General features: G+C 46.4%; 3 protein-coding genes across 3 annotated transcripts; 2 read left to right on the top strand and 1 right to left on the bottom strand.

The window, feature by feature from the left end:
* Window positions 1–34145: 34145 nt before the first annotated feature.
* LOC8028201 (ectopic P granules protein 5 homolog) lies at window positions 34146–42676 on the top strand. The gene has a single exon (XM_002410647.3). It carries the CDS (start codon window positions 34175–34177, stop codon window positions 41960–41962), a length of 7788 nt encoding a protein of 2595 aa, XP_002410692.3. The 5' UTR covers window positions 34146–34174; the 3' UTR covers window positions 41963–42676.
* Window positions 42677–43837: 1161 nt separating this feature from the next.
* LOC8028198 (titin homolog) lies at window positions 43838–118532 on the bottom strand. Its single transcript, XM_029994853.4, has 15 exons — window positions 118395–118532; window positions 116586–116623; window positions 110469–110503; window positions 106347–106471; window positions 106172–106252; window positions 93788–93864; window positions 91202–91227; window positions 74041–74117; window positions 72279–72318; window positions 71660–71758; window positions 66054–69311; window positions 54398–54616; window positions 50583–50759; window positions 48707–48799; window positions 43838–47054 (listed from the first exon to the last, which is right to left on the bottom strand). The coding sequence occupies exons 1-15, from the start codon at window positions 118440–118442 to the stop codon at window positions 46834–46836; spliced, it is 4614 nt and encodes a 1537-aa protein (XP_029850713.2). The 5' UTR covers window positions 118443–118532; the 3' UTR covers window positions 43838–46833.
* Window positions 79622–82199, top strand: LOC8028199 (mucin-1). Its single transcript, XM_040504940.2, has one exon. It carries the CDS (start codon window positions 79953–79955, stop codon window positions 81231–81233), a length of 1281 nt encoding a protein of 426 aa, XP_040360874.1. The 5' UTR covers window positions 79622–79952; the 3' UTR covers window positions 81234–82199.
* Window positions 118533–121896: the final 3364 nt, after the last annotated feature.

Raw genomic sequence — 121896 nt, forward strand, 5'->3', positions numbered from 1 at the left:
AGGCTCTTCTGGTTTGTACCTTTGGTTCATTGCAAGCATCGGCGGTGTGTTGTCTTGGCGGGCCTCTCCCTCAGTTGCAAGTGCAGGCGAGGGCAAGGTATCCATCCATGTCTGGTGCACCTGCTGCTCTTTCGTTGTTGGCAGTGGCGTAGGCAGGAGGGGGAGGTGGGTGGTTTGGGGTCGAAACCCTCTCCCCCCCCCCCCCCCCCGCGAGGGGGGGGGGGGGGTGAGTGAGCGCTTGCTCTCCTGTTCACGCAGTCAGTTTTGCACGGGTCATGGAGCAAAGGGGGAGCGCGGACTATGTCCTACTTATGTACTTTCGGGAAAAGTGTTTGTGGGGTAGAAAATGCTCATAAAATAAAATTGGCAATATTTCTTCATTTACGCTTATTTGATGGGATGCGGAACTTGGTCTGATACATAGAGAACGGATATTTCGAAACATTTATGGGGTGAAGGATGGCAATTTCAAGGCCAACTATAACAAACTATCCTCACTAAAATACACAGTTCAGTCTAACCAAAACGAACACATGGTGATAATATAAGACAGTGTCAGTGATGTAAGCAGGGATGGGCAGTATTTCAAATACAAGTATTTGAAATACGTATTTCAAATACTTTGTGTATTCTGAATTTGTATTTAATTACAAATTGGGTAATGTATTTGACGTGTGTATTTAAATACTAAAACGTGGGTATTTCAAATACAATTGTAATTAAATACAATTTTGTGGGCGAAAATACATCCCTCAAATTTATTGTCACGACTCATTTTGGTCATCCCAAAGCTGCTCTTTCTTCATTTCAACGCCAACGGCAACAACAAACCAAGAAACTCTTAATCTCTTCATACACCAGCCCTGCGGCAGTGCGCGTCTCGCTCACCGCGGGCGCCCGGGCACGCCGGGCTCCCGCGGCACTCGCTTCTATTACGTTAAATAAATGTTATTGTTTTATTTTAAAGGCACTGTCCAGAGCAGGAAGAAAACTACGTTCTGCACCGAATGCAGTGTCTCTCAATCAAGCACAAGCGTTTAGTGACTTTGCAATTACGGTACTTGTCCAGGGCAAGAATAGAGACGAAATAGACGTTCACAGGCAGACAGGCTAAATAAGTGCCTGTGAAAACTTGTGATGCTTTCCAGCCTGGTTTCCATCCATATTTTTGCCTGGAACATTCTAAATGCGCGGGTCGTCCAGATTTTCGTAACTGGTGCGAGTTGCAACAATAAAAAATTCTCTAGCTAGTGCTACGCGTCTTGGTCGTCTCGGTTCTTTGTTGGTCTGTTCCAAAAGGTAATCGACAAAAAAAGCTGCTTGAAGCTCTTTACTTTTTTCTCCTATTACGTCCAAGCTGATTTCATTTTTTGTGATTATATTTTTATTACGTTACTAGAGCCTCGTACACTAACTCCCGAGTGTGCGATGCAAAATTAAAATGAGATACCCAGTAACCTTTTGCAGGTGCCCTGAAGTCGCTGACGCAAATTTTGAGGAATGTTTTGTATTTGTATTTCGATACATATTTGCATATATTTTGCCCATCCCTGGATGTAAGTAATATTAAATGTAAGTAATATTAAATGATCCAGCATATGTCAGAGAACTATGACGTCATGCTTAAGCGCGTTGGTGAACTGGACGAAGAAATAAAAAGTTTAAAGGAGAGGGTTACAAACTTAGAAAAGACGAACGCAGACGTGAAAATCGAACACTTAAAGCAAAAACTGCACGATCTTGAATGGAAAAATCGCAGGAAAACCTTGAATTGCGTGGGATTCCTGCAAGCGAAAATGAAGATCTTCTGTCTAAAATAAATGAAGTGGCAAAGAACCTGGATGTGCCCGATCTGACATCGGATCAAATTATCGCAGCGCACAGACTTCCCTCGCGTGCAAGCTTTGATCCCCGGAGTCATTGTTCGCTTTGTCAGCCAGGCGACACGGGATATGTGGCTAGACCGGCGGTCACGACTAAGGAATGCTCGGAGTAAGACACATATCTTGGAAAACTTAACGCAGCAAGATAAGGCACTACTGTGGGGTGCGAAAGAATGGGCAAAAACAAACAGGTTCCAGTACGCTTGGTATAAAAACGGTAAGATTCTTGTCAGAGAGAAGGACGGAACTGGAGCACATCTAATAAATACTAACGATGACTTGCGAAAATTGGAGGAGTATTGTTTTGGGTATTGCATTTTTTTTAAACTTCACTCGCAATGATAGACTTATCTTACTTCTGGCCTAATGAGGTTGTTAAACTTTTTAATGACCAACCAAATGTGCCTTTTTCGTTATTTCATTTAGATGTTCAATCAGTGCGAAATAAGTTTGATGAACTTAGCATCTTTTTGGACAGTTTTACATTTTCTTTTGATATAATAATGCTAACGGAAACATGGTGTAACCAGAGTGTTGAAATGAACCAACTAGAGAAGTGTGCAGTATTCAATTTAAATCGTAGCAAAAAAGTAGGAGATGTACGTACATTAAAAAAGACCTTGAATATAACATTTGTTAGTGATTTCCCAGCGACAACAATTGACTCTAAGATTTTAACTTTACACCATGCTAAATTTGTATTTTCTGTCGTCTATCGACCGCCAACTGGGAATGTTGTAACCTTCCTTGAGTTTCTTGGAGATTTTTTAAAGTTTGTTGGTAAAAATAAATCGTGTCTTCATACTGGAGGTGATTTTAATATAAACATGCTTACCTCCTCTAAACATCAGCTTGATTTACTGTCACTGTATCAGTCATATAGATTGTCCAATGTTATTTCCCTGCCTACTCGTATAAAGGTTCAAAGGTTCAAAGGTGTTTATTGGCTAAAACAACCATACGACCGAGAGCCTGAGGCAATCAAAAGGCAGAAGCCCGTGCATACATATGCTGATTTCCTCCTCGGCCATACGTTAACAGATGAAATGGAGATGTTGGAATGTAATTTACAAAAGGGTGAGAATACTTAGTCTAATGAAGAGAGTAGGTGTCATGGTGATTCCTCACCAGATCTTTAAATTCGTCTACGCTTGGGGCCTGGCGAGCAGCATCTGGTAAGTGATTCCACATCTCCAAGCGCCTCTGCATGACATGCACGTTGCTTGATTTATTTTTAACGAACGTTCCCACCACAGAGATACTTGCTGGCGTGATCGGGGTAACGATTAGCGATCACTTGGCGATCTTTATGTTTAGTAATGTAAATTTCGACAGCAAAAAAAAAAAACTAGTGCTGCTCAATCTTTTTTAGAAACATCAGCACAAAAAGCTTGCAACATTTTGAACAACAGATATTTTCTGCGAATTGGAGTACGGTGTTGTCTAGCGTATCAGCTGACGAAGCATTTCATCACTTTCTCAGTAAGTTTATTATGAATACGACCGTTGCTTCCCCTACCAACAGCGAAATATTTGCCGCATTTCACGCAAACCATGGGTTACGTCAGAAATAAGAAAAATTATAAATAAGAAAAATGCTCTTTACCATCAGTTCGTACGTAGCAGAGACGTTAGCGTGTTGGCTAAATTTAAGGAACAAAGAAATCAGTGTACAAGGGCCTCAAGGCACTCAAAACTTTCTTATTTTAACAATTTATTTCAGGGTGTAAAAAGATCCGATGTTAAATAGAAAAAGTTGAACGGTATACTTAAAGGGGCCCTGCAATCATATTTCAGCATCTACGTTTTTTATGGTTTCCGGTTCGGGCAACCCAGCGGGCACGGAGAGAGTAACTAAATATCAGTGCTTCATATTTTAACCGGACGACGTTGTTGTTGTTGAAAACTTTACTGTACATAACAGGAAAGATTGGGAAGGGAAGGGGGAGTTAAAGAGATAGAGAGTGGGTGTATGCCCTCATTCCAGGGCTCCAACTGCGGCTGGGCATGCAGCGCGCGGGTCACCAGCAGCTTTTGCACATCGATGACTTCACTCTGCAGCCCCGCTTCCCACTCTTGAGTAGAAGGCTCCACCAGTGGAGTCAGTCCAGGGATCTTCTTACACTTCCAAGTGATGTGATGCACGTCCGCCCAGGAGTCACCACAAGAGTCCCCGTCTGGAGCCTTCATCAAGTCCATTCTTCTTCCTTCCCAAGCCCCCCGCACGGGCTCGGAAATACGCGCCTGTCGAGTTTCTTCATTTTAAGTGCCTCGTTAAGCGAGAGGTCCGTGTCCACTTGACCACCCGACTGGGACGAGTCCCGGAGAATACAGCCTCGGGCCGCAGCATTTGCTGCCTCATTCCCAGTGTTCCCCGTGTGGCCAGGGGACCAGATCAGATGCACCCCCTGCACTTCCGTCTTACTAAGTATTCTATCAGCGACTGCGCACACCATCCCGCGAGCGAAATTTCCACATGCTTTCTGGGAGTCAGAGATGACAGTCGCCCTGGGGTTACAAACGACCGCCAACGCAATCGCCGCTTCCTCAGCCTGCCCAGCCGACTTTACTCTGACCGAAGCTAATCTTAACACCCGACCCTGGGCGTTAGCCACTGCGATTGTGGCGACTCCGTTTACTGGGCCGCCACAGTCAACATATAGCGTTCCCTCTTTGTGATCCCATGTCTTAGACAGGGCCTCAGATCTGGCCTTTCTTCTGCCGTCGTCCTTTCCTGGTTGCATATTCCTCGGGATACGACTCACCACTATTTTCTTCCGTATTTCTGCTGACAGCTCATGGTCGGGGACATTACCCGCATACGTTCCTCCCGGAACCGCCATCCCGAGCTTGTCCATGAGCCATGCCCTGTTCTTCGTGGACGCCAACCTCTTTAGCTGAGCCACGAGATGTGCTTCGTGAAGCTCATCTATCGTGTTGTGGACCCCTAACTTAAGTAATTTGTCGGTCGCTGTCCTCTCGGGAAGCCCTAACGCACTTTTGTATGCTCTTCTTATCAAAACATCAATTTTTTTCCGTTCCGCTTTACTCAAGACCAAGTACGGTGTGGCGTAAGTGATTCTGGAGTTAATAAATGCATGAACGAGTTGCATTGCTTCTTTCTCTTTTATGCCCCTCCTACGATTTCTTATCCTTCGAAGCATGTTACAGACCTGGGTGGTCATGGTGTCAAGTTTATAGATAGTCGACTTGTTGCCCCTGCCCTGTCGAATGAGCTGGCCGAGGATACGAATCTCCGTGGGTTTAGAGGCCCGTTTCCCGCTCACTCAAACCTCAATTTGTTCCGACACACGTTCATAAGGGTTCCTCAAGAGAAGTAGTTCGGACTTCTCCGGTGCTTAGGCCCCTCCAGACTTCTCCGGTGTACTTTAGACCGCACTCCTCAGCGTAGTCTTCTACAATTTTTTGCAGCCGCCTGTAGTCTTTCTTCAATCTCCGCGTCGTTCCCCTCCCGACACCACAGGGTGATGTCGTCGGCGTAGATGGCGGGTTCCACACCGGGAACCGCCTCCGGCAAACCCCGCAGAGCCAGATTGAAAAGAAGCGGGGATAGAACAGCCCCTTGAGGCGTCCCCTCTGAGCCGAGCTCGAAGCTATTGGATTTAGTAGCCTTCCTGTCCGTTAAGAAACTCCGTACGCATTCGAACGTTCTCTGTCCGCAGTGTATCTCGTTCAGGTCTCAGAGTATGCTGGCATGCGAAACGTTATCAAAAGCCCCCTTTAAATCAAGAGCGAGAATACACCGTGTTTGTCCCTTTCCAGGGGACAAACACTGTGTATTCTCGCCGTGCCCCATACTCAAATTGAGTATGGGGCATGAGATATTCCTTCTCCAATTACCTCATGAGCCTAGTGAGTACTCTCTCAAAAGCTTTGCCCACGCATGAGGTAAGAGATATAGGTCTAAGATTTTCTAGATTTAAGTTCTTTTTGGGCTTGGGAATAAAGCGAATGTCGGCGGTTTTCCAGCAAGCTGGCGTCACCCCCCTAGCCCAGTAGTGCTCGTTAAAATGATTAACTAGCTTTCCGAGTTCGCCTTCTTCCAAGTTATAAAGGAGTTTTGCCGTGATGGTGTCGGGCCCCGCCGCGGTGCCCTTTTTCATGGCCCCGAGCTCGTACTCGAATTCTGCCACCGATACCGGCCTATCCAGTTCGGAGTTTTCGCGTCCTAGATATTCTAGAGTTTCCTCCGCGCGTTCAAGGCACAAATATCTGCGCGCGAGTTGGTCCATGATTTGCTCTGTATCGTTGGGTAACTCGTAGACGAGTTCAGCTATTCGACTGTCCGTAACCGACTTAGTCTTAGTTGGATCTATGAGTGCCCTAAGGAGACGCCACGACCGTGCCGTACCGAGGCTACCGCGTATAGAGTCACGAATCCCATACCAGTTGTTCCTAGCGAGGTCGACCGCATGGTCCTCCGCGACCTTAGTTAGTTCTTGGATCTTAGTACGAATCTCCTTGTTGTGTCGCTGACGTTTCCACCTCTTGGTCAGACCACGCCGGGCCTCCCAAAGGTGGAGGAGTCTTGCATCCACAGCCGGGGTCTTCCCCAAAAGCTCAACCTCCGTGAAAGAAGGGCGCAGGCTGGTGGTCACGTCCGCACTGCAGCCCACTCCTCAATGTCCGCCAGGTGCAGGGTCTTTTCTCTTATCTTCCTCCATTTGTCCCAGTCCGTGATCTTTGCGGTTCCAGTTCTTCTCTTGTATCCTGCCTCCCTTAGTGTCGTTTCAAGGATACAGTGGTCGCTTCCAAGTTGTTCTGCCAGGTTCTTCCAGTCGGCGCTCCCCACGTTCTTCACCAGCGTGAGGTCCGGGAACGTATCTCTGGACGTGCTAGTCCCCGTCCCGGTAGGCATGGTGAGGTTCCGTGAGGAGCGTGAGGCGTTCCTGGTTGATTCCCTCGAAAAGTCTGCGTCCTTTCGGCGTGACGTATTTGTAACCCCATCCCGGGTGCGGGGCATTAAAGTCCCCCGCGATGACGAGAGGTTCCTTGCCGGCCGCCCTCACCGCGTTTCCCAGGAGAGTTCTGTAGTCAACCTTGTGAAGCTTGGGGTTCCCGTACAGATTCACTATGTGGATACCTCGGTCCCCCTTCTTCACCGGGACGATCACCACGTACCCACACTCCACTCCGCCCCCGTCCAGGTCCCTCTCCGTGGCCGCGAAGGTCCTGTGGACGAGGGTCGTGAAGTATTGGGTTCCGCCGACCGTCCGGCAGTTCTTAATCTTTACGGGCTTCTTTCCAGGTTCCTGCAGAAGCATTACCGCAGGGGGATCGGTTTCAAGCGACAGCCGGAGGCTGAGACTGGCCTGCTTCCGACCCATCGCCCTGCAGTTCCATTGCCATATTTTCAGATATATGATTGTTTTAGGCGATGCATGGTTATTCGTGCCTTCTATTGATTTCACTTCACGTCGTGCATCAGTCGGCGATCTTCTCTTCGCCCCTAGTGCCTGGAGCAGGGAACTTCTTTTTCGTTCCAAGAATGTCGATTTTTTCCCGCTTGTCCCAAGTTGCTTGAGCATGGACTGCCGGTTTCGCTCCAACGCTACCACTTTGTTGGAAAGCTGCGTGATTTTTTCCATTAAAAGCCGCGTGGCAGACTGCACCGCCTGTTTCACCGCAGCCTCCACGATTTCTCGAAATTGGTTTGTAGTGACCCCGGGGGTCCCAGAGCAAATGCTCTTCATTTCCACATCTTCCACTCCTTTACTCGGGGCATCCTGCCTCAGGACTTGTGTAGGCTGGCTGCTCCCGCTTGACCTCGGTGGCGGGTTATTCTTGGTCGCATTGATATTGTTATCAATTTTCTGCACCTCGGGCCATTTCTCCTGATCCCACAGGTCCAAGTTCTTCCCGTCCCGCGACATAGATCTTTGATTCCAGTTTTGCTTCTTCCCGCCTTTACGACTTTTGCTCTTCCTTTTCTTTTCGGCAAGGGGCGCCGGGCGTGACGAATTTCTCTTGCAGCTTGCTGATCTGCTGCGAGAGCGAGCACGAGGCCTTGAGCCACTCTACTCCTTCGACAGACAGCGCACCTGCTGTTCTCCGTTGCGGTGCCTCGAGCGGCTCCGTCCGGTTCTCTCAATTTGTCTCTTCTCCTTGAAAAACTTCTCAGGACAGTGAGTGTCGTATGTTTTGTGCGCCCCTCCGCACAGTGCGCACTTCGGAGAACATGGGTGTCCCTCCATCGCTTGCGGGGCCCCGCACATCGCACACGCGTAACCCGTCGGTTTGCTGCACACATCCGTCCAATGGCCGGCCTCTCCGCAGTTAAGGCAGGCTGCCTTTGTCTTCTTGTATAGAAAGCAGGGCGTTTCCAGCCAGTTAAACGTGACCGTGAACGGAACTTTGGTCCCGGTAAAAGTGATGAGCGCCGATTTGGACCTTCCGAGCCCCCTAGCGTCGAGTATTTCGTGTCCTGGGGCCCTGGTTTTCTCTCTGATCTGTGCCTTGGACAGCTCCGGCCGGACCCCATGAATGACGCCACGGCATGCCTCATCCCTCGGGGAGACGTGGTAGGCCTCAACGTCGAGTTGTCCGGACGGGAATATCAAACTTCTAAGCTTCGCCAACGCTTCGGCTTCGTCCCATATGTCCGTGCAGATCATAATGGTGTTTTGCTCTTCTAGCAACCGGACGATTGAATTCTCCGCAAGACCCCTCGGGAGCGAGTTCTGCACCGCTTCGCCGATCTGGTCCCGGCAGCTTTTCAAGTCGACCGCCGTCTTCCGTGGCTTCACAATGATCTTGTGCTTGAATTCTTTGAGGCTGGGAAGCCGAAACGGTTTCTTCGTCTCTTTCTTCTTGACCTCCGTTGCTCCACCGGTAGGTCCTCGATCTTCCTTCCGCTGGTCATGGACTTCTTTCTTCTGGGTCTTCTTTCTGCGCAGAACTTGTACCCAGCTATTGCCGGGTAGCGTTCCTACTTGCTCCTCCGAGGCGGTTTTTTGCGGAAACCTTTTACACCTACGAGGGCGACCCGCGTTGCCCTCGTAGGTGACGTCTTTGGTCCTCGGCTTACTACTGGTCAAAGCCGCTAACAGCTTTTTTGTTAGTCGAGATACAAAATATACGTGTCGCGAATTGTTTCAATTATGCATGAAAGTAGTTTTTGTTCAGTATTTTAGATCAGAAAAGAAACAAATGCAGTTTATAAAGTACGGAGACAAGAAAGACCCGTCGACAAACCGCCACCAAGCGGCGGAAAAAACGGCGCATACTAGAAAGGGCTAGTGGGATGCATAGAGGGCATAGAGTTATTATAATGTATGCTAGAGGTTCAACTGGCGCTAGTGTGCTGTTGCAAATTGAAGCAGACAGCAAGCAGTCCGAAATTGACTTCCGGTAATGTATTTCTATCGAAAAAAAAGCGAGTGCATTTCCTCTCTGAGCTCGATTATAAGAGCAAATATCACGAACAATTCGTACCGTACTAGGCACATTAGAACATTTCCCAGTCACGCAGATGAAATAATTGGTCAGTTACGGCGTTTTTATTTTAAAATCGTGGCATGAAAAACGGTGCTAAAACTGTTTGGTACGTGTATTTATGTGCACTGTCGGACACTGTTAGCGCGAACACGGCGTCGGCGCTTTCCATCATGGGGGATATACGTGCCAAACGAACGAAGGACATGTGGAAAACCAAGAGAGACGGCAAGAACTACGCAGTAACACTGGACACAGGGATGGGCAAAATACATACAAATATGTATCGAAATACAAATACAAAATACTTCGTCAAAAATGTATTTAATTACAAATCTAATTACATTTCCGAAAAAGCATTTAAATACCAGATACAAATACAACCAAATGTATTTGGTCTCCTCCAAATACATTTCCAAATACATTCCTCAAAATTTGCGTCAGCGACTTCAGGGCACCTGCAAAAGGTTACTGGGTATCTCATTTTAATTTTGCATCGCACACTCGGGAGTTAGTGTACGAGGCTCTAGTAACGTAATAAAAATATAATCACAAAAAATGTAATCAGCTTGGACGTAGTAGGAGAAAAAAGTAAAGAGCTTCAAGCAGCTTTTTTTGTCGATTACCTTTTGGAACAGACCAACAAAGAACCGAGACGACCAAGACGCGTAGCACTAGCTAGAGAATTTTTTATTGTTGCAACTCGCATCAGTCACGAAAATCTGGATGACCCGCGCATTTAGAATTTTCCAGACAAAAATATGGATGGAAATCAGGCTGGAAAGCATCACAAGTTGTCACAGGCACTTATTTAGCCAGTCGGCCTGTGAACGTCGATTTCGTCGCTATTCTTGCCCTGGACTAGCACCGTAATCACAAAATAACTAAACGCTTGTGCTTGATTGAGAGACACTGCATTCGGTGCAGAGCGTAGTTTTCTTACTGCTCTGGACAGTGACAATAAATTTGAGAAATGTATTTTCGCACACAAAATTGTATTTAATTACAATTGTATTTGAAATACCCTCGTCTTAGTATTTAAATACACACGTCAAATACATTACCCAATTTGTAATTAAATACAAATGCAAAATACACAAAGTATTTAAAATACGTATTTCAAATACTTGTATTTGAAATACTGCCCATCCCAGACTGGACAGGTAACTCGATCCTTGTGTTTGCAGACGATCAAAATAAATTGAAAGTCACGTAATATAGTCCGATTTGCAATAAATGAGTACTGCTTTATTCTTTCTGCTCATGAATATGTGCGAAGATGCTTGTTCTGTGCTCAAATCATCAGTCGCACGCTCCAAATCTTTTCAAATAGGGGGAAGCCAGAGAACAGGTGCGCGATAAAAACTGCCCGACATAGGAAATAATAAGAAAACACACCTTTCGTAGCCCCCGTACTTTATTCTTTACGTTTTGAACATTTTTTTAGCCACTCGTAAAGATGCACGACGGGGTCATTTTCTTATAGTGAGAGGACAGGCATATTAGGAATATATAAGCACCAACGGAATGCTGGCGGACTTTTAACATACTCTACATCCCTTTCGATCGTTTTTTTGCTTAGAATCGTCGGTCGTTTCTACATACCTGCCATGGAACAGAGGTTTGGGTCTGAAATAAAGCGAAGTTTAACATCGTTCAGTTGTAAAAGAAAAATGCTGTAACTAAAGCAATTACACTTTCACAATAGTAATAAAGGTGCATACTATCCGGTACAACCGAAATAACAAGCGTTATTCATGTTATTTTCCGGCGACGAGACAAAATTCACGCGCGTTTTTCCATAGGAATACACAGGAAGACTGGAAAAGTAGACTGCATGCTGTCTGCTTCAATTTGCAACCGGAAGTCTTGTAGACACTAGCGCCAGCTGAGCCTCTAGCGTTTATTATGATAACTCTATGGTGGGATGAGGCTCTGACGAACGGTGAGCGTAGAAGGGTCCCGGATGTACGCGGCGGAGCTGCGGTCGTATACCGGCTCGAGGATCCGACCGGTTCCGAGCGTTCCGAAGGCCTTCGGCGCGGGCTTGGCTGGCGATTTGGCCATTTGGCGGCATGGCGGCGTGAAGTGGCTCCCGTTCTGAACTGATCTTTACCCCGTGTTTGCTGTCGTTTGTGGCCAATGAAGTGATATGCCGAATTAGTCTTTAATCGCGCAGCAAAAGCAATGCGAGCCGCCCTGGCCGCCCGCTTCTGCAACACGTGTTTTAGTGGCGCCCTCTCGAGCCGTCGACACGGAGTGCGGCAGCCGTGAGCGCTCGATGAGCTCACTACATTTTTTCTAGTTCACGGCCGCTCAAGCCAGTACCTACGACGTCATGAAGGGGGTTATTTTTTGCTTGTTTTTGTAATTCTAATTTCCCTATAACTTTTAAAATAAAGCGAAACTCGAGAAACGGAAAGTTTCATTAAATTTCTACGTTCAGTACGCTCAGGTTCGGTTCAAATTAAAAACCAGTGAAAAAGTTGCTGCAGGGCCCCTTTAAGAATGGGCCGCACAAGGAGATAATCACGAAAATCAAAATTGAAGGCACCGATAGAGATGGGGAAGCTTTAGCTGAGAAATTCAATGAACATTTTGTTAAGCCCGCTCAAAGTGTGTGTTCGATGAGTGCCTCCAGATACATGCTTAGTGTTTCTGATAGCTTATAGCGAGTACATTTCACGGCACTCGTGTCCACGCGTGCCCACTAGCGGCGTAAAGCGGGTTCGTTTCGGCCGGCACTCCACGAGTGGTTGCACTCTCCGAGTTCGTTTCAGCGGCGGCACCCCACGGGTGCATGCACTCGCTGCACCGAGAAAATCGGCAGTGCGCCAAATGCAATCCCGTCATGCCTCGCTCCGGTGAGACCGGCGAGGAGCGGAAGCAGAGGACGAGGGTTCGTCTGCTACGATGTGTCGCGGAACCGAAAGAAAACAAAAAGTAGATTATCTGATAAAAATCGCGTCCCACGGGCAACGGAATCAAACGCGAGCTTGAATTGTGAGCGTCTGCTATTTCATGAAGGAAGCAATTGACAAACCGCGCTTTATTTGGAGGTTTTAAGTCGTTCTGTTGCCGTACAAACGCTGGAATATACCACTGCAGTGTGTAAAGAAATGCTCAGAATAAACGCATCAGTGGCCCCCGAGACGTTTATTGCCATCCGTGTGCGGGTGAAATATTGAACATTTGTCGACAAAACTCTCCTAGCAGAAACCTCTGACTGGCCAATAAGCATCAGAGAAAGCTAAACATAGTGACTTTACTCGAGGCTTGGGCAGCATCATCATGTTTAACATTTACCTTCGTCAGCTAACTTGCCCCTTCGTATTTTCTTCGAGAAAGCTTTTGTTGTAGACGCCCTCGCCAAGGCTAAAACCTGATCCACCTGTAATGACGATCGAAATCGAAAGTCCCACGAAAAGTTTTGCTGGATATTCCAACAGACTAATTTTAAGCCGTGCCCTATTAGTGGTTCACGCATAATACCATGCTCAAACGGATCAAGCTTCTGCTCGGACAGCATCCTGAGTTTTCTTCAGTGTAAACGGTTATAAGAATTGAAAGATCGCAACCAGCTGCTTTGTAGACAGCTGGGTGCGGAAATTTACGCCGTCTGTAACTATCTCTACGGCAGCCGAGTTGCTTGAAGCCATCGCAACTATAAACTACAGGTTGCAGCGTTCAACGTTTGTAGATAAACGTTGGTAGTGACTGCACTCTCGCATTCTTACCCGTCACTCCGAACAGAAAGGCGCTAGTTTCGGTTTGAGGTCGGTGCCTTTTCTACAACATAGATGGCGGCAGCATCAGTCTTCTGCACTTGGTGCATTTGGCGAGTTCGTTTGAGTCCAGTTCTTCGTGCAACACTCTGCGAGTGCGATGCATTCTGGGAGAGAACTCGAACGGTGCCAGTGCGTGTGAAACGAACTCGCTATTATTTCATATTCCAACCGACGAAAAGGAAGTATTCTCGGCGTTTCAAAACTTAAAAAACAGTAAAAGCTTCGATATATACGACCTTCAAATAAAACCAATTAAACATGTATTGCGGCCGAATTTACCATATTTAACGCACATATACAAAAAACCGACGACCAGTTCGCGCTTTCCACTTTTCCCTCGCTTCCTCCTCTCCCTCCTCCTACCCTGTCCACCGTTGCCTGCTTCCTCCTCCCTCATGGTGGGAAGGATCTTCTGCCTTGCAAAATCTTGAGTCTGGTCGTCGGCCTTTAATACGGTACCTTTCCAAAAGAAAATGCAGATAGCAAAGGTGACGGTAATATATAAAACCGGTGATAAGAATGACTCAGGAAATTATCGATCTATTTCGGTTTTACCCATATTTTCCAAGAGATTAGAAAAAGTCATACATCAAAGGCTTAATAATTTTTGTGAGAAATTTTCAATCATTACGCCCTGTCAATATGGATTTATGAGAGGTCGCTCGACTGAGATTGCACTTTTAGAACAAAAAGATAGACTTTTAGGCAACATCGAAGCGAAGCTGGTAACACTCGGCATCGATTTCACAAAAGCCTTCGACCGCATAAATCCTAAAATGTTACTCACGTTACTTACTCACGCTCGCGTGAGTAACATAAAATGTTACTCACGCGACCCCACGAACACCTTTATGGTGTTCGTGGGGTCGCTTTACAGATGATTAGAAGTTACCTTCAAAACCGACATTAGTGTGTTGAAATAAATAAAAAACGATCAAATTTCAGACCACTAACCACCGTTGTACCACAGGGCGGTATTTTGGGGCCACTCCTCTTCAACTTGTATATTAAAGATCTAGTAAATATTGACGATAATGTGAACTGCATTATTTATGCGGACGATACGAGCATATTAGTTTCCTGTGTTATAATAATATTAATAATAATAATAATAACTTTATTCACCATATCACATATGGTGGGAGCTGGAGAAAAAAGCTGACAAAGCAGCTTGACGGGTCTCCAGCCCCCTGAACAGGTACACAGCGGGGCCAAGTTACATACAAGCAAGAAAAAAAAAAGCAACAGCAAAATAAACAGAAAACATCCACAAAACGCTGTTATGGTAAAACAAAAAGATGACTAACAGGCCGTCAACTTCACAAAAAAAAAAATTGCATGAAGACTAGACGATTGATAAACAACATGTTTATATAAAAAGTAGATAGTCACGTAACTCACGCGGGCTAGAAGATAATATATCAATATTCGAATTCCAGTGATGTGATTGGCCTAAGCCGTTTTGGAGCACCCTTCGGAGCAACCAAAACAGTGTTTTGGAGCAGCAAAAGTGGCTTTTGGAGCAGCCAAAACAGTGTTTCGGAGCACCTAAAATGGCTTTCGGAGCAGATATTCCTAGAAAAATAAAAATATTCGTTTAACGTGCTGGACAAACGGAGGGCAATTTGCTCGCTGAAATAAACGAATTATAGTCAAGTTCGACCACCTAGGAGTCTTTCAAAAGTAACTGAAATGTCAATGACATGACAGATTTTGCAATGCTTCAGTTAAATGATACCTATATATGTACCCACAGTAGATAGATAAGAACCAAACTTCATATATTCAAATTTATGTGAAAACTAAACTTCAGATATTAAAGTTATTTGAAAATGACCAGCTTAGTAGTAAATATCCCAGCATTAGGTTGACTAGTGATACAATATAATAAATGGAAGCAGTCCCCGACTGATGAAACACATAGCTACTGCAGTGCAATACGAAATTGCACACAAGAAATAGGTGCTGTTCGACTAGCGGGTAAATTAAATTGGCGCAAAAAACCTCTAGACTAGCGCGTATTTTTGCTTCTCAAAACTTTCGGCAAAGCTGCTGCAAGCTTTGCTTTGGCTTAGGCTAGTAATGAATGTCCACTTTTAATGCCTCCAAAGACACATTGAGACACCCCACAGGTGTACAGTGCTTTAGGCGTTGCCTAAAAATTTTGAAAAACCGCTTCCCACCGCTTTATTGATTCCCGACGTGCCAGACTTTCGTCGAAAGTATACTTAAAACAGTGGATTGCAAGCGTCCCGGCCGGTGCCCCTGTCGTGCAATGATGTTCGGATGCACGTCAGGGCAACTTCGGCAGGCTTGCAGCTGCACATGCTTCGTCGCGCGGGCGGAGGCGGCTGTTCGATCGAAACCATGCCTCTCCGCTCCGCCGCCAACTGGTCTCTAAAAATGTATGTAAAATGTAACCTCCCAGCATGCGACAAAAAAAAATAGTTCAGCGGCGCGTGCTTGCAAGGCCGGCAGGCGAGGCACAAGCTAAACATAAAAAAAAAAAAAAAAAGAACCTGAGCGCATCGATGCAGGACATGGCGAGTCAGGGTCAAAACGTTCTTCGAGCGCTTTGTGCAACGACTGAACTCGAGACAAACAAGTGGGCTGTGCGGGTTCAGCGTGCAGACATTGCCTTATTTGCTTTAGCTCACTTCTCTTCACCAACTTTCTTGCGCGACAGATTTTTCATGTACCGGGGTTCCTCTCGAAAGAAAGCCAACCAAGAGAAACCTAGGTAATCAATACTTAGACACAGCAGTCTTCGAACTAATGAGGGATTTTTTGTATTAGCGTATGTTTTAAACAAAAACAGGAATGTTGATGAACATGCGGCGGTCCTTATGTTTCAGTTTAGGAAGCTCCATCTCTGTAAGCGACGTGCGGACTGGCAGGCAGGACCAAATATACTTTTCCCACGGCCGTCGCTTGCAGAAGCGAGTGCTTCAGCTCAAAAAGTAACTCCCGCCGCGCAAAAACGTAATTTCGTTTCAGTGTGACGGCATGGCAGGTACCCAGCACGTTAGCGTCGGAACGCCCCCCCCCCACGCCCGCCATTTATCGTTGTAGAAATAAAAAAATTAAAAAATGCGAGACGACATTCACGAGACGACGAGAGCGCGAAAGAAGAGACGACGGGAAAAACCATGCGAGACCGGATGGGCGAATAATGTAACTAAAGTAAGCGTACAGGCAAGCTGGTTCAATACTGAGATTGGAATTTTTTACCTGTCCTACGTCCCTTCTTTTCCCCGGCTCCAGGGTTACAATGTCACGATTGATGCAGAGTACTTTGTGTCGGCTGGCCGCTTGCGCCACCTAGCTCACGCATACTCAGTTACGGTACTCAGTTTAGTTTTGGTTTTGAAAGGCGACCAAAACTGGTCCTTTGGCGCAGGCTTGGCGCAGATTACCTATATTTTGGCGAAATGTAGCAGGATGTAGCAGGGTTAGCCCCTTGGCGCAGTTTGGCGCAGTTTGGCGCAATTGGCGCAGCAATCACATCACTGGAATTCAGGAAAGTGTTTAGTAACGTTGGAAGTGTATTTCTAATCATCTGAAGACCGTAATCTGTACGCGATGTACCAACCATCCAGAAATCTGAGTGGCGAGTAGAATGTGTCAGCTGTTTTTTCCTAAGGGATGCCAAGCTTAGCAGGAAGCTATCTATCACAGAATATTCTTGTTTATACTTCATGATAAGCCTGTATTCATATTGTTGATGTATTTTAAGTACCCCGAGTTTTTCAAAAATTTGGTCCGTGTGAAAAAGATAAGGCACGTCACACACGAGTCTTAACGCTCTCTTTTGCAGTATGAATATTCTATGTAAATTTGTTTTAGTAGTGGTACCCCATACCAAATGACAATAGTTTAAATGAGATGCAAATAGTGTGTTATACAAAAGTTTAACACTTGATGGAAGAATTAGACGGTGTCGATGTATCAAACCAATTATACAAGCAAGTTTTGAAATAACGTAATCTAAGTGCGCTGTCCAAGACATGTTGTTTGAAAACAACACGCCCAATGTCTTGAACGTGGTGACCATTTCAATGGGGGACGAGTACAGAACGATGTCGCTCAAAAGGGTAATTTTCCTGTTTTTGGGACTAAAAAGCATAGCTTTAGTTTTGTCTTTATTTATTCTTAGATTATTTGATGTAGTCCAAGCCTCCAGACTTCTCAAGATGTCGTTTGCGACTTGTACAATATCGCTGCAATTTCGAGACGATATAAAAATACTCGTATCATCAGCGTAAATGATAAATTTAGCTGGTGGTGCAATATTAAAGATGTCGTTTATGTATATGTTAAAAAGAAGCGGACCAAGTATACTTCCTTGAGGTACTCCCGATTTTATAGGTTTTAATTCAGAGGCGTGACCCCCGATATGCCCATATTGACGCCTGGTTTCTAGGTATGACTTAAAGGGCAACTCCGGTCCATACTTTCGATTTTGGGATTATGGCTGTTTTTCGTGCAGTTAGCGCCCCTGAATTGCAAGGTGTAATTTGTTTTCTCGTTATTGTGCGTAGTTTTAAAGATATCGACGTCTCAAAGTTTTGTTTGGGGCGCGGCCGACAAAACCGAAACTAGCCGCTCGAGGTTCCGGCAACACTGGAAATCAGCCGCTATGTGAACGTGACGTCAAGATCGTTCTCGTTCAACGAGTACGCAGTCCAAGCGGCACCTACCTCTGTTGCGCTAGCCGTCTAAAGATAGGAGGTAAGCTGATTTTGTTTTAATTCTGTATACGTGGTAGTTATCGAGCATATGTAGCAAGAGTTAGTGCGTATACCCAAAAGCTAGCGACTGGAAAACCCGTCAACTCGTTCCGTGCCGTACACGGCGGCCGCCGCCGCGCGTGCGCTATGCCGTGCCCTATTCGTTGCTTGTATACCCAAAAGCTAGCGACTGGAAAACGAGTGAACTCGTTCGGTGCCGTACTCGGCAGCTGTCGGCGTGCGTGCGGTCTCCCGCACTCGTCGCTAGGCCTAAATTGTCATTGGGGCTCCGTGGATGGAGCGGCGTTGCTCTACGCCGCGCTGCCAGTGACGTACAGTACTGGGGGCCCTCTCGCTTTCGCGCTGTGGGTCAGTCCCAGACACGAAGCTTTGAGGCTCTCCGGCGCAGGCCGCGACGCCCGAACAGACGTGTGCTGAGCTATAGACGTCTGTTTTTTCGTTATTTTTTCCTCAAGCGCGTAAAAGCCGAATTTGTAAGCTACGACACTAATTCATCTCATAAGTTCGTCCAGGTAGTGAATCTTTGTACAAATACAAAAAAACTTGCCGCACTAAAAAATAAAAAAGAAAAGTTCTTTGGGCAGTCATTTTCTTCTAAAGCCTAGCAAAAGTTTTTGTGGGTGATAAATGAAAACAGAGAACGTTAGCAAGGTGAGAACACTTTCTTTCCCTTCTGCATTCCGACCCCCACCCAAACAATTTTTTTTTATTGGAATACATAGGATTTTAAGTTTTCCTTCGTAACTTCTGACTAAAGCAAGTGTTCTTTTTTTTTATATATAATATTATATTTACCTCCAGCCTAACTCGGGTAAATCAGAGAGTTGTAACTTACAAATCCGAACTTTCGCGATTTCTTTAAAGTCCCTCGTGGTATTCACAAGCGCAATGTTAATTAATACTGCTGCGTAACGGGTTCGAACGATTGGGAGGCGAACGTTTATATCGCATGAGCTTCACTCGCCGGCTGTTCTCTAGTAGTCGTTACGGACCTGAATACTACGCACGAGATTGCGTAGTAAACAAGCAGTGACGCAAAGCAGAACATTGTTTTCCTTTTCATTACAAACTTCAGTGTTTGGAGCTAGTTAGTGGTTGTACTCTACATGCCCACCATTCCCCATTCAACAGACATTCAATGGAGCGTGAATGCTCAATCTTCAACATTGCACTTGCCAATGACTGTTTTATTTATTGATCAGCATACTTTTATCATGTTTACCTTTTCTGTACATGTATGATGGGCAAAGAGCGACGGCACGGCATCCTTTTTAAGCCTCGACCCCTTCGCTGAAAAGCCACAAGCAACCAACAACTGTGGGTTTCGTTCGTAACTCTCCGGCGAAAAATGATCGGAGCAGAGCTTCGATCTGGGGGTCGACGTCCGAGGCTTTCCAAAGTCCACTCGTCGAACAGCGTTCACCCACACCTTCTCCAATTTCCGATCCGTTGGAAACTTGTGAAAAAGAACCTCCGGGTTGCGCAGCGGCTTGTTTGAGCAGCCCACAGCGCTTTAAGTTGTACTCGGCATCTTTCGAGGAACATCTGGGCAGTCTTGGGCGCACCGAGTTGCTCGCTAAAACGAGTCTAGGAGTCGTTTTAGCGAGCAACTCGCAGCTGGTTATGTAGTGTCCTCGTTGCTTGCCCACCCTTGCGGCTGATTCCGGAGTCGATGTTCTTGCAGATGAGGAAAATGACGTGCCACGTTGATAGCGTCCAGGAAATGCCGTGTCAGTGTGGTCACGAGGGACCTCAGTACGGCTGCCGCTGGTTGTTTCTCGGTCTTGGGCACGTGTATGCCTGGAAATACAGGATGATGCTTTTTGGGGTGATAGCTCAGAGCCGCCGCTGATGCCTGTGTCCTTGACATAGATAAAACTATAAGTAGTTAAGTAGATAAGTAGATAAAACTATAAGATATGTAGTGTTGACATAGATAAAACTATAAGCAATGCAAACCCTTATCTTTATCTATTAAATGCGTGGGCATCATCGCATTCCCTGCAAATAAACGTAAGTAAAACAGGCCGTGGTATTTAGATCTCGGAATACAAACTGTAGTCCCAGGACTACTTTTGCTTGGTACAGGCATTGTACCCAGCAAACGTTATTTGATCAAGTGAGTGCCTCCCTTTCAGCGTCGAGGTAGTGTGTGTGTCTGTGTGTGTATGTGTTTGTGTGTGTGTGTGTCTGTGCGTGTGCGTGTGCGTGCGTGCGTGCGTGTGTGTGTGTGTGCGTTTGTGTGTGTGTGTGCCTGCGCGTGCGTGTGTTTGTGTGTGCGTGTGTGTGTGTGACAGTATAGCTATCCTTCTGTTCTGTCTGGCCTGCACGCGTTGGTACTGCAGGGGTACCTCAAAAAGCGGAGGGGGTGTATGCTGTGAGGAAGCTTTTAAAGTTGGTGAACCGCAACTACGACGACAGTAGAACAGTGAGCCACCACGCCGCCCGTCTTCTTGTAAATGAAGCCTGCTCTGTTTTGAAAAATGACCAATGCAGCTTTACCCTTGCAATCCTATTTAAGTGTCTACCTTTTTTGCGGTTTCCACGTCTCTTGGGGTTCGGACAACCCAGCTGGCACGGAGAGAGTAACTAAATATCGGTGCGTCATACTTTTAACCGGACGACGCGGAAACCTCTTGCTCTTACGGGGGCGTCCCGTGGTGTTGAACGCACGTGGCATGTGACGAAATCGTGACATCGTTGGTCCTGACGTCAGCCGAAAAGAGAGAGCTGCCCTGTTCCCGGGCAGCTCTCTCTCCTTGGCCTCACCTCCTTTCCCCGCCCTCCCCTCCCTCCCCACATTCCTCAATCACCGCGGAAGGGGAATCCTCCGGCGCGGGAAAAGACAGAGGAGCAAGGACGCCATGAAGGAGTTTTTTTTTTATTTTGCTTGTTTTTGTAATTTTAATATGCCTATAACTTTTAAAATAAAGCGAATTTCGAGAAAAGAAAAAGTTCGCCAAGTTACTAAGTTCAGTGCGCTCAGGTTCAGTGCAAATAAATAAAAAGTAAAAAAAAAAAAAAAGTCGTTGCAGGGTTCTTTTAACGGTTTTAGTGTTGAAAGAATTGGCAATTTGTATTTTTTATATTGTTTATTCAAGCACAAGTGACCAAAAACGCGTCACGTTGCCCGGAAAAACTGCTATTCCGGTGCGTAATCGCAAAGAAGAAAACGAAATATTTGCCGATCTGCAACCGCTTGTAGTGGTTAACGGAACTGATGTGTGACGTACTCTTGGGGAGACGCGGAAGTGAGCAAAACCTGTCCCCCTCCGCTGCTACGCTCGCCGACACCCCCGTGGCGAACCGCCTTTTGTGTCGATCGCTCGCCGCGACTTTCGACGATGCTAATCCTTTAAAAGTCGATAATCGCGGAGGAAGCGGCTGAGGTCTCTGAAGAGAGAACCGAAAGGGGAAACCACGTGATCCCCCAGAGTGCGTCACTCGAAAGGCGACGTGGAGAGGTGAGAGGCACTTTGACCTTTGACTTGTTTAATTTTTTTTTTTTTTTTTTTTTTTTTTTTAACGTAAAAACTATTGCTTGCGAGGAAATAGTCTTCTGTTCTTGGTTCCATGGGTGACAAATTAATTTCCGCAGTTAAGTCTGAAAATCTTTGCGTGAGCATCCGTACCGCCGAGTTCACCTTACTTCATCATAGGGGGGGGGGGGGGGGGGGGGGGGGGGGGGTTAATATTGTTCTCGAAATAAAATCCTGGCTACGCCACTGCTTGCTGGTGCTGTTACCATCAGTGCTCCCCACATTTTCCACGTCTCCTTACCCATTTTCAGGCTGGCTCATGTGGGCCAGATCCAGAACAGATGCGGGCTCTTGGCAGAACCCGACTGTTAAAGGGCAACTCCGCTTAATTTCAAAATTTTTGAGATAGTGGCCGTTTTTGCTTTTTGAAGCACTCAAAAACAATCCCCAATCCTTTGTTTCGCGAAAAATAAAATATTTTTCGTGTAATTTTACTCTAGCCATGATCACAAACCGAAACCGAAACGGTGGCAAAGCCGCACAACATTGTATATTCGGCATCACTAAGCATGAACACCCACGTGATATACAAGGGGCAGAAGGAACTCCCCTCTTATCAGGATTCTCCTTTGTGCCTCCTGGATTAGCACCAGGCGTCGCTATTCTCCTCCCAAAAGATTATAGAAGATTAACCTGTCACTCAAAATTCTTAAAAAAGCAGCTTCCCTCTCCTCCTTTTACTTGGTGTTCAAAAGTATGCGATGTAACACAAGCCGCGCTCAACGAGGCGATCGGCTTATCACACAGTAGTATCAATAGTCGAGCGCCGGGCCGGCCGAGCGCGTCACTCACGTCTTTCACGGCGCTGGCGCCATCCGTGCTCTCCCCAAGAAAGAAAGCGAAATTGAAAAAAAAGATAAAGAAGCTGTACATGCTTGATGACGTCGCGGACGTGCCGGGAGAAGGAATTTGGAGGAAGCGGAAATGCAGCCGGGCAGTGTTGTCTGGCCCGCACGTCTCATCCAAAACCAGCGGATTCGTGCTTGTCAAACTTTGACAGCGATTTTAATGAACTTCTAGGCGGAATTTCGTCGTAATATTTGCCATGGGGGTTTTGTAGATGATAACAAATAGAACTGTATAGGTGACATTCACTTGACGTCACTCGCTAGGTTCGCTGCCATCGCCCACCGCGGTCGCCATCTTCGAGGTCTCTTGCTATCGCGAATGCCATCTGGCCGGACCTTTTGAGCGTGTTTTAGCAGTATTTTACAACTTTAAAGGGTCTTTTTGATCGAAACTAGGGGTTATTCTTATACTTTGGTACTTCTGAAGCGTTGTGGGAGTATTTTTTGTGTGTTTTAGTTTGTTTTTGTCGCAATCGGACTCGTTTACCGCGGCCGCGTTGCTCCCTCGGCTCCATGACGCGCTCCGTGTCGCCCGCCGTGCCGACGGCGGTAGCTCTTGCAAGAACTAATTTTTCTACTTTGGTGCTTTTGCAGCACCGTGTGATTACTCTATGTTTTGTTTTGCTAGTTTCATTATTGTTTTTCTCTAGCTGATTTTCTGTACTACGGCCGTGTAACCGTGTGGCTTGATCACCGCTGTGTCGTACATATATAGTGCCTTCGGTGTTCGTTCCTGCATGCAGAAACATACCGTGCGGCTCACAGGGTGCGCAGCTTATAAAAAATGCGGCGCATTTTCATTAGCCCAAGCGATTTAAAAACCGCATGTAAGCGATTTGTTTGGCGAGCAGGAAGACAAGCGACGGCGACCCGCTTCGCTGCCGCTCGGTCACTCCCGCGACGAGGCAAACCGCATGAAAGCGACGGGAGCACACGACCAAGGCGAGGAGCGCCAAGTTTTTTAGAAATCCCAAAACCGAGCTACGCGACGAGTTACAGTGAAGGGTGAACCGCATGTAAGCTATTTAGCGAGCGATGGCGACAGCGACGGGAGTCGGCGACGAGCGACGGAGATTTCTCGCGGTCGGTCGTCGCGTCGCTTGGCTTTTCGCTTATCGCCTTGATCGCATGCTCCCGTCGCTTTCATGCGGTTTGCCACGTCGCGCGAGTGACCGAGCGACAGCGAAGCGGGTCGTCGTCGCTTGTCTCGTCGCTGTCGCTCGTCTCGTCCCGTCGCTCGCCAAATTGCTTACAAGCGGTTCAGCCTTTACACACGGTACTCGGCGGCAACAAGGAAAACGGCCCGCCCCCGAGACCAACTTTTCTTCTCTCTTCTGTTCAACGAAGCTTCAACAATATGAAATTAGCACACACTAGCAGCGGACGACAGCGTAGCGTGGAAAGCCAGTCAAACCGAGACCTCGAAGATGGCGGATCGACGGTGGCGCTCCCTGGCAAAATCGAACCTGCAGGCTCAGTGAATACCACCTATAGTTTTGCACTACTGGAAAAGAAGCGGAGTTGCCCTTTAAAGGGATACTACAACAAAATTTCGCCGCGCATTGTTCAAAAGAGCAGCATCACATGGAAGATACCAATATATTGTTAAAAAAGTCTCGAAAAGAAATTTTAAAACGAATTAAACGATTAGCAAAGAGCACCTGGTGGATGTCGCTAACGCCTCGTTTGTAATGCTCGTCTAGGAACCTTGACAGCTAGTGACGGAGGTTGTCTCGTCTCCGGCCACGACGAGAGAAGGGGGGAAGGAGGAACTCCCCTCTTCCCGAGAATCCCTTTTGTGTGTCGCAGAAGTCGCTATTGTCCCCCTAGAAGATTACAGAAGATTAAACCGTCACTCAAAATTCGTACAGAAGCAGCCGCTTCGGTGGCTGGAACGACTAGGCCATCCTCTCGACGTCAGCCTCGCCGTAGCTTTGCTCGTCTTGAGACGACCTATGTCACGATTGCGTTGGATGTCACGTGGTCTCCGCTGGGCCTTCTCCGAGCGCTTGCCAGAGTGGGCCGTTTATAACGAAAAATACAGCCACCAGGCTCAAAATACAAACGTGCGATTGTCATTTACGGATATTGTGGATCATATTCAACCTATTTTTGAACACGACGGGAATATTTCAAATTTCGTTGAAGTATCCCTTTAAGGTGCATCCACACGACGGACCGGGCCGCGGACCGATTGATCACGTGATGCGCGGCCCGCGGGCCGCCCGGCTGCAATGAGCATCCACACGGCGGACCAAAAGAGCAGACGACAGAGTGAACGGGCCGGTCTAACCTTCAACCTCACAGCTCCGCCAAAAGCATGCAGCGAGCTGCTTTGAGGCTATTTGTAAGGAGCCAAGATGGAGGTTGAACGAAAGAGACTTTTGGCCGCGGTGGCCCTGGCGTTGACTAATGAGGACGAGGAGGACTTAAGTGAACCGAAAATGGCATGCATCTATTGTCCTACAGAGCTGGGAATTGCTCCACGAGCGCGATGAAGTAAAAAGTTGCATCGTCGCACCATGCCGCCATCGTCGCACAACAAAGGTTCGCCTTCTTCGTCTTCAACAGTTGGCGCTAAAAGAACACGACTTGGGATTTGGATTCCAACTCAAACAACAAAAGTCAGCTTGTTGCCAGTCTTAACAGTTCAATTATACTAAAAACGCCGCGGTCCGCCGCCAAGGTCCGGGCGAGAAAAGTCGCTTGGCATTTCTCACAAGCGCGGGCCGCGGACCGCCGGCAGACCTCGAAAACCGGTGACGTAAGATCACGTGATGCGCGGCCCACGGACCAAAACAGCAATTTGGTCCGTCGTGTGGATTCACCTTTAAGGAGCGCGTCCCCCACGGGTGGCGGAGAAAAGCTCACCGGAGAAAAGCTCACCAGAAAAAAGCTCACCGGAGAAAAGCTCACCGCAAAACCGGCAGATGCGGAGAAAAGCTCACCGGCCTTTGAGCGGTTGCGGAGAAAAGCTCACCGATATTTTTTTCGCTTAGCAGATTCTGCGCCAAACGTGGCAATTTAACACAATGCGCATTCGTCACCTTATTAAAAATATGTCCTCTTTTTTGTAATATTCTTGAAGTTCATTTTGCATTTTTACTATAATTCCTCAGAAATTAGTAATCAACCATTTTGTATATTAACGAAGCAGCAAGGGGGTAGAAAATCAGAACACCGGTAAAAAGACAACAATTTATCGACAGCTGACAGTGCGCAGTTGGTAGCTCTGTCAGATACAGAGGTTTGTTCTTTGCGAGCTAATATGAATAGCGGTGTATGAACCGTTTCAGCTCCAAATATCGTGTAATGCCTAATAGATAAGTAGGTGTTTGTTGATGTAATCAGTGTCGACTACGCTGTGTTCTTTCTGTTAATTTGACTAACAAACCTTTAGTTGCGAGAACAGCTTCGTCCTGTCGTGTTTGTTGTCTTTACTCCGTCTTCGTCGTTTGGGCGGTTTTCATCATGTATAACGTTTACCAACTCGTCCTATTCGCTACCTTACAGAAGACTACTTCTTATATAGGTCACGAGTAACAGCGGTGCCAGTGTGGAGCTCTGAAGGTCTTGGGTGGCTCACCGTAGAAGGGCACTATCACAAAAAGGCAAAGTGTGGAAACACCAGCACGAACGGCTAGAAAACGTGCATGTCCGTCGAAGAAAGAAGCCTCGATATCCTACTCACTGCTTTATTCGGTTTTAAAATGTTAACAAAAACCACAAAGAGAATTTCAGGAACCGCGTTGTTGCGCATGCACTTTCGGATTTTCGGCATTTACAGTTTTGATTTTTAGGTTTTAGGTAGATATTATTAAGTTTTCGAACATTTTCCTGTTCTTCCAGTTCACAAAGTGGCTTTCGTTGCCTAGGGAGTAAGACACAGAAAACACTCGCCCGCAATTATTAATTTGGGCGAGCCTAATAAGCCTAACAAATATTACGAAAAAGGACATTTTCTTTTTTACAAAGCTGACGAATTTAAATGATAATAAATTGAATATATGTTACGCATGATCCAACAGCTTCCATATAAACAGCACAAAAAAAAAAAATCGGTGAGCTTTTCACCGCATACGCTCAATGGTTGGTTAGCTTTTCTTCGCATCCGCCGGTTTTGCGGTGAGCTTTTCTCCGGTGAGCTTTTCTCCGGGATTTGTTCCCCACGTGGTGGATAGGAGGCAGCCATAACAATGGAGTTCTCACATTAGCCAATGTTTTTCCTTTAATCTATTTACCCTGAAAACACAGGCCAACAATCAAATGGTCGCATTCGGTCGAGTACTGTTTCAAGGTAGCAAGTTGCAGGGATTGTGAAAGTTTTCCAGGCGGCTCCATTTTGATGGCTAAGTGCTTGCACTCGCGAACCAACAGGCATGCAGGTACCACAAGGTCTTGCCTGGCTGAGCAGCAGTTTTGGTTCAAGGTTGCAGCAGAAGTCTTCGTTTCGAAAAGATTGCTATACTCGGCGACAACTTTTCTTGGCAATGTAGTGGAGAGCAGGAGAGCCCGCGCACAACTTGATTCAGCCAAGAAAGGTTCCGCTCTGATGAACCCACCCGCTGTTTCTCTCACCGGAATTGAGCCCAAGTCCTGTTGCAGGTGCGAGATTACATCAAGCACATTGCCAGGGCAGGTCTTTGAACCTCGCTCAGCCCTATGTGAGATGTGCCGCTGTGCCAGGCTGCTAGTTGTACAAACAAACGACAGAAGTTGCGCTTCGGGCGAACCAAGCTCACCTACGTAACAGCAACAACCTTGCCACGAGCATTTGCGAACGGCAAGGGGGCAACGTCTGCTCGTGATAGGTTGATTCCCAGTGATTGAGACATGGGCATGGGGAGATATATGGTCCCATTGTTTGACGACACCTGTTTGCACATTGGTGTGGCCTTGAGAAAGGCCGTTTGGAGAGGGGTGTGCCAAACCTCCCACGAGAATCTAAAAAGGCAATGGGCGCGGAAACTCGGTGTCCGATATACTGAAATGTTTCCATCGCAGTGTACCACTCAGCCATCCAGTCACTATGTCCTGTGCCCTCAATATACCCATGCCACTTGGCACTACTCTCGTGGTGATACTTACACCACAGCATAAGCGCCAACTACGGGGGGGCAGTGGGGCTCGTGCCCCCCCCGAACGGCTTCACGGGGGGGCAGAGCCCCCCCCGGCCCCGGCCCGGGATTTTTTTTAAAGAGCTTGGCTTGGGTCTGCGCCCATCGACAGTGGACTGTTGGCCGTCCTGACTGGCAGCTATTTCACAGGGGCCTGTTTATTCCCGCTTCTTATTTCCTTTCAGGCTTTTAAATGGTGGATCTCGGGACAGTGACAGGTCAGACATTCAGTGGAAAATTCCACTCAGACGGAGTTAGATGCGCGGAATACGTTGTCTGAATGAACAGCTGAAGTGCCCGCTTCAGCTATGACAGGCTAAAAAAAGTCTTGAAAGCGTCGCGACATCTCTGTCGGTTTTTAGACAACAAAAATGCTTCTGAGAATAGGAAGCATCCCCGACACAGTGAGTCAGTGACTGATTCTGCAGACCTGCTCGCCAAGAAAAAAATTTTAATTTCTTGCGCGTCTACAAATGAATGCCCTTTCGGCCAAGAAAATATTGTACACATTTTTGATTGGTCAGTGAAGGGCTTTACTACCAGTCTTGTCACCGAACAGCGACTCGAATACTCGTCCAGAAAACAACTTTTGGCGGAAAAATTTGTAACCCCAGCTTCGCACAAGGTATAGTGGTATCAAATGGTCTTTGCTACCGTCTGAGAATTATTTTTGGCCCTCTTAAAATTGAAGTCAGTCGTATAATTAAAGCTTCTTGTGCCACCATTACCCCACTCTCCCCTGCTGCATGTGTTAACAAAATAAACAAAACATGACAATAAAATACACACCAGAAGCCAAATAACAGCATCGCAAAACACAACAAAAACAAAGGGACACTGCTTTGAAACAAAAGCCTGTGGGGAAGAGAGCGATTGGGCCTTCGGAGTCTCTACGAAGGCCAAGTTTGGGGAAAGAATAATCATCATGCCCGATACGTGTTCCTTTTGTCATTTTTAAAACGTTTGTATGGACAGTGCGGCGCTAGGCGGCACAATCCGCTCCCCTTTTCCGTTTTATTCTGAATAGGCTTCACGAACATTCCCAGGGAAGGCATTCATACATATACGCCGCAAACAGTCAGTAGAATAGCAAGTGCTTGATCACTTCCTTTGAGGCAAGGTCACCGGAGCTTATTACCTGTGGAAACTATTTTATATTAACTTCCTGGGTTGAGGCTTATTTGACAAAGAGACGGAAGCAACTGAAGGATCGTGATTGGAGTCCCGGAATAACGAGCGGGGCCAAGCGAAGTTCAATTGAAACTTAAACCGTGAGCCGACACGAACACCGCAAATGGAAACCTAAACTCAGAACCCATTGACATTCTTGAAACGTAAGCCGTTCTCATAGGAAGTCGACTCGCCCAGTTCCGACTCGGCTAAGAACGTGACAGTTCGTCCGGTATCCTGTGTAAAAATTAAGACGAATGGCTCTCCGATGGGTCCCTGCGTTGAAAAGCGAAGTCCAGCTCGTACGTCGTTACAGATACGTCGTTAATGCTTGTATGTTTGCTCTATACTTTTTTTTTTTTTATTGTAAGCGTTTTGTAACCGTTGCATTGAGAATTGCTCAACGTGTGCCTCGTGTGTCTGTTCATTATAAATGTACCACACGAAAATAAAAATATTAAAATATTTTGGTTACAGCAGATTCATTTTCTCCTGTTCACCATTTTCAAAATTAACACTTTTGGTGCGCCTGCGTATCCACTCGGGGAGTTTGGTACTATATGGGCATCTCAAAATACACTTTACACACAGAATGGCCCGCAAAATTTAGATCCTTGGTGCAACAAGTAGGAATATTCCTGAAATACGTGTTTTACTGGTCACATTTATGCAACAAAATTTTAGACCCGAACTACCCCTGCAGAAAAAAAAAAAAGATTCGCTTTTTTGTACTGGTAGTTTAGTCTTGCAATATGTTTGCATAAATGTGGCCAGTAAAACACGTATTCAGAGAAATTTCTACTGGATGCGTCAAACCGCTGAAGTTTCCGGGTCATTCTTTTGCGGAGCGTCTTATTTGGGGACACCAGGTAGTTAGTTGTCACAATGTCCGTGTCCGTTTGTTTATGTCCTTGTCCCTTTTTCTCCAGTCTCGGGTTTACCAAAATGCTCGGTAAAGGCTCCGACTGCTGCAGGTGACCCTTATGGGGAGAACCCACGGAACAAATAAAACAAGGACCTTCTCCTCCTCTCCCCCCCCCCCCCCGCAGCCCCCCCCCCCCCTTTTTTTTTTGAGCCACATTCCGGGTCTGCCCCCCCCGGGAAAATGGAAACTCTACGCCGCTGCACCACAGGACAGGAGGTAGCGCTGGATGGCTTCCGAGCCGAAAGGAGAGGTGAGGAGTGGTGAATTGTTACTACCAATAGACCGATCTCACCAGCTAGTTAAAGTCAGGCTCTGGTTTAAGTACGCCACCGCTGCCGCCTTGCAGCGTGGGAGCTGTGGTCTTTCGGCACGCGCGACAACCCCGCTGGAGGTCTGCACGAGCAGAGCACAAGGCGGCATGAGCTCTCTCGTGAACTGGCGTCTGCCTCCTACGAACTACAGTTAGGGCGGCGTCACGCATGCGTGGAACGCTTGGTGAATTCGGTCTATTGACCAAAAAAAAAAAAAACACAAAATGCCTGCTTTTAAAGAATCGACTGCATGCACGAGGTTAACAAAATGCGGTTTGCAATGTGGCTGCCTTTGAATGCCACAAATACTGTGCATAGAGCAGACTACTTTTTCCTTCCCTCGTGGAAAACGGGCGCACATGGTTGAAAAAACCCCGAGACTGCGGGTAAACGACACAACACTAAAAAGTCTCTAAAAACGGGTGCATTGTTTAGGGTGTGCACTGAAAAGCATGAGCAAAGCTTTCCCACCGTGGCTAGTTCTACACTCCAAGAAAAAGGGGGTGTACACGGGTACTCCCCTTGTCCCATATGTAACTCCCCAAAACTACATTTCGACGTTCTGTCCACTGACGTCGAGCTAGGGGTACCAACTTTTAAGAGCGGCTTGATAGTCGACCAATACAACTTATTAAAATAGCTCATGTACTCATTAAGGGCTACATTCAGACAGTCAAGGTTTTTTCAGCCGGGCTGCAAAGCCTCAGTAATTTTTTTCTAGCCTTTCATGCGCACATCAGCTATTTAGTACGTTATATCCAACAGCTATCAAGCCGCTCGTAAAAGTTGGTATCGCCAGCTCGACGTCAGTGGACAGAAGAGCCTGCACAGCAGCGCTCTTCTCGTGACGTCGCAAAGGAAGGCCATCGGGGGGCGCGCGTCGAAGCGAAGGCAACGCGCGTGGATCGATTATCGTAACGTGCTTTTAGTCACACACGCGTGTCATATTAGCTAAAATGAAACCTGCACACAGCAACGGGTCTAGAAAACATTTTATTACACGAGAAAAATATTACACCGCTAAATAATCGGTACGAAATGGCAAGAGGTATGCGCAAATTGTTTTAAGTCGAAAACATTGAGTCACGCAATTATTGTTGTAGGAATGCATATTTTATACAGAAATACTTCGACGAAATGGCGAGACACGCAGTGATTGGAAACAGCAAAACAGATCAGTCATAAAAACAGGTAGACGTGCGGTAACCTAGTTCTCACCTTCCATTGAAAACTAGGTTACCGTGCATATTTACAAATGTCGACGCAACTGCACACGAATAACGACAAAGAACAAAATTCCAATCTATCACACGATTGCTGCATTTTACTTGCGTCCTGCATGACCAAGAAAGCCCGTAAATAAGTTTTTTCTCACCTGTCGATCGTATCCATACGTTCCACAATATCCGTGACGAAAACATTTGAACACGAACTCCAAGAAGCCTCTCTCTGTCGAGAGCGAGGCCTATCGATTAATTGACCAGAGTCATCGTTGGCTAGTTGTCACACATGTCACTCAAACCGTAGCAGGACTTGTTTCGCGAATCCACGTAAATGCCGTAGTATCAAGCGAACACAAAAAAAACTACCCGAGACTACGGTAATGACAGAAATACGACGGAAAAGAAGTCTCGAAAGTACCACACAGGAGAACAGCGGTGACGAAAGGCTTAACGTTGTCGACCCATCTCTTGCTCGTGTGCGCTCCCTGCGACAATGACTGGATTTTTCTTCGGTTTCCTTCCCTTCTGAAATGTCTCAGCGTTCCTTTTCAGACAGTCAGCAGCTCACACACAACGTAAATTTACCAGAATCGGAGCCCGTAGGAGGGAAGATGTGGCATCGAAGACGGTTCTTTCGAAAGGTACGGGGAGCTGCGGGACTGCACGATGTCCCGCGGTTACGGGGATACTCATAAATATAAATTTGGTACTCTCAACCTTGGTAACGCGTTGTACATTACGTTTATATTATATATATAATAAATTGTACAAGACTGCGCCTTTAAAACGTATATTAATGTCGGATAAACGCGCACGAACACCACCGCGCCGCTTGACAAGAAACATTTTTTTTCACGTCGATAGCATCAATAGCAGATATTTTCTCACGTAGTTGCGCCATGGCCTTCCTTCCTCCGACATTGTGACGTAACCTCTCAGAGCGCTATGGCCTTCTCCTCTAGGAGGTGTTGGCTCTACCCTACTGTCACACTCCCTCTAACGCTCCTCTAAACCCGCCTTCCATACTTCCCCCAGCTCTTCCGCCTGCTTCTCGAAGCCGACCCGCTGCTCCCTCTCACGATTAAGCTGCCTAGTCAGCTCCTCAACCTGGGCCTCGAGACCCACCCGCTTCTCTCCTTCTACCTTAGGCTCGACCTCAATCTCCCGAACTCTACCCTCCCATTCCTTAGTTACCTGCTTAAGCTTCACACAAAGCCGACACTCGAAATTCATCCCCGCCGCCTCCTCCAGACTCCCGAAACCCGTCTCCTCTAGGTAACACAAACTCCCACACCCCTCGCATTGCATCAACCCGTCCTCACCCTTGTCATGCCAACCCAAATCTAGACCCATCTCTAGACCGGGAACAAACCGTCACCTCCCGCCAAAAATTCAAACAGAGCCTACTTTACGAAACTAACTTCTTAGTCACTTCCTATCAGCTCTCAAAAAGAGAGAGAAAAGAAGAAAGGCTGGCACTTAGCCTCGGATGCCACTGATCTCTATTGTAGTAGGCTGGATCGCGGACCGCGGCCTCGGCAGCTGGGGCCGAGTGTCGCCACCGGCGGCCATTGATTGACACCAGCCAATGCATGGGACTCTATGAGAAAAACGAGGAAAAGTGACGTTTTCCTCTGCTTCTAAGCTGTTGTCAGCACTGAAACTTTTTGGATGTTTTTCAATAAGCCCGTCAAATAGTTTGCGTACAAACATTAAAACTGAGAGCCCTCGCAGTTCTTATAAAAAAATATTTTGTGGTCGAGAGTGACTCCGCTGTAGTGCAGCTCAATGAGGCGAGAGTTACCTAGAGTTACCGCGGAGTCGATGGCGGTTTCGTTGAGTTGGGTTTAGCAGACGACAAGCTCGAAGGCTTTGCTACGAGATTTCGCTCACTCCCGGAGAGCCGCTGTCGAGATGGAACTTCTTTGTCCTTCATCAAATTCTGGGCTTCCCTAAGGACGGTCTTATTGACGGAAAGTTCCTTTGTTTATTCCACTACGAGAGCAAGCTTGCCAGCTCAGCCGTGGGTGCTCCGGTACGTTTGATTTTTTCATTCGGCGACCGGACGTTTGACAAATACCAATTCAATCTCCAAACACCCGACATAAGGATCGCAGCGCACCATAAAATACTCGCCTCCGAGCACAGCGTACATGCTTCAATATGCTCACTTTTGTGCGTTTCTCCCATAGACTTGCGTGTATTGCCTGGTGTCAAGCAATGGCCGCCGGTGGCGACACCGACGGGCTCCCGATCCGCGATCCAGCCTACTAAAATAGAGATCAGTGTCGGATGCTCGAGGAGAACCAGAAAACACGTCCGCTCACCCTGCGTCAATTACGTATTCGAGCAAATTCGAGTCCGCTATATTTTGGGCGTTTTGGGCACATACTCTGATCGCCCTTCCCTTGGTCCCCTCCCCCCTTTTTTTTTTCTTTCACTCCAAAAGAAACGAACAAACAAGGTATACGATAATGTGACGGACACAAGGAATGCGTCAGCGTTCGGCGTAAACTCGCTGACGCTTGGTTGCACTTGCAAAACACATCCACACGGTGTCGATTCTTGATCGATGTCCAAGCATGCGAAGGCACAGAGACGCAGCAGTTCGGCGTGCTAAGGAAACTTTGATCACGCCGCGCGAGACTGTTGAAACTTGCTTTCGACGAGTTGTGCCTTTTTTTTTTCTAATGCACTGCGCTTTTGTAAAAAAGTCTACATATTTTCAACGGAAATTCTCACGGCTTACACAGCATCTTAAAAAACTTCTATGACGAATGACGACGATCGAGTAGAAATTGTCTCTCCAGCACGGTGCCGCCAGGCTCTGCAACGCTAGCGAAACAACCATTGATCTACGAGCAAGATGGCTGTCCGGTGGCTTCATAGAGATCAGTGGGTGGCTTCACTTGGCTTCACTTGGCTTCACTTGCGCTACAGCAATCAAGCGGGAAGACAGGGAGCAACGCCCCTAGCAACGGTCTGATTGGAGCGGCGACGTTAGAATCCTTTGAAACAATTTCTTGTCACCGATTATTTCATTCTTATTTCCAGAAGCATCGGTAGCGGACGTAAAGCAGGGCACTGGTAGCAAGCGGATCTCCTTGGAACGTAGCGCGAAGCTTGCTGATGTCCGCGCCACCAATCGCCAGCAACACTAATGGATGGCAGAGATGGCGGAGGCTGAGCGCAGACCGAAAATCAAGGTAAAGAAAAAGAATACCCGACGCAACGTATCACCTCTGAACGAACAGGACATTCCATCCCCGCCGACTCTAGACGAACTGGGTGTCTCGGACGTAGCATCTGGTGTCAAAGGACAAGCTGCCGAGGACAGTTCGACCACCGAGAGCAACCCACCTGCTCACTCAGCTGACCTGTCACGAGAGGCGGGTGGCGATAACATCGGCAACGCCGACGACAACAATGACTCAGAGACGGTTACGACCGCGGTCGATGACGATGAACAGCCAGATTCTGCCGAAATCGGTGCAAAATCGGAGGCTGGAGTGGACCGAAATGAAACTTCGGCGGATTGTGCTGGTGGAAACGCGGATCCGGGGTGCGTCCGACCAGATACGGACTCGCGACGTAGTGCCGACGCGGCCGCTGTGGAAGGATCAGATGGAACGCGCGATGTTTTGGCGACCGAAGCAAAAACGGACGCCGCCGTTGTGAGCGAGATCGCGTTGGAGTTGCCCCCTACAGCTCCTACGGAAACGCAGGCAATTGTTTATTCTTTTCCCTTGTCCCCTACCGAAGAAGCCAACGCTCCTGCGCTCGAGAATGAAAGGTACGAGCTTGCCCAAGCAGCTGCTCGTCTAGAAACTGAAGCCGCTTCGTCACGAGAGGAGAAAATCCTCATCCATCGAAAAAAGATCAAAAGGCTGTACCCCGATCTCAACCGGCTCGTAGACGACCAGCCAGCCATGCGACCCTTCGCCGAGGATCAGATATTGACCCTCTACGAAAACCCTTTCCTGCGCCAGAAAGACGCCATTGTCGCCGACTTTGTAGACAGCAACACGGAGAAGCAGCTCGAGTACCACGAGTTGTACAAGCTGCTCAGCGAGTACATGAGATCAAGGCAAAATCTGATATCCACGACGAGCACCATCGCAACACTGCGGGAGGATGTGGAGAGCCTGAGGTCTGGAATCTGGGACATTGTGCCCGACGTCGTGTCAGGAAGGGGAAGGTGCGCTGACAACCGGAAGGTGAAGGGCGAACACTACTTCAACTATGGCCTCTACAACGAAGAGGTAGCAGACAAAATGTCGCAGTGCCTCCAAGATGTGCGCAAAATCACCAAGGAGAAGTACGCCCTCCACGTCCACAATGCAGAAGTGCTGCGACTTCAGATCGACTACTACATCCATATGGTGTTGGACGTTCCTCTCTTCGCAGACATGCCAAAGAACACTCCCGTCAGCAACGGCATGCGGGGTAGGCCCTCCCAAGATGATGCAGATGCCGTGGTGGCCGTCCGGAGCTGCATCAGTGTGCTCTTTCTGTTCCTGAGAAAGCCTCTCAAGGATGAAAAATTCCTGAAAGACGTCCAGTCATGGCTGAAGACCATGGCAGCATTCTTGTTGCGTGTAGCTTTCCTGCAGGACCACCTGTTTCTGCTCAACCATGTGCTGCGCTGTCCTCCAGGAATCTACAAGTGGGCTACTAGCCTGGTGCAGATCCCCCCTCCATCACCATGGTCACCGTACACAGACTGGCCTGTGGCATTTGACTCTTTGCTTCTGGACTACGCCATCGCTGCCCTTGCAACTATGTTGCTTCCCGTGGAGGCAAGAAGCGAATATCTGGAGCAGGTCCGGTCAGCCTTGCTGGAGTCATCGTTTCAAGATCCCTGGGTTTTCCTGGACTCCGAAGGTGAAGAGGATGAGGAGCCCGAGAATTCCATGCTCAACTGGCGTGAGAATGATGTTGTTGCCTTGCTGAATCAAGTTCCGTTTGCTAGCATCTTTCAGCACCTGCTCTTTGTTACACAGCAGAATGACGAGTACAGCTATGAAGTTGTGAGGACAACTGAGCAGGGGCTCTTGAAGCTCATCTCCGTGGCATCGCATTTGGTCAATATCCTTCATGCTGGCCTGAAGACATACAACCAGTCAAGGTACAAGCAGCTAACTAAAAGGATCTGCCGCCTGATCCGCCACACGGTTCAGTATGTATCTGATCATTGGCTTAATTTTCGATCAGCAGAGAATGTCAAAGACCAGGCCATGCTTCTGCGCCTGCAGGTTGAGTACGACCAGTTCTTCCTTCGCGCCGTCAACTGCATCTTCTACTCCCAGAGCTTAGGTGCCTGGCAGTTCATGGCTATTCTGCCCTACACTTGTGTGTCCACTGTCATGATGTGGCAGCTGCTTTGGCTACTCCACAATAACTACCAGGATAAGATTGAGCTGGTAGACCTGTCACCAAGTGAGGTGTGCAACAAGTTGCAAGACAAGAGCAGAAAACTCTGCTTTGAAGAGAAGCTTAACGACATGCCTCAGTCTGAAGTTTACTTTCTCATGACCTCTTTCTCGAACATGGCTGCTTCCAGAGGAGAAGACGGACGTGCTCTCACCCACGTCATTGCTTCAGAGATCTTTGAGATCTCCTACGTCAACAGGAATTTGAGGCAGCTTTTTGCAAAAGAAGGGAGGGACTTGCTTTGTTCCCTCGCACACAAGCACCCATTCATCATCTCGGTTCTACTTGATGAAATTGATGACCACATGATGGAGGTTGGCAACATGGCTTGCTACCTGATGCAGTCCATGCCGCTCCAGCTCTGGGTGCCTGACAAGCAGGATTTGGACATCATATCACACTTCCTGCTTTACTACCCCCTGGACTCACCACAGAGCCAACTGGCGAGGCTGCTGATCCAGAACCTGAACTATGGATTCAACAACAAGCAGGAGACATTTCTTGACCAAAGCACACATCGGCAGCTAGGACTTCTACTGCTCGAGGCCTACGAGAAGCTGTATGTCCCATTTGAAGCCTCTGGCTATGTCTACAAGCAAGTGAAGTACTTTTCATACATAGCCACGGCTACCAAAGAGTCCTCGACACCTGCGGGGTTTGTGGCTTGGATGTGGGAAATGCTGTTACAGCTGAGGCTCCACATCTTTGATTGCCAGCATCCCCTGCAGCTTGAATTCATCGTCAGTGACAATCCCCCTGCTGAACTGATTCCAGATATCCAGAAGTGTGATTGGCTTCATCCTGTGCTCCAGGCCAACAAGAACCTACGACCTCCTTCGCTGTTTCTCTCAGTGTCCATCGGAACTGTTGGTCATTACAGAGAGGAGGTACTTGACAGCGGCCTTAAACTCATTTCGACTCTAGTCCTTAACGAGCAGTACAGTGCGGCGATCCATTGTGTGTCCCATGTTCTGCCGCTCTTTTATTTGAAGCCAGAAATGTTGACAAGCAACAAGCGCTTCCTCACTGACTTGCAGTACCTACTGCTGGCAGACAACACCTACCTAGCAATGGCCAAAAGCATAGTCATGTCAGAGTTCCCAGGCTGTATCTTAAAGCAGTTGGCTGTTGTTATTGTCGGCCACGTAGAGCAAGCAGCACAGTGGTCACCTGACTTTGTGTCACTGCCGATCAAACTTTGGATTGCCCTGCTCTTCAGACTTCCCGACATCCCCATTCACAAGGGCGCCTTGGCCAACAAGGCAAAGGGTAGAGAGAGCGTCATGTACTTACTGGACGTCCTCGTGCAGTTAGCTTACCTCGAGGCAAAGTGCTTTGACAGCCTGCTGACAGCCTTTGCAGAGTCACTTACTCAGTTTGTTCCAATGACCAAGTCAAACTCTGTTGTGAAGTCAGTCTTCTCTTATGTCCTTGGAAACCAGACATTGTCCTGGCCGGCCCTGGTGCCTCTTCAAGCTGCTCCTTCATTCCCTTGGTTTGCTTGGGCCGGGATGCTTGCAGAGGCTCAAATCCCACATGTTAGGGAGATGTGGATGGCACTGCTCAAGGAAATGGCAGAATATCCAAAGCTGACTCCAGATGCGGCCCTAAAGAAGGCATCGGCAAACTTAAAGATGTCCCCTCCTTCTGTCGATGTTCTTTTACTGTACCGCTGGGCTCAGCAGGCATTGCAGACAGACGTCGAGCATCCAGCATTGCCGCTTATCTGGCAGCAGTTCTTTCTGCTCTATCTGCAGAGGTTTCCCGTCCCAAACACAGGGAGTGCTGGGCAGCGTTTCTTTGAAAGTGCCACGCACTTCAGCCTCTTGAAAAAATTGAAGCGGCGGCTGAACGAGCTGGCTGACCATTTCTTCTTGAAGCAGTCCCGGCTTTCTCAGTCACTGCACGAACTACCTGACTTACAAGATGCTAAGGGGAAAACTGCTGCAGTTGTGACCCAGTTGAAGGACAGTGCTGAACTCGTCCAGAAGCTACTGAAGATGTATCGCACCTTCTGTTTGTGGCTGGAAGAACCAAGACTGCACAATGCGAACATTGTCCTGACAGCACTACCACCTCAGTACTACCCTGAAGCCCTTGGTGTTCTTCTTCAGGGGAGTGGTGACCTGTGGCATGACCTTGTGCATGTAGATGTGGCTAGAGAATCCCTGAAAGCCCTGCTTCCCAAATACCACGCTAAGAGCAGCACATGTAAGAATGCGGCACCAAGGACACTTGAAGCAAATTCAATGCCAGAAGAATTGATCTTGAAAAGGCTCAGGTCATATGAGGGACCTATGCCAGCTCCAGCAATCCCGTCGTTGCAAAGGGTCATCCCTGCAGTGTCAACAGACATGTTCAGGGTCCCAAACCAGATGATGACGTTGCTTTCCTCACAGCTAAAAGTTCTCACTGGACAAGCACGCATGTTCAATGCTCAAGCTGTGAAATTGGCAAGTCTGGACTCTGCGTACATGGAGTGGATCCCCAACCTCTATCAAAATGTCCCCACATACACTGTACTCACCATTCCTTGCGACTACCAAGAGAACTGCAAGGGACGCCTGCACTTGAGACTGCAGTATGCAGAAGCCCGTCTTGCCCAAGATGTCGCAAAGGTGACGGAACAGAACAGATCAGAATGGATGGGGCTACTGATGGACTTGCAGCGTGCTCCCTCTCGCACTGCATGCAGTGCTGTTGTCCATCTGGAGGCTTGCATTACCCAGCTGGTTCAGACTCATCGCTGTGGTGCTACGGACGCAAAGATGCTCCAGGCCCTCGGAAGCGAGATCTTCTTCGAGTTAGTAAGGACGCTGAACAAGGAGACGACCGACTATTTTCCAGCCCGTCAGTTCCTTACATCCTGTCTTGACATGCTCGGGCAAGAGTTCGTGTCTGGTCACGAAGACCAGTGCCTTCCTGTGCTGAAGGTCATCCTCAAGGATCCCAGCCTGGTTGGCCACGTGGCTCCGTTTTTTGCTCCTGCAGCAGTCAACAATGAGCAGTTTGTCTTGATGTATCACACTGTGACGTCATGTATTGCGCCGGCATTTTACAACGCCGTCTTCGTACTGCTCACAAAGTTTGACCTCCCGAGGTGGCTTCATAGCCAGAATGTTGCCTTTACGACACGTACAAAGCTTCTCGAGAGCATTGAAAAGGCATTTGCCAAGTTTGGCCTGAGTCCTGAACGAGAGGTACTGCCCTTGCTGGAGCTGTACCACACCCACCTTCACAGCCTGCTGTTGTTCCGCTTCCCAGAACATTTCGGGAGCATCCTTGCTATGCTGCTGAAGGGAGTCGATTTCTGTTCTGTTCCGGCAGCTACCTGGTTTGTCTTCCTGCAAGGGCTGGGCTTCAGCGCTCCACCAGAGAAATTAGCACGTATTGAGCAGCTTGGCTATATGGAGCAGTATGCACGACAGCAGTGCCTCCTCAGTGCCTCCCAGATTGCAGAGACCTTGGAGGTGCTTACAAAGCACTTCAGAAACCTGCGTAACTCGGACCATGCCACTTCTAAGAATGGGCTGTATAGCAAGGTGCAGCCGTACCTGGTTCCCGTGTCCATGTTTCTTGAAATGATGGCACACTGCTTCCTCTGGGAGAAGCTCAAAGGAGTTGACAACGAGCTTCCAGGTGCGATGCAGCGTGTCCTGGAGTTGTACAGCCCCTGGCTTGAACTGACGGATGGCAAGAAGATTCTTGTTCCCTGGACCATGACTTTGGACTCTAGAGAAGTTGCCTTCATGTTGGATGCCTTCACCAATCTGCTTTCTTTCTTCCACAAAAACTGTCACGGAGTGCGTGTCTTCAGTGTTCTTTCCGAAGTCTGGAGGCGCTACTTCATTAGCTATGTCTGGACCAGTGCACCGGACTACATCACATCTGTTTTGCAGACGGCACTAGGCAAACTACCTTGGAGTCAGTTCATGCCTTCCCTCGAAGACTTGAAACTTGCCCACAAGCTGCTGGAAGCAAAGTATGCCGGCCACCTCACATTTCTCTTGATGGTGTTCAAGCAAGTGCCGTGGCAGAGGACCCTGAACTGCATCTGCGAAAGGGAACCAGAGAATGTGCAAGAGTTCTACTCCCTTTTTGCTGAGCTTTTTGTAAACCTCGCTTGGCATCCCGACATGGTGCAAGACAATTTTGTGCCGTCGCTAATCCCCATTTTGATTGCACTCGACTGGAGTTTTCTCCAGCCAGAATTGGTGAGCAAGCTACAAGACGTATTTGCAAGTGGTTGCAGTCCAACTCGAGTTCTAAAGCAGAGCCCAGGTAGGGAAACGGATCATGTCATGCTTGAGTTCATCAGCTGCCTATCCTGCATGACGTCTACGGAGAGCAGAATCAAACAGGATCTGACCACCACGCTTCGGAAACAGCAAGCCTTCATCGGCATGCTGGTCAAACTCTGCAATCAGGCAATGGAGACCACACCCTCTCTCCTCCGCCATTACTCAAAGGAAGTCCAGCAGGCTTTGCCCAAACTCATGGATCAGTGCCGCATCATCATCGACGTCCAGTCGGAGCTCCGCTACGTCCAGTCCGAGGCCCTCGTCAGCAAGGCTCTGTCTCTGATCAGCATCACAACCGACCCAACTGTTCAGGATGCTCTCTTGGAAGGCCTCCTCCTGTGGGTGCAAGAGTGCTCTGGTGACCTTTTCCTCCTCCCACTCCTCCACTGTGCCTGCGGGAACCTCGCTTCGGTGTCCCATATGGTCAAGGTCACAGAGGCTTGCATTGCATCATACTGTTCCCCAGTGTGTGGCACGTTGCCAGCAGACGGTGGTTGGGCGCACGTCTTGTCCTCCTTCCGTGTCCCCGAACTGACGCTCTCCGACTTCTTCCTGTCCTGTTCCCAGCATTCCGCGTACCTAACCCAGTTCTGCTATCTCTTGTACTGCCTTCCACGCTGTCGCTGCCTCGCTGACGAACGGGTCTTGCTCGGCCGGCTGGCCGAGTGGATCTCGCAGAGCTGTCCCAGCGGAGAAGATGCCGAACCGAAGCTGCTGCTTCTCTGGGAGAAGGTCATCAGCCTCTCGATCCGCCAGCTGGACTTCGACGATGACAACAGCTCCCGTTCCGTGTACAAAACGCTAGAAGACTTCTGCTCCACGCTAGCTGTCCTCGGCGAGGACAAGGTCACTGGTGGGCTTCTGGGAGCCTTTGGCCTTGGGAAGAAATCTGCCGTGTCGGTTCGGTTCCGGTTCTGTTGCCGGGTCATGGGTGCTTTTGTGGCGTCTCAGATGACCGAGACTGGGACCGTGAGGCTAGCACCGATCCAGTCCGACGAACGTCCGTCTGTTACATCTGTGCAAGCGCTGGCGAAGCTGAAGGCCCTACAGGGAAACCGGATGTATGCCTCGCTGACTAGGGAGGTAGAGCAAGCGCTGCAGATGGTGCAGGACCCAAACCGCACGATCAGAGATAGTATCTCTGTGATTCAGATGCTCGTGAACCTTTTTTACTCGGACAAGGTCTATCTGCGGATCCTGTTCTTTGGTGTCATGTGATATCCCCTTCATTCTGAAAAGTTCTTTCTAGAGGGAAGCTCTTAGGGAGAAGGGGCGGAAGTTTTAAGTTTTTGATAAATGAGTGCGAGCTGAATTTATGCTTTTCCTGTAAGAAAACTGTATAAGCCCGGTCTTTGTTATATAATGGAGCAACATACAATGAGCAAGTTATAAGGAGAAAAACAAGCAGCAGCAAGTTTTTTTTACATTTTATTTCTGTGCATATATTGAAATACTAGTGTCGTCTATTGTTCCAGTGGAGGGATTATGCCTGCTCTATTTGGGTCGCTCTAGTATGTGTGCAATAGCACACAGGTGTGCCTTTGGGGGTTAGGATATGTGCTTCCGTACACCACTGTACCATATTGTAATCTGGTGCAAGCGGCCTTTCTTTGAACAAGGTACATGGTTTTCCGGGAAATGCACTGCCAGTGTTTTTGTATGCCAAAGCATCTAAAGTTTCCCCCATGGTTTTTATACAAGCTCTTTGCATTGCTTATGTACAGTGGGGCGTGCAATCAAAAGCTAGGTGACGACAAGTCGGTTACTGGGAAAGGAAACCCAATAATAATATAATTGAGCCCCTATACATTCGGTTCTTTCATGACGAACGCAAGTCCTGTGGACCGCACCATCGATTAGGGATTGTCCTACCCCCAAAGTGTGGGAGTCTGACTACTTTATCAAACTGAACAATAAAAGGATCTCCAAAAATTGTGCTTATGAACTGAAATATTGCAAGGAAAAAACGTCTTTGGGGCGGGGGGAGGCTGGCGATTGGTCTGCTACAGGGAGTACTATTTACCGGCGGCCATGGCTGTGTGTGCAACTGCTAAGCGTGTGCTGATGGCGAGTTTCCACAGTTCCTTCGCAATGTGCATTCCGAACCACCAAAACTGCCCGTCTTAGCAGCCTATTAATGCGAGCTCGTTCCGAGCATGCGCTCAAAACATCGCCCTCAAATATGGCATCCAGTGAATACCCCCTACGGTCACTAACGAGGCAAGAACAGCAGGGTATCCTTTGCTGCCGTGTCCTGGCTGCACGTGCACAAATTGAGGTTGGGGGGACACCCTGACATCATAGAAGGTAGGAACCTCTTGCTGGAAGCAGGACAATTGAAGGTCTTCCTCATTCTGTCAGCGACTAGAGCAGATGGCTGGTGCTAGTGCATTGAGGTTCAATAACCCGTGTTGAATGGGACGAGTACGAGTTTGCACCTCATACCATGCTGGGTTGTAGTTGCCAGTAGAAAGGGGTGAGGGTGAAACACGCTACGGTCACCGACAGAATGGGAAGTGCAGGGTGAAGTAGCTGTCGTCCCGCCTCCCCAACACCACCCTTTGCCGTTTTCCATAAACATACTTTGACCCGCAAGCTTGTTTCAGGATCACTGCAGGGCCACTAACTTGTTTTTCAGAAAAAAAAAAGCTTTTTTTTTTACACGATGTAGCGCAGAATCAGTAATATGTCTAATAAAGGCATAAACTAAAATAGTAAGAGGAAGCACTTGCAGTAGGAGAAAAGGGTCCCTGTTCAAGCTTTCGCAAGCCCAACATAAACCTGTATCTGTAGAGGAATGATGTGGTCAATGGCGAAAATCTTGCATATAGTCGAACTGTGCATGGCGTAAACTACATCCAACATGTCCTGAGAAAGCATGCGGCAACATTTTAAACAAGCCGAGGCAATAGGTGGCAAAAATTGCCATTCTCAGTCACTTGGTTGGCCCTGATCTTGTCTTCAAGTTTTATATCAAACCTTATATAAACTTTTGTCTAACCACAGTTCAATGCAAATACCTGTTTTGGCACTTGATAATATTTATCGCTGCAAATACCCATATGCACCATAATAGAAAAACGGGGGAAGGTATTTTATGTAACATTTTATTGCTTGACAATCTTTGGAACATCATACAAATCCCATACTCAAAACTTTAATGCACACTAGACCCGTGAACAAGTTTTCTCATCTCTTAAACCTCTGACCAGCAACCTGGCTGGGTGCATGAAACAATGTAGTATATGTACACAGTGTAGCCAACAGAATGAGTGCTCCGTAACGTATATACACATGAAATGATGACACTACTCGCAAGAAAACAAGTGAAATGCAAACGAGAGTGCAACCTATGTACAATATCTCTCATGTGATATGTGTAACAGTTAAAAAATGGTACTTGTACATGCCATATCGCCACAGTCATCACTTACATGTTGCAAAAATGTGGCCATGGCTGTTTAAGCTGTACATAATTGCATGGGAGAAAATACATGAACAGCATTCCTCGCCCTTTCAAAGCCTTGTTAGGGAGAATAATATATCCAGATACAATCGAGGCAACCACTAACAACTTGCTGGCAATGTTTAAAAACAAAGTCAAGCTGGTTCAACTTGTTACGGTTCCCTGTTCAACTTTGCCGATTTCTTCCCTGTCTGCCAACAAATTCCAGCATGGACGCATGTTAGAACACTTCATACAGTCTCAAAAGAGGCTTCACATATCCCCTCTATGCAATTCCCATACAAGAAGCAACAAATGCAACAGTGCAGAAAGCACATGCCCCTTGCAAGTCCTCTGAAGAAAAATGGGTGCAGCACTTGTGAAGATGCCGCACGGTACTTTCAACGCTTGTTTGTAACCTGTTGTGCGCTCACACAATTTTCGGTACATGGGTATGAATTTTATCGCGGGAGTTCACACATAGCTATCTCGAGAAAAGAGGCGAAAAATTCCTACCAAGAAAACCTACCAAAATGCAAAATGGACTAAAAATTCTAGAAAAAATAATCCTGAAACTTGCAACAGTAAGCGAGGTATTGGACGGACTCAATACCCATGGACCCCTACTTGACGTAAAGGGGGAAATAAGACGACAAATGACCTTGGAAAGCTTGCACAATTGCGCACGGGCCATCATATTTGGCGGTGGGTCAAGAATTCCCAGTAGATGCTCTGCCTGGAGCGGGAGCTTCCACTTTTGGTAACCTGCAACACCACCAAAGCGTTGTCGCAGGTAGGAAGCCTCCGCTGGACAACTCGAGGTCCTTCCTGCCATGCTCACCTTATAACGCACCGCAGAAACGCCCACTGTTTTAACATTTCCCAAACTTGTGAATTCCACAAATTACACGTTAGGTGCCCACCCCCTTGAAAGCGCCGGCATCGGCCGAAAATATTCACCCCCGTTGCGGCGGCCATGAGGCCGCTGACGACAATGACGACGGGGACGTCGTGAGAAAACAGGCACGCTTTCTCCTATCCTGTTCGCCCTGACTTCGTGGCTCTTTACTTGCCGTCATCTCGGTTTTTACCAATTTGACTGGACAAGTGCTGTACCCAGATTAACACAGCTTTCGGGGAAAGTGGGCTGGGTGCTTCGCCAGCATTTTACGGAAATGTTTTTCATTTTAGGGTGTACTAAACTAATTTGACCCAATACTTGCAACCTGGAGGTGTTTCCTACGGTGCTCGACCGTTGCGATTTCTCTCCAAGAGCGGAACGACAACACCTTCCCGAACTTCCATTTCTGAAGACTCTTTTAAGCTACAAACAAGCAGGCTGTCCAAATATATGGGCTGTAACAAGAGCCGCATGCACCCATTTAAGACAACCAGCCAAAACGAACGGCCAATTTTGGTTGTGCGAGTCGTATCTGCGGAAAGATGCAAACCTATTTCAGGTTGGCCTTGCCAAAGGTACAACCAGAAAACCATAAAATCCTGAGATTTGCATAAAGTTAAATAAATTTGACTTCAAAGAAAAAAAATAACCATGAATTCAAGCCCCTCTCCCAACTGTTTGGACAAGGGCAGTAAAATATAAAGGGAAAGAAACAGAAAATCCAACCATATCCTGAGAACACACAGAGTGCGGTATAACTTGCAAGAGATGAGCATTTAGATGGTGTATTTGTTATAATGAAATTTCACGAGCAAATGATCAGAAAATAAAAGGTCTGCAGATGGATACTGATATGCACGTTCATCATGGTGTATATTTTACAAGCTGATCAGACAATGAGCATGAGCTCGTAGGTTTGAAAGCTCTTGCCGCAACAAAACTAGTTGTACGGCCAGACGGGACACTCTCACTTATCGCCAACGTTGCCAGCTTTTGCACAAACAGGACATAAAAGTATCTTGCCTCAGTGGGATACTTTGCATCATCCATCTCTTAGTAATAACATATATATATATATATATATACAAATCACCTTTCAAAAAAAAAAAAGTGCAGCTGGAAACATGCAGGCAGGGTTTTGAAGACCTATACTCTGCTCACCCTTAAGCTGACGAATCGGTGCAAGCTAGGCGCCCGATGGACGAATTGACCGCCTCCCTTTCGTCACCTGGCACCGCTATCCATGCATGTGTGAGACAGGGGTCGTGATCACGTCAACAAAGATGAACGAATGACTGCTGCAATGAGCTCGTGGCTTCCATCGCACCATCAGCTTAGGGGCGAATCGGATATACAGAAAGAAACTGAAGGAAAAAATGAGATAAGAGCGCCTGAACGTCGGAGCGCCAAGTTCCGACTGGAAGGATTAGTAGGCAAACGCGAGGACTAGCTGCTTCGATCTCTACCAGCCGTCTCCTCCCAGAACAAACAAGGGGGTCGCCTGCTCCCTGGGCAGGGTCCGGCGTTTGAATGCCAGACACCGGACCCCGCACACAACGAGCAGACGACAGTCTTGCTCACTTCGACAGGAGGGAGACACCGGGTAAAGACAGAGGCAGCAAGCCTTTGTGTTTATCCACTAATCCTTCCAACCAGAGCTTAATGCTCCTAAGTTGCCGTGCGTCCTCCTCTCCTCCGGTTTCTCTCCATAAAGGCATAAAAACAAAAGAAAGACGACGAGATTCAGTCTTGTGGTTGGGCCGGCCGTTTCTTCTCCCTCTTTTTCCGCGCCTTCTTGGCGCTCTTGTGGAACTTGACCCTGGCCTTGGCAAAGTGCGGGATCTGCAACAGGGTGTCCCTGTGCCTCTGCTGCCAGCCCGTCACGGCCGAGAGCACCGCCTCCTGCTGGTCCAGCGATGGCAGCTTCAGCAGAGACCGGACCACCGTCTCCTGCAGCGCAAACTCTGCAACGGGAGCGGATTCGTCCGGCTATGATTCGCATCCGACGACACGCGATGTTGACTTCGTTTAAGAAAACGCTCAAGAGGTCCTAGAATTTGAGAAAAGATAACTGTAAAGGGTGTAATGTAGGCACCTTAAAAATGATCTGTCTTAAGTTGCTTTCTTTTATATCATTAATAGGAGCGTAATCGGCAATTAAAATTTCGACCTAACCCTGCCCGTCGCGGCGTGCTGAGCGTGGGAGAGCGCTAGAGCAGCGAGAGAAAATGGGAGAAGTGACCTCGTCAGCAGGGTCACGCGACCATTGTTCGCCACCGACCTCGCTCGGGGAAGCCGATGATGGCATCACGATGCTTTAGATCATGGGTGGCCAGGCTGACCCGGCCAAAGAGCCGCAAACAAAACCACGAAACTTCCCAGAGCCGCAGATGGGGGGGGGGAATTATGTCCAGAGCAATAAATAAAACTCGAACTACTTTCAATCTAGCCGTGCGTAAGGTAGCAGTAGCACAAGACTACCAACCCGCAACATGTCTTTCGATTTAAAACGCGTTCCCTTTCTCTTTTTGGGGAAGTGCTCGTGTGACCGGGAGGGAGGCGGGGAAAGGGGGGGAGGTTGAAGGGAGGGAGCCACGAGCCGCACTTTAACACGCGAAGAGCCGCAGCTTGGCCACTCCTGCTTTATATAGGCAAACAGGCGCCAGAAGGGTTCACCGCATTCCCGGCGCAATCGCCGCACATATTTTTCGAAGTAAATACAGTTTACACTTTTTTTCCCAAGTTCAGTGCGACAACCGAATTCGCAGGACAAAAAGCTACGGAAGACTGCTCCTAACTCGGACTTCTCGAAAAGTGCTTCGGCTTCGCTGCATTTAAATTTTCCCGCATCAAATTAAAGAATCACCTCACTCGAGCCTCGTTTACACACTTGCGTTTGCTCGGGATCAAGTTTTTGCGATCTCATGCAACAGGAGATTGCATGCTGGCGCCATCTACGAGGTGACCCGGCAACTGCATTTCATTAGAGCGAAGGGTTTTGCGGTATTTCCGAGATCGTACATACATACTATCACAAGAAATGGTCACTTACAGCATTGTCTAAAGTTTTTCGAGCCAAAAAAAAAAAGATATGGGAAACTATGAATGTTCGACTGGCACCCGACAGATGGTGCCAGTGTTGTCCTCTTGTCGCAAGATGTTATGAGAGGAAGGCATACGATCGTAAGCAGTCACGAGTGTGCGAACCAGCCTTTTGACATTCCGTCAACTGCGATAAAAGTGCGATGGCACTCGGTGGGATTTTTATTGAGCGGCGCTTTCCATCTATGCAACCCCCGTTCTTAGGAGGCGGTGCGGAAGAGGAGCGTTAGCGTCTCGCTCGCCCCCCAGCCGTGACATCAAATCAACAGCTGCGCAACGAACTCTGTTGCCGTCGCCTGTTCTTTCTGACAACGGTAACTCCAAGTTGTAAAGTCGGTCGGGGAGGAAACGAGCCTTAACTTGGCCGAGAATCGCCGCCTACGTGCACAAAATAAATCTTTTGTCAGAATAGATCCTAATTAGCGCTCGTGGCAGAGGCACGCCACAGGAAACCGTGCCAAAAACCTTGTCTGGGAACGTGTGCACGATGAAAAGGCGTTTTTCGTTGGCTCACCCGTGTCGTCGCTCGTCAGAAGCTCTACCAGTTTGTCCACGAAAGGCCGCAGTGTAGGTACCGAGTCGACGGGACAGTACTTCCAGATGTCTCCTGAAAATTATGCGAAACGAGAATTGATATTACGGAATGGGGACAATGAAAATTGGCATTCCACGGTGCGATGAATAAGCGGTAATTCACTACGAACTCCTTAGCCACAGGAGCGAATACCGCAAAACGCATACGCGGCACATTCGCGCTTTGCAGTGGGATAAACACGTGAGGACCCGCCACAAACTCGGGCGTCGCAAGAATCGGTGGTGCGCGTGTGGCGGTGGCAATCAATTCATCGAACGACAACTCATCGGCAGATTGTTTTATCTACACGTGATGTTTCATCAACAGGATCAGATTAGCTTTTTTCTGCAATGAGCCACCCCAGACTGTTGCCGCAAAGCAGGGTGAGTGAATGTGCCGGATAGGGTAAAGGGCACCTGCAGAAATACTCTTACACCTGGCTGAGAATCCTCCTCACCCTCTTTTTTGCTTTTTCCCTCTTGTATAGCTGGACTCTGCGGCGAGGGAGAAGGTCCCGTCAATAAGCCTAGAAAAGCCCAAAATGAGCAGCAAGATTTTTTACCCCTCGCAAAGCCTAGCCCTCCAGGTAGATGTCTTACGAAGTTGGAAGGCCGCACCGCCCTTGCAGTCACCCATTTATTTATTTATTTACATTACCCTCAGGGCCATGAGGTGTTAGAGAGGATAGTGGGTGTCTGCTGCTCATTATGAGCTTTTCCAGGTTTATTCTCTCGGAAGGCGAGGTCGCATTGCGAGATCACATTCAAGAGGCGAGGCCGCGTTCCTCGAAGAGGACGGTGTCTCCCTCTATCTTTTGGGTGAACCTGCTCCTGGCACACCCTTGGGAGTGACTGTGCAGGCGACTCATCTGAGGGCTGAGGTACACTATCTACCCCAGGCGCGTTCATTTCCCGCAGGCAACCAGCCCTGAAACCCTTGAGCGGGAAGGCAGGAGCCAAAGGCTTTTGCTGGGTAGGTTCTGGTCGTCAGAGCCTCTTTCTTTTAGCGGACTCCCCCTTCCCACGAAGCTGCCTAATACGGTGGCGTGGGCCCCTCCAGATGAATCTGTCTGATACGACAGCGTAGAATTTCTTAGTCTTTCATTTGTTTGGACGATGGGCAAAGTCTGCAGCGAGATGCCAATAAAACACATCATTCTCTGGATTCACAGACCTCCTGTGTTTCTCCGTGGTACCCCTCAAAGGGGAATCCCACAGCATGGAGAGGAGCGGTTGGTCGCGGAACGCGCCCGAACACGACACTTCGGGTCGGGACAGTTTGGAGGCGTGAGAGAAACTCAAGTTGTAGGACGACTCAATCTTTGGCATCACTGCACTGGCACGGATTGTGCAGGAACTTCAAGATCAGCTTGTGGAAATTGTTGTTTTACTTAAAAAATATTGAGTTCCAAAGTTTCAAATTTTGAGGGTAATGTTCAGGCACCTTTTCCAATGGTTTCGGATAATAAAAAAAATATGATTTTTACCTGTCAGTGCCTCTTTAAAAAAACAACACAACGGGATGTTTCTAAGCACGCTCTACAACTTTTGTATTAGAAGGTTTGCACACAAAGTAGCGTTTAAAAGGTTAACCAATTAATTTGCGTTAAATAGCCCAGTTTGGCCCATCGGAAAAATATCTCGTCTTGCTCCAAAGGAATGCAAACACTACGTCAGCTCAAAATGCGCAGCAAGCACCAGCTTTTTCTAAGTCTTGGCACAAATGAACCGAAACACCCTGTATATCAAAAACATGAAAACTAAAGTACTATAAGTGAGTTGGAGAAAACGAAAGGGGCTGCACATGCCCTCCTCACCCAAGAGCCAAGCCAGGCAAAGCGCCAAGTCCATGGCCTTCCCTTCTGCCCTCTGCGCGATGCACTCGAGCAGCGTTGGCCACACCAGCTTGCCCAAAGCAAAGTCCAGGCACCACTGCCAGGGTTCGCTCCTCTTGCAGACCTCTTCAAACGCCAGGCAGTGCATGAGGCAGAGGTCTGCGTCGATGCACAAATGGCGAAAGCAAACGTTAAGACCCTTCGGTGCCCTGAAGTGATGTTTCTCCCGGAAAATCGACAGAGCACAACTAGGACTTTGCATTTCCGAAAACATCTGAAAAACACTCGTGGGTAAACATTTTTAGGGAGACGGCCAATGCTGGCAAGGTTTCACGGAGGGTCTCTGGGTGTGTACGGTGAAGTGTCGTGGCTTGCTAAATTTAGCAAGGAATCACAGTGTCACGCAACACCGTGACATAGCACGAAGCATTTCTACGTTTAGTGGGAAAACTGCAATGTTGTATGTTGCGTCACGTGCGGCGTTTTCTCGCTAAATTTAGCGGGGAAACTGGGATGTTGCATAACATCACGTGAAATGTTTCTTCACTAAATTTAGTGGGCGGCTTGCGACATCACGTGACAACGTAATCCTTGTACCTTGGCGGAGGAGAAGGAGGAAAACGATTGTGCATAGTCCGTGTGCAGCAGCGTGCCACGGAAGTTGACAGGCCGACTGCCAGCCAAACGCTGATGCAGCGCTCGTCTCCTCACTGATTGGGCGCCGGTGCCAGCCGAACCTCTTCCTCGAGTGTTTCTCTGTTACTCCCAGTGCAGGTGAAACATAGCGTGTTCAGACATACCTCGGTGCTCCATTCCGTAAAGCGAGCGCGCTCCGGGCTTTCCCCAGAGAAAGACATGAGAGAACGACGGAAAAGCAGGGAAAAAATAAAACAAGACTTCTTTGTTGCGACGGGCTGAGGTACCGCAGATTACCGCAAAAGTGTGCATGTCGTTCAAGCGCCCAATATTAAAATTTCCCAAACTCGGGAATTCTGCAAATTATACGTTAAAGGGCAACTCCGGCGATATTTTGAGCAACCCCAACTAACCATATATTCGAAATCGCCGTCCGCTACTCTTTTCGGTATGCTATTTAGTATCGCGAAATTCAGAATACTTTTTGTGAAATCGGCAAATGAAAACGACGCCAAAACGAAGATTCGAATATACCCGCGCTTTTCATTGCCCTGACGTCACGGTTGGGCTGGATTGCAGTTCGAGCAGGCAGTCTAAATATGAACTATGCCGAGCATTTGTATCGTGCTGCTGCGCGGGGGCTGGTGCGACCTTCCAAAGCATTCATTTGACACCATGAAACTGTTTGTAATCAGATGTGAACAAAGTCTACAGCCCAAAGAGTGAACTCCTACCCAACCATGACGTCACTTTTTCAATGTTGCCCGTAGAGCTTTTCACTTTGAAAAACACGATGAGGTCCAAAATTGTAAATTCTGTAACTGAACGGAAAAACGTTATTTTGTCCAAATATTTGGGTTACTAGTTCAGCGATGTTTGTTGGTGTGTCTAGCAAGCTTTTAGGCAAATCGGGGACTATGAAGAAAACGGTGGAGTACCCCTTTAAGTGCCCAATTTGACCGGACAAGCACCCTTGTCTAGATTAACTTAATTTTCAGTGAAAGCGGGGTGGGCACTCCCTTGGTATTTTACGATAGTTCTGAGAGTAGTTCTCTTTTGCTGCAAGCTGGTTCCCAGGCTCTACTCGGCGCTGCTGCGTTCCAACTGTTCTGTTTTCCGCACGATCTATGTACTGCGTCTCTCTCCAACAGGCTTCGAGAACGGTTCATTTACGCCGCAACCACAGAAGATGGCGCCCGCAATTAAGACATCGACGAAGCACTCGTGTACTTACCTTGAGCAGCACGGCCACTTTACGCCATCTAATCTCCACATGTGTACACAGTTTCTCCACACTAACACACCACATTCTGTGTTGCCACTGCCTCTGCCACACTAGTACATCAAAGGGACTTTTTTTTTTTCCATTCCGATTTACAAAACAAACTTGTACTCTTCAGAGCTTCATGTTGTGAAGAGCTAGAGGAGACATAGTGGCCCAGTTGTGTTCTACTTGAGCAATATTACCTGTGACCTTAAAGGCCCGACAGACACTTCACGATTTCCACTTTTACCCATCTTCTCCTTTCCTAGTCTCCACTTTTCACCTCGCATCAAGTTGGTTCCCCTTGCTGCTTAGAAGAGGGGAGCACTAAGAGGTTATCTTCCCTACAAAAAATCGAAATTGTATGTCGACCTTTAAGACATACTCTTTAAGACTTTAAGACGTCGACCTTTAAGACTACTGCGCGAAAATTTGCGCAGCCAAGGTGGGCCACTGAGCAAGGGGCTCAATCTAGTAGCCTTCGCTACGAGCGCAAGCTGTAGCAAAGGTGGTAGTGGCAATTGGAGTTGTCACTCCAACTGCAAAAGCGGCTGCCTCGTGGCCACATCAATGTACCACTTGTATAGAGTGCCAAACTGCACAACTATAAAAAGCCTCAGCAAAGCAAAACACGGCACAAATAAAACAACCGTGGTTCCCCAGACACATACCAAATAGCAGCACTTCCCAGGGTGCGCGCGGTTTTCCACTTGGGCGGGTAACTTTCAAATGCATGATGGGAGATGTGCGTGTACGGTGGCGATCAGGCAAGAGGCATTGCCGTATGTGCCAAAAAAAATAAACGTTCAGCCTTTCCACTCTCGTGAAGAAGGAAGACCAGCGTAGCAGCACTCAATACACTGGGTGCTTCCTCTTCGTCGTCGTCTGTTTTTCGCGCTGCTTCCTACGATGAATTACCACCAACGCGCCCAACTATCCATTCTTCTATTACAGCTGGAAAGGTTGGCGCCATCTACGAGCGACGGCGGAAACCATACTGGATGTGTGCTTGCCGCCGTCGCTTATAGATGGCGGTAGCTGTCCAGGTAGGTTTGTGTCGACATACGCGGACACGATCCTGGGGAACCTAGCCCTTAACAGCTCCGCAGTAAAATATAGAAGAAAATTTGTGTAAAAAGCGTACAGAGACATCGTCTTCCAGTGAACTACTTCCTATTTGAATCGAAACACCGGAGGTCTACGCACCCTTTTCTTACGCGTAATGCATCATGCCCCGGAGTGTTTGCCTACTACTACACTTCATTTCACTTCAAGTCAGAGTGCAGCCGATCTTACGTGCCAAGAGACCAATTAAGCAGTGTTGAAAGCGAACATTACGACATTCACCGTCTTTCTATGCCTGCTCAATGGTGGCTCAGCCATTTAGGCATGGTGCTTTGTGATATAATACATGTGTACGCATTTGTGTCTTCTGGGCTTTGACAGTGCTCTGACCAAAGTGAAACAAAGTATAGAGAAGTTTTCCCCGAATGCTACAGCGATCAACATCTTACGCCGACGACCGTTAGTGAGAACCTCCCCAAATAATTGCCTGCTCGTCTGCCTCGAAAACTTCCGGTGACACCGTCAGCCGTACGATCGCTCCCGGCCACAACACCTGGGAGTCTGGGACTCTTCGCTACGCCCGCTGCCGCGCCCAAACGCGAGCCTCTGGTGGTCGCATTTGAGGTGGCGGGAAACAAAAGCTTACGGGCGCGCTTGGCAGTTAAACAAGCACGCGAGGTGCACAAAGAGCAGTCAACCTGTAGGCCGTACGGGCAGACCTTCGACAGTTCGAAGAACGCAGCTTGCAGTCGCGAAGCGCTGTCGTCACCGCGACACACGTTGTGCGACGGCAGAAATGCACTCCAATTTCTGCTTCACAGATTCTACGCACCTTTCTTCTCGGCAGCGTTCTCTGGAGTGGCGGGCTGTTCTGCCGCCCTTTTGAGCGAGTCGAACAGCTTCTCCGCGACGACCTCGACCGTAGGAGCCTCGTCGAGCGGGTGGATGTCGCCGACCTCGCGCAGCACCGCGTGCGCTTGGGCCAACAGGGTCAAGTTGAGGGTGTGGGGCGCGTGAAAGAGCAGGTGGCGGTACGCCAGGCACACCGCTTCTGCAAGCAGAAACCGCACACATAAGAGGCCGTCCAAACTCGAGGGCGGTGGCCTTCACGCGCAACAAAGCAGAGAGGGAAAACGCAACCTTAATGCGTTGGTTGCATTGCGCGCTCGGCTATTGTCGCAGACAAGGCAAGAACGGCGTCTTTCGAAGGCACGAATGTGCGTTTGAAAGACATGCCCCGTTGTTCTCGTTCTGTCAGTGACCATAAAGTGCAAAATGAGCTGCAATGAGCTGCAGCTAGGAATACAAAAACCTTAAAAAACCTTTAAAAAAAAACAGTTTTTTTTTTTAGAGATATAATTACGGAAAAAGATCAGGAAAGGCACCATTTCTCTTCGTGGTGTCGCTGCTTTGTGTAGTATCCGTTTCGTTCCGAGAGGACAAAAACGCAACTAGGTGAAATGGCAGCCAGAGATCACCGTTGTTGTCTCGAAATGGCACTCACATATTGTGGTGCCCCGCTTCCGTAACTTCTGGAGAGCCATAAAAAAAATGGTTCTGCTGCAGTCCGACATGCAGAAATGCTCTACGGTGCGCCGGCCGTTGAAAGCGGGCAAAGGGCGGGCAGTTTGCAAGTACTGTAAGGTTTCGTGCAGTTTTTGGAATGCCATGTGCGTTATGAGGCACCTTCTTGGCTGCAAGAAGTGTCATCGAGACGCTAAGGAAATGTGCGCTAAGGAACGCAAAACAAAGTTGTCTGAAGGCCAGTCAGAACCCAAATCAAGCGAGTCGGAAGCTGGCCTGAGCGCGGGGACTCCTCGTCGTCTAAAAGGTGCAAGAGTTTTTCCTCATTTGTTGATAGGATCACGCCTGAATTTTGAGCCGAAACTGACGCTTCTTCGGCTAGAGCGATGTATTCATCAAACTATCCATTTCCTTTGACTGCAAGTGAGCATTAGCTTGCAGCCTTCAAGATTCCGCGATCTCCCAGCTCTGAAGCCGCGACAAAAGCCACGCCAACTGCTGCTTCCTGATGAGTAGACCAACGTTTGAAGGAACGCAGTAATAAACTTCGTCGTGGCTACGCCAGAGTGAGTTTTCTACACATCAGTTGAAGCAGGCAAAACCAGCACACTGAGTTTTATTGAAGCAAAGAGATGTGTAAAGTCATTGAGTGGCTTGGAAGGGAAAAAGTGACTGCTCTGATCGCTGACATTGTTAGTAACATGCAAGCAGCATGTAAGATGGTTACTGACAAGTTTCCACATCTTACATCATTTGGATGCACTGCTCACAGGCTGAATATGCTCCTGAATAATATCATGAAGCTAAAAACCCTGGAGAAGGTTCATTAGACATCCAGAGAAGCGATCAAGCGTACTAAGCAGCAAGCGTGCTAAGCAGGCTCACGTAGTTGCTACTAGCTTTCAACAAAAACAGGAGTCAAATATGGTAAAGAAAAGTCTAAGACTTTCGAGCTGCCCAGCAAAACAAGATATACACCATCTCACTTGCTCGGGAACAAAGAAGCGCTTCAAGAGACTGTAACCCTGGAGAATCTGAAGGTAAACAAATCGGTGCAGCATGCGTCTTGAACAAAGAAGGGTTCTGGAAAGTGCCGCACAGCTGTTTGGAACTTGCGACGCTTATTTCCTCGGTCATTACAACATCGAAGTCTGACAAAGCTTGACGTTCCCAAAGTTCTTCATTCCATCAAAACCGAAGTGGTCACAAAGCTGGCGACAACCACTATAACACGAAAAGAACAGGCTCGCACAAGAGAGATTATCAGTAGGTACACAGAATTTTGTTTGCGCCCAATCCATGTTGCAGCAAACTTGCTAGATGCAACATACAGGGGTAAGCATCTGGATGACGCGCAGATTGCGGATCATCCAGACTGGATCTCCCGGTAAGCAGAACACCTTTCGCATGACGTAGGAAAATTTCTTTCTAACATTGCAGAATATATGACATCTAGAGACATTTGGTCCAAGAAAGCACTTTGGGACTTTGCGGATCATCTGGAACCATCCAAATGGTGGCAAGGACTGTGCACTAACCAGAAGTCACATGTGAATAGTAATTTTTGAGTTCAAAGCAAATATGAAGCGAATAGTGATTTAACCGAATATTTTCAAATTGATTTCACTACCGCTGCACCATGCTTAATCAAAAACCCAGCTAAACTCGTGAAGGTTGTTCCCAAGGTTCAACTTGTCTATTTAGTATAAGCTAATTTTAATCTACACCGTAATAGATGGCGGACACCTCCTGGGCAGATTGGCGCAAGTGCCCCTACATTTGGTTGCTTCGAGGCCAGTGTGATGACGAAACCAATGGAGAGGCCGACACATTTGCAGACAGGGAATGCTTTTGACTCCTTGCAGGCCAGTGGCATAGTCAGGAAGTTTTTTCAGATGGGGCTGAGGTGCCTGTATGTCTTATGATTTAAGGCAGGGGGTGGGGTCAAAATGCATGCGTGTATTATAGGGTCGGTCTGGTTTCAGAGGGCGCTGAAGCCCCATCCCTGGCTACGCCACTGTTGCAGGCTGCAGCTCGTTTTGCAAATGCCTACAAACCACGAGACCCCGATCGGGCAGTTGCCCCCTCTCTTAAATCTAGGCTCTCTATACCGACGAAACACAAACTTGGCGCAAACTCGGTACAGTGCGCGCTTCTTTGTTTGCTTCGTGATCCGCGTCGGCGACGGGTCGGTGAGGTCACTCTTGCGCAAAAGTCTACTTTGCTCAAGCACAAATCGGCAACTCATATAGCCACTCCATGATGGCGAGTTGCGGTACCGCAGGCACCTCAACAGGGCAGACAAAGGCAATCTCCTTGACACAAAAACCTCCTGCCATCCTCAATGAGTGCGCATAAACGTAAGAATGCCATCCTCCGCCAACGTCCTCTGCGGTGGCCGTCGCAGCAGTCAACACGGTCCGTGCATAGCTCAGAGGATCTTCTTTCGATCGGAGCTTCTCGCAGTTGGCGAGAAGTTGCTCCGATCTAGCAGAAAATGTGTGCATGCAGGGAAGCCTCGACCACATTCTGCAGGCGCGATAAACATCTGCCTCCGACGGCCCCCATTTTGTTCTTTTTGCGTGTTACTTTAATGGAGTCCAGATATAACAAACAAGCAGATATACCGAAGTGATATCAGATTCCCCTTGACTTCAACATAACCGGCATCAACAGTAAATCCTGCTCTCAAACAACTACCGACTTCACTATCGCACTGTATGTATGTCGATGACTTGCAGATTTCGTGTCAAGGGTTACATCTATCATGTCTCACAGCAATGACAGCTTGGCCTAAACAAGCTCACTGAGTGAGGCAACACAAAGGGATTAAGTTTTTAACAGAAAGGCTGTGGCAGTATTGACTACATGGTCTATTTCCGGAACCCAAACTAACACTCTATAAGAAAACTCTTCCCGTTAGCTAAAGCCATAGATTTCTTGGTGTCATCTTTGACAGCAAACTAACTCTCCAACCCCCCATTTTAGACCCGTGGGACAGGTGTTTGAAAAAGATGAATATCCTGAAAATGTTTGGTGGCACCACCTGGGGGTCCCACCTAACATCCCTGCTCAGAGTATACAGGTCCCTCATCCATTCAGCCTTGGATTATGGCACAATTGAGTTATGACTCAGCAAGAAAGTTAGTTTCTTGAGAGTTAGACCCTATACCACACCAATGCATTCGTCTTAGCTTTGATGCATTTCGGAACCTCACCAGTAGAAAGCTTGTACAACCTGGCAAACGAACCCCCACTGAGCATACGTTGCAAAAAGCTGTCAATTGCATATAGAACATGTAGCATATGCAAATCTTTTTTACAATAAACCACACATCGTACCGCCGCTTGGCATAAGATTACAAACAATGAATGGAAAGTTTGGTATCCAAGTGAATGAAATATATCATTGCGTTGAAGAGCTGGCTCCATGGGAAGACTGTAAAGCACAATGTAATTTCAGGCTGCCGAAGATCAGAAAAGCGACAACCTCACCCATAATATACCAGCAGTCATTTAACGAAATGCTAGGAGAATACAGACTTCTTAAAAATATAGACGGATGGATCAAAAACGAAAGAATATGTGAGTTGTGCTTTTATTACTGAACGAGAGAGTTCAGACTTTCAAGACTCATTTCTACTTTTACAGCAGAGGCCTACGCTGTCCTGGCTGCACTTAACTATGTAGAGTGTGGGTAATGGAACAAGATACATAGTTATCTTCACAGACTCTCAAACTGTATTGCAGTCATTAATAGGTATGCACCCACTCCACCCACTCATCACTGCGATAAGAAAGCATATTTCAGCACTTCAATCAAAAGGCACACACTTGTCTTTTTGTTGGGAGCTGAGTCATGCACAAATTCCAGGCAATGAAAAAGGTGATGTTGGTGCACGAAATGTTCAAGCACTTCAACCTACAGTGATGAACCTTCTGTGGACAGACTTGAAACACGTGCTACACAAACAGATGCACACTCAAGGGGAAGAGGTGTGGAAACAGCAAACCCCAAAGCCAACTTTATACTATAAAACCCCACACTCTCCCCTGGCATTTCTCAAAAGACTTAAAGGGGAACTCTGCCGAATTTTTTAGCTACCTAATCCAAAGGCATCATCGAATGTGCATGGCTTCCGGATTCTGAAATGCTATCTTGTTTCACCAGATTCACTCTAGTTAATTAAAAGAGTGAGATTTTGTTCGCTGCCAAAACCGAAACATTGTTCTCCCTAGTTTTTTTCCCAGTTTACCCCGCCACCCAAACGTGACGTGACCGGCGGGCAGCGAGGCACGGTCGTCAATCGGATATGCTCGCGCCCGCCTTTCGCGCGTCTAACAGTGAGAAAACACGGGCATTCATGAGTTTGTACGCAAGTCGAAGTATGACTTTGGCTTACGTGTTGAGCTATAAGAAAGTAAAAAAAAAGAAGACAAAAAAGATGAAAGCAATTGGGATTTTGAGAAAACCGTTTTTGCAACTCGGTACGCTCAAGTCGCAGCTCGCTAGTTTCGTAAAGTCGCTAGCAAGTCCGTTCTCCTTCTATCAGAAGCAGGCAGTAACACTGGCAAAGAAGTGAAAAAAACAGTCAGGGCGCAGGCGAGCTGGTGTAAGTTTACCATTTTTTAGACCACCTGAGACTGGGTGGAAGAAACACGACGACGTCGTCGTGTTTCTTCCACCCAGTCTCAGGTGGTTTGAAAAATGGCAAAGAAGTGTCGAAAAGTCATGCAATACTTTTCACAAATTACCTATGCACTGCTGAGAATCCTCGAAATGTGGGTACAGATGCCCCATACGCTCGTGTTACCTGAAGGAATGTGCCATTTGTTTTAAAATTTATTCAGAAAGGCTGCTGTTGCAGACACTAGCATGTGTACTACCCTTGTAGTATGCATATGCTCCTTGGTGATTTAAAGGGATGCTGAATCAAGCATTTCAGTGTCCATAATAAGTGGTGCTCCATCTTTTCACGAGCCAGAAGCAACCTGCCTGCACGATCATATGCAAGGAAATTGTTGTCATAGTCTAACCCCTGGTTAGCTCAATTAGTAGAGCGCTCCACTGGAAATGGAGAGGTCCCGGGTTCGATACCCGGACCAGGCGGATTTTTCGGTCGCGCACCAGTCACCTAGCTGTGTTTGGAGATTTGTGTTTGTCCTTTGTCCCTCTTGTTCCCCTTCTCCAGAGATTATTTTCGTTGTCTGTCTTTATACTCCTTTTGCCCGGAGCCCATACATTTCACTGTCATCTTGAGCGTGAATGGAGACTATGACATCAATTTCGTTGCGTGTGCTTGCGCACACCGGTAGCCGCTGGCTCATGAAAGATTGTGCGCCACTTATTATGGACACTGAAATGTTTGGTTCAGTATCCTTTTAAGTTATTTAGCAAAATATCTATAGACCACTTCAGAAAAGTGCTCGTGGTCAGTGCCATTTTCAGCGTCCATGCGTGTGGCACATACTTTGCTCGCCTTCCAAAGTGACAAACATGCACGTCTTTGGCTGTGACCTAACACATGTAGGCTGATATCCTCGTAAACATTGAAATGCGTAGAATGGAATGAACTCCATTTGTGTAAGCCAGATGGCAGGTCACTGTTCATGAAGTTTATGCTAAAATGAAAAAAAAACTCGGTAAACACCAAGCGAAACAGAAGGTGCGATGAAACGCGTATAAAATACACAAAGACACTATTCATTTTCAAATAAAGAATATTTGCTTGAAATAGTGCGTAAAGTACAAAAATGTGTGTGATGCGGAAAAGCCGCTTTCTGGGTAAGGAGCGGGAGAGCAGACAATGATGCAGAGGCTGCAGCTGGCAGCCTTTGTAGCATGGCTGCGGCCCATTCTGGGTGGCTGCTCAGCCGCGGCAGCAATGTGCGGCGGTCGGGAGTTAATAAACTTTCCAAATTAATTTTTTTTTTTGCTAAAAACAGACACAAATACATTGAAAAAGTGAAAACGAGAAGGGGACATTTTGATCGCCACGCTATAGTCGCTATTTCGTTTTAACCGACTTCGTTATAAACAATCACGACAGTACTTTGATTAAAAATAGTGCAACACTTAAAACACAGCCTTGTGGTACTCCCATTTCTCAGGGACATACTTGTGACAAACATGTTCCTCTTCTAACCTGAAATGTCCGATGGCCTAAAAAGTAATTCATGAAAACTAAAAGATTTCCTTGAATGTTATGGCTAGGGTTCGGATTTTTCGGTTTCTACGTTTTCAAAATTCAGCATACTTTTTTCGGTGTTTACTTTAAAAATCAATTTTCGGTTTTTTTTTTCGGCGTATATTTATGCCCACAAAAGTTTATCGGCTTTTTTTGGTGAGTATAAAATAAACACCAACAGACACCGGATCAGATTATCCTTGTAGCTCTGATATTTGTGATTACTCAAAGAATAGCGGCACATATACACTGAAAAAGAAATGGACACTTCACTTGACAAATGTGTGCAACTGTAAAAGAAAGAAGAAAAAATAAAACACAACTACGGTACAAACAAGTCAGATATGCAGCCTATATGCCCAAAATCATGGAGCTTCACCTTCTGTATATCAGGATTACGCAATCTTATTTATAGTACACACACACACATGTACTTTCCCAGGTTCTCCTCGTTGATCCATACTCTTTCTTTCCTGTCAATATGACCCTGAGCTTCGAGAATGCCCTCTCAACGCTAACACTGGACACTGGCAGAATGAGGAGATGAAGCGCTGCCTGAGCCAAAATCGGCCAAACAACCAATTGTGACCGCCAAAAGAGACACGGTGCAACGTTTTGAAGCACAACACAACATGCAGAGCTTGCATCAAGTCAGTCTTCCTTACAACGAGTTTGAAAACTCGCTCGTACATGGCGAAGTCATGGGGCATTTCGGACTTCACGTTCCGATCGATGATGCGCACATTAAACCAAAACGTCGTGATGGCACCCGTGTATCCCATACATTTGGACACGTTTCGATAGACACTGTCGTTCCACTTTTTCGCCACGGCTCTCCGGTACAACTGGAAGGTCAAAGTGACTTTTTCCGGTTAAAACTGAATTTTAGAATATGGATTCGACATACTTTTATTGGTTTTTATCGGTTTAAATAAAAAATGCCGAACCTGAAAACGGACTTTTTCGGTTAAAACCGAATTTCCGAAAATGGATTCAGTGTACTTTTATTGTTTTTTATCGGTTTAAACCGAAAAAGTACGAACCCTAGTTATGGCTAATGAGGTCTTGTAAAATTCAATAGCGCTACATCATATCATAAGCTTCCTCAAAGTCGAAACATATTGAGACCAAGCGTTGCCATTTGGCAAAAGCATTCCTAATCCAGGTCTCCAATCGAACCAGATGGTCAGTTGTGTAATAATTCTTTCGGAATCCACATTGTCATGGTGTAAGGATGTTGTTAGCTTCCAAGTACCACATGAGGCGATTCTTCACTTTGCGTTCTATAACTTTGCATAGGCAACTTGTCAACACAATAGGCCGATAGTTCCTCGCATTGGTGGGATCCTTTCCCTGTTTCAGAATAGGAACAACTGCTATTCCCCATATTTCAGAGAATTCACCTTCATTCCACAAGCGGTTGAAGGAGGATAGGAGAGAATGTTTCGAATCAGGTGAAAGGTTAGAAATCATAGAGTAATGGATGTCATCTGGTCTCACTGCCGTGTTCTTGTTTCCTTCCAGAGCCCTCTCAAGTTCCGCGCAAGTGAAATTCTTGTTGTATCGGGTGGCATGCTCGACCTTTATGCAAAATCTTTTTCCCTCTTGCACACTTTTTTTTTTGTACTTGAGGAAATTACTGGTATAGTTAGCTGAGCTAGAAATTTCAGCAAACACGGCTCCTAATAGGTCTGCCTGCTCTTCCACACCTGATACGTCCTTACATTCTGTTTGAGGGAACACACTGCTGGTTGGAGCATCTTCCTGACATTGTTTTGAGCCTATTCCACACAACACAATCCTTTGTTTTAGGGTTCATCGATTCCTTGGATTTGTTCTATTCTTTGCTTGTCTTGTGATCTTTCGCCGAGTAGCCTTTGCTTTCTTAAAAGCAATGAGGTTCGCGGTTGTGGGATATCTTTTAAATATTGCCCAAGCTTTGTTCTGAGCAGCTCTGGCTTTTGCAGTCTTTATTCCACCAGGGTTTAGGGAGAATAGGAAATTTGTTCAAAGTTTAAGGACTACATTTGCTGCGGCTTCGAGGATCAGGGCAGTGATTGCTTGTGTGGCTTTATCAACAGAAACATCTGAGAAGGCATCCTCTGGCAGAGTTGCTATTTTAGAATGCTTTCCCCAGTCTGCCTTTTCAATTATCCAATGGGGAGTATGGGTTCTTATACAGGGAGTGGGCTTCAGTATTTTGAGAATACTAGGATAGTGGTCACTACCTGATGAGTTTGTCTCTACTTTCCACGAAATGTCAAGATAGAGTGTAGACGGCACAACCTTCGTGCGTGAGATTGCCACAGGCAACCCTGTGCCGCCACTAGGGTGGCTTGGTATGTTGTTTTTTTGGAAATAAAGCTTCTTCTAGATCTGGGCATGAAGGTCTTTACAGAGAGCAGAGGAGCAAATGCTAAGGTCAATAACTGAGGACGATCTGTGTGTCATGCTTATGTGTGTTGGGGAACCTCTGTTAAAAAGTGTGATGGCATTCTTGAGTAAAATACCGCGTATCATATCACCTCGTGCATGATTTCTAGAGCATCCCCAGACGTGATGGTGTGCTTGTAGCAGCGCTTCTATCTCTCTTTTTCGTATTGTTAAGTTTGGAGGTAAACGCAGACCGCATAAGAATTCCCAAGTGGGCCCGTAAGGCCACAGCCTCGAGCGATGTTTGCAGGTCAATATGCAAGGCAGGGATTTGAGGTGGCACAGGTATGGCCACACCACCACCCTTCTGGCCATTACTCCATTCTTTCTGGAAACAGCTGCATGCTGCAAATTTAAATGTACAGCTGTTAGAGCCATCTGGGTTCAGCAAGGTCTCTTGCAATGCAAAAATGGGATTGTTGTATTTAACACATAGCCCTTTTCAAGTTTTCTAATGTTTCACCTCAAACCTTTGGTGTTCCCCTGAATAATTCTCTTTCCTTCAGCCATGTGGAAGCAGCACCTGACTTAGGAGCTTGGGGTTATTTTAGCTTTATGTTTCCCCTTAGGCAGTTGCCATTGGTCCTTTTCCAGGTTCAGGCTCGGATAATGCTTTTATGAGGTCCAGGCTGATAGGGGGACAGTTATCAGTTACTTCCATTTGTTCTGCTGGAAGTTCAGGGTTACTTGTACCCGGGTATCTAAGTCCTTTTCTTCAACTCTGCGGGGAATCTCTTTTGGTGCAGAAAGCTCTTGCTTGCTCTGCCTATTTGGTCTGGCAGGCTTTTGGGTCGGACTCAGCAGTGCAAGGTGTGGAGGTGTCTGTGTTGCTGAGACAACTGCAGATTGATTTTTTGCAGCAGCTACAGAATTGGTTGGGCATTTCACTTGGCACCACAGCGGATGTCTGGGGTTTCAGTCAACGTTGGGCAGAAATACTCTAAAATGTACTTGGAAATACAAATACTGGGATACATTAAAATAGTAGCTAAAATACTGATGCTAAAATATATATGTAAAAATGTATCGCGATACATATTGGAAATACATTTGAAATATAGGCAAAAGGTCTTTGGAAATACAAATACAGGAATACATTTTAGGGGGGGGCAGAAATACAAATACAGAAATACTGATCCTGCAATACATTTTCCACATTTGTTTGAGATGCCAATTGAGATGAAGCTTGAAGTGGAAGTTTTTGATCCCGAAATTACTTTCCCGTAGGCTTGGCACTTTGCCTTGAAGCTAGTGATTTCAAGCGACGAGGAGTCTTCAATGGCCTCAAAAAAACGTTCCATCAAGGACTGACCGCGGTCCCTTCCCTCATATTCTGTCTTTCTGACGAGAGATGCGAAAAGACATCGACCTCTGAATAAATTTTATGTCACCCTAAATCCCATCAAAACGTCACCATGCCCCTGTCCGATAAGGACGCCCTTGTCAATATTGGTCACATGACGTCACGGTGGAATGAACTGGTATTCTTTTATCTGTAGGTGTGGCCTTGTACATGAAACTTTACCACGCTGCTGTATGAAAGGACAATACATACTTTCATTGTAGGTTACCTCCCTGAAGGTCGTGCAGGCGGTGTCATTTGGAATTTTCAAGAATAGTGGACCACCTGAAGCATCCTCGAACACACATCTTCTGTTACAATTGAAAAAACAAAACAGTAGCATCCCTGTTGTGAAGGCCCTTCCTGCCGACCCTCCGCCACCAACGCATGGAACGCCCTCAAAAATATAGTGCACAGCGCCCCCATACCAAGAGACGGTATTTTTGTCAGTCAAGGTGTTGATTTCTGAATTAAGTTCATACATGTGAAGAGTTTTTGTGCAACTGACTCAGAATAACTCAGTGCCATGGGTCCTGTGAAAATAATGCTATTTTAACTATACCAACAGACAATACTATTTTGTTAATCAAGATGTTCATTTCTATTTTTATGACAGGAGTTCTTATGTGCTATCACTTCCAAAATACCCCTTTCTTTGAAGATTGTATTAAACGAACAAATGCGTTCTATGGCACCATAATCCAATTTTTTTAAAAAGAGTTTACAAAGATTTTTTTTTTTAGGTTGTCCAAAAGTTTTGGAAATTATACATTTCTGGTTGCAGCATAATTAAAATGCAAATAAGCTACATTTTCTTCTTTTTTTTGTGTTAAGTTCCACTGGATGGGGCAGACAATGTTTGGCTACAAAATTTGGCCTACTAGAGTCGGTCACAATGTAAGATCAGCCGTAGGTACTTCACCTACAGCCAATCTAAACCAGCTCATCTTTCTATTTATTTGGTGGTTCTAGTACAAACAAGCAAGCGCTTCCCAACTCACCCGTCCGTGGCTCGGGCCTCAACGATGACAGGATTTCCGGCCAAACTCCGACGGCGGCCGCCACGAGGAAGATGGCATTCCCCTGAAACCCCCGCAGCAAGTCCCACACAAACACCCTGGCCAGGGAGAGCTCCCCCAGTTGCTTGCACACGGCCGACACCACTCGCACAAACGATGCCTGCCCCAGCAGGGTCTTGGGCCGCCGCGGACTCGCCAGCCGCACCCTTAGTGCCGACAGGAGGCCATTGAAGAGGTTCGCGACATTGGCCCTCTTGCCTCGAAGCTGCTCGAAGCAGTCCAGCATCAGCGACTCCATGTGCGTCAGCAGCGGCACGGACTGCTCGCGGCGGTGGTAGGCCAAGAGCGGGTTCGCCGTCGTGTTGCCTAGGTAGATGAGCGTGGTCAACACGATGTGGTCCAGCGACCCACGTATTCCGCGGGCAATGTTCGGCACGGCCATGGTGTTCACTTGCGGCTGCGCCGCCAGCCAGGCGAGCTTCTCCAGGGCTTGCTTAGGAGACGTGGCCGCGTTGAGGCTGCCTCTCGCGTGCAGGCAGATGGTGTGGTGGTCCTGCGTTGTGACGTAAATGGAATAGGGGATGGCGGTGAACTTCGGCAATCGAGCGGCACCTTTCTCGACGCTGGCGTCTAGGCCCGAAGGCTCTGGACTGTGCGGAGAAGGCAAGGACAGTCCCTTGGTGGCCTCCAACGGGGAGTCAGTATCGCGCGAAGCGAGCCGGCTGAGGCGTCTTCGTTTCGCAGTGGGAACGGCAAAGACTTCGTTGTCCGAGGTTGCTACCGATTTCGCCTGGCCCGGAAGGCTTGGAGGGTCGACAGAGTTGGACGAGGGTTCCTTCGCTGACACCACGGGAGTCGTCTTGGAACTTCCTGGCTTCTCGTCGTCCGAACTGCTGTCCGAAGCAAACAGCATCCGCATCCTCTGCCGGCGAGTCAAAACCGATGGCGCAGTGTTCCCTTCCTCCAGCACATTCTGAGCAGAATCTTCGTGGTCTTGTTCCGGCAGAGTAGTGACCGCGGAAGTCTTTGGGAGCTGCACGGCGGACACGGTTGCAGCGGCCTTTGTGGAAAGCAGACTGATCCTTCTTTTCCTCCCGAGAGGCACTTCCTTCACTTGCTCTTCTTCAGGAATGTCTGCCATGGTCCGCAGATCGCCCGTACCCTCCGTACCCCTCTGGATCGTCGAAGAGGCCACCCTAAAACCAAATGAACTCCTCCGCTTCTCTGGCCTCAAGGTCCGAAGGGCGTTTGGAGGCGCTTCAGGAACCGAAGATGACTGCCTCATCAACGGGTGATGGCTCCTGCCAAACCTCCGTTGAGATGCTGACGGTTCGCCGCTGCTGCCGCCCGGTTTCTGCGGGGACGGAGGAAGCGGAGATATGAGCGGGCGCCGAGCAAGGGACGCACTCTCATTCAGAATCTGGGGCACGAGAGAATCGATGGCTTCCTCCGGAGCAGAGTCCAGCGAACAGGAGCCAAACGGTAACACCGCCTCGTATCTCTGCGTGTGATCACGGTTCAAGTTTGACGCGGGGGTTATGATTGTGCGTCTCCTAGGCAATGGCGCCCTGAATCCCGACGAGTCGAAAGGAGTCGTCACAGGCCGGGGAACGGTGGGTAGATGCCGCACAAACGGCTGGTCTTGGTGCACGGTCGGCTCAACTCTAGCACTGACGAATTCGGGTCGACCGTGGTCCTGTATGCCTGAAGAGGTTTGTGTCGTTTGCGCTTCGTCCAAAGGAACTTCGCTAAAAGTCATGTGGAAGTCGAACTCCTTGACGTCCACGTCGATGGTGATCGTGGGCATTACGTGAGGCTTGGCGAGGGATTCCCTAGGAAACTTGGCAGCCACATGAATGGACTTGTTGATGGGGTGCCAGGAAAACTTGGTGGAAAGAGATTGGTTGCTGGGAGCTACCTTGTTGAGGGAGCTCGAGCCGGCGTCCCTTGAGCCGTACTGCTCTTCCATGTTCCCGACGTGCGGTTCAAATCCTTCGGACTCTTGATGTAGGAACCGCCTTCTGTGTTCCCTCGCACTGGATGACGTGCTGCTCGTTTCCTCGTTCTGGCTGGAGAAGGGGAGCGTTTTGTCCCTGTGTTTCCGCTTTTTCTTGGGAGGCGACGACTGGATGCTTCTGGACGTGGAAGCGAAGGAAGCGTTTTCTCTTCTGCTTTCGTTTTGGGAAGAAAAGATATCCAAAGGGTTCTCATCCACGAAAGGTGGCGGGGACGGAGGCAAGGGAGACAAGGGAGACATCATAATGTCTTTCAAGCACATTTCCCTTGTCATGTGGCTCAGCTCTGCCTTCAGAACGCGCATGTCGCATTCTCCGTCTTCCACGGCATCCTTGACGAGGCTCTCCTTACTTTTCACTGCCTTGGCATTGGGCTCCTTCTCCCGCTTGTCCGGCAAGATCTGCGATGGCCCCATTACCGAGAGGACCTCTTGTAAGGGAGGTGCCTCCGCGTCAGCTCCAACAACAACTTCTGGTTTGTGCACTTCTAAATGATTGCCTTGAGGAGTTTCTTTTTTGCTCTTATTTTGATCTCCGGGACCTCCCTTGTCTGCCTCAGCTACCCCTCCTAACGCATCTGTCTGTGGCACCTGCAGTAATGTCTCTGTCGGCTCGGCGCCCGACTCGGAATCAAGAGGCACCGTTACCTCCGATGCTTTCACGCCGTCCAATTCGCTTTCACTTTCAACTTGGCCCTGCCCGCCACACACTTCGATCGACGAAGAACCTGTGTCCGGTTCTGTCAACTGCTGCTGCTGCTGTTCTGACATGTCCGTTGGCTGTTGTGTTTCCGACACCTCGTCAACATCCGGAGGTGTCTTGCTTCTCTCTTGTTCCATCGAGTTCTCGTCTAATCTCAATGAATTCCCGTCAGCATTGGTGGGCCTATCATCTTCCGTTTCAAACAATCGCTTGGAAGTGGCATCCTGAAACTTGGTTGCCCCAGGTTCCTCACTCTTCGCCGGGAAGACGACTTTACGCTGTTTCGACTCTGAATCCGAAGCCAGCGCTTTGCTCACAGATTCTTTTCTTTTTCTACTGTCAGATGTTGACGAACGTTTCTTCGGAGACAACTCGTCTGCGCTTGCGCTGTGGATGCTGCACAGCTCGCCGTCCGAGTCTGAAGAAGCCTCGGCACCATTTCCGTTCGCAAGAAGTTGCTCCAAATACTCGGCAGCTTCCCCCAAGTGACAGTCGTCCGCGTCTTCTTCCCGGTCACCGTCATCTGCAAGCGTACGACGAAAACTTACTTTTGCATGCTGGACCGCATCACTCGGAGAGTCCAATTTCCTACATGCGTGCTTATACGGCGGGAAGTATGCTTTAAAATGGTCGTCTTATATCTCATTCTAGAAGCAACTCGGCCATCCAGTACAACACCGAACCTAGTAATGACTTCATCTGTGCCGAGTGGTGCTGGTTTTATAGCAGGAAAAACTGGTGATTAATAACCTCTCACACAGATTTTCTTTTCCAGTAACACTAGACAATACAAAAAGATGTCGTCAACTGAGTAACCCAAAAAACATGCAACTGAAGACGAAAAAAAAAACAAAAAAAAAACACCTGAACTTTTGAATTTGTATAAATGACCCCCAAAAAACTTTTTTTTTTATCCTAATATGGTAGCATTACAGTATGCCAATCGCCACTGGCAACATTTACAACACTGATAGGTTAAGACAATGCTTCAGCAGTGCTAAAGCAAGGAGGAGAAGCAGAGAATTTCTAACAGCAATTTTCGCGTACCAAAACAACACAATCTGGGCTGCCAAACATTGCCACAGTCACATATTTGCTTTCCCTGAATGCTCGTCTGGACAGCTTGTGACCTGTTGACACTGTTCAGAGACCTACAGTCGGTGATAGGTGAAGAATGGAGTACAAACTGTGTCTCCAGTGCGAGCATCCTACCTTCAATGACACTTTGCTGTCTTATGACTGAAGACGATGCAAAAACGCATTTCTAAAAAAAGTGTATAGCTTCCCATATTCAAGGCCAAAATTTTTAAGTCACGTCGTCAACGCCAGCATGGTTTCCGCAAAGCTACAAAGCCGTAAAAACCAGTAGCACTAGTGCATGGTTTTGTTTGAATCTCCTCGGGAGAGCATGTGCGAATGAGACGCAAGATGCGCGGAGCTCAAGCATTTTGAAAACTATGCTAGCCTTGACAATGGGGCACAAAAATGTTGATGACAAGTATACACGCTTGGAAACAGAGGATCTAGTCTGCCATTGTAAGCAGTCACAGCAGCCGTGTCCGCACGCATGGGGTGCCATGCTTGTCTATAGAAACTCAATGTGGTGTCATATTGCTTCCAAAATTATCAGGCTGATATTGTTTTTACAAAATACAGTACACAAAAACTAGCAGCAACCACCAGAACCCATACCTCTGAAAATCTGAGATAAAGGTGATCTGCCTCCTACGTTCCTGCAAAATGTGAGTTTGCAACTGTGCTCGTTGCAAGCGTGCTCGTAAAACCATGGAAATACGAAGGTCACTCTAAACGTCCTTGCTATGACGATCACTCCTTATAACCGAGGCTTACAAAAACAAATTTAAAGCTGATCTCAGAGTCCAAAAACTCAACAACTTAAAGAGCATTTTCTGCACAATGCGATGCATTTCTCAGTTTATGTCACCACTTCAATACTGACCAAGCAACCAACTAAACGGGACGGGGTCACTCATCAAAAAGAGGATTATACTGTATACTAGGCAGCAGCACAGACCTCTGCTGAATTAACTTGAACTGTAACTAAAGGCAAAAAAATTATGCAAGCTCGATCATGCTGACAAAGACCGTTAAGCACAGAATGCATGATAGACCTTCCAGAGAAGAAGAGAAGGGCATCTGAACGGCAGTGCCAAACTAAGATTTGCTCTCATTTCTGACACATGCCGCGAGATGACACAGTGTGACAAGAAAGGCAGCGAGGCACGCCCCGTGAATGATTTTGCCCTCGCATGCTTCGACCGTGGATAGCTCGGTCGGCAAAGCACTTGGCTCACAATCTCAGGACGGCCAGTTCCAATCCTGCCGGGGGACTCGAGTCTTTTTCTATGGTTCCCTATGGGTGTAACGTGTGTGTTACAGTCAAATGTTACAGAGCTCCACAGAAATCAGCTGATAGAACACATTCTGAGTTATAAAGGATGCATACAATTACAGGTCCTCTGAGACATCATGGTGTCACTGTGCTGTGACGTCAGGTCACATCATGCAACATCATCACGGTGTCACATGATGTCATAACATCAAGGTGTTAGTGACATCACAGTATCACGTGATGTCATGGTACTGCATGATGCCATGGTGCTGCGTCACATTAGTGTAGCGTGACGACTGCCAAGCTGACAACGTCCTGTGAACACCGTCTGCTATATTTAGCGAGATGCCTCCCCTCGCCAGCCTCCTCGCTTCTCCATCGAGGCTACATCCTGTATGAGGATGCAAAAGGAGCTATGTTTCTATAAATGCTATCCATTTAAAAAGAAGAAAAGATACCTCATGCACAGTGCATACTGAATTTAAATCTGAAACAGAAAACCAGAAGTGAAGGCATACCGCTCTCGCCGACGCCATCCTCTCCTTGAGACGCCATTGTCGTGGCCAAAATGGTGACAACACGATTCAACTGCCTCTTGTCCAATTTATTTATGAGATCTGCGAGAGATAAAAACGCACGAGGTTCTGTTAATTTGCGACGTGGTTTCTACAAAGCAATGTATCCATGCAAAACACCAGAATATGGTGTCAAGGCACCAGCCAATTAATTTATCACAGCAGAGTTGCCCAATTGAAGGGGAAAAGAAATGTATATAGGAGCTTCTTACGAGTTGTGAATGCTAAAGCGTGAATGTCGTTGGCTGTACTGGCGTGGACGGCCGCGTTTCACTACAGCAGAGGTTGCAGCAGGCGGCGGAGCACGCGCTCTCGTGAAGCGGCCGGGAATGGCTATCTACGAGCCGTTTTGCTTAGCCAATGGGAGAATGGGCATTTCTTTCGCGTTTTTTTGTGGTTACAGGCGCCGCCGGCTCCGCTCCATGGGTTAGTTAATGCTTTCGCATTAAAAGGTAGCGGTGCTTTCTGTCTTTGTATACCAAGAATGAAGTGTTGAGTTATGTCTAATTTAATTTGGAGTGTTCTTGCCAACATTCATTTACATTCCATTAATAATACTTACCTTTGCCACTGACTTTTTCTGCTAATACCTTGGAGCACGTCTGCAAGTGAAAAGAAAAACAATTACTAGCAGCAATCAATTCGGAAAGCACATTGAGTAATACCAATAAACCGTAAGGAATTGTGCCTTGTTTCTTTGAAGCTTTCATTATTTCATTTTACAAAGAGCTTGAATTTATGTAGACTGATCCGTCACCGAATTAATGAAAATAAATTAAAAACTAAGACCAAGAAACAATAATGTAACGGACACAATAAAACAAATTTAATTATTCCGCTAGAACGTGCGTAAACATAACACAATGCACATACACGGACATTACATTATGTAAACATTTCAGCATTTCATTACATAAACATAATGAAAACATTAAACAACATACATTACATTAAATATCATGCAAACATTACATTATGTACATTACATAGATCACATAAAGATTGCATTATGTACACATCACGACACTGTTAGCGCAAACACGACATCGGCGCATTTTCGCATTTTACTTCTAAATAGTATTAGCGAGCACGAAATTTTATCGCTTGAATGTAGAACTAAATGAGCTCTTGCCGTAGCAAATAACGACTTAAATGACATCCCTTGGTTTCAAAAAAAAACTTAAAAAACGGTGATTGCTTTCGAGCTAACAGTGTCGCGATCTGTACATTATAGTTAGGGTTCGGAGTTTTCGGTTTAAACCGATAAAAACCGATAAAAGTACGCCGAATTCATTTTCGGAAATTCGGTTTTAACCGAAAAAGGTCAGTTTTTAGGTTCGGCATTTTCAATTTAAACCGATAAAAGCACGTCGAATCCATTTTCTAAAATTCTGTTTTAACCGGAAAAGGTCACTTTGACCTTCCAGTCGTGCCGCAGAGCCGTGGCGAAAAAGTAGAACGACAGTGTCTATCGAAACGTGTCCGAATGTATGAGATACACGGATGCCATCACGGCGTTTTGGTTTAATGTGTGCATCATCGATCGGAACGTGAAGTCCGAAATTCCCCATGACTTCGCCATGTACTCGTTGTAAGGAAGATTGATTTGATTCAAGCTCTGCATGTTGTGTTGTGCTTCAAAACGTCGCACGATGTCTTTTTTGGCGGTCAGTGCCAGTCACAATTGGTTGATTGTCCGATTTTGGCTCAGGCAGCGCTTCATCTCCTCAGCCTGCCAGTGTCCAGTGCTAGCGTTGAGAGGGCATTCTCGAAGCTCAGGGCCATATTAACAGGAAAGAAAGAGTGTGGATCAAGGAGGAGAACCTGGGAAAGTGCATGTGTGTACTATATTAAGATCACATCATCCTGATATACAAAAGGTGAAGTTCCATGTTTTTTGGGGGCATAGGCTTCATAACTCACTTGTTTGTAGTCCTGTGTTTTTTTTCTTGATTGTTTTACAGTTGCACACATTTGCCAAATAAAGTGTCCATTTCTTTTTTTTCAATATTATCTGTTTCGTTATTCTTTGAGTGATCACAAATATCAGAGGTAAAAGGATCATCTGATCCGGAGTCCGTTGGTGTTTAATTTATATTCACCGAAAAAAGCCGATAAACTTTTGTGTACATAAATATGCGCCGAAAAAAACCGAAAAATTAATTTTAAAATAAACACCGAAAAAAGTATGCCGAATTTTGAAAATATAGAAACCGAAAACGCGGAACCCTAATTATAGTATGTAAACATCATACATTGTGCACAATACATCATGTAAACATACACTATAAAATGCAACATTATATACTTAAAATAGCACATACCAGGGCCTTCTTACACTTGGACTGCATCTGTCTGATCGCTCGCCTGCTCTCCCGAAGCTCTTTTTCGAGCGCCGTCACTGAAAACGAAAACAAAACAAAACAAAAAAGTATTTTGCAAGTTATTATGACCGTAAAAGATATTATGTACAAAAAAAAAACAACGAACAAGTGCATTGCTTGAGAAGTGCTGCGACACGCAGAACAAGAACCGTTTGATCACCGAGAGATTGAGAACGGCAAAAGGCAACATACTCGTTGCCTTCTGCCGTGCCTTGGCTGGAGATTTAGCCAGATTCAGTCGACATTTCCGAGATGCCAGACTTGCCCGATCAAGGGCGCTAGGCTGTCGGCCCGTTCGGAAGACCGCCAAGCTCACCCGGCAGAAACGCCTTTGGCGGCTAGTGCCCGAGGGCTCTTCCAAACGCGGGACGTGCGTTCGACCAACCAGACCGGTCTACACCGGGCTTTACTGTTCCACCAAACAGGCTTTTCCTAGGACCGCTAGTAGGCAAAAACTACAAATTTAAGGAACAGATTAAAAATGTCCCTAAAAAGCAATGATGTTGAGTGGGACGAAGCTCTGGTGGTGCTGATGATAGTGATTTTGTTCATAGGTAGTGCTGAGTTCCGGGTTGTGTTTCGACTTCATTATTACTGCTTTATGGTAGGTGAAATGCAGAGCCAGTGGTTCTTCTAGCGGATCAGCTAGATGGCAGGAGCCGTGGGAATGCATCTCCACCGCTTAAGTCAACGGTCCATGTCAGAAAGAGAATGCGGTATGGATCATGGTTATATACGCATTTGAGCATTTGACCGCAGTGCCCTCTCGTCTATAAATGCTGAGCCAATGCATGCAAAGTTTAACGCGATTATATACGCATTGGGGTCTCCCCGCACAGGTTCAAATCCTGTCGACTGCGCAAACATTTTTTCTTTTTTTAAGAAGACAGATGGGATGGCAATCGATGTGACCACGGACGCCGGAAAAGGCTAGACCCTAAGGAGATTTGCCCCTAAAACAAGGCAAGATTGCAAGAGTCAATAAAGTACCGCCCCAACCCTAAAATCAGGATTTTGGAAAAATCTTGAGAATGAAGACTTGCAGGCCTTCCATTGCTTGTGAAAATTTTTGGCTTCCATGAACGGTTAAGAGAGGGACACCACCCAGAAGAAAAAAAGAAACTTGCGCAAATAAAGTTGATTTTGAAAAATGCCGTATTTACATCTGCCAACATCTAGAGAGTATTCCCAGGAAGTTTCGTTCGTTTACACTGCATAGTTATTTTTTTATAAATTATTTTCAGTCCACCGATGCTAAAGAAAAGGTATGCATACAAGCACTTTGAACTCGTTTTTCTCCGTTCCACCTTTTGGCATCACTTTCACTTAAAGGAAACATGAAACAATTCTGAAGTCAAATTTTATCCACTGATCGTCGTCAAAGGTGTGAAAAGAAACACAAAAACACAAAAATAGGGAGCCAAAAAAAATTCTTCGTTATATAACTTTTAAAAGCAAACTTAACTCTTTTGCTCCTTCTTTCCTTCGAAAGCTCTCTGCCTTTTCACAGCGATGCATCCGCGGAACCGCAGCACATCATCCGAATCCACATCGCCTACCTCACCAGCACTGCGATCATAAACAATAAATAGCCGGCGAATATTTCCTAAAAGTTTTGTTAAATAATATTCAGATACACATTTTGTAGCATAATTAGAGATGTGACGAAAATTGACAAATTTGATAATGCTGAGAGCCAAGCACCGCTTCGCATCTATCGTGTGGTAAACGAAGCAAGAGAGGGACCCTACTACGCTTGCGCAGTCAACCGACGAGCGTTGTCTGCTGCACGGGTTTGCTCCTGGTCGCATTTTCTTCACAGCAGACTTTCGTTTTCTGGCTGTTCGAGTAGTGTTTACAGTGTTTGTGATAGATCACTCGGTCACTATGCCGAAAGGCTGCAGCGTACCAAAGTGCCCAAATCACAGTTTGTGCAGTCCGGTGGTTAAAAAGAAACAGTTGAAGTTTCACCGATTGCCACTCGATGAACCACGTCGAAGCACTTGGTGCAGGCTCATTGGTTCGAGGGACCCCGGGTCTACGGTCATTCGTGTATGCTCGGAACATTTTAACACCGAGCGTGATTACAGCCACATTCACAGTGCTCTCCGCGAATGCGGCCGTTGTTTTGAATTGAGATGGCGGCGGCGCACTCCCGGCAGCAGAAGCACTTTCGAGCGGTAGGCACTACTATGCACCGCTTGCAAGTGCACCTTCAAAGAAACAAAACATTTGATATCTCCGTTACTTCCATACATCTGAATATACGGGCCGAAACGTAACCTATCGTTCCATACTTTGAAGCCGCCCCACTCCTCATCGTCCAATTCCGATGAAGACTCGCTGCATTTCCCAACAGCATACCGGCGTATGGGACTAGTCCCATGCTGTCACTGTAGTGCAACATATCTAATTGAATTTCGCGCAGCTGCGATGTGTCCATGGCTATCAAGGCAATGAGAGGCACCGATTCAGAAAATATGTCGGTGCCATCAGCGCAGTAAAACCTACTGGCACACCCCCAACTCGCCGCCGCTAACGCTCCCATTCTCCTACTGCCAACAGAACTTCCGGTTCCTGTGCCAGAGTACAACACGACTGTCAAAATTACGCCACAACTTGTTTTGCGGTCAGTTGGAGAGAAAGAAAAAGTCGACATTTCATTAATTTTTTGTGTAGAAGTTAATAAACCGAGACGAAAATGGATGCCTGTTAGGCATTCAGTGAAGGTTTAATGTAAAAATTATCTGGCAAAAGTAAAAAGGTCATTTCATGGTCTCTTTAATAAATCTATCGTTTCAGTAAGCAGCTATGACCTATTTGCAGCTTACATACCGAAATTTTATGGAGCAGGCTATCTTCAACTTTTTACTATAAAAAAATATTGTTGCAAAACTTAGTAAATATAAAAAATAAAAAAAAAATTGCTTTTGTCTTCAATTTTTTTAGCTTAAAAATGCCCAATTTGTGGATGTATTTTTTTTAGCAACTGGCCACAGGAATTCCAGTATGCATCCCACCAGAAAACTATGTGGTTATCAACACCATTTCTCAACACTAGATTCATTGGGCAGATTCCACACCAAGCTACGCTTTACTTCATGTTGGTGGTTTAGCATCTCCTTATATTGGTTCACAGGGCTGAAACTTCGCACGCCTTCCTTCTATATGGCTACAAACACCACCTGCAAATTTCACGCTGACTGAGTGAGCGGTTTAGAAGTTGGCACTTTCAGGTTGTAGCAACATTCTTCATCTTTGTTGCAAGCTGGTGTTCAAGACTGATTAAAGGCAACAGAAGTTGCACATATTCATTTCTGGTTCGTGAGCTTAAGTATGACCACAATGTAAGATATAACTAGGGCTCCGTGTTTTCGGATAAATAAAAAAAAACTCCGAAAAACACCCGCCGGTAAAATTTTGGTCAATTCGGATTTATCCGATAAACTCCAAATATTTATATGTCAATGTTTTTTTTTTTTTTTTTTTTCGTTTTTTTTTCTATTTTTTTACAGTTTGATCAGCGCGGAGTCAATGGTCCTGGGAAAATTCCACCATAATTATCTTTCAAATCTCAGACCGTTGTCAAAAGGGGTCTTGCCGCTTGTCCCTTCAAGGTTGATTCAGGGCAACAGGTCGTTCGTTGTACATTCGGGTCACGACAAAAGCCAATCCTTTGGTTTCCAGTTTGTGCCATGCGATTTGTGGCTTAGAGAAAGGAAAGGGTATGCTTTAGTAACAGTGAAAGCTATGGAGGGACAGTTCAAACTCTCTATTACCACCTTAACCACTCTACCTCGCGCGGCCGCGGGGTAGATTGATGGAATAGGATGGGATGACTACGAGCTTCCTAGCGACTACTTCCGGGAGTTTATTGATTTTAGGGTATCGACGTTTATCGAAGCGCCACTTGTGTGCGACTTTTGCCGTGGATAAATTAGTATTGCCAATGGCAATGGCACCAACGCCAAATTCAGGTGGAAATATTTCAATTGATACAAGCGCGTTTTCTTTTTTATCTGGCATACGTTTACATTCGGTTATTATTTATTTATTTATTTTGAATAGGAAACACTGCGAAATTAAACTCCGCATTTCGGAGAATTGGGAATCAACCAAATATAAACTCCGATAAACTCCGAATCTTCGGCAAAAAATAGACTCCGAAAAACACCCTCCAAATTTGACGAAAAATAAACTCCGAAAACACGGAGCCCTAGATATAACGTATTGGCTCGAGTAAGAGCCAGGCTGTTTATGAACAAAGCCTGTCGGTACGCTTTCCTGCGGAGCACGGGGATAGCGAATCACTGCGATGGACAGAAAAATGGTAGTGATTTATGAGACAGAGATAACGTCTTCAAGTGAAAGTGCTATCTGCTCAGATTGCATTTTTACGGAATGTCATGTTTTCGACTTTGTTATTCACTGCAGTGTTTATGCAGAGCGCGATGATTGGCTGTATGAGTGTTCTGCAGGAAAGTAGATGCAAGGGCCTTGTTCAAAAGAACTGCGGCTTTTGCTCGAGCAAATACTATATCCAGGTGTAAACACTGCGCACGTCGCAGCTGCCAGAAGGCCTCTCCTTGCTTCAGTTGCAAGCAGCACCACCAGATGGCTCCTCAATCTGCGGCTAATGGCAGCCTGTCGCGGGTCTAGTTTCCCATGCTTCTCTGCCGGACACAAGCTTGTCTTTAAGGTCGTTTTTTGGGCGCACCACGTGATGTAGAACTTGGCACTTGCCCTATGCGTGTTACTATTTCGTCATTGACCCTATTCCCTTGCCTCAAAGGCAGCAATGTCGGATTATTTGTATCCTAGAAAATTTGCAGCCAATGCAGATAGGAGTCTAAAAACAAGAGGAAAGCTTTGATTTGTATACACAGTAGTCAAGCTTCATTTGACTCTTAAAAGGTTGGTTCACACAGTACCATTTGCTTATATAAAATTTTGTTATAGGAAGCTATGTCTGCTTACGCTTCAAATCACTGAGACATCCATGCCAAGTAAGAAGTGTGGCAACCAGTTCAAAGTGAAGCATTGCATGCACATACAAAACATGGATGTTCCGGTGATTTATGACATATGTAAGAAAATGTGAGCAAATGTACCTGTGTAAATGAGCTTTTACGAAGCAAGTATCATACTATTTTCAATGTTTTACATCTTAATTTTTCTTTCTTTTAGACACATTGCAATTAAAAAATTAAAACAAGAAATTATATTTTGCTTTAGGAAGCAAACAGCAAAAGGACACTGCAACTACAGTGTACTCTCCTAAACCACGCTTAGCAGTAGCTTACTTTAAACCGAGTCAAAGAAATTGTAATTAGATTTATGTATCACAGTGAGCCATTTCGAACAAACTCATCTTTAGGGTTGTTTTGAATGCAGGGCAAAGAGCCCAAAGAAGGCAGAAAATATTTTCAGCTCCGAAAGAGATAACCGGCAACTTAGTGACAGCGCGCGCAAGCATTTTATCAGCAGCTCTTCACACGTCTCTTATCACACGCACAAAAAAAGAAGAAAAATGGCTGTAGGAGTAAAGGTATGAGAGGAGCAAAGGTGAGAGGAAGCGAGCGAGAGAAAAAGCCGGGAAAAAGGTCATCGCCAAGCCCCTGTCTGGGTGCCTCCGAATTCGCCGTAAACAAACTGCCGACAACCTGTTAACCCCACCCCCCAATTCAATCGGCTCTGGTGACACATCCAGTGGCTCTGGCGGCACATCCAGAAGTGCAAGGTGTAGCGGATCTCTCAGACATAGTGTAGCAGCAAGGCCGTGCTACTTCGGTTGACGTCGCTTATCGGGACGCCGCTCGTCTCTGGGCGCGAACGGCAAAGAAGCGTGCGCTATGGCACACTTCGGGTCTCTTGCCGCCTTTGTCTGTGCTCTGACCTTTCTCGTGGCCCCGACTTTGAATGCCGATGTGGACAATCACCACGATGGAGGCAGCCACGACAGCAATCATGACGACGTGAATGGCGGCGAAAGTGAGGGCGCGTTTGAAGTGCTGCCGGCAGCGCCCTACGACATCCCGCCGCTTGTCACACCGGAACAAGCGACGCTGTTCCCAGAGAAACAAGCTACCACCGAAAACGACTCGCATACTGTTCCTCCCAGGTCGGCAGAACCGGAGACTACCAGCCACGTTGTCAACGAAGAAAGTCGCCCGCCGCCCGAGGATGCAACCACAAACAAAGGAGGGGCTCATATTACGGACGAAACTAGCCTCATGACGACGGAAGACGAGGAAGACATGAAGGATTCCAGTTTGATCCTTGTGGCCGCAGGTCTGCCGGCGTCTCGCGCAACCGAACCGTCCTCGTCTCGTACCACGGAATTTCTGGAAGGCTCCGGAGACATGCCAGAGCCCGAGGAACACGACACCTCGCCCACGTCCGCGAGCCCGACCCCCACCGTCGTCACCATTACAGCAAGCACTCCGGAGCACAGCACGCCAGTGCACAGCACTCCAGCGCACAGCACTCCGGTGCACAGCACTCCGGTGCACAGCACTCCGGTGCACAGTACTCCGGCGCACAGCACTCCGGCGCACAGTACTCCGGCGCACAGCACTCCGGCGCACAGCACTCCGGCACACGGCACTCCGGCGCACAGCACTCCAGCGCGGGACGTGCTCGCGTCTGGATGCAGCGAGAGGCTCTGCGAGGAGATCTACGAAGCAGGCATAGTCGCCACGCCGACGACGCTCAAGGCGGCCGAGGGTTCCAACTTCGAGTTTGTCTGCTCGCAGACGCGAGCCGGCGGCAACGACTCCCACTGGTTCAAGCTAAGGTGGGACGTCACGCCTGAGGCCGGACTCTCGGAAAAGCAGACGGGAGGAACGGGGAGGGCGAGGGCGCTCTTCGGGCAGGCGAACGGCGAGGGTACGGCGAATTACACGTGCTCTCCCGACCTCCCGACCGGCTGCTGCGACCCGGGAAAGGTCGGGGCGACCGTGGTGCTTGTGGTCTATGTTGCGCCGACTTATGTGGCGCACATTTTCGTGGTAAGTGCGCTGACTGTCGCCGGCGTCGCCTTCTGCATCTTTATCCACCTCCGCAAGCGCAAGACCTACGCGCCGGTCGCCACAAAAGAGCCGAGAGGCTGGGAACTCAAGAACGTCAGCTGAGGTCCGACTGTCGCGAGTGAGCGTTGCAGCCCGTGCTTGGGCTGGTGCGTCTGTGGCGATTTCGTGTTCACAAACTTCAAACGGTACACTGGATTAAAAAAGGCCCGTATCTGTGTTCTGCTGGACTGGTTTAGTTTACTTGCTGAGGTCAGCCAATGTGACTTCCGAGGTCGGCCAATCTAAGGTATAGCCACACAAAGTTGTACATTTTCCGGACAATGTGTAAAGAACCCTAACTTGCAGTCCGGAAGGGCCGAGGCTTAGGCCTCGTCAATTTCGAGCCTTCCACGGGCATTTAAGGGGGGACATGGCCTCGGAATTCAAAATTTTCAGAAAAAAATTTTTTTTTTTTCAAAAAGTATATTTTTATGTTTATTAACTTCCAAAGAATGGTTTCAGAAAATTTCATTTTTATACATGCAGGATTTATCTCACAATAAATTTTTTTCGACATGTCAGCAGCCCTCAAAGTCAGCAGGGAGCAAGTTTTTTTTTTTATTTAGTGTTGCTTCATACTCATTTAACAGAGCCAGAACATCTCACCCTCATTGGAAGCGCCATTTACTCTAGATTTAGCCCATAGAGACTTTCAAAGTTTAAAAGTATCAATGGCCAGGAAAACCCTTCACATCCAAACAGAAAAAATCCTGAAAATTTGGTGTGAGCAATCTTATTGGTTGAGACCTGAAACAGGGTTTACGATTGGTCCTGCCCAGTGATGTGATATTGTGTCATCTTCAGTAACACCCTTTCACAGTATCTTCCACTTCAGATCATATTCATGCTTTGCTCCTCTTCCTTAGTATGATTTGCTTCTTCATTCTTGCCAGTTTATCCGTCAAGGAATGCCTGCTACAAAAGTTAGCTTGCCTACAAATGACACAAACTGTTAGCTATCGCCAGGGGAACAACAAAGTCTCAAAGAGGAAGGTGCTAACAATGCCCCAGGTGAATTTTGCCTACCTTGGGCTCATGCAAAAGAAAGAAACCTAAAGTTGAAACTTCAAATGACTTTTTCTCAGTTCCACTTTTTGGCAGGAAATGTGGTATGAGGAAATATATCATTGGACATTTTGAAAGTGTAAAGATTTCATTCAGTGGTGTCCTGGACTAAAGTTTCCTGAGGAACAAGTTAAGGTACTCATATTCTGAAAAAGCTAACTTCTTCAAAACAAAAATTTAATATTTTAAAACACAAAAAATTTGTTAAATTCTTTCGCACTTTTTGGGTGTTATTGTTCTCCTTTAGAATTGCATTTTCTACATTGACTTAAGGGAACAGGGTAGGGCAAAATTTTGAAAAAAATTGAGTTTTTGTTTTTTAGGGATTTGGATTCCCCAGTCTTTCCTGAACAATGCTGACTGTGTAATTTGAGCGTGGGCGATTTATCTACACGAAAAATGACCTTTTCCGAAACCTAGGTGGTGACCGACCACGCCCCCTTTTACACCTATGCACGATCTGTATCTCTATGTTGTAAAAAAAACCGTAAAAAAAAAAAAAAAAAAAAGATTTTTACAAGGTTTAGCGGAATGTTTATTGCTCGTCCAGCAACATCAAAAAGCTGTCTCGCTTTTACATTTTTAGCCCCATAAATCCTCGGACACTACCGGCATCAGTCGCGACGTGCATACTTTTGCTTCTGGTTCGGCATGCTTCCACGGGCAAGGTAATTTATTGTTTACTTTAACACTAGATTTGGAATGTTAAAAATGACGAAATACGAAAGATATTTTAGAAGCGTCGCTTCCAGAGTAGTCGGCATAGGTCAATTTCTTATGCCGCCGAGTCCCCGCAACGCATTCTGATGCCTGACGCAGCGGCTACCACGTGTGCGTCTTCTTCGAAGCTGTCGCACTCGGCAGCATGCTTTGAGGAGCTCAAGGCAAGTGTTAGTGACTGCAACTGTGCACTGATCGACATCGACCTTCTGTCCTGTACCGTCGCCGAAAGCTGGGTGTGCAAAGTGTGCGGTCGGGACTTGCAGCTGGTTGAAAAAGCAGCACTAAGAGCTGGCGTCGCCTGCACCTACTTTCTGAACTGTGAAAAGTGCTGTTGGACACACTGATTAGAGAGACGTCAAAACGGACAACTTCGAGCCTTTACTTGGCGTTTTACCAGGATGATTGATGGTGCAGTGGTTGCGCGGCGTTGACTGGCGAAGACTTTACTTGGCAGACAGGGCTACACAGCTCATCACGAAAGAGGCCCACAAAGCAAGACAGCAAACAACGAAACTAAATATTGACTATGGAGGTGACAGCCTGGCTGGTGGCTACCGAACGGATACATCAGCATGCATTTCTAGAGTGCAAGTTTATTATAAAGCGCCTTTTTTCACTTCAAAGTCGATTATCTCAAAACATCATTTTTTTGCAACGTTTGACCCTTTTTCTCTGAAACCATAAAAACTAGAAGTATTATTTTTTTCCGCTAACAAGACAACACAAGGGGGAGTCTACTGAACTAAAATTATGGAAATTAATCGAGGCAATTTTGTTTGACAAGCTGTTTATTGTCTATTTTGGCATTAAAATTAGGAGGGTCCAGTAAAAACAAAAGCAAAAAAGAACTAAAATATGTATAACAATACATCTAGTTCAGTAAAGAGAACACAGAAAGCTAAATACAATGATACCAACATGAATCCTCTAACCCTAGCAGATCCTGAGAAAAAGGGTCACATACATAGGCTGAAACACATGGGAGGAATAGGGCCTACCCTGTTCCCTTAAAACGAAAGAAACACACAAGAGGACGAAACGGACGACAATTAATTTTTGCCTTAACTTGCACTATGGGTATTCTATCTCACATTAAAACAAACGTTTTGTGGATTGCAATTATTATATTTTTTAAATACATTTCCTCCTGAAGTCACTTTTTTCTGGAGCTTTTTAAGCACTGTGTGTAGTAGAATTGGCCTACAAGACTGAAACTTTAGATGTCATCAATCCTAATGGGGTTCAATTCATCCTGAAATTTTGAATCAATTTAAGGGAACGGTTCAAAAGTTGACCCTTCCAGGCCATGTCCCCCCTTAAGAGGAAGTTCCGCAGTGGACTGAAACTTGAAAGAGAGGGCAAAGATCTCCTCCTTAAAGTTTGTAGATGTAGATAGCTTCGACTTTCATTACAACAGATGGCTCGGGTAAAGCGTAACTGTGTTCGAGTTCACAGTATTCGGTATCCCACATTCGGCACCTTCGAGAGCATAGTTAGGTGGATACTCCGTTTAGCCACATACAAAATCTGTGTGCAACGGCACATATTTCTTTTCAAACAAGGTCCTTGTGGATAAACCAGACTTGTAGAACAAACTAAAGCTTGAACATTCGAGCTCGAAGAAACTTCTCAAAACAACTGTCGTGCAAAAACACACCTCGAAAATAAGAAACACTCCACCCTCTTTCTCCGAAGCATTTTGAAGTTGAGATCTCGAGGAAAGCACGCCGAATGTAATGTCAAACACCGGGAAAATGCCCACCAAAAAATCTGAGATATTCTCGACAAATTGGGGTATGGGCGATTGTTAGGTCCAAGAGCAAACGTGCAGAAGGGGCACAAGGCAAAGCAGGTTTCACCACTTAGCAGTTGCATGTGCGCATCAAACTTCTAACATCAAACTGCACCGGCGAGTTCGGAGAAGAGGCTGGCAAGGAGAAGCATCTCGGTTAGCTAAGTGTATGCTCGATATGTCCTTTGCTTAATTTTTAAACATATCGGAAGTAGCGGATGGTCACTTATTGGGACGCAGTTTGAAGTAGCGGATGGTCACTTATTGGGACGCAGTTTGATGCTCGGAAATTTTACGGTACGTTAATACGTTGTAGAGTGACAATATAAAATGCCTTTCTTTAGTCTTAGGAGGGACACTGGCTAGAGGTTGAACTTCTGAACTACTCAAGTGATCGGAATAAAATTTGCAGGGGAGATTTAACTTCAGATATAGGTGTACTGTGCAAACTTTCAGCTCTCTAGGATAACTTTACATACCTGCATAAGAAAACATGTCACTCTTCGTCAAGAAATCTATGATATGCAAATGAAGCTATTAAGCACCATTTTAACTGCTTGAATAAAAAGTGGCGGATGTGGGACTTCGGGCTATCTAGTTTTAATAACTCAAATGTAAATATTTCAGGAAGAGTGATTACCTCAAAATTTGAGATGCATATCTGTCCTATGTCAATTTTTGAATACATAGTTTTTTCTCAATGAGAATTTTAATGTAAAACAAAATAAAGTAGATAGCCCGATTCCCCAGTAAATTTCAGTTCAGAAACATCTTGATTGTGGTTTTAGAATAATTTTACCTTCAAACAAAAGATTCCTTCATATGAAATTTGCAGCAAAAAGTGGAACTGAGAAAAATGCATTCAAACATTGAACTCTTTTACTTTGTTACTGCCTTACAATGTGTTGAAAATATTTTATATCAACGTAACTATTTAGCGCATGGTTATGAAATTTAGTGTGAGGGTGTATATTAGACTCTAAAACCGAAAACCTCAAAATTGAAAAATGAATTTTTTAAAAAAATTTTGAAACTCAAGCTTATGTTTTCCCTTAAGTTAAGAGCCTAAAATTTCAGCTAGTTTCATTGAACTTATCCCCAATCGCTAGCACTATTTGCAGCTTCTTTCGCACATAACAAAATTTTGCAGACTAATTATCAAAACGAGCAATGCTATGGCAGCCTTAACTCTTTCGTTCTGCCTATTCAGATCGATCACCAGTGATCTGTGATTTCAATTGTCAATTTCAATGTGTTAAAGTTTGTTCTCAGGCACCTAACACCACCCAGTGGTTAGCCCAGGAAATGGGCTTTTAGAATCAGTTTTGATTTCGTTGCTCTAGCTAAGTTGTGCTTTTTGATAAAAAAATGTTCGCGGACTGAAGTGTGTGTGTTGTGGCAAAAAGGTGCGTGGCCATCACCCTCCACTGCGTACAAAATAAAGCCTGCCGCTCGTGATTATGCCACACAAACCTGAACTTTTTGTGATAAAAAAACTCTATGTAAGACACGAGATGAAATTACGTCGTCGGATTTTCGATCTAACAGAGTTGAGCGGTGATAATTGGCCAAAAAAGATGCCAGCCATTCAATGGTAAGCTTTGATTTCGAGTCCGAGAGCTTTTATCCCCCACAGCACATTTCTAAAGGTCCGCCGCCATGTCCTTCATGTGGGACTGGCCATGAGGGGATTTATAAAAGTTTCGGTTTCGTGTCTCCAGTAAAATCTTGGCAAGGGTGCTGATCACATTTACTGTGCAGTGAGCACAGTTTCCACGCCGTCGTCGCCACGTGCCACTGCACCACCAAAAAAGCGTCCCGCTCGGAATTATAGTGAGCCTGCACCTGACACTCGTGATGAGGGCTCGAGCTAAGAGTCCGAAGGTGACAGCACTTCATCAGATTCAAGCTCTCACAGCGACAATGTTTCGAGCCGGCCCAGGACGTCTGAAGCCATTCCGCGTTGAGTTTTAGGACTTTGGGCGGTCTCCTCGCGGATGGCAGGACGTCTTCGCTTGGCCAAGACGTCCTGCCACCCGCAAAGAAAAAACTTCAGTTTGTTTCAAGAGGGTCGCTTGGAGCACATCTCGGAGCAGCGCTACAGAGCGGCGCGAGACAGTTTACAATTGCCCGGGAGTTCTTTCTTCTCTTCACCGTGGACGTAATAAGGACTATCTGTGACAACACCACCAAATATGTGCAGATGCACACTCTGGAGCTCATGCACACTGAAGACATTCTTCCAGTTGACCCTGTACCAAAACAACTGCAGCACCACTTCCCAAAGATGCCCAAAAAGCGAAACTGAAAAATGTGCTATGGCGACCACAAGGTCGAGCAAAAAACGGACGTTGTGTGCCAAAAGCCAAAGGTACAGTTCTGCCTAACAAAAACCAGGAACTGTTTCATTGCATGGCACAAACACCACAATGACTAAGTTTTTCTTTTTTGTATCTGAAGAACAGCTGTCATCAGCTTTTTTTTTTTTTTTCCGCAGAAAATGTGCTTGGTTTATTTATCTTCGAAATGTATAAATTCCTTTTTATGTGAATGTTTTTCTACATACCACACTTTTCTATTGTTTCTTTTTTTTTTTTATTAAACTAACCATGAAATAGCACCTTTTTAAAAAAAATTTGTATTTTTTAATAAAAATTTTTGCTTTGCAACTTACTTTTCTTAAACAGAATTTAGTCGTCTACAGTTTGCTCTGCTGCAATATGTACTAAAACAATATTTGAGGTGATAAAATTTTTTTTTTTTTTTTCTGAGGTTTATAAGAAATTGTTATTTTCTCGTGGCAACGAAAGAGTTAACAAACTGGACATTAGGAAGTTTTAGAATAACGCACGCAAATTTAGTGCACGCTAGCGCTAAATTTAGCGCTTGCTTTAGCGCACGCGATGCAAGAGAGTTTTATAATAACGTTTGTCCGCCGTGACGCAAAAGCCCAAGCATCGCGTGCTTGCAACGCCACCAAGATACAGTCACAATTTTTATTTAACACACGAAATGCTGCAACTTGAGAAAAAACAAGATTTTTGGTCCGGAGTAACAATTTTACACTTGTTTAAACGTGAGAGTGAGACGCGAGCGGTCGACCGGTCGTGTCCGCCGCATGCGTCGCCTCGGCAAGAGTGTACTCTGAGTGTACTGACCTTCGCCGATAAATGTTCGCTCATCGCAAGCATCAAGTTGCCGGTGATCGCTGTCCACCCTACTGGGTTTTCCAAACTGACGGCAACAACGTCATCCCGTATTGAAAATCGCAGTCGCGAGGATGCCGCCGAGGTCGCGCTCAGCCATGATCCCGTCCTGGGGGCCGCCATTTTTTTTAAAACTGTACTCGTCTTGGCTTTAGCCAACTTCTCATCACGAATCCTCCATAGAGGAGCGCAAAGACCCTTTGCGTATGCACGCTATTTCCGAGAAATAGCACACGCTAAAATTGCGCAAGCAAAGTGCGAAACATGGTTTGCGTTCGGAGCATGCACAGTGGCGACGACGCTATTCTTTGCGTACGCAAAGCTTTAGCGTGCACTATTCTAAAACTCCCTATTAACCCTTTCACTACTGAACTGTTCCCTTACTGGTCCTCAGCCCCTTCCAGGTTTCATTGGCGTATTGGTTTTGCAGACATTTCACTCTAGTAACTCGGCAATGGCGTCCTTCCTTGCATGCGCCATCAGTATCATGAGAGCAGAAATATGTATAATTCACGTGCAGTACACGTGCGTACACGGGAGTGGATCACTCACGTGACCGCAGCAAGTACTTGGCGCAGGAAAAGGTTCGCCTGCTCAACAACTGCGCTTATGACATCACGCATAAACAAGCCCCTTAGATAAGCTGCTTCATTGTTATCATTTTCATCAGTCAGAATTGATTTAATTTTTGTAAACTGTTTCATCCGTCAAAGGGAGAGCACAACCGCGCAATGCCAACGCGCCATGGCCGAGCCGCCGAGACGAAGCGGGTGAAGAAACATGCGCTCCACTTGCCTGAAAATTACCCTACATATTCTGTGTGTTAGCGTGAACTCTCCGTAAATGGCGCGACAAGTCAGCATTACTTCGCGTTTTTTACACGAGTTGCCTAGGGAGGGGCAGGGGAGCGAGTTTAAAACTCGCATCGATGGCACGCCGCGCACGAACGCACGCATGTATGCCCCAAACAAGAAAGTTGCACAAGAGCCTGCTCCTTGTTAATGACAAGGCGCCCAACTTGGCCCGATCCCAAAAGTATTTGACAACGCGATCGCCGGCTTTCCTGCTCCCAGCATCGCTCTTCGTCGCTTCTTTCGGCCGCTCGCTCGCTCATTGCACCTAGTTGCTTTTTTTATTTTCTTGATGACTTTTTTTTTTACTAACAAAGATAACATAGCGTTGTTAGAAACATGCTTTCACGGAACACAACATTCATGCAGTATGCAGATGGGCAGTGTTCATCACACGTATACAAGCAACGAACTTTGAGTTAGTCAAACATACTTTCATGAGCATTTCTTGGATAAAACAATGAAACTATTTCGAGTTTTAACGTATCTCTTGTGCAGTTAAACTAGATATATACAGAAAGATTGATGTCTTTTTAGCTTTATTTAAACATTTCGATTTTACCCCCTGAGACGTGGCCTCCCCACTTTTCTTTTCTTATGAATTTCAGGCAGCAGGGGGGCGGGCGATGACTCGGGATATTATGGTAGTTACAATGATTCAAAGTTTCATGTCAAGGCTGTTTGTAAGCATGTTTTGAAAAGCTTTTCCTGCTTTCTCAGAATTAATTTTTTCATCACAACATGATGAAAAAACACAGTATCACCCACAGTATCATGGATCTAGAACTTGGACCTGAATACTTTTTCAGGGTTTAATGGCTCAAAAATCAAAGAATGCAACAAGACTACTATATCTGAAAAATGTCAACTACAAAATTTTCTAATTGTCAAGGACTTCAGTAACTCTACTCTACTATCTGTAAAAAGATTTCAACTTGCAATAACTTGTTCTAGAATGATGCTAGAATCATAGCAATGGCCTTGTTGTACACACTACTCTTTGTAGAACACATGCTGATATACTTTGTACCATACTTTTTTTTATAGGGATATTGTAAAAGGTTTGGCAGAAAAATTTCTGACTAAGTTAAGGTTTTCTTGATAGCTATGGATGCGTTTACACGGATGCGACAGTAGCACACTGAATTGAGAGAGGACCAATCACACGTGCCCAGTCTTTCTCTTTTATTTAATCACAAATGTCACATCTCTATTCGATGCGATACTGTCACATTCATGTACCTGTGGCTTATGACAGATAGGAAAAAGTTACCTTATGTTTCTGCTTGGCACAGAAACTTAAAATGGACGCGAAAATTTATTTTAAATTGGATCGGAAATGACAAAAAAATGTTCAAGACCAGGGTCTCCCCTTAGCCACTCTTTTAGGCTGCGCACTGATGCACAACAGAGTTATACACTACATGGCGTCGGTTTTCAAATGAGGGTCCGTGGACCCTTTCAAGGTCCCCGGAGGCCTTCTTAGGCTCCCCAAAGCCCTCGGCCATTCTTCGAGCTAAGGAATAAAACTTCTTTATAGATGCCAGCTGTCCCACAAAGATAGATGCACCAAACCGTGTGCACCGAGCGAGTGGGGTCAATTGTTGTCCGTCTTAGGGCTTCAAAGTTGGCTCGCACGCATTCAGACTTCTGCTTCTACCCTTACGCCGTTGTAATCGTCCGACACGCCACGCCACGCCCCCCTCCCACCAAGCGGTCAAGGATTTCCCGTCACTTCCGCTGGTCCGGAAGGGGTCCCCGAAACGACAAGTTCACAGTGGAGTCGAGACGATTGAAGCTCTTCCCTCCCACTCTCATCCAATTAGCGGTAACATGTGCATGTTACCGCTACCGAAGACTGCAGGCTTCTGCACCTGCTTTATTGCGAGGCTCACGAAAGGGAGGAAGAATTCCTCGTCCGTCATTGAATGTATGTAAGCGCTTCCCAGATCCAAATGTTTGGCGCCTCATGTTCTCGCGGAGCGGTCAGTGGCAGGGCATGCGATCGAGGCGGTGGGTCTGCGGACGCCCGTGCGACCGAGGCCATTGTCGAAGCTGCAGACCCGCATTTGCTCGTTTGGCATCGTCGAGCTCTCAATCCAATGCCTTAAATTTATGTTACGTGTTTCTGCCGGCTACCGCCAAAACCAAAAGATTCCGTGGTCGACGTGTTTGTAGCGTTGGCTCCCGACGCTGTTGCTCGTTATTTAGATCGTATGCCCAAAAAGTATTTCCACATTTAAATATGAATTCAAATTCACTCTGAGGTTTGTTCAACTCACTCCCAAATGAAAACAGAAAAAAGTTATGCTCCGACACCTTGTTCGTAACAAGGAAGGAAAGTAATATGCCAAACACAAACTCAAAAGAACAACACTTGGCAGCTCTACTTACCCTTCTCTTTATCCTCCTTCTTTGGCCTGAGAAATAAAAAGAGGCAAAAGTATAAAAATGTATCCATAAAATATCAATGCCCAAATACGACTTCTGGCCTCTAAGGAATTTCTTATTCTCGGTTCCCACTCGCAAAGTCCCGAGAGTTCTTCGAAAAGCCATGTCACGAATATATTAAAACTGCCACGGATGTTTTGAAATGCCCCTAAAATCTATATTGAAAAGGTGCATCACGCGTGAAAAGAGACCTTCGATTGTCTATGAAAGAGGTCCTACCACGAAAAATTGCATGCGCACACAATGCAAGGGCTAAAACGCCGCCGCTCAGACATCTCGCAAAAATGCAATGCAGCTCGAATTGAGGAGCAATGTGTTTTTGTGCTTCCTGCAATACTAGTATATCTTGCATAAATTACATTTGCATTCACCTTCCTCAAAATTGCTTTTACCTCTTTGTAGCTAATGAGAGCACACAGTTGCGAAGAGGCTGCTTTCCCCTCCTGTGGGAAAGAGACCCTTTGCTGCTTCTTGATTCTGTTAGCCTTCGTATAAATACGACACAACAAATGGTGCAACTCAAGTCGAGCAAGCGCGAAACATTTCTTTCCTAATCTCCCAGATGCTGTACCGTACCGCACTATCTACATATGAGTGCCAATCGATGTAGTATGCATATGCACTCTTCACTTCTAAATTGCCACAAAAAGTCGTCCCAAGGCATAAAACGTGGCTCCCCTCCAAGAAAAAAAAAACGAGCTCTCTCTTGTGCTTGACACCAAACAGACAAAAATATATAACATTGACTTTGTTCATATAACGTTTTGAAGCATTTTTTTATCCAGGCTTATAGGCCAACCTTCTGAGGCTATCCAATGGGAGATTTCTTTAAGAGATATTTTTTTTACCAACTTCAGCTACCTTCACACATTGTTGTGATCACCCTCGAAGAGAACATACAATACAAAGAAATACAACCGTGTTTTAGATTACAGAAGCAACTTCAAATATCAACACATAGTAGTAGCAGCTAGGCCCTACATACTACTATGTTTTATGAGCTAGAAAAAAAAAGTATGGAATATTGGACACCACTACGAGAGGTTATACAAACAAAAGCACATTACTTAGGAAAAAAAAAAAATTTTGCTTCACAATGGCTCGCGCATTTGGGCGAGACATTGAAAGCTACCCTTCGGTCCTCAACAAGTTTGAAGGCTGGCTTATAACTATCGTTAACGTGGGCAAGTCAGTGATTGGTGACTTTACTGGGAACCAGAAAGAGAACCGTTTACTTGATTTGCGTGCACACAAAGAGATGAATACCTAGATGTGTTGTTGCCTTACAGCCATCAATCAAATGAAAAAAACAATCAGTAACAAAGTCTGCATACCCCTCTGACCAGGATGGTACTACCCTATATCCTCAGAAATCAAGGTACAGCTTGTGAACCAAACACAAATGCTGACATACCTGAGTGAGAGCAAGAAGAAAAGGGCAACTTTTAATTCAGGTATTTTTCCTTACCATACAACTTTCACCTTCAGCTTCTGTAGATCTTTAAGAAAACCATGAAACGACACTAGGCCCCACCTTGTTGAATTTTATCTCACAATACTCTATGACCGTTGTAAGACAAAAAATTTTCGACAAAAACAAAAACAAAAAAGCGCCAAATCTGTAATTTACTAGGGAATTCCCTCCGCGGATTTGGACAGGTTTTGGAGCGCTTTTTCGTTGCAAGCGCAAACTCGCGTCTACTACAATAGAGGTGCGAATACGAAGCGCTTTCGGAATCGCTCCAAATCCACTAGTGGAATGCCACATAAGAACAAAAATGGTGTAAATTAGTTTCCAGTCTGAAGCTATTGGGAGGCACTACCAGCATCTCTCCTCACACGGCATCACCTCCACCGTAAAGAATTCCAATGCCCACCCACAAGTAGAGAACAAAAAGACAATGTGGTTTTCATCAATCCTGTCTGCAGAACCCGAAACATCTAAACAGCAATTGACATGTGCTCTGCGCTTTACGAACTACAGGCTGAAAGCAAGATGCATGCTTTCAAAAAGGCAACTGTGAGGTAAGAGCGTGTTTGTGCTTTGGAGTGGTAGCAAGTGTTTCTCCAAAAAATTCTTTTAATTTTGCTCGCTCGCTTTTTTGGTTTATCTTGGTGTCGTCGGTAGGCCCGGATCTTTACCACGTCATTTCAAGCCCCAGTGCGCCAAGTAACTGAGGAAGAGTCTTCAGATTAGTGGGTAGACCTAAACCTAGCTGCCTTTGCCTCCCCTCCACTCGACGAATGCATTCAAATGCGAGTGCCAAACACTGAACACCGGCTTTCTCCGTTCTAGCGCGTTCGACGAGTGCAGAGGAGACAAAGGCGGCTAGCTTTAGGTATACCCACTAATCATTGGAACCAGAGCTCAGTGTTTCGACGTCCCCACCACTCTCTCCTCTCCTCCTCTCCCTCAGTTTCCTGGCGCATATATCTCATTCCCAGACAGAACATCCCTGGTTGAAGGGACATACACGGGAGATACACGAGACATTGGAACATTGGGAGGAGAACCTTTCCGAAACTTGCCTTCCCCTCGGACCTTTCGCCGGCTTTTCATTTGCTTCCCCTGCTTCCAGCAATGCTTCGTACTGCTTTATTGTGGCCTGTGCAAAAACAAAAAAATACAAAAACGAAAAAAGTCACAAATCCTCCAGAATTAGCTGAGACAAAGGCTATGTATGGTCATCCCCTAAACCGGGGATTCTCGAACTATCCAACTTGGCTTACGTCTCTCAATCGATAACCAGGGTACCCCTCCTAGTCTGGGAATTGATGTGGTAAAGCAGTGCAGAGGATTACAGACCTTGTAAACTACAGCGTGCCCACGAGTCTGGGGGAAGGCTTTAAGGAGATCGCATAAATCGGTTCGGTAACGTATCGCGCTACAACTTACTGGAGAGCTACCCAAAGGTAATGGAAACATTGCTTCAAAATTTCGAAGAACAAACATACCCGAATAAAACGTCAAAAAAGAATGATAACCGATTTTTCCTATCTACGGAGCCCGTCTGCTATTCACGAACACTCCAACTGATGCAACAACCAACAGATCGCGGCAGTGGCCCCGGCGTCAGCTTGCTGCCTGGTCGTGCCAAAAGCAGACGACACGTAACAGAAATTGTTCGACAAACCGTCGGTTTTATTCGCTTTGTGCGCCATTTATTTGCAAGCACCGTTTATGACCCAGAAACATTGTCTGCTTTTGGTGCGACCAGGCAATAAGCCGACGCCGGGGCCACTCCTGCCACCTGTCTGTTGCTACGCCAGCCAGAGGGTGCGTAAATAGCAGACGGGCACCGTAGGTTTACTTTGGCAATTTTTTAAAGCGCAGCTCTTAGGCACCCATTTCCAGCTTGAGTGGCGTCTCCGTCGACGTAACTATGCGTTGCGTTATGGGACATTTCCCATAATGATGGCACACGTGACGTCACTCGTGACATCACTCATGACGTTACTGCGCGTTGCATTATGGGTTAATTTCCCCGCTAAATTTAGCGGAAAAATTTTCTGCTAAATGCCAGGGGAGGAGAGGAGGGGAAAGTACGGATGAGGAGGAGGGGCATACCCTCCTCTCCAAACCTTCCCCCCCTCCCCCTCAAGAGCTGCACTCTAATTCGGCACTACAGGGGATTGTAGACGTCTTTAATTTTTTCTTTAGCTACGTCCCAACTAACTACATCTTCGGAATTACCGACCTTGACCCTTTCCAGTATGCTATTTAGTATTACAAAATTCAAAATAGCTATTGTGAAATCGGCAAGTGAAAATAATGCCAAAACCAACATTCAAATATACCCATGCTTTTCAGTGGCGTAAAGACGGGAAGACAGGCTTGCAGGTCGAGCGGACAGTCTAAAACTGACTACCGTAAAATACCGGGCAAGCGCCCACTCAAAACTTAGAGATAATCGCGAAAAAATGGGAGATAAGTGCTTGTCCGGTCATCAATTTTACATATGAATGTACTGTGCATATTTTCTCAGATCTTACAAATTTGAGTATGGGCACTTACTAGTGTGGTATGGGCGGATGCGCGGTATTCTACGGCATATACAGTTAATATGGTGGCACAAGCTTTTGGACGCCCGTCACTCAGCTAGAGCATGCATATACATTCTTTGTATATTAAAAAAAAAACCTTTCATCGCTTGCTTCTTTTAACCAAATTCATTGTAACTGAAAAAAAATTTTTAGAGCTATACTTACAGCGCAAAACGAATTTGTAGCTGGCACCCACGGGAGCTACCGCGGGTCACGTGGTAGACCTAACACCATCGCGCGGCGCCGCTGCCGCCGCACGCTGAGCGTGGTGCGCCGCCGTTTCAACGCGTGCTGCTGCTGCCACGCAAGTTCGTCTGCTCCGGGGGGCCTCTGCTTCGGGGGGTCTATCACGTCTGCTTGCGCTTTTTCAGGAGCTTCCATTGGGCTCTAAAAGTTACTTATTAATCTTAGTTTTTAGTTATACTTCAAACAAAGATTAATAAGTTACTTTTAGAGGCCATAGGAAGCTTCCGAAAGAGTGCAAGTGCAACGTGACAAATAGCGGCCAGTCACGTGACAAATAGCGGCCTCTTTTCCGAGGCGCCCGCGGGCACCAATTACAAATTCGTATAGCACCGTAAATATAGTTCTAAAAATTTTTATTTTTCGTTGTAAATTCATTTTATGACTTCCTTTTCCCAACCAGGCTTAAAAAAATTTATTTTTCCTTTGCATGTGTCCTTTAAAGGGCAACTCCGGTCTATACTTTCGATTTTGGGATTATGACTGTTTTTAGTGCAGTCTGAATTGCAAGGTGTAATTTTTTTCTCTTTATTGTGTGTAGTTTTAAAGATATCGACGCCTCAACGTTTTGTTTGGGGCGCGGCCAACAAAACCGAAACTAGCCGCTCGAGGTTCCGGCAACACTGGAAATCAGCCGCTATGTGAACGTGACGTCAGGATCGTTCTTGTTCAACGAGTACGCAGGCCGAACGGCACCTACCTCTGTAGGTGCCGTTCGGTAGGAGGTAAGCTGATTTTGTTTTAATTTTGTACACGTGGTAGTTATCCAGCATATATAGCAAGAGTTAGTGCATATACCTAAAAGCTAGCAACTGGAAAACCCGTGAACTTGTACGGTGCCGTACTCGGTGGCCGCCGCCGTGCGTGCGCTATGCCGTACTCGTCGCTTGTATACCCAAAAGCTAGTGACTGGAGAACGAGTGAACTCGTCCGCTGCCATACTCGGAGGCTGTGGCCGTGTGTGCGGTCTTCCGTACTCGTCGATAAGCCTAAATTGTCATCGGGGCTCCATGGATGGAGCGGCGTCGTTCTACGCCACGCTGCCAGTGACGTACAATACTGGGGGCCCTCTCGCTTTCGCGCTGCGGGTCAGTCTCAGACACGAAGCTTTGAGGCTCTCCGGCACGGGCCGCAGCGCCCGAACACACATGTGCTGGGCTGTACACGTCTGTTTTTTTGTTCTTTTATCCTCGGGCGCGCAAATGCCGAAGTCTAAAGTCCACTTGTCGAACAGCGTTCACCCACACCTTTTCCAATTTCCGGTCCGTTGGAAACTTGGGAAAAAGCACCTCCGGGTTGTGCAGCGGGTTGTTTGAGCAGCCTACAGCGCTACATGTTGTACTCAGCATCTTTCGAGGAACAGTTTGTAAGTCTTGGGGGCACCGAGTTGCTCGCTAAAACGAGTCTTAAAGTCCTCACAAGCAAATAAACAAAAGGCTATGCCGAAGCTACACGGGCTACAGATAAAAGCAACGGCTTAACGCGCCAATAACAAGCCGAAGAAGCGGTGGTAGCGGCTCAAAGAAGCATGCTCCGCGCAACGCCCGGACCAAAAGAAAAAAAGCGATCGGCAACCCGCTGGCCGCCCGCTAAGGAGCAGCGGCTCGCGGCGGGTCGCATTTTTGTTGTCGGCATTAGTTGAGAATGCGGCGTCCCCCTAAGGTAATATTTTGGCTGGGGTCGTATCTTGTGTCACTACAGCGATACCAGTAATTTATTACATTTTGAGTTTTGACCGGAGTTGCCCTTTAAAGGAGCTGTGCAACAGTTTCAGTGCTTTGCTTAAATAATATGGGAGTTAGTGTCTCGACCTTGCAGAAGTAAAGAACAAAAAAGAAATGCATCTCCACGTGGTGAATGATGTTGATTGGGGCGAAGCTCTGGTGGTGCTTGTCTGCGTAGACGGTGAGCCGCAGCATGCCGAGCCTTTTGTCCGTTTTCGTCCATTTCACGCTGCGGTCAAATGCTCACCATGCGTATATAACCACGTTCCATACCACACATTCTCTTTCGGACATGGATGAAAACGAACGAAAGGCTCGGCATGCTTCGGCTCAGCGTCTACGCAGACAAGCACCACCAGAGCGTCGCCCCAGTCAACATCATTCACCACGTGGAGATGCCGGTTTTTTTTTTTTTTTTTTTGCTCTACACGAGCACGGGAGCATGTGCTCACGTGCTCGTGAGCACGTGAGCTCACGAGCAGGAGCACATGCACCCGACGGCGGAGGGACATACGGACACAACTAGCCCCTAAGGAGCTTCGCCCCTAAAAACCACTTTGGCCTGCATGTCCTAGTTTTTATTTTAAAAATGGACAAAGATTGAGGTTTTCAGCACCTCCCAACTCCTTCACAGTCTTCCGAGTCATGTGCGCTGCGACGTCAATGGGGTTTGCGCGGGGTTCCGGTGAAGCTCTCTCCTTGGGGCCATCAGTGTACAGCGAGAATTCAGACGCTCGCGACCGCGTGACCACGTGCTAGCGGGCGCAGCGTGAACAATATGGTAAAAGGAGGAAAGTCTCATCCGGGTCCGGCTATACCCGTCCAGCTCTGTCCCCCTCCCCTTCCGGCTTCTGGCGGCTGTTCGCGGTAGCAGATAGAGCCGACGGTTTTGTGGACCTAGGATAGATGGCGCCACTAAAACTCCGTTGAATAAAAGTTTTGTCTATGATACCAGGTTTTTGACGCATTTATATTTATGTTGGAACGACAAGATTTATAGAAAAGTTACCTTTTATCGAGCAGGTATTCGCACAACTTGCTATCTTTCTACAAGACCCCACTGACGTCATACTGTGCGTTTCTCATGGCCGCCGCTCGCGGCTGCAGGTCAGGGAATATTCTAATTTTTGCCTCACGATTACGCGGCAGAATCACTACATTTCAAAGGTAGGAGGTGTGTTTTCTGTTTTTTGTGACAAGGTGAACAATGTCGAAAGTAGAAGATGCCAATTTTTTCAACGTTAAAATCGTTGCACAGCTCCTTTAAGGGCAAAGATTTTAGTGTTGAAAGAATTGGCAGTTTGTATTTTTTATATTGTTTATCCAAGCACAAGCGACCAAAAACGTGTCGCCTTGCCCTGAAAAACTGTTATTCCAGTGCGCAATCGCAAAGAAAACAAAATATTTGCCGATCTGCAGCCGCGTGTGGCAGTTACGGGAACCACAATGACAGCGTCTCTGGGGGACATGCGGGAGTGAACAAAACCTGTCCCCCTCCGCTGCTACACTCGTTGTCACCCCCGTGGCAAACCGTCTTTTGTGTCACTCGCTCGGATCGGAGCGACCTTTAACAATGTTAATCCTTTAAAAGTCAATAATCGCGGAGGAAGCGGCTGGGGTCTCTCAAGAGAGAATCCCAGGGGAAACCACGTGATCCCCCAAAGTATGTCACTCAAAAGGTGACGTGGAGGGTTCAGAGGCACTTTGACCTTCGATTTGTTTCATTTTTTTACATAAAAACTAGCGCTCACAAGAAAATACGGTTTTCTGTTTTTCGTTTTATGGGTGACACAGATTAACTTGCGCAGTTAATTGGCCAAAGTCTGAAAATCGTTGCACGGCCCTTTAAGAAAAAAACAAAAAAACAGTCCTCTATTAAACGACATCAGTAGTATGTATAAAGGTCAGTGCCCGAAAAGTGCGGTCATAAAACAGGAATGTCAAATGTTGAAGTGCGTGCGAGTGCTAGACAGGCGAAGGTTGCACGGTGTTCAACAAAGCCTATGAGGTCCAAAAAGCATGTGGCTTTGGTTCCCTTATGCAACACACGCCAAGTTCGATGTGTGCCATATCTGGGAGTGATGACCGCCAATATTCAGCTGTTCGATCTTGTGCCAGACAGGGGAGAACAACCAAAAGCAATACCAGGTTTTTTCAGCAATAGGTTTTTTCAGGCTCAACGAACTCTCGTTTGTGCAGGCCGATAAGGAAGGGGGATTTGTTGTAATGTCGAAGGGCCAATTCCAGGAAAAAGCATTGAGAGCAATAGATAAAAGCTTCGAAGAAGTTAAGTTTCGACAAAAGTCTAAAAAATCTGCGGCTGCTGGGTTGCTAAAGGGTCTGAACCTAGACATGTTAAGGAAAGCTGTAGACAAAGCAGAAAGTGGAATTTTGGAAATTTTTTTCGCGGGAAAAACACACAAGGCTGAGTGTCCTTTCCGAGCCATTGTGTCAGAAAAGAACACTTGGCAGGTTCAGATCAGTCGGTTCTTACAGCGCCATTTGGACACTCTTGCGCTAAAAGACTTTTTTTTGGTGCAAAGCTCGCTAGAAATAGTCAATGAACTTAGAGAAGGTTTTCAGAATGCTGTCACTGCAATATCAGTCCTCAATGTTGAGGACTTGTATTATTCCGTTCCTCACGATGGACTTCTCAAGGCTGTTCGGGATAAGATCGACGAGTCTGGAGAAATTAGATTTCAAAGTTCCGCGGGCGTTACCAGCGATCATTTTTTGGAGCTGCTAGTCTTTTATCTTCAGTCGACTGCCGTCAGTTTTGACAAGAGATATTTTGTACAGAAGTCTGGTGTGTGCGTTGGTTCGACAGTTGCCCCTGTTTTGTGTAACATTTTTTTTACATCAATGGACCGGCAAATTTCAGATAGACTTGCAGATTTCCATGTTTTAAAGACGTATAGATACGTAGATGACTATTTTTTAATTTTAGATACAGATTCGGGTTTGGAGAAAACGGTTGAGAAGATTGTCGGACTGTTTAGGGAGGTGTCAGGCGGACTTAATTTTACCTGGGCATTGCCTGTGAATAACTGCATTCAGTTTTTAGACATTTTGATCCTTTTTTCTGAAGAACATGTCTGTTGGCAGTATTGTCCGCGCACTAAGAAAAGCCTGGTGTCGTTTGAAAGTGCTCGCTCTAAACTGGTAAAGAGGGGTATAGCCTTAACATGTTTAAGTGCGGCTCTGGAAAAAAGTTGATATCACCAGATGAAAATCAGTTTTGAACGACAATCAAAAAGGTTAACAGACGCGGGGTACCCCCCTAATCTAATCTCTAGTTGTTATGAGAGCCTTCTTCAAAAGCTAAAAAGAAGTAAAAAAGGCAGCGAGGCACGTAAAGAAAGGAAACGAGTGCAAGTCATTCCGTACATGCATACCGTATCTCATAATCTAAAAAAGGTAGCTGGTAGATACGACATTAACGTGGTTTTTCTGCACCGTGTAAACTTGCCAGGATATGTCCGATGTTGACAAGGCAGAAAAAGGCACCGTGCTCCAAGAAACACACGGTGCAATATATTGCGTGCGTCACCAATGCGGTGTACGAGATTCCGTTTAGTTGTGGCAGAGTCTACATTGGGCAGACTGGGCGCTGCTTCAATGATAGAGCACATGAACATAATTTGTGTGTGCGCAACAACGCGGGGGGCCATCTCACTGACCATTGTAGGCGTTGTGGATGTAAACCTGACCTGACTGGCACAAAGTTTTTAAGAAAGGCAAAGGAAAAAACGAAAAGAGAGATTATAGAGGCATTCTACATGAAAAAGAAAGAAAACAACTGCGTCAGCGCTCCGTCTTTGTATGTGCTCCAGAGTGAGATGGTGTTTCCGGAAGGTTGGCTCTGATTGTCGCGATTGAATCCGATGTGGTTTGGGCAATGTGTATATAGGTGACAATGGTGTCAATAAAAACCAGTTGAGAGTGAAGCGCCTGTCCTGTCGTCCGTGTTTCTTTATTGTCCTCGTTTGTTCGCGCTTTTTAACCTTTTATTCAATACCAGGAAACATGTATATTGTTTTAAGTTTTTTGTTGTGCACAGTACACTCATAGTGCTTGGTTAGGTTTGTTGGGAATAAAAATAGGCATTTGACAGGATACATCTGAAAGACACAGCAGTTGAAAAGTATGTATATTGGTACAAAGGTGTGTCTGTAAGCAGTATGTGACTGGGTATTTGGAATATGAATCGGCAATTTACTGGACACGATGGAGGCCTATCTGCACTTGTACTAGTATTTGGCAAATATACAGGGTACTCTTTTAGGTTTTACAGATTTGCTTTAGAAAAGCTGTGAATGCTACACTAAGGCGGTCTGTGCAGGAGAGTTATACAGCCAGGAGGACATAACATAGACGCTAATCATCCCAATGAGTCTAAGAAATAACTGAAATTTGTTAATGAAAAGATAAATATATGGTTCCAACTAGAAACCTGCTGCGCATGGGAGTGGGAAGCACGATGGTGCAAAAAAGTTACCAATCGAGCAAAAGGTGTAAAGCTAGTGGTGCAAAAGCACGGATAAAATTACCATCCGCATTTCTACACCGCAGGCCTTGCGCCTGTTGCACGAGTGCCAACTTTAGCCCCTCCCTTCCAACATGCGCCTTTCTAAAATTTACTAATGTAGTGGTTTTCGGCGATGCTCAGAAAGCCTCCGATTGGAGCCATATGATAATTTTCACTAATTATCTTTAAAGATTAATTACCCATTTGAGTTAATTATTCAACTTGTCGAAATGGTTAGCCCCCTATATTACATCCTCCTAGCCGTATAACTCATCTGCACAGACCGCATTGCACATCTTTCACCGTTTTTTTTTTTTTTTTTATTTTTTTTTAATGTGAAAGCATTAACTGCTCTATGGAGCGAAGCAGCGTTATCAGCTTTCCAAGCCGTGTGCCAAACGGCACCTAAATTCCCCTGTCCTAATGGAGCGAAGCCTGTAGTCTGTGGCAGCGATTTGATGGATAGGTTCCCATTGGCTGGTGCGCGTCATAGTTTAAAAGAACAAGGCTCCCACTGGCTGGCGCACGTCATAGTTTCATAGAACGAGGCTCCCATTGGCTGGCGCGCGTCATAGTTTCATAGAACGAGGCTCCCGTTGGCTGACACGCGTCATAGTTTCATAGAACGAGGCTCCCATTGGCTGGCGCGCGTCATAGTTTCATAGAACGAGGCTCCCATTGGCTGGCGCGCGTCATAGTTTCATAGAACGAGGCTCCCATTGGCTGGCGCACATCATAGTTTCATAGAACGAGGCTCCCATTGGCTGGTGCGCGTCATAGTTTAATAGAACGAGGCTCCCATTGGCTGGCGCGTGTCATAGTTTCATAGAACGAGGCTCCCATTGGCTGGCGCGCGTCATAGTTTAATAGAACGAGGCTCCCATTGGCTGGCGCGCGTCAATAGTTTCATAGAACGAGGCTCCCATTGGCTGGCGCGCGTCATAGTTCCATAGAACGAGGCTCCCATTGACTGGCGCGCGTCATAGTTTCATAGAACGAGGCTCCCATTGGCTGGCGCGCGTCATAGTTTTATAGAACGAGGCTCCCATTGGCTGGCGCGCGTCATCGTTTCATAGAACGAGGCTCCCATTGGCTGGCGCGCGTCATAGTTTCATAGAACGAGGCATTGGCTGGCGCGCGTCATAGTTTAATAGAATGAGGCTCCCATTGGCTGGCACGCGTCATAGTTTCATAGAACGAGGCTCCCATTGGCTGGCACGCGTCATAGTTTCATAGAACGAGGCTCCCATTGGCTGGCGCGCGTCATAGTTTAATAGAACGAGGCTCCCATTGGCTGGCGCACGTCATAGTTTCATAGAACGAGGGTCCCATTGGCTGGTGCGCGTCATAGTTTAATAGAACGAGGCTCCCATTGGCTGGCGCGCGTCATAGTTTCATAGAACGAGGCTCCCATTGGCTGGCGTGCGTCATAGTTCCATAGAACGAGGCTCTCATTGGCTGGCGCGCGTCATAGTTTCATAGAACGAGGCTCCCATTGGCTGGCGCGCGTCATAGTTTTATAGAACGAGGCTCCCATTGGCTGGCGCGCGTCATCGTTTCATAGAACGAGGCTCCCATTGGCTGGCGCGCGTCATAGTTTCATAGAACGAGGCATTGGCTGGCGCGCGTCATAGTTTAATAGAATGAGGCTCCCATTGGCTGGCACGCGTCATAGTTTCATAGAACGAGGCTCCCATTGGCTGGCACGCGTCATAGTTTCATAGAACGAGGCTCCCATTGGCTGGCGTGCGTCATAGTTTAATAGAACGAGGCTCCCATTGGCTGGCGCGCGTCATAGTTTCATAGAACGAGGCTCCCATTGGCTGGCGCACGTCATAGTTTCATAGAACAAGGCTCCAATTGGCTGCCGCGCGTCATAGTTTAATAGAATGAGGCTCCCATTGGCTTGCACGCGTCATAGTTTCATAGAACAAGGCTCCCATTGGCTGGCACGCGTCATAGTTTCATAGAACGAGGCTCCCATTGGCTGGCACGCGTCATAGTTTCATAAAACGAGGCTCCCATTGGCTGGCGCGCGTCATAGTTTCATAGAACGAGGCTCCCATTGGCTGGCGCGCGTCATAGTTTCATAGAACGAGGCTCCCATTGGCTGGCGTGCGTAATAGTTTAATAGAATGAGGCTCCCATTGGCTGGCGCGCGTCATAGTTTAATAGAACGAGGCTCCCATTGGCTGGTGCGCGTCATAGTTTAATAGAACGAGGCTCCCATTGGCTGGTGCGCGTCATAGTTTCATAGAACGAGGCTCCCATTGGCTGGCGCACGTCATAGTTTCATAGAACGAGGCTCCCATTGGCTGGCGCGCGTCATAGTTTAATAGAACGAGGCTCCCATTGGCTGGTGCGCGTCATAGTTTAATAGAACGAGGCTCCCATTGGCTGGCGCGCGTCATAGTTTACTAGAACGAGGCTCCCATTGGCTGGTGCGCGTCATAGTTTAATAGAATGAGGCTCCCATTGGCTGGCACGCGTCATAGTTTCATAGAACGAGGCTCCCATTGGCTAGCACGCGTCATAGTTTCATAGAACGAGGCTCCCATTGGCTGGCGCGCGTCATAGTTTAATAGAATGAGGCTCCCATTGGCTGGTGCGCGTCATAGTTTGATAGAACGAGGCTCCCATTGGCTGGCGCGCGTCATAGTTTAATAGAATGAGGCTCCCATTGGCTGGCACGCGTCATAGTTTTATAGAACGAGGCTCCCATTGGCTGGCGCGCGTCATAGTTTAATAGAACGAGGCTCCCATTGGCTGGCGCGCATCATAGTTTCATAGAACGAGGCTCCCATTGGCTGGCGCGCGTCATAGTTTTATAGAACGAGGCTCCCATTGGCTGGCACGCGTCATAGTTTCATAGAACGAGGCTCCCATTGGCCGGCGCGCGTCATAGTTTAATAGAATGAGGCTCCCATTGGCTGGCACGCGTCATAGTTTCATAGAACGAGGCTCCCATTGGCTGGCACGCGTCATAGTTTCATAGAACGAGGCTCCCATTGGCTGGCGCACGTCATAGTTCAATAGAATGAGGCTCCCATTGGCTGGCACGCGTCATAGTTTCATAGAACGAGGCTCCCATTGGCTGGCACGCGTCATAGTTTAATAGAATGAGGCTCCCATTGGCTGGCGCGCGTCATAGTTTAATAGAATGAGGCTCCCATTGGCTGGCACGCGTCATAGTTTCATAGAACGAGGCTCCCATTGGCTGGCGCGCGTCATAGTTTCATAGAACGAGGCTCCCATTGGCTGGCGCGCGTCGCAGTTTCATAGACAGGGCTCCCATTGGCTGGTGCGCGTCATAGTTTAATAGAACGAGGCTCCCATTGGCTGGCGCGCGTCATAGTTTCATAGAACGAGGCTCCCATTGGCTGGCGCGCGTCATAGTTTAATAGAATGAGGCTCCCATTGGCTGGCACGCGTCATAGTTTCATAGAACGAGGCTCCCATTGGCTGGCACGCGTCAGTTTCAAAGAACGAGGCTCCCATTGGCTGGCGCGCGTCATAGTTTCATAGAACGAGGCTCCCATTGGCTGGCGCACGTCATAGTTTCATAGAACGAGGCTCCCATTGGCTGGCGCGCGTCGCAGTTTCATAGAACGACGCTCCCATTGGCTGGTGCGCGTCATAGTTTAATAGAACGAGGCTCCCATTGGCTTGCGCGCGTCATAGTTTCATAGAACGAGGCTCCCATTGGCTAGCGCGCGTCTTAGTTTCATAGAACGAGGCTCCCATTGGCTGGCGCGCGTCGCAGTTTCAAGGAATGCCGCCCCATGGCGCTGCGGACCCCGCGCCGGCAGCGTGGCGGTAAAAGGAACACTGTCGCATCTCGCCCGGTCGCATTTGCTCCTCTCAACACCGACGAACATGGCGGCACCTCAAGCATCTACATTATCGACGGGTGCAACCTTGGCAGTAGAGCAACCTGCACGTCCACGCAAGTACACCCCAGATGAACTAAGGGAGCAGAATAACGCAGCACGAGTGAAGAGGCGGGCAGCGAAATCTACCATCGTTGTCAAGTCTCTAAATACATGGCGGGCGGAACGAGCAGTGGCGCAACATGCTAGGAGACAGAACAAAGCCTTTCGAAAGCGTGATGTGAAAGCGTATCGCGATTCAAAGCGTGTCAGGCAGCAAGAGGACGAGGCCCTTCGACAACGCGAGGCGGAAGCAATACATAGCAGGCGGCATGCTTTCGCATTCACAGCTCATCAAGTGCCTAGGTGTCTCTTATCTATTCAAATTTAAATTAAACAGCCTGTATCGCTTGAAGCATGCAGGTTCAGTCTGCACCATAAAAAGACGACCTCAAATTTCACTTTTTACTGTTGAAGAATGCAATACTAACGGCAAACAACTGACCTTGCAGCTCTCCAACGTCGTCTCCAAGGCAGTCTTCTGTATTTTGTGCTGCGCCGTCTCTGCCTGCAGAGAGGCGCACCGCTGGACCAGGCAAAAGAGAAGAGAGTGCAGAAATCGTGCTTCCAAATGTCACCGTGCCAAAAACAGGGAGTTGAGGATGGATATACTGGCTTACTTGCTTCAAAGGTTCCTGCTCCTGCAGAGCATTGCAGAGCTCCTGTTCGTACCGCGTACAGTCCGCCCTTAAAGACTGGGACAGGATGTTAAGCTCTGCCACCTTTTTGTTCAGGCAGCCATTATGTGAAACCATAGGGTTAAGGAACTGTAGATACAAGTGTACAAAGTGTCTAATCACCAGAACGAGAAAATTATGATGAGCACAGCGATCACTAACTAGCAGCACAGGTGTCGGCAATGAGCACATGTAGCGGCATTACAGGTTCACAAATAGGTCACTGTGCATGCCCAGTGCCAACATGTGTGCAACTTTGTGATAAACGGCACTTGCATAGCTTAGACAATAAAACAGTGTGCATTTGCTAAGGAAAGAAGAAAAAAAAGGTCTTAAGCCACTGTTTGCACTACGAGTTTAATTTTATATCTTTGGCATCTACATCTCCAAGAAACCATTTAAAATCCCCATCCATCTCAGCGTGTAGGATCTTTAGCAGCATGCCTTTTTAACTGACATGTATGCAGAAGAGCACACATAATAATTGTTGATTTTCATCATTCCATCGCATTATCTACCTAGTCACAAAAAACATTTGATAAGTATAGAGATATGGAAAAGCACCAGTTCTCTTCATACTGGGGGAAGGGGAACCAATGAATGCACCTTTACTGAAAACTATAGGCAGAATCAGTGGCCATTTACAAAGTGGTGCATAAAACTGCCAGAAAGCCTGGAACCCCAAAAACCAATGAAGAAAAAATAAAGCAATCCCTGCTCCTTTTTTCTGTCAGACTATTGTTAACAACCTCATTTTTGCGAGAACCTAACTTCATGATTTGAAATATATTGAAAGACATTGATCACGCGAATATATCACCCCATGATCTCGAAAACATGGCACGCAAGTCCCAATCGTGAAATATCGTTCTCCATAGCAAAATGGACAATTGGGCGAGTTGGTAAGAGTTCATAATTGAACTCTTACCAACTCGCCTGTCCTGTGTTTTCTCCTCTGTCTGTCCTTGTCCCAGTCGCGCTGTAAATAATTATGAATCATTCTCCATAAATTTATTCCCCAAACACGTCCATCAAAAAAATTCATGAAATATTGAGCCCGCAAAAATAAGGTTGTTTACAGTATGTGTTTCCCTTTCTACTCCTACTACAGTTGCAGGTTCCAAGATACACTACAAGCTGTCATCTACACAGAGCTTCCTGAACGTTACGCATGGTGGCATATTCCTCCAGATTCTTTCTGAGCACTTACCCTTCCTTGTGTTGCAGTTAAAAACTCCACAGATTTGAGCTTCTGAAGAGAAAGCCCAGCAAAGCTCAAGAGGTTGTGAATTTAGATCCAACCACTGGCAATTTGTTTTTGGCAAACTCCCTAATCCAAATATTCTGTCTGTCAGCCCTTGCCTGCCAGTTTAAATTTAGCGGAGAAATTGACGTCACAAGATCGAAGTCACATGACTTATACACCAATTCAGTCTCCATGCTAAACCTACCAAGGGAAATTGACGTCATGTGGCCTGACGTCACGAGACCTACATCACCGCCACTAGATCAAGCTCAGTTGACAAGCTTCCTAGAATGCTTGGTCTGGCTTGCTACAAACAGCGTCTCAGCTGAGACTGGGTGCAAGAAAGCACTGCCAAAGCCAGCGCACGAGCTGAGCGGGGACTCAAACCGCGTCTTAAGACGCTTGCGCACCCCAGCCTTTGCAGTGCTCTCTTTCACCCGGTCTCAGCTGAGACGCTGTTTCCAGCAAGCAGGCCCTGGCACCTTTTCGTGGCGCGTGCGCCCGGTGGCGCTTGCTACACTATTAGCCCACCCTACGGACAGACATGGCAGAACAGGTGGAACGTCAGATGCATGTTACCTTTTGTGGAAAGCGATTCAATTTTGGTTTTTATGATGAACATAGAGTTTGTGACAAAGTTGGCGCAAAAACAGTGTCGTTCGAGAACCGTCGTTTCCTGTTGCCCGTGAAGGCGTTGACGCTGGTGCCGCTAGGAACACTATCCGCCCACACTTGATCGAATGCAGGCAACAAAAAGAACCGTTTTCGAACGCCGCTTTTCTGTAGAGCTTGTCAACCAATAGAGCTAAGAACATTGACCTATATACCAATTTATTTCCCCCCCTAAATATAGTAGGAAAATTGATGTCACATGATCTCACTTCAGGTGACCTACCGTAAAATTCCAAGAAATGCCCCACTGCCGAAAGGTAACCCACCCTATTTTTGGCATGATTTGCTTTTTTTTTAATCTATATATATATATTTACTTGTTTTGTAATCATAGTGATTAGATCAATGATGACCTTGGCGTAAACACATCTAGTTAGTTGGTTTCTGAGATATCTAAAAAAAAGTGTTGCGGTATATCTCACAAAAAAGGCGTGTCGCGATAAAAGGTAACGTACGTGACCGTAATTTTGGTTTTCTAGGATGCTTTAGATGTGTAGATTGAGCTCGCACCACAAAAAGATGATCCCAAATACACTCTAGTGCCCCTTCAAGTAGGCCATAGACTTTCTATTATTTATTTATAATAGCGAGTTCGTTTCACACGCACTGGCACCGTTCGAGTTCTCTCCCAGAATGCATCGCACTCTCAGACTGTTGCACGGAAAACTGGACTCAAACGAACTCGCCAAATGCACCGAGTGCAGAAGACTGATTCTGCCGCCATCTATGTTGTAGAAAAGGTACCGACTTTAAACCGAAACTAGCGCCTTTCTGATCGGAGTAATGCGTGGGAATGCGAGAATGCAGTCGCTACCAACGTTTATCTAGGGACGTTGGTCGCTGCAACCTGTAGTTTATAGTTGCGATGACTTCAAGCAGCTCGGCTGCCGCAGAGATAGTTACAGACGGCGTAAATTTCCGCAACCAGCTGTCTACAAAGCAGCTGGTTGCGATCTTTCAATCCTTATAACCGTTTACACTGAAGAAACCTGATGATGCTGTCCGAGCACAAGCATGATCCGTTTGAACATGGTATTATGCGTGAACCGCTGAAAGGGTGCGGCTTAAAACTAGCCTGTTGGAATATCCAGCAAAACTGGGACTTTCTATTTGGATCGTCATTATAGGTGGATCAGATATTAGCCTTGGTGAGGGCGTCGAGAACGAGAACATTCTCGAACAAAATACGACGGGGCAAGTTAGCTGACGTAGGTAAATGTTAAACATGATGATGTTGCCCAATCCTCGGGTAAAGTTACCATCTTTAGCTTTCTCTGATGCTTATTGAGCAGTCGGAGGTTTCTGCTGGGGGAGCTTTGTCGACAAATGTTAAATTTTTTCCCCGCACACGGATGGTGATAGATATCTCGGGGGCCGCTGTTACGTTTGTTCTGAGCATTCCTTTACACACTGGTATATTTCAGCGTTTGTACGGCAACAGAGCGATCTAAAACCTGCAAATAAATCACGGGTTGTCAATTGCTTTCTTCGGGAAACAGCAGACGCTCACAATTCAAGCTCGCGTTTGATTTCGTGGCCCGCGGGACGCGATTTCTATCAGAAAATCTACTTTTTTTCCGTTCGGTTCCGGGACATATCGTAGCAGACGAACCCTCGTCGTCTGCTCCCGCTCCTCGCCGGCCCCGCCGGAGCGAGGCATGACGGGATTGCATTTTGGCGCACTCCCGATTTTCTCGGTGCAGCGAGTGCACGCACGCGTGGGGTGTCAGCGCTGAAACGAACTCGGAGAGTGCAACCACTCGTGGAGTGCCGGCCGAAACGAACCCGTTCCACGCTGCGAGTGGGCACGCGTGGGCACGAGTGCCGTGAAACGAACTCGCTATAAGAAAATTCGGCAGATGTTTATCAATGTTTATTTATTTTTCAAATATCGATGCATTTTCGTGACTAAGGACGGACGCTAAAGATGGTGATTATCTATGAAAACTCTCGTGAAAAACGTTTAAGTTTAAGCGGGGAGAGTCTGGACAAAAACAGTCCTAGCTGGTGCATAAATTTTCAGAAATTGGTGATCTTAGCAACAAATGTCTATTGGCGATTTTCGTTTAAAACCTGAAAGACTACAGCCTATACGTAAGCAAACACACATACACACAAATAGTTAACATCGGTGCAAAAAAGGATATCATCGTTGACCTTCTTGTACTTCTCGATAAGCAAGCTGAAATACAAAAACGAAAAGGAAGTCAAAATGTCTCACACAAATGTCGTCAGCCATGTTTGCCCTTTAGCAAAAACAAGTGGATAAACAAGCTTCTTTGTTCCTCTTTTTAAGTGACATGACTGACATTTTCAGTGTGGCTTCCCATGGGAGTTGATACACAGTGTATGCTGCCAAGTGCTGCCAAGCGACAAAGCAAATGGCACCAGGAATCGGAGCCTCATGCTACTTCATCTTTCTACAAGCTTTTTGGTTGTGTGGCACATAAAGCACAAAGCAATCTATGCATGTTTGGATAGTCGAACCTCATTAATTCAAACTCTCTTCATTCAAACTTACGGATAATTCAATCTAACATGCTGCTCCCATCCTATGCGTATCTATGGGAGGAAACTCCCAGTAATTCAAACTTCGCTTTATTCAAACAAAATTTCGGTCCCCCTCGAGTTTAAATTAACGAAATTTGACTGTTGTTACATTCTTACAAAAGTTTGGAGGGGGATATTGAGGACTACCTAAAATGGCAATTTCGTGTTCCAGGACCCATACAAATCTTGTACTGCAAAACCCGTGGAGATGCCTTACCCCTGAAAGGTAACCCATCGCTATTTTTGATTTGCTATTTTCTTCTAAACACCGAAGATAACCCACTGCTAGTGCTCGTAGTGTTCGGATCAATGATGACCTTGGCGTAAATGCGTCTAGGTAGCTATTCATTCATTCATTCATTCATTTGTTTATTTTCTGTGCTCATGAACAGCTTGACACCTTGGTAATGATGCACAACAAAATGTTCACAGGCTAGTTACAAAAGTCTTAAAAGCTACAAAATTTGGGTTAAAAACATCAATACTTGCTCCCCTGAGGGTATTGTAGAAGTGTTGAATACGGGTCATGGGACTGGTTTGGATGATGTGATTAACATGGACAGTTGGAGAAACTCGCAAAACTCGACTCAGAACGTGAATATTAATAGCAGATGTGAAATCTGGGCAATCAATTATACCATGAATTATATTTATACAAGAAAACAAGATCGCACTCACGCCGTCTGGAACTCAAAGTAGGGCATTTGCATCGTTCCAAGAGCCTCGCATAAGAATAATAAACAGTATGACCAATGTAATGATTGTAAACAATTCGAAAAAAACGCTTTTGAACATTTTCAATGGCATCTCTTGGCTCGTAGCACTAATACAATTCCAGACTGCAGAGGAAAACTCCAACTTGGTCTGGATTAACGAGAAATATAACCAAAAAATACAGGTTGATATGGAGAACTCATGCGTGATTCTAGAAATTACTCCCAGCTTACGCAAAGAGCCATTTATAAGGTTGTTAACATGTACAGTAAAGTATAACGAAGAGTCTATATATACACCAAGATCACGCGTGCACTCGACTCTTTGCAGAGGATCATTGCCAATCTGGAAACAAAAGTTAATTTTTTCTACCTTTCTAGACAAAGACATAACGGGTTTAAAAGGATTGAGCGTTAGCATGTTCTGACGACACAAACTGCACACACGCCTAACATCCTTTGTAAGTTTTTCACAGTCTTCCAAGGTTATGATCTGCCTCAACAACTTGACATCATCTGCATATTGCAAGACGACCGAATTAAGAATGATCGAGCTCAAATCATTAATAAAAACATTGAAAGATCGGCCCAAGTATGGAGCCTTGTGGCACACCCGAAGAAAAAACATAAGGTACTCACGCCGTAGGATTCTAGTTTGTGTGCAAGGGGCGAATGGTCTACCAGGCCAAAAGCCTTAGAGAGATCAAAATATACAATGTCTACCTGTCCACGTTGACACACAATAGGCGAAACAAAATTTGAAAAAATACACCAGATTTGTCTCAACAGACCTTACCCGCATGAAGCCGTGTGTGAACGGCTTATCTTATGCTTAAAAAAGTTTGAAATGCGCTCAAATAAAACAATTTCATAGACCTTAGCAAAGGGAGATAGTAACGACACAGGTCTGTAATTTTTTACGTCATCCATTCTGCCATTCTTATGTACTGGCACAGTAATAGAGCACTTCCACAGGGAAGGAAATGTAAGGCTCTGCAACGACAAGTTAAAAATATGCGTTAAGACGGGCGCAAAAATAGAGGAGCATCCTTTAACAATGAAGCTTGGAATGCCGTCAAATGCAACTGATAACTTTGGCTTCAGTTTCCTGATAGCAAGTTCAATATCAGTAATTTCAAAAGATAGAAGTGACAGGTGATCACTGGCATTATCGCTGACGCCATGCACAGGCAGTCCAGTTTGACCGCAAGAATAAACCGAAGAAAACTAACTCGCGAATGCATTTGACACATCTTCGGGCTCAGGCAGCACATCATCTAACGAGTCAGCTATGTTTATTGATGACGAAGTTGTAGTTGTGCGATCCTTTACATATTGCCAGAAAAGCATTGGGTCACGATTTAAGCTGCACTCTACTGACTCATGGCATTATATTTTATCACGCTTCAACAATGTCTTCAACAACGCGACTCAGAAAATTTTAGGTACCAAAAAACAGATTTCGCAACTTTATATTTCCTATGATAATGCAATTTTTTTCTTAGAACTGATCTAAGCTCCTTGGAGTACCGGAGCAGATAACGACTTGTGTAAGGATGCCTTTTTGGGCACGGAACTTTCAAGTGCATCTACGATATAGTTTGTGAACAGTTCAACGGCACGATTTACATCGGTCATACTATCTATGGAAGCCCAATCTGCATTATCTAAACAATGATAAAGGCCAAAGTAATCGCCTCTTGAGAAAGCAAGCGAATCACGGTTTTTGTGCTTTACTTTCCCCACAAAAATCATAAAGGAAGCAGAAAAAGGAATGTGTCAAACACCCGGTAAAACAAGCGGATTGGAAACAGACATCAAGCTGTCGATAGGAAAGTTGGCCAAGGCCAGATCGAGCACATGTCCTGCTGAGTTATGAAGATTGTCCATTTGGGTAAATCCGAGAAGGTTAACAAATGAAAAAAGGGCATTCGCTTTAAATGATGCACTATGAGCAGACAGTACAGGACGTACCAAATTCCAGTTTATTTCAAAAATATTGAAATCACCAAGTATGAGTATACGATGTTGATCCACATCCAATTTATCCCCTAGCATACCTAATTGGTCAGAAAACTTAGATCCGTTGACATTAGGAGGAAAATAAAAAGTGCCTGTAAGTAAGCTATTGTTATCACGAAGACGTATTTCAATCCAAACGGACTCACACTCGAATTCGAGATCAAACCGGCGAATAGCCCCTAAATGTTTCTTGACTGCTATTAGTACTCCACCACCGAATTTAACGAAAAGTTTTTCGTGATCTCGATCCCCACGAGACACTGTGTATTCGGGAGGGAAATAGTCCAGGGACGCAAATGAGCTATTTAACCAAGTTTCACTTAAAGAAATGATATTGTAATCACCTAGAACAACGTTATGAAAAAAAATAGGAGCCTTCGTACGAAGGGCGCGGACGTTTGATAAAGCGCTTATAAGCAATGCTCGCCCATAGCTTATAAGCAATGCTCGCTTATAAGCTATGGAAGCTTATAAGCAAGCATTGCTGACTGGGAGGTACAGTCATTGCAGTAGGGTGAAGACCTGGGCACGCTGTTTTTAATTCTTCAACAGTCATCTTTGCTCCATTGCTCCTCGCCGCGACAACATGTTTGACAGACACATAGTGGTAATCGAAAAACAGCTTTTTTTTTTTTTTACTTTTTTGATTGCACATAGAAAGCTTATATTCCTTATTTTCACCCAATTTTCTCTCGATTTAGGTGGGCTATCTGTCGGGATATTACATACATAAATAATGAAATGATTATATTTAAAGGGGTTATAAAAAAAATTAACTGCCGATTTTTTAAAAATGTTTATTGAACTGCAAAGACGTTGATTCTCGAGTATAAGTACTCTTGCCGTCGTTTAACCGAACTGTACTTCACAAGAAGCCTGCTTGTGTGTATTCAAGTAATGTTTGGCGTATGTAACCCCCCCGCTGTAATGCCGAAAGGCACTGCGGGTATTGGATAAATAAATAAATAAATAATTAATTACAGCAAAATACTGCCTCTGCATTTAATAAAGCACGTTTACAAATTGTGTTTTTTGGACTGTCTAAAACGACCATGTGACGCCATACAGCAGCACGAGCAACAAAACGTCGCGGTAGCTATTTAAAAAGGTAGAACAGATATTAAACTTTTTTTTTAATCTTCAAATAATAAATTGGGAACGATAAAAGCATCGAGTTATTTACTGGCACTCTGTATTAGTTGGATGCAACCACATCACGTGACTACAATAGAGTTTCGGTTTCAAACACCTCCGGGTCTTCTGTCAATTGATTATCGTCGCAACCATGCCGCTTGTCCCGTTGCGGCTCCCATTCGTCGTGGAATGCGGTTGTGGAACGCAATTGTAAATGATAATTTTAATAAAACAAAGTGAAGCAATAAAAAATTACAATCCCAAGAGGATTCGAAATTAGCAAGGGACGTGCAAGACCTTTTCGACTATCAGCACATCTGTGTTTAAGCCGTTTATTTTCGTGGGTGTAGTCCTAGAACGTTGCACTGGTAGTTTTCCCACGACCAGATTTCTGGTCGCAAGTTTTTCATTCATTTTTCTTTATCGCGATCTTCCTCGGCAGTAAATCGACATGCCGCTTCTCAAGAACGCAAAGGCAACTCATTTCACTTATACTTCCGGCCCCCTTGTCCTTTCTCTGGGAGCAGATCAGCAACTTTCTGGTCGAAGCAAGAATGTATTTGCGGCTCGCCACTTGACAGTTGTACCAGGACGAGGCTCGACAGATTGAAGTTGCGAGTAATTTCCTCTGTAGCACAATGTACGGCAGCACAAACAACATGCGGTGTCGGCGTACGGCTCGAAACCTAAATTCGATGTTCTGGCTTCACCCATCAAGTCCAGTCTACGCTGCCATCTTGTACAGGCAACAAAAATTCTTTGTGGGTAATCTGTTATGGCACATTTGTAGAACCTGAGAGGAAAGCTTCTCAAGAAACTGAAACTATCTTTTTTATGCTAGAAAACAAATCCGGACAACTACAAACAAATCAATCTAGGTTATATAATGAAGGAGAAGGATTCCAAAAAGACATAGCTCGGAATTTCGGAAAAATGTTTCACGACCCCTTTGATGTGCCTCGGAGTAAAGCTTAATGGAATTCCCAAATCCATCTGTTGTTTCGTCTATTGTCTGTATGGCCTAAAATTGCAGCATCCGGTCTATTTTTCTATCCACACAAGTTTTGTTTCTGTGCACGCTAGCATTCAATTTCTAACACTTTGGCTTCATTTGTCCAAGGCCAAAATACTACAGTAAAACCTCGTTATAACAAAATGGGATATAACAAACTAATGGATATAACAAAGCAATCATAATTCCCCTTGCTTGAATAGTTGGAAGAAATGGACATTGGCTATAACAAACAAATGGTTATAACGAAATAATTACGACCACCCCTTCAACTTCTTTATAATGAGGTTTTACTGTACTATAAAACAAAGTGTACTAAAAAACTGAAGAACTCGACCAGACTCTCCTAACGCCCTGCACCATAGTGACAGTGGTAACACAGAATGCATCGAGTGCTGCTTCGCAGCGATGTTTTGGAGACAAACTTGGTACATCCGTGAGCAATATGAAGGTGAACAGCCCTCTTCTTGTTTTTGAAGCTCCTGCAAGTTTTGGAACAAGCTCTGTTCCAGAAGAGGGCTAGAACGCAAAGTTTAGACCCCAAGCCACATACCATTTGAGACGTTGAGAGTTAATACAGCTTTAGGAAGCCGTAAAACACGCAAGAAACCAGGTAAGGTGTTCACCTTCATATTGCCCGGCCGGTGTACACATGTTCCGTGCCTCGACGGAGCGAACGTCGTCAGCGTTCGCTCCGTCGAGGCACGGAAAATGTGTACCAAGTAAACATTTGCTGTTCAATTAGTTGGCGCATATTTTAAATTTATACTTCTTTTGTAAGCATTCACCTTGCATATCGACATGTTAAAATATGTGTGCATAAAGGGTCTCACCTTGTATCGAAGATCTTCCTTTTTAATGAGGCATACACCTAAAAAACAAGCAAACCATTTTTATTAATATTTTTCTTTTTTTTGCCACTCATTATAAAAGGAATTTCTTAAAATGGAATAGACACGTTTCACAAATGCACTCCCCGATGGTGGGCTTTTTGTCAGTTTCGATTTGCACAGCATTATGGGATAGCAAATCACCATGTTTCGGTCAGCTTCCTCCACGATCAGGTGTAGCCCTATCGTGCTGTTGCATCGCAACATTGTGTTGTCATTTTATGATATTTTGCCACACGCAGCCTTCTGCCTCGTCATGAGCGACGCGACCCTGCCTTCGTTTGCCACACGTGTGGCGAACATGATGAGGCAGAGGCGAACATTAGGCGAACTACAAGTTCGCCACGCATAGTTCTCTGCCTCATCATGAGCAACACCGCCAGTAGTTTCTGCAGTGCTTATCTTGCTGCATTGTAGGCAGCAGACGTTACCTCCTTGTACGTGGGGAATGCTCGTAATTCCTCTATTTCTGACAACATGTTTTATGTCATCACTCTAATGTACATAAGCATCGCGGTTCCTCGTTTCATTCGAGTCCAGCTAGAACCGTCCTGCTTCTTCGTGCCCCAATTCTCTATGTGCAGTTCCTGGTCATGCGCACCTAGCTCGTTCTGGCCATCAGGCGTGGCCAGATGACACTACACATCGGCAAGCGTGAAATGCCAGGCAGCAACAGCGTTGTGGCGTGTGTTGTCTGCTATAGTGACCTAAACATGGCGGCCTGTCTTTGTTCCTTTGCACGACATTAGGGGCACCCTTTTACGCATGGGGTCGATTACCTTGTAGAATGGTTTACGTATATGCAAGTCTTTCTCGAGAAAACGAAGTCCCCGAGCAGTTTCTATTTTAAAGCGGAGCAGTTAAGGGCTAGTTTCCCCAGCTTCGTGTCCATGGCCAAATAAATCTCGACATAACCCTCTGGACAGCTACCACCAGCTATGAGCGACGGCGGCAACTAGACAACCGGCTTGCTGGTTGACGCCGTCGCTCATAGATGGCGGCGTGAAGGAAGAAGAAGGAAGAACAGCTTCTGCTGCTCTTCCTTCTTCACCAAACTAAAAACGTAAAAGTTTTTTTGTTTTTTTTTTCTAATTAAACGGCGAAACGCACAACACAAAAGATGAATGTGACTTTCTGATTAAGTTAAATTGCACTTCTTGTCATTTCTTATGGTGCACTCAATGTCAAGCTCGATAGACAATATATTTCCGCTGTTAGGCAACACATAAGTACGGAGAGTTGTGACAGCACAAGCAACACTGCGAAAACAAATCAAAGTATCAAGCTAAGGCCGGGTTTTTGGTCGAAGGACAACGAACCAATGCTTCGACAGGCGCGCGCGCGGTTCGAGTACAAAGTCATCGAACGCTTCGGCTCTTCAAAAACGTGTGACATTAAACAGAGTGTAACCACATCATAGTAATTCCGACAATGCTTTTTTTTTTTTTTATTACCTTTTTTTTTTTTTTTTTTTTTTTTAATACTATATCAAAACGTGCACACGGCCAGGTGCCTTCGCAGCCCGCTGTCTCGCCGATGACAATCATAAACTGACGCAAGAAAAGCTGCAGGTGTTAGGAATGCTTTCCTCCGGATCGCTCGGCGCAAAAATAAAAAAGAAAGCGTTTCGGTAACGACTCATGGTTATATAAGGACGCAAGCGTTCCCCAAGGAAGCAGCGAGAGATGCGAACTACTCCTCAAGGTCTTTGGGCGATTCAAAACAAACGACGCGGGCGAGGAACGCACTCACAGTTTCCCAAGAGTTGCACTGGGAACAGGGATCGGGCGTCTTTTCCATCGCAGGGGGGCAGGGAAATTTGGAGAGCTAGGAACTCGGGTGCAAGATCTTTCCTGTCATCGTATCCGTTCGATTTTAAAGAGACCCACCACCACCGCACCTCCAACCTTTACACACTTTAATCTTTAATGCTCTGCCCGCTCTGCCTAGGCCTGCTGCGACGCTTGTTTTACTGGAACGTCGCCAGGTGCCACCAGTGTCCGGTAACTTAACTTTTTTCCGTTCCAATCTTCTTTTCTTTTTTATATATAAAAAAAATAGTGGTAGTTGTACACCTATTCTAGTTTATTGAAATTGTGTACTAAATAAAGGCAGCGTGCACGACATAAGCTAGAGAGTCTCAGTAGCTTTTCTTTAGAAAAAGAGGGTATTCGGGCCACTTCTGGCCGCCATGACTTTCGGTTCGGGTTTGTTTGCAGGTTTTTAAAAGACAATATCAGCGTTGTTTCCTGTGTTCTGCAATTAAATCTGTTTTTTATTGCGTGCTCTGCGTCCACTGGACCACTGGCTTCTTGAAGCGCTGTAATGCTTTGCAATTGACTGGGCAACTTTGCTGTGGCAGATCTCGGCGAAATAAAAGTAGCAGCAAGCCACGGCCGTCGAGCGCGAAGTCTGTCAGCCGCGCGTCGATCGCGCGCTCAGCACTAGGGCACATCTGATTCGTCCGGACTGTTAAGATACTTGATCGAGCGAATCATAGACGAATCACCATTTGAGTTCCCAGGCAAATAAAGATTTGCCTGAGAAGCCTAAACGCAGGTTTTCATGACTGTTAGTTCTTACTGCGTAAAATATTTAGTACATAAACTATCTTTTTTTTTTTCTCTCTCTCTCTCTTTATCTTGGAGCAGAATTACTTATTGACGTTTGATTCGTGTGCACGCGAATGCAGCCACCGGACGGCCGTCTATACCCCGCGACAACTTTTCTTGGCAATGCAGTAGAAGGTACGTCCCGCGTCCCCTCTCCCATTTTGAGTGTACGTAGGCTCTCCTCCTCTCCCCGGAAATGGGGGAGGAGGAGAGCCTGCATACTCTAGAAATGGGAGAGGGGACGCGTGCACCGCAGGGAAAAGGCACAACTCGTCGAACACAAATCTTGCCGGTCTCGCGGCGTGATAAAGCTGCCTCGGCACGCCGAAGTGCTACGTCTCTGTGGATGTGCACGTTTGGATACCTGTCAAGAATCAACGTTGTGGCAAAGTTTTGAACGTGTGTTGCGCATAGAGGTCTTCTGGATTGCCCAGCAGTTTCAACACTCCAGATAGCCCAGCTTTTCCAGCAAGTTGCCAGCAGAAGAGGATAATAAATTGGTTGTTGCTATTATGCACGATTAACCATGGCTATGCTCCTAATCTATACTCAAATGAACCACATGACAGCACAAATAGAGCAATGCTGTGGAGGAAGGTAGGTTTTCGAACGCTAAAGTATGAAACGGCGCAATAAAAAGTTTATAAGAGCGGCCCATATGGTCGTGTGCAATCTGTCGCCGTTGTCGTAGCTCCCTACCTCTTTTGTTGCCACTGGATGAAGATCGTTTCTGGACCGCGAGTGTTGCAAGTTCCAAATACAGTTGTAAGAGTAAAGTAAAATGCTAGGCATGGGCAAATAGAGGATTTTGGGTCCGAATCGAATTCGAAGCGAATAGCGATTTTGGCCGAATAATTTCAAATCGAATAGTACAAGCAACAAATACCACATGGTATGTTTAAACTATAGTTTTATATTTGCCCTTATTTGGTATTGGAAGCACTGTAATTGTTAATTTCAAGTGTATTAAGTTCGGGAGCTCGAAATGGTCGGAAGCTTGCGCCACCTGGCCGGAAATCCAAGCCAGAGTAAGTCAAACCCGTTTATATCAAACTCACAAGAAAACGTCTACCAGTTTGATATAGCGGGTAATTCGATATAAACGTTTCAATGAATTTGACTCTCGAAAATCCATTTTCTGCTGAAATATTACACAATGAACTAGTCTTGCATCTTCTACTTTTTTTTTCATTGCATCCGCGATAACATTTTTCTACGCTATCGACGGACTCCAAAATGCCGAGGCCGCTGCCTTCTGTATTCGCGCATGAGCGACGAGTATTCCGAGAGCACGGAGGACGTCCGAGGGGGAGCACCTTCTCCTGAAGAGCGCCGTTTTGCTCTGCAAGTTGACTTTCCCCTACAACAGGGTGAATGCGTTGGGGGAAGACAGCTAGCAGAACAAGCTAGCTTAATTTTTTTTCCCCGGGTCAATTGTTTTGAAGAAAAAAATATTCTCTTTTGGAGACGGAGCGGGAGCATAGAGCACCCTCTCTCCGCTAGCTATATTTTCTCTTCGAATCGACGCGGCCGCCCGAGGGGAAAAAAAAAAAAAAAAAAGCCAGCGTGCTCTGCAAGCTGGTTTTCCCCCAATGCGGCCGCCCATGTTGGGGGAAAGCCAGCTTGCAGAGCAAAACGGCGCTCTTGGCAGTTCGATATATCGGTAGCGGCTGCCATTTTTGATTGTTTTTGCTATATATTATCAGTAAGATTACTGTGCACAAAAATTTCTCGATGTAAGGAATAATTGGATGTAAACGGGTTCGATATAGTCGAATTTGACTGTATCTAGAAAGGTTGAATAATCCTATATTGTCGAATACTTCAATTTGATTCGAAGCGAATACCGAATAGAACAGAATTCGCTTGGCTATTCGTAATAACCGAATATTTGCCCATCCCTATAAAATGCTTATCCAGAGGCACATACATATTCACACACATTGCACTCGTGAAACAAGTCCACACGGTGTCGATTCTTGATCGGTATCCAAGTGTGCGAAGGCAGAGATGCAGCACTAAGGTGTGCCAAGGAAGCTTTGATCATGCCGCGAGACCGGCGAGACTTGAGTTCGACGAGTTGCGCCTTCTTCCTGTGGTGCTGCGCTTTCGTAAAACATTCCATGCGTTTTCAACGGCAAGTATCACGGCTCACACAGCATCTTAAAGAATGTCTTCGGCAAGCGATGACGAACGAGTAGAAAATTTGTCTTTAGCACGCTGCCACGCTAGCAAAACGAAAAATGCGGTGCGGCCACCGCACGCTGCCGTGAGATGGCCGCACTTGGGTGATCCAGCAAATTGTCAGAGATCAGTGGTCATACCTTTGCCAGGTCTGCCAATATGTGCCATCTTTGCGGCTGTGAGCAGCTGGCAAAGCTGCAGCACATGTGGAAGGGCCGATATAAAATGTGACATTTTGCACTGTTAGGATGGGGAACAAAATTTGAACTGCAGCAGGCACATTTGAACAACATGCGATAGGCCATTGCCAGGTAATAAAACTTTGAAAACCGAGTCGCCATTCTATTCCGCAAGTGCAGAAATATGTGATATTTCTTTTTACTTTCATTGCCTGCAAGTTTCAAAAAAAAAAAAAAAGATTCATTTAAATGGTTTGTGAAACAAAAGCACAAGACATG

The sequence above is a fragment of the Ixodes scapularis genome, unplaced genomic scaffold, assembly GCF_016920785.2.
Source record: "Ixodes scapularis isolate PalLabHiFi unplaced genomic scaffold, ASM1692078v2 PGA_scaffold44__24_contigs__length_19508400, whole genome shotgun sequence".
NCBI lineage: Eukaryota > Metazoa > Arthropoda > Arachnida > Ixodida > Ixodidae > Ixodes > Ixodes scapularis.

Bases quoted from the DNA above. Each gene is read 5' to 3' on its own strand.
- LOC8028201 (XM_002410647.3), top strand. From the start codon at position 34,175: ATGGCAGAGATGGCGGAGGCTGAGCGCAGACCGAAAATCAAGGTAAAG.
- LOC8028199 (XM_040504940.2), top strand. From the start codon at position 79,953: ATGGCACACTTCGGGTCTCTTGCCGCCTTTGTCTGTGCTCTGACCTTT.
- LOC8028198 (XM_029994853.4), bottom strand. From the start codon at position 118,442: ATGGAAAAGACGCCCGATCCCTGTTCCCAGTGCAACTCTTGGGAAACT. The intron at 106,472-110,468 runs ATATCCTTTTTT...CTATGGTTTCAC, and splicing joins GTACAAGAAGGTCAACGATG to ATAATGGCTGCCTGAACAAA. The intron at 71,759-72,278 runs GTAAGTATTATT...TATCTCTCGCAG, and splicing joins AGAAAAAGTCAGTGGCAAAG to ATCTCATAAATAAATTGGAC.